Source organism: Mastacembelus armatus, chromosome 24, assembly GCF_900324485.2.
Source record: "Mastacembelus armatus chromosome 24, fMasArm1.2, whole genome shotgun sequence".
Classification (NCBI taxonomy): Eukaryota; Metazoa; Chordata; class Actinopteri; order Synbranchiformes; family Mastacembelidae; genus Mastacembelus; species Mastacembelus armatus.
The window spans coordinates 17,225,875-17,370,053 of record NC_046656.1 but is presented as its reverse complement, the minus strand read 5'-3'; the positions used below and the strand labels follow the sequence as shown (position 1 = coordinate 17,370,053).

At 40.6% G+C, this 144,179-nt stretch overlaps 7 protein-coding genes across 11 annotated transcripts; 3 read left to right on the top strand and 4 right to left on the bottom strand.

The window, feature by feature from the left end:
* Positions 1–42,851: 42,851 nt before the first annotated feature.
* Positions 42,852–43,796, top strand: tmem121ab (transmembrane protein 121Ab). The gene has a single exon (XM_026319031.1). It carries the CDS (start codon positions 42,852–42,854, stop codon positions 43,794–43,796), a length of 945 nt encoding a protein of 314 aa, XP_026174816.1.
* A 13,228-nt stretch (positions 43,797–57,024) lies between these two features.
* Positions 57,025–82,882, bottom strand: slc24a4b (solute carrier family 24 member 4b). Its single transcript, XM_026318683.1, has 17 exons — positions 82,329–82,882; positions 78,487–78,594; positions 69,491–69,567; positions 68,010–68,084; positions 67,841–67,925; positions 67,655–67,758; positions 67,258–67,332; positions 67,126–67,151; positions 66,032–66,085; positions 64,561–64,712; positions 61,818–61,987; positions 61,414–61,555; positions 60,074–60,240; positions 59,853–59,967; positions 58,494–58,606; positions 58,265–58,330; positions 57,025–57,864 (listed from the first exon to the last, which is right to left on the bottom strand). Exons 1-17 carry the CDS (start codon positions 82,489–82,491, stop codon positions 57,715–57,717), a joined length of 1,842 nt encoding a protein of 613 aa, XP_026174468.1. The 5' UTR covers positions 82,492–82,882; the 3' UTR covers positions 57,025–57,714.
* Positions 82,883–91,884: 9,002 nt separating this feature from the next.
* cpsf2 (cleavage and polyadenylation specific factor 2) lies at positions 91,885–100,204 on the bottom strand. Of its 2 annotated transcripts, XM_026319224.1 has the most exons (15): positions 100,058–100,204; positions 99,584–99,770; positions 98,987–99,146; positions 98,790–98,895; positions 98,567–98,696; positions 98,348–98,463; positions 98,006–98,193; positions 97,557–97,847; positions 97,276–97,376; positions 96,864–97,067; positions 96,621–96,773; positions 96,109–96,331; positions 95,454–95,768; positions 94,315–94,449; positions 92,943–93,035 (listed from the first exon to the last, which is right to left on the bottom strand). In XM_026319224.1, the coding sequence occupies exons 2-15, from the start codon at positions 99,730–99,732 to the stop codon at positions 92,943–92,945; spliced, it is 2,364 nt and encodes a 787-aa protein (XP_026175009.1). In that variant the 5' UTR covers positions 99,733–99,770; positions 100,058–100,204. The 2 variants fall into 2 exon arrangements, with proteins under 2 accessions (XP_026175008.1, XP_026175009.1); XM_026319223.1 differs by lacking the exon at positions 100,058–100,204 and having other exon boundaries at positions 91,885–93,035; positions 99,584–99,732.
* A 159-nt stretch (positions 100,205–100,363) lies between these two features.
* On the top strand, positions 100,364–101,742 carry ndufb1 (NADH:ubiquinone oxidoreductase subunit B1). Its single transcript, XM_026317984.2, has 3 exons — positions 100,364–100,493; positions 101,042–101,186; positions 101,590–101,742. Exons 2-3 carry the CDS (start codon positions 101,047–101,049, stop codon positions 101,624–101,626), a joined length of 177 nt encoding a protein of 58 aa, XP_026173769.1. The 5' UTR covers positions 100,364–100,493; positions 101,042–101,046; the 3' UTR covers positions 101,627–101,742.
* Positions 101,743–101,818: 76 nt separating this feature from the next.
* riox1 (ribosomal oxygenase 1) lies at positions 101,819–106,702 on the bottom strand. Its single transcript, XM_026317982.1, has 15 exons — positions 106,580–106,702; positions 106,237–106,365; positions 105,880–106,022; positions 105,553–105,652; positions 105,081–105,194; positions 104,609–104,715; positions 104,413–104,520; positions 104,076–104,110; positions 103,680–103,858; positions 103,337–103,441; positions 103,101–103,242; positions 102,794–102,914; positions 102,441–102,540; positions 102,272–102,358; positions 101,819–102,034 (listed from the first exon to the last, which is right to left on the bottom strand). The coding sequence occupies exons 1-15, from the start codon at positions 106,664–106,666 to the stop codon at positions 101,975–101,977; spliced, it is 1,617 nt and encodes a 538-aa protein (XP_026173767.1). The 5' UTR covers positions 106,667–106,702; the 3' UTR covers positions 101,819–101,974.
* Positions 106,703–107,190: 488 nt separating this feature from the next.
* Positions 107,191–131,250, top strand: extl3 (exostosin-like glycosyltransferase 3). The gene is made up of 6 exons (XM_026318516.1): positions 107,191–107,399; positions 121,638–124,281; positions 124,989–125,116; positions 126,176–126,320; positions 126,405–126,533; positions 128,168–131,250. Exons 2-6 carry the CDS (start codon positions 122,143–122,145, stop codon positions 128,375–128,377), a joined length of 2,751 nt encoding a protein of 916 aa, XP_026174301.1. The 5' UTR covers positions 107,191–107,399; positions 121,638–122,142; the 3' UTR covers positions 128,378–131,250.
* Positions 131,251–131,967: 717 nt separating this feature from the next.
* Positions 131,968–143,694, bottom strand: syt14b (synaptotagmin XIVb). 4 transcript variants are annotated; one of them, XM_026318689.1, is made up of 9 exons: positions 143,671–143,694; positions 141,809–141,856; positions 138,896–139,042; positions 136,867–136,998; positions 136,316–136,581; positions 135,619–136,056; positions 135,313–135,493; positions 134,853–134,909; positions 131,968–133,727 (listed from the first exon to the last, which is right to left on the bottom strand). In XM_026318689.1, the coding sequence occupies exons 1-9, from the start codon at positions 143,681–143,683 to the stop codon at positions 133,411–133,413; spliced, it is 1,599 nt and encodes a 532-aa protein (XP_026174474.1). In that variant the 5' UTR covers positions 143,684–143,694; the 3' UTR covers positions 131,968–133,410. The 4 variants fall into 4 exon arrangements, with proteins under 4 accessions (XP_026174474.1, XP_026174476.1, XP_026174472.1 ...); XM_026318691.1 differs by having other exon boundaries at positions 136,316–136,578; XM_026318687.1 differs by lacking the exons at positions 138,896–139,042; positions 141,809–141,856; positions 143,671–143,694 and adding an exon at positions 137,242–138,188.
* Positions 143,695–144,179: the final 485 nt, after the last annotated feature.

Genomic DNA, 144,179 nt, shown 5'->3' with positions numbered 1-144,179 from the left:
GAGAGTTTGGGGTTTTTTTTCACAAGATTTCATCACTGCACAATTATCGTCTGTTCAAAATGGGACAATGATATCAGGCCACTGCCTGCCTTCTGCTTCGTCTGGCCTTAGCTGATTCCACCTTCACATCACTCGAGGCTGATCAAACAGGTGGTCTGGGGCTGTATGTGAAGCTCCAGACAATATAAAGTAAATTCATCCTATTAAAGAGGCAGGGAGCAAAACCTACAGATAGTTTTTAGGAGGTTGCTTATGCTGCAACATCTTTCCACTCAAACCCAAGAAAATATTAAATCATTGCCAAGGCCAAGTGAGAAAAGAATACAACCTACTGAGGAGACTTAAACTTAGCCCACAACTTACTGCAATATGTTTTTATGTTGGCTTCACTATAAAATTGACATTTTAGGTTTTCTAATGAAACTGCTTGCTTACTGCTGTGACACATGCAAGGCAAAATTATGTAAATCAAAAGCAGAAATCTGAACCTAATGTGGGTCATATTAGTTTGAATGGCAATTAGTTCTGCCATGAAAATATGAAATTGATGTTTTTTTCTGTGCAACACAAGAAGAAAACAGACCTTCAACGGGCTACAAGATCTGTGCCCAGAAACTAAAACTGATCGGGCTTATCAAAAGAAATTGCCTCAGCTTCCATGATAGCAAATACCACAGATAAACTGCAGAAACAGGAACAGTGGTCACAGCATCAAATGAACCCACAGGGATAAGATAAAAAACAATGCATACTGTACACAGTTGATGCTGTAGATGTAATCGGCATGCAGCATAACATTACCCTGTCTTTACTATAGGGATTAAGCTTTTTCAAACTAAAAGGATAAGAACACATCAGTGAGTCACACTACTACAGTGGACAAAATGTTTTATTCATTTTGATGAGCATAGGCACTGTAGTTTTTTGTTTGTTTGTTTTTGTTCCCTAGCCATAAATACCAAAGAACATATAAATCCATAGCTGAAAATCAAAAGTCCCTAAGAAATGCAGCATTTACTTATATTTGAGTGGAGTTTGCCAAAAATCTAAAGTGTCTGAACTTTAGTTTAGCTTTTTATTTAAAATTAAAATATACTCTGTATTCATGGCCAGAATTAATAGGGATTTTTAACTAGAATTTTAATGAAACACATCAGACAAATTATTGTTCTAATAAGGTTTTTTTTTTAACTGTCCTCTAAAACATGAGTCCATATGTTACATATGTCAACAGGTTATTATGACCTACAATGCCTACAACATCAATGTGGTATGGGTGGTGAGGTAATAATAATTTATATAATAAATATAATTTAGGTTAGAAGACGTAAATATGTCTCAAAACATTTTTGGAGGGGATCTTTAAAGATTTACTTGTTCACTAGAAATCTGGAGTATGTGAGTTATGTGCTACATGGTGGGTTTTTATTTCCCCACTTTAAGGTTTGACTTTAATCATGTCATCTTCTTGTGCAATGGTTTAATGGCAACCAACTGGAAAATCAGTGACACCTGTTTTTCCCAGTGAATCAACTCCTATAATTTGCATAATGGTAGTGGATAGGATTATTTGCATTTTCTTTTGAAGATTTTCTCAAAGTTCAGGTGTAATTTGAAATAAATTTTGATTAAAAAAAAAACCCACTTACAGACATAGCTGGGAAGACAGAAAGTACAGAGACAAACTAGTGCATGCTCGATTTTGCTGTTTTCATGGGATTCACTAACAAGAAGAAAAACACACACTCCTGCTAGATTTGTGCTTTAAGTTCCATTTTATAAACGTTTTGCTTTCTTTTGGGCAGTTCCCTACCACTACGAAATTGCACGATTTTTAGTTTACTTGATGACATATTACAAGCTTTTAGGCAGAAAACAAACCAGGGGATTGTTCGACAGTTCTGCTTTAAATGCAGAGCCAGTCTGTGCCCCTTTCATCTATTAAAGGTCTGGTAACCTCACATTTTCTGACCAGAATATTTCCAAACCCACATTTTTTGTGCGTTTACCAATACACAACATTACACTCTTTTCATCTACCCTCCTCTCAATCACAGCCCCCTAATCCTATTCCTCACCCTTCCATCAACATCTATCAACATCCCTTCAATCAGCTGCTGCCCTCTCTCCACAGCAACTTGTTTCAGGGCATGCTGATCCAAAGATGTGTAATGAGGCACAAATGGACAATGGGTCACTATAGTGATCGAGCTGCGGGAGGTGAAAAGCCTCCTGGTTTCGAACAACGTTTCCCTCTGATTGACCTGTGACCGGTCTATTATAATCTTTGAAAGCTTTGGCTCACCTCATGGTTCACCTGGCAGAGCAATGCTCTCTCTTTTTTCACTCTGTTCTCTACTAATCCCTCTCTCTTTGCCCTTACATTCATATGCTCTAATCTCACTCCCTCCCACCCCCGGCTCTCCTGTCTTACTCTCATCCTACAGTATACATCCATTTAGTTCATCCCTGCAATTCAATTTCATTTGCTCTATTAGTACAGGACAGGAACTGCTTATCTTGCCAAAACATGTATATAACAAATAAATGAAAAAACATAAAACAACAGGCCATAAATATAAATAAGGATTAAAGTTTGTAAGCTGTCAAATTTACTTACAGCCAAAGTTAGTTTTGCAACAAATAAGTCATATTCATGAAGCCATATGTGCCACAAGAGCTGGATATTAGTCCCTTGGCCGTAATAAACAATGTAACTTTTTACATTCAGCTTGATCAGATACACAATCAATATGCAAATGATTTTTTAGGGAGCTAGTTCTGCCAAAAACTGAACATGCTGATCAAAGTCTAGTTTTATCTTGGAACAGGGCCCCTGCCTTTCCACAGAGAGTGCCAGACAGGCTTTTAATGCACATCACCACCTCCACTCACATGTCAGTGCATGCGCACACATGCACAAACACACACAGATGCTGGTTTCCAAATGCCAAACACATGCCTATTAAATACAAACACAAACGTGTTAACACATAATGACATGCAGCCTCTTCCTCTTGTATTTCACTGAAATCCTCCTGCATTTGCACATTCATTGACTACACACAAACCAAGAATACAGTATGTCAGACTGTGCACTTGCTCAAATCTGCCTCATTGTTAACCTGCTGTACTGTATGGAGTACAATCCATAATACCTTTTCTTTCATTTTGTCATACACTCACCACCCACTTTCCCAATCGCACCACCCGCACGTTCTGGTCTGGTCCAGTGTGTTGAGGCCCCTTTTCCACCCAGCATTGCCTGGCCTGATGCCTACTACAGATGTGAGCCAATAGAGAGGAGACTTTATCGCTATGAGCTTTGAAATGGTAAGACGCTCTGTTTATGCTGCAGCACAGATGAAAGTGAACTGGAGGAGATGCACACGGCCAAGCGGGAGGTGTGGGTGGCAAGAGAAGGTGTACCGTATCTGGAAGCGGGAGGGAGGATAAAGAGGTTACTTTTGGTAGCCCACACCTCACTAACTCACCTGCAGTACGGCTGTTGTACTGCACCTGGAACAATGTTCTCTCTCTCCTCTCTCTCTCTCCCTCTCATTTTGTTTGCCTCCATTTTATCGCTCCTTTTCTATCGCTCTTTTTATAACATAAAAATCCTGAAATTGGTTCACATAGAGATGAAAATGAGAAACGCAAAATGCATGGACCCCCAAACAGGAGTTTGTAAATGCATATGTTTAGCACAAATCTATATTCTTTCAGTTTTATACCTACATTATTATTCATGAGAGTGTGTACTTACATGCATTATGTATCTGTCAGAAACAAGAAGCAAAGTCCTGTAGCCTCCTCCTTTTTATTTACACTCCATAACTAAATTTTGTTGCACTGCATTGCCCAATCTCCCCATGGGGATCATTAAAGTTTCATGTTACTGTACCTAATTATGTGCCCGCAATAACAAGGACTCATTTCATAGTGGTACATATTGATTTTAATTATCTAAAAGGTAAAGTATCAGGTGTGTATTAAAAACTTTAAAGGACAATTTCAGTGTTCGCTTTTATTGCTTTTTGGTCTGTTTATTCTATTTTTACTTCTTCTCCTTTCGGCTGCTCCCTTCATCTGCCTCCATTTAACCCTATCCTCTGTATCCTCCTCACCCACATCAATTATCCTCATGTCCTCCTTCACTACATCCAAGAACCTCCTCTTTGGTCTTCCTCTAGGCCTCCTTCCTGGCAGCTCTAACCTCAGCATCCTTTTACCAACGTATTCACTGTCCCTCCTCTGAACATGTCCAAACCATCTCAATCTGGCTTCCCTGGCTTTTTCTCCAAAACATCTAACATGAGCTGTCCCTCTGATGTCCTCATTCCTGTTGACCCTAGGTCCTTAAAATCCTCCACCTTCTTCACCTCTACTCCCTGTAACCTCACCGTTCTAACTTGAGTCCCTCTCATTTACACACATGTACTCTGTTTTACCGCGGCTAACCTTCATTCCTCTCCTTTCCAGAGCAAACCTCCACTTCTCTAGATTTTCCTTCACCTGCTCCCTGCTCTCACTACAGATGACAATGTCATCTGCAAACATAATGAGCCACCTAGATTCATGTCTAACCTCATCTGTCAGCCTGTCCATCACCACAGCAAACAAGAAGGGGCTCAAAGCCGATCGTTGGTGCAGTCCCACCTCCACCTTGAACTCCTCTGTCACCCCTACAGCACACCTCACCACTGTCTCACAGCTCTCATACATGTCCTGCACCACTCGAACATACTTCTCTGCCACTCCAGACTTCCTCATACAAAACCACAGCTCGTCTCTCGGCACCCTGTCATAGGCTTTTTCCAAATCTACAAAGACACAGTGCAGCTCCTTCTGGCCTTCTCTGTACTTCTCCATCAGCATTCTCAAAGCAAATATTGCATCTGTGGTTCTCTTTCTTGGCATGAAACCATACTGCTGCTCACAAATGCTCACTTCAGACCTCAGCCTAGCCTCCACTACTCTTTCCCATAACTTCATTGTGTGACTCATCAGCTTTATTCCTCTGTAGTTTCCACAACTCTGCACGTCTCCGTTGTTCTTAAAGATGGGCACCAGTACACTTCTCCTCCATTCCTCAGGCATCCTCTCACTCTCCAAGATCTTGTTAAGTCGCCCAGTCAAAAACTCTACTGCCACCTCTCCTAAACACTTCCATACCTCCACAGGTATGTCGTCAGGACCAACTGCCTTTCCACTCTTCATCCTCTTCAACGCCTTCCTCACTTCATCCTTACTGATCTTTGCTACTTCCTGCTCCACAACAGTCACCTCTTCTACTCTGTGCTCTCTGACATTTTCTCATTCATCAACTCTTCAAAGTATTCCTTCCATCTTTCCATCACACATTTCCATCCCTGTCCTTAATCACCCTAACCTGCTGCACATCCTTCCCATCTCTGTCTCTCTGCCTCGCCAACCTGTACAAATCCACCTCTCCCTCCTTAGTGTCCAACTTATCATACAAATCCTCATACGCCCATTGTTTGACCTTTGCCACCTCTACCTTCACTTTACGCTGCATCTCCCTGTACTCCTGTCTGTTCTGTTCTGTCCTCTCAGTGTCTCACTTCTTCTTAGCTAACCTTTTCCTTTTAACACACTCCTGAATTTCCTCATTCCACCACCAAGTCTCCTTATCTTCCTTCCTCTTTCCAGATGACACACCAAGTACCCTCCTACCTGTCTCCCTGATCACTTTAGCTGTAGCTGTCCAGTCATCTGGAAGAAGCTCCTGACCATTTCAGCTCCTCCCTGAAAGCCACACAACACTCTTCCTTTTTCAGCTTCCACTACTTGGTCCTCTGCTCTGCCCTTGTCCTCTTCATCTTCCTCACCACCAGAGTCATCCTACACACCACCATCCTATGCTGTCTGGCTACACTTTCCCCAGCCACTACTTTGCAGTCACTGATCTCTTTCAGGTTGAAACGTCTGCACAAGATGTAATCAACTTGTGTGCTCCTGCCCCACTCTTATATGTCACCCTATGCCATTTCCATCCTTTTTGTGAAGTCTACCACCATCTGTCCTTCTGCATTCCTGTCCTGCATACCAAACTTACCCATCACTTCCTCGTCACCTCTGTTTCCCTCAACATGTCCATTGAAGTCTGCCCCAATCACCACTCTCACCACTAGGGATACCCTGGATCACCTCATCCATCTCCCTCCAGAATTTCTCCTCTTCTAATTCACATCCTACCTGTGGGGCATAACCACTGACAACATTCAACATCACACCTTCAACATCCAGCTTCAGACTCATCACCCTGTCTGACACTCACTTCACCTCCAGAACATTCCTAGTAAAATCCTCCTTCAGGATAACTCCTACTCCATTCCTCTTTCCATCCACACCATGATAAAACAGCTTGAACCCTGCTCCTAATCTATAGGCCTTGCCACCTTTCCATCTGGTCTCCTGAACACACAAGATATCCGCCTTTCTTCTCTCCATCATATCAGCCAACTCTCTAGTTTTCCCTGACACAGTCCCTACATTCAAAGCCCCTACACTCCTGCCCTTCCTCTTCTCTCTTTGCCCACAAACACGCCTTCCTCCTCTCCTTCTTTGACCAACAATAGTCCAATTTCCACTGGCACCCTGTAGGTCAACAGCACCAGTGGCGGTCTTTACCCGGGCCGCAACTGATCCGGTATGGAAGTCATATTTGTGATTCGCATGTTTGATTTGGCTTAAATTTTACGTCGGATGCCCTTCCTGACACAACCCTCTGCATTTACCCAGACTTGGGACCGGCACATGAAGACACTGGATTGTGCCCCCTGTGGTTGCATTATTTGCTATTTTTACTTCTAATGAGTGGAATTGAAGTTATGTATGTATGTACTGTAGTTATGTCACATGAAAAAGTAGTCAGTTCAACTGAATTTAAATCACTTAATACTTTGAAGAAATTCAGAATAAATCCCAACCCACCTGGTCCAGACAGCTGGGCTGGGCCGGCACCATGACATCAAAGCACAGCTCAGAGGCAACACAGCAGAGAAGCTGGGGGGAAAGTAAAAACTTAACATGAGAAAAAGCCTGAAAGCAAGAAGAAGCAAGTTGTGTCTAGAGAAAACATGAATAATGGATAGCAAGGAGAAATCATGCAGATGAGAACAAGTAGCTGACTCTCAATAACAGCCGCATTAAAACAAGCAATACGACACACATTGCTGAAGATCTGTGTGGATATGATGCCACAAACACATACACGCACATTAAAGGGCACCAAACAGAGGACCCATCTCGTGATATGTTTGACAGTAATGAGACAGAGTCAGAGCGTTGGATTTGAGGAACAGAGCCTGCGAGCAACAGACAGGCAAGCAGAGCATGTCGAATCACCCAAAATCATTATGTCACCACAGACTAATCTGGCAGCCACAAACTGTAATTCGTCTTTTGGCAAAACAAGGGTCAGCAGCAGATGGGTAGAGGCTGGAACTGTGGAACTAGCTGCTGGCCACACAAACACAGTGACTGAAACCCTAACCTCATTTACACCAGTTTCTGTTTGGCTCCCAAGGGCTCAACATTACTTCTAAGCCCAAGTAAATTTAGGCCAGGCCAGGGGAAACCATGGCCTTAACCTCCAGTTTCTGGGGAGTCGACTGTAGCCGTGTAGTGGTACGCATCAGCTGTTAAAATTGCACATTTGCCTGAGAACTCCTGAATATTGAAATAAACTCAAAGCAAGAAAGCACAGCCTAAAGCAGATGTACAGTTTCATTTTGGTGCAGAGACAGACATGGAGGCAAAGAGAAATTCTGTCCTTTGTGTTAACCTGCTCGGCATAATAAACTTTTAGCAGTTTTTCCAAGTGCTAAATTAGTTTCTCACTTCTTTCCAAATAAGTGACGTTTACTGTGACAGAGAAAAACATCTTCACTCAAGCTGTAAAGATTCTCAATAAATGTTTAATTTTCACACTAAAACAACTGTCATGTAAAAACAGACATTATCTTCTCAAGTGCCGTAAACTGTGATGAAGCTGGTCTTAACTGACTTTGGCTAGATGAAAACTGCACAACTGCCAAAACCTCTGCCAAAAAACACTTAGGTAATTATTTCACAGAAGCACACAGTCAATGTATCAAATGTTTCAATTCTGTTTCATTTAGTTAATATTAAATATCTTTGTTTGCTAGTTAGAGTTTAAGGACCAATTTGGCAGTGAGATAAATGGATAACTGAAATCAATATATGTGTTAAAAATATGGGTTCGCATGACTGGGCTTCATTTTCAGGCTTAAAGAAAAAGTATGAAATTTGGATTTATGGTAAAGACAATTGATTCTGAAATGTAAAGTAGTTTTTCAGTTCAAAAACTTTTGATGACTTGAGGTCACGTGACCAAATTAAGACAATGCATATTAACATAATCTCAGCATGCAGACCCATCATTTCCTAACTTCCATCAAAAATAAACTAATTTTGAACTGCTGTGCAGTTATGTAAAGTCTGCACATTAAACTTTAGTAAACAAAAATACGAGTTATAAAATAATACATTAATACATATTAAACTCCCCAGCACTATGTTAAGTAACAAACTAAAATTAGCTTCACCTCAACCAACAACAGGGAAAATTGGGCATGTTTAATAACAGTCAAACAATAAAACATATAATAAAAATATCTTTCACTCTGTACAATTTTTGGAACGTTTTCTGCGATACTTACGAACATTATCCAAAAAAATATCTTGTTTTGACCACTTGGGGGCAGCAGAAACAAGATGTGAGCACAAAATATGTGAACCCAAGTGTTTTGAGCTGATGTGATGAATTTGCTATCAAAAGGTTGCTCGATTGCACATTCAGCAGCTTTGGAGTGACATTAGTATCCATTTGGATTTGTGATTCTGGTCACCTTATGAATTTAGTTCAAGCATTCACTCACTTTTAATTCTGTTTATGGTCCTTACCAACTCTTGCTCCTCTAGCAGCTAAATGGTCCACTGTGTTCATCAGCTAGTCTGTATCTGTCAGCTGTTTGGTGCTGAGCAGGTAGTGAACAATAGGGATAGAGAACTGTGCTCTTTTTTTTTTTTTTTTTTGCTGAAACAGCTGCCTGCTGTGGCATAAAATGACACATGAGAGCAGTGAGAGTGAACCAAAACAGTAAAATAGCAACAGTGACAGTTAAACAATGAGCTAAACTCAATATAAAGCTCCATAACACTGATGGGGCAGTAGATTCAGATAATTACCTGCACATTCATCACCATGAGGACCCCTTTTACATTGCAACACTGCAATCTGATACTTTAGAATCTAGACTGTAGATCACCTTGTGACTTTCCTATAACGAATCACTGGTCAACAAACATAACACCATTGTAATCTAATGAAGAAGGTCACTACGATATCAACATTAGCTGTATTAATACCATTAAGCCTAAAGCAATATGGTCTGAAATGATCTACAGCTTCATGCTCATGCCTCATGGGCCACTTGTATGGCTGTTACACTAAATCTGGCCCCAAGATTAAGCAACAGCAGATGGTGAAATCCTAATATTGAGGCAGTAAAACAGATGTGTCTATGGCTAATATTTATTTATCTGCTACTTTAATGGTTAAATTGCAAACGTTTTGTAAAATATTCCAGAAAAGGTTTTAGAATCATGAAAAGATGGATCTGTGGCCATAATAACTCTGTATCAGTCCAGGCTGACTAATTGAGACTAATGAGGAAGCCAGAGATAAATTGTCCTAATAGGATCTTCCACTATGTAATTCTGTGAATTGATTTGAATACATGGAGTTGTGTGAATATAAAGACTGGTTTAAACAGTTAAATCTTTGTTGCTATACATCTACTGTTTTCTTTTATTGAATGCTCAATGAAAAAAAGATATCTTTTCAATCAAATGGGTTTCTCCAGCACTTCACATTCTGCTAGTCACACAGGTAGCCACGCTGGAGTGCAGCGCCTTAGTTAGTATGATGAAAGCATGCATCAAGCAGTTAACTTCCCTTCCTTGGCAGCCAGAGGACAATCTTTTCCACATCCCAAAAACATGAGAAAAATCATTACATAACACAGAAGCTGGAGCACGAGAGGCCAGGAGACAAGAGGGGGTGTGGGGCTCAATATTTAACATCTCTCATCCTGCATTCACTTTGACTCAGACCAGGGAGCAACCTTCTGATCTCCCCTATCAAAGCTCACTCAAACAGTCACCTCACATCTCGCTCTATCCCCGAGTCTAATCGGTACTGATTGGCTTATGAAAACGCTAATCACTGAAAATTACTTTTAATGTGATGCCAATGTGTGTGGTTTCTGAATAACTTTAAAATGACAAGGGAACGCAGGAGGGTTTTTCTGTGCCTACTTGATTTGAAGTAGCTGTGCACAGTTACTCTATATGAATGTGGTTTTGAAAGCTAAAGAGACAGAGCAGACTCCTCTCCTTTACGGAAAGGGGCAGCCAAATCTCTGAAAAAAAAAAAAAAAAAAAAAACATCACAGTACTCCTGCAATAAAGCAGTCATATAGAAAGTGTATGGAACAATGACTGTATAGCATAGTTAAATATATTTTTGAACAGCTTTTATCTTATACTGATGTACATGTTTTGTTAGTTGATATGGAATTAGTGACCTTTCTCATCTATTTCCACAATATTGTAATAAGATACACAGTTTATTATACCAGTTGCTACACACCCACCCCTTTCAGGATAAATTGTGTTAACTTTGTTGATCCTCTGATTTTTCATCCAGCATTAAAATATTAATTTAGCATATGAGCAAACCCTTCAGAATCAGGATTGATAAGCAGTATATACACACACCTGTTCATTATTTAGAACTAGCAGTATTTAGTACAGTTTGGTCATAAACTAATCCTCAAAAGGAACATTTGTGTCTTTGTCATGCTGTTATTACTGCTTGGTTTTTCCATAGAACCAAACAGATTTAACATGTGAGTATTTAGTGACCTGACCCCACATGATGGTATTTTGATTTCCTGTAACACCACAAAAGCTTATTATATTACCATGCACATATGGCTGTGACACTCAGATAGCACCCCTCCCAAATTAATTAGCACATTTGTTCTTTTTTCTTAGACTAATCCCTACATCAGAGCTGTCATTAACTGCAGACTCTTCTGCAGAAAACTGTTGCTCTGTGTGGTTTTCCCCCTTGTTTTTAACTGTTGTTAACAAAAGACAAACACACACTAAATGACCGGGCAAGAGGTGCCTGAAACAGATGGCTGCTCTCTACATAAGTAAATTGACCATAAATTAAATTCTATTTTGTGTGCATGTGTGTGTGTGTGTGTGTGTGTGTGTGTGTGTGCGTGTGCGTGTGCGTGTGTGTGCGCAAAAGAGAGAGGGAGAGAGAGAGATACAGAGACAGAGGGACATATAGCTCATAGGCAGCTAGGACATAATCTTTTGGCACAGTCACATTAAATTAAATCAAATTAAATGCTTCTTTATCACATCATTGCCAATAGAGCTAATGCCAAATGATTTCTGTTTAACTATTGGCAGTCCTTTGCTCATGTCTATTGTGGCCTATAAGAGACTGGAGGCTATTGGTTTCCATCTTGTCACTCCAACATATTTGAACTGAATAGTGATTGATAAAGCGGGGAGAATGGAGAGGGAGGGAGGGGTGAGAGACAGAGGGGGAGAGAGAGAGAGATGGCTGAGCCTATCCGGAGGAAGAAAGCAACTAGCGAAGACGCCTCAGCAGTTACTCTTGCCAAAGCAGCTGTATTTAGCCAGCAGGCTACACTTTTAACATTCACCGTTTATATCTGAACATTTTGAGCTATTGCCGCTCAGTCTTTCTGTCTGGGTTGCGCTGGACACGCGGCTGGGAATGGGATTTTCTTTAACGTAACTTAACGGCGGCAGCAGTTGTTGGACCAGTGTTTTTGTCGCCTCCTCGCAGCGGATTTACAAAGCCTCTCTGGAGCCTGCAATGATATTCAGCACCCTGGACAGAGACTGAGCGTTTCAGCACCCTGGACAGAGACCGAGCGTCTACCGGAGGTAAGGCAGGCAGCGGAGTTGAACACCAGCTCTTGGCCTCTGTCTTTATTTTAGTGCCTAGAGAACCAGCTGTATGAAGAGATGTCACTTATAACACAATATGTTGAAGGTGCTATGACTTGTCTCGGCGCTGCTCCAGAGAGAGACGGGATACAAACACAAGCCAGACATTACACAGAAGAATAGTCCGGGCTGGGGTGAACACAGTTTCCCAGTTGTAAGGTTACTCGGTGGATTTTTTGAATCAGTTCTGCCACTTTCTGCCGGTCTAGTTTGTGACTTCGCGCAGCTCTTCCTCCAGTATTTTGGCGCTCGTAGCCTGGTGAATTCATGTGGTGTAATGTGGCAAATGAGGCTCAAGTAATCGGTGAATGTAACTGTAATTGTTATTACCATTATCGTCACTGCTCTGCTTCGATACACAGCGACTTTCTCTTCGCCCTCGTCAGTTTTATTTCAGGCAGCTGCTTATTTTTGAAGAGTCAGCGCGTGCCCAGGCAGCAGCGGCGGCTCGTGCCTCCGGTCTGCGCGGAAAATGAGCCCATCCATGTTCCGACTGAGGCCAGCACACACACACGCACGCGCGCGCGCGCGCACGCACACACGAAAAAAATCTATAACCCTCAGGGACTCCGGTTCTTTCTCACATCACCGATATTTCAGCTAATAATGAGCAGGAGACAGGCGCCTTTTAATCAATACGTTTACGTTGTTTTAACATTTTTTTCTGTAATACCTCGAGAGTAATTTAGAAAGAGTGAACGGCCTGTGGGCTGTTTCTTGCTCAACGGCACTTGAACAGAGAACATGGCTGCTGCATGGAATCCAACTATAGGCAACTGGCATGTCTTTAACCGAGTCCACGCTTTGGCGTTTATAATGATCCAAATGCTCCGGAGGGTTAAAGTCAGAGGAAACTGAACAAATAATATCTTTTTAATCATAAATCTTAATAACCAGAGATAAATTAATTATCCAAATGATTATTCAGTGAACAGAAAATGAATCAGAAACGTTAATCATGTGCTACTTGTCTTTTCCATATTGGACTCAGAACTTGGGCCTTAATCGATCAATCAAAAAACATAATCCAAACATTTATTGACAAAAACTAACAACTGGTGGGTTCTCCAGTCATGTGTTGGTCCAGACTGTCACATTCAGGGATTTATGTATTTTACTCTCTTGTAATCCCAGATGTATATTAACTGTTACTGGGATTAAACAAATGACCTTTTGGTTACCACAGGGTGCTTGTAATTGATATGGCCACCCAGCCTCTGTTCTCTCACACACTCTGTGCACGACTTGAACTGCATGCTGCAGCTCTTTTTGCACAAAGAAATTAATTCTCACAATGTAAAGGAAGAAAAATGCCCATGTCAGGTCTGCTTTGAATAAGAGGTGACCTCCATGCTTTTTGCCTGCGGCGCTCTAACGGGCTCTGATGGCATACTCCCTGACTGTGTGTAAGCCTGGCTTTTTAAAGCCTTGATTTTAATTATGTTCATTAGGATTTTGATTACAGTGAATGTGTGATAACTCTCCGCTCAGCGTTAAGTGTGTCTGATATGTTGGCTCAGAATGTGAGTGACAAGAATTTAGTGGGAGGAAGCAAAAAAGTGTGAATCATAGCAGAGATGGTGCCACAGGGCTCTAACTCCAGTGTCCTTGAAAGAAAGAACACATATATTGATATGCCAGTTCTGCCTCTGGCTTATTAAGCTCTGGGCTCTACTGTATAGAAATTGCTGCTCTATATCATAGAGATAATTAACTAAATGCAAATTAATCTTTCATGCCCAATTTATTATCCAATAAACAGAGCATGAATTTGAATGTGAATAGAGGCCCTGCAGAGGGCGGTACACACAACTGCCTGTTTCTGCTGCTTAAACTGCCTTTGTCTAGTTAGAAACAAAACTCCCAGGCTCAGGGCAGGCAAGACACTGAATTCAAGGCATTTACAGTATCTCAAAGTGTTTCCATCATCCAGGGCAGCCATTTGCCAACAGAGTATTACCTTTTATCTGGTGCACTGTCTCAAGTTGTGCCTCACTGAAAAACACTACTCAGTAGCCTACACAACCTTAGGGTCGGCAGTTACAAACACTCGCTGGCATCCAGGACACAGCAGGGTGATGGGCTCTGCTTTAGATTTTTCCATTACACAGACTGCAGACTGATTTGCTTTTCATGAGTGCGCATTTTACATGCACACTGCACAGTGGATCATGTTCCTCTATGCCTGGATTTCCATTTATGGGTCTCTTAAAATTCAGACCCCTGCTGGAAACACAATTAAATTCAATATTGCAATAAATACATGACGGTCTGGTCTGAAAGCCAGAGAGAAAGCTGAGACCGTGGACGCCCCACTCACCTTCCTCACTCCACAACCCCCTTCCCAATTATTCCAGACCTCTGAAAAACCCTCTCCCTCAATTTGCCTCAAACTGAATTATGGTCAATTTGAATGATCAAGAGAAGACTATCTGGGAGGCCATGGCTGTCACAGAGAATATTAGACCTGATTGAGGTGCACCATTAAAAAAATCTGTGTGACCAGAAGATGCAGTGTGATTATTCACTGTTTTTCTATAGCTTCCACTGGCACAGACAGAAACGAGGGAAATGAGAGTGCTCCATCTTTGCTGTGCTAGGTTCTACTCTGGGCAAGGTTGTGCGATGCCACACTAAGCTGTATGGTTCTGTGCAGTGTTGTGCTGAAACACAGATGCTGTTACAGCTGATGCAGTAAGCGCTCAGCTCATCTCATCAGTTCTCAGCCACTGGTTTTCCCACTTCTGAATCACTGTACTTCAGAGGGCTATAATCTCACTGACATAATGGCATCCACTCCAATCAATAGCCAAATGGCATGATGAATCAATAGCTACCATAGTGTACAATAACTTGGCTTGGGAGTGGCAGAGGGAAAAGCAGCCTGCAGCCATTACATGTTTAACCCTGGAAACTCTATGAAAATATACTCTTTAATTATGGATCAAAAATACCAGGCTTGTTAACAAGGCATGTATTATGGATTGCTGCATGATCTATGCTAATGTAAGCACAGCTGCAGAAAAAAAACAAAAAAAAAACAAAAACTGGCACCTCTTTACACACACACACACACACACACACACACACACACACACACGCACACACAGCAATGTTTGTGATGACAACGCAACAAAATGCATTGACTAGACCCTCGCTCTTACCATAACCTTAACCACCAAAACTAAATGTCTAACGCCAAACACTACTTCTTCTAACTTGAACCCTCATATAACACACACAGACGAACCAATGTTAATCTAAAATTTAGATTCTAAAAAAAAAAAACATTTCATTTTTAACAAGTAAGCAAATGCCCATGATTGGTCACATAAAAGTTTGACTCTTTCTGGTTAAGAATTACATTAAATCCATGTAATTTAAAGAAGCAAATTGTTGGTGAAGCACCCTTCTTTCACAAACCAGAGGTTTTCTAAAAAGGCAAGGAAGCAGTGATCACACAGCCAGTTCAGTTAAGTTGGTTGGCTGTCCCTGAGGAGCCAGAAAATTAATGTTTTTTTTTTTAATCAAGCTTTATTGAAGTCTAACTAAATGAACTCCTAAGATAAAACAGTCATTTTATACTTAAGAAGCCAGTGACAAAAACATGTTCACTGTTTCATTTAAGAGTAAACAGCTAAGGCTTCACATTCTACAGTAAAGGCCCTGAAATTATCCAGCAGTTTGACATGTTTTGTCTGCCTCCTTCTCAGAGATAACATTATGCACAGCAAAAAGACATAATGGTTTTGGCAAGAATACAAATTGGAAAGGTAACTAGGTAGAGCTCAGTAACTGCTGTTATTCCATCAGTGAAGCAAATTGCTTTGAATAGAACACAAGAAGTTTTTTAGTCTTTCTGTTGGCAGCACACTTTAAGACGTTAAGAACTGATGTATGATCAGATCCAGCTTTAAAAAAAAAAAAAAAAAAAAAAATCACTGTCACCATAAATGGTATGTTCTCTGTTGGAGAGCAATTTGGCAATCTGCTCAGCACCTCATAAAGCAGGGTTGCAATAGCTACACTGGACATTTATAAATCAAAGACATCAAATCTAAGAGTGTTGCTAGAGGAGAAAACAAATGTGCCAAATGTGTGGATTTTAACCAATCCCTGCCAGGCTTGAGTAAGACAGGTACAGAAGGTGAAATGGTGTTATAAAATTCTGCATCATCTGCATGGTGGTTAAAGATTTTTCCTCTCTGTTATGACTGTGGGTACTTGCACCTAGCCAAGCTAATTTGACATGGTGGAGGATGGTTGACAAGAGAGAGAGAGAAAGAGACTTGTAGCATGACCAGAATGCAAAGTGGACATGCAAAAATGTTTGGCTTGTCATTATCACCAAAGTCAACAACTGCTGTTGCACACACGCACGCACGCACGCACGCATCCCCACTAACACAGTTACAGCCACATCCTCCACACACAGTTAAATACATTTGAAACCATGCCTTAAACAGAGAGTGGCTGTGTGCGTATATACTGATGAAATATTGGAGCCATTGCAGCCCCCAGGCATGCAGTTATCAGGGATACAGAGCTGATGGGAAATCAATCAGTTCAAGTGGAGTGGCCTTCCCTGTGGTGAGGAGAGTCCTGTCTTTTTCAGATGCATATCTTGATGTCTGCAGCTCACTGTTCCAATCCCTGACCCAAAAACATACATGCATTTAATGTATTTATGTGTTCATGGCTATATCTAACCATCTATCCACTGTGCTAGAAAAAAAAGGCAAAGACCACACAGACCTTATACATGTCAACCTCATTTCTAACTCTAACAGAGGTGTATGTGCTATGAGGTGCACTGCAAGCAGCTTTGGTCAAAATTGAAGCACACACAGAAATGAAGAGAGTAAGATAACGTACTGTGGCTCGAGGCTCTGGAGGATTTAAGTGTCCATAAACATGAATATACAATATTATCCCACAGAGACTGTTTCCTTTTTAATGATTTTAAGTAGGAATGTAAACCTATTTTCATGCAGAGTTCTCAGTGCCTTCATGTTGACAGGAGACTTGCGACAGCGAGTGTGTGTTTGTGTGTCTGTATGCTTCATTTACATTTTCACTGAAGCTCCTACAGGAAACAGCTTACAACAACCTCAACCTTACCGGCTGAAATGCCTAGACTGTTGATATAACAAGTATCCACATCTGGCAGCATATGTGAGTTCATACGTGTACACCACCATGCAAACAAGGATGTCACAGTAGGGTTCCTGTTTCTGTTATCCAATAGTAATAGATAAGAAATAAACCATATCACTTTTTTGCATGTGTTTACTTTCTATTTCATTCTCTTCTAACATTACTGCAAATATATGCACCTGGCCAAATGGTAACAGTGTGTGTGTGTATTTGTGCACATAGGTGGGTTCTCTGCATAAGTTTATTGCTTCCTGTTTTATGGATATGTGTGTTAATCTACTTAAGCATGTACCTCAGAGAGTTTGCATTAGCTTGTACTGGTGTGTGCTCAAATGTGTGTGTAGGTTTTGCCCTTGAGTGTGATTGTAGGTGCATTTGTGAGTGGAAAGGAGGCACCCTACCAGTGATGGCGAGGTGTTAACCAGGGATTCAACCGTTTCAGATTCTGAAACCCATGAATCACTTTGTGCAGTAAATAGCTCATAATTTAACATCCCTAAAGGGAAGGGAAATTAACTGAGCATTTTAATGTAAAATGTTTTATGATGCTGCTCACTTTTGTGGCTTTGGAGTTCCATTAGTCCTTTAGTGACAGCTACAGATGGGTGACAAATCAAAGATAAAACAGGGAAGAGTGAGTTGACTACCATGACAGATTCAGATGCTTCTATAAAGGACATGACGGGTCAGTGAATGGCTTGGTGAGAAAAAAAATGACATGAATCATGAAAAGTTAGCAAACTTAAATCTGCCACTGCACTCATTCTTTTCTCACTACAGCATTTATAAAATGCACCCTTTCAATCAAGGCAGTGTATTTACTCTTAACATGTCAAACATCAGAATATTAAAGTATCCACTGCCAAAATATATTTGGACTCCAGTGACTTTTAGAAACTACGGCGGAGGGTAGTAGGTGTTCTGGAGGCTCAAAGGCCAACACCCTGTTAAGATGCATTATGTTTGTTTCACTCTGTTAAGCTACTGATCTGTAGGTGCAATTCAAGTGTTTCAGATTTTGAAAGTCTCAATCACAAAAACAGGAACATTTTACATTTCATCGTCATTTTATGACATTTTCCTCTCTTTTCTTGTTCAGGTGTTCTAGCGTAAGTGACAGCAATGTTTAGATCAGGGTCTTGGGGTGACATGGGGGCTTAGCCGTCTGATGGTCTCATATGTACACATTTCCTGCCAGTAAGAAGCAAGACAAACTAAAATCATCTGGAAAACAAGCTGATCTGAAAATCCATCAGACAGCTTATTGCTAAGCATACATCAGGAGCCTGGATACGTTTGTCTGTGCGTCTTTTGTGAGAGTGCAGATGTCCTCAAAGGAGATTCTGTGCAGCTGTGTGTCTGTATATGTGGATGCAATTATATGTCACAATATGTCTGTCTACACCAGTATGCTGTTCAAACTGATTATGATGGTCAAGCATTTCTGCACATATGTGACAAATTCTAACTAGGACAGGGACATTCAAATATAACAGCCAAAACACCTTGTACTGACAGTATCCTGCTATACTGTTTATCTAATTGCTAATGGATAAAAACAGACAAAGTGAAGGTTGTATCCGCTAAAGTACTGCACAAGCAAGATAATGCGGGAAAGTCATTGGGCTGTCCTCTATGCCTGCTTATTAGAGCAAGTTGAAACGTTCTGTAGAAAATGTTTGGGCAACCTTTGTCCGAGCTGGTGGTTCTGCACAGGTGTGGTTGTGTGTAATTACAGTGTACACTATGTGTTTACTTGTAATTAAGTCAGGGCTGTGGAGTCAGCACCCAAGTTAGTGTAGGGCCCATATGTAGTGCTCCACAACACAGACTCATGATCTAATTACAACACCAACACACACATACACACACACACACACACAAGAAACACTGAGCCAACAGACCATGTCTCATACTCTCTACTGCAGCCCTCTGTATTCTCCTCATGTCTGTCACTCGCTGGCCTTTGCCAGTCCTCCACAAATTCACTGGCTTTACAAGGTGCAGGACAGTGACCACCATGACAGGGAAGTAACCCTGTTGTATTGGGCCACCTGAACTGTCTGTAGGACATTTATTGTCTGTGTGTTGGATGGGAGCAAGACGAAAGGAAAAGTCTCCTTTGACCGAGCTGAAGTCAAGACTGGTAGACTGATTAGTACTGTAGCTGTTGCTGGTGGGGGGTGGGGCTCTGAAAGGCGGAAGCAGCTGCTGCTGTGTAACTGCCCCTAGGCTGTGGAGGAGATGCTGGAGATACAGGGCTCCACTCTCTCCTTCTCTCACTGCCCTTTTTCTGCCCCCTCTCCCATTACTCCTTCTCTCTCACACTTTTTTTCTTTCTTTCTTTATTTCTTTCTTTCTCTCTCTCTCAGCAACACTTGAATCCCACTTTAATCCAAGCATCAACAGGCAGTAGATAATTCAAGGACACACATGCACGCACCCAACGGTAATGTACTTCCATGTGGACCACTTTCTGTGTGTGGCTTTGAATGGGAACAGATCGTCCTTCTCATCTTTGCCTGTTGTCTTTATGCCCGTGTGTATACACTAGCATGTGTATGCCTGCGCCCTTTTAGCAGACAAAACCTGTCCACATATAAATGCTGTGGGGCTTTCTTTTCAGGGATGAACTGTCTTTCCACTGGCCTGTCTCTCAACTCAGCATGGCACTAATAGGCATTCTGCAAGCAACTCTGCTCTGCAATTAGCTGAAAACCATGGGAAAAACATTGATAAACAAAGATGAAACAATTCACGCCTTGCCCATTGCAAAGCCCTCAATTGAAGTCAAATGGTATTATCATCCCGGCAATGCATTACAGCAGGTGGAATCCTGCTTTGCCAAAAAGACACTACTAAACCCTTGAAACACATCACACAAAAGCAGATGCAGCTTGTTCAAACACTTATTAAAAGCCCATACAGGCCATTTATGTGGGTGTTGTTACTGGAACCAGAGTTAAAGCAGTGGTGGGTGCTTCATCCTTGTCCACACAGTGCTCTGGCAGTGTGGGCCCAGGGCTGCTGCCCATAGTTTCATGTCAAAGCCAGAAACAGGGACTGCAGCCATCACCAAGGCTGAAGAGCTCCATCATCCAGCAAACACGCTCATCCATCCTGAGTTGGCAGCAGAGGTAAAGAGATGGCTTGAGGAATTTAAAAAAAAAAAAGCACATGAATTGTTCTCTCTCTTGTTTTCTCACTGGCTTTCTATCTCTCTCATCTCCTATTCCCTAGATTTCTCTCATTTTAGGCTGTTTCTTCCTTGAAAATGTTTACCCTTAATGAAACCCAACCAGCCTACTCCCTGAAGTCTGATGCCTTTGAACATTATTCTTAGCCTCAGCAGATCAATATCAACTTCATCCCTGTCCGTCTGTTCACTATCTCTAAAACTTTGCTCTAATGAATTTTTTTAACCTCAGAAACTCTCTGGTGTTGTCTGATGAAACCAGCAGTATCCAGTTCCTCCAGTAGGCTTTTCTTCCTAATGCTGTCAGGCCAAATAATATCTCTTGTATGTCATAAGTGTTTTTAATTTCTTGACAAGAATATAAGTGTGACTTTAATAAAGTGTTCACATTGCCATTCACATCAGCCACTCACAGTGATGCAAGTTGATAGAAATCCAAAGTACAGGCTGGATATTGGATGAGAGGCCAAGTTGCATCATGGCAGCAGATAGACAGCATACTGTATTGCTATAACAAGTGCACTGCTGGGACTCTGTTTACATGAGAGCCGGTCAACAGGAGTCAAGGAGGTGAATCAGAGGGTGACTGCTGCCTTGCTTCACCCGACTGAGTTTTACAAGAACTCTGTCAATAGCCATGACAAGCTACAAGCGACATTTCTGCCCCCTTAACTGAACTCTGGGTCTGTATGCTGACGCTCAATGGGCAGAGGATAACAAGCACAGCTATTCCCATTGGGTTTGCACTTGAGTTTAGTGATTATATTTTGTAACTTCATAAAAATTCAAACATAAAAAGCAGGAAGTGGGAAATGCACAAATTAGGATGGATAGGAGTGAAAAAAAAAAATAAAATAAAATCAAGCAGCTTTAAGCACCTTAAAATAAACAAAATTCACACCTAAAGTCAAAACTTGACTTCTGTCAGCTGCAGCCCACACAGCACAAATTATTAATGCTATATACCAGAAAAAATGATATAATGATATTATTGATATTATTCACAGAAAGTTTGACAGGTTGTTTGTACTTCAAGGCTGGTTGAAGAAAATGTAATTGTTTGCTAAAACCACTTAATCAAGAACCGACCATTACCACCTACCCCCATGAAAAGAAGGTTCATTATGGGACAGTTATATTCAACTGCATTAATTTTTCCTAATAAACTGCCAATGAGACGCATGTTCAGTTCAGAGGTGTCGATTATACTTTACGTTTATACTGGGATTGTGAGTTAGTGATGGTGTTAACGGCTGAATCATATTGGAATGTGTTTATAATACCCCCCACCCCCCATGTTCATAAATGGGATCATCAAAACATTAGAAACACCACTCAATACAGTTCAGTTCAACATAACTGAAAGAACCTGAATCATAAACACAGTTAAATTAGTACCTCTCTCACATTTCAAATAAAACAGAACATCACTATCTTTGTAAAGGTAGGAGTTATATAGCAGGACTGTGTATTTGGTGTGAACTGACAATAGGTCAAATCAAAGGAATGATATTCTGTTATTCAGAAGTTTTCACATTGTGTGGGCCTGGAGTGTGTCTGTATTAAAAATGACTTTGCCCAGGTAGCCACCCTATTCTTCATTACAAAGCAGACTTACATGATTCATGATTATTGTCTGACAACAGCACTGTGTTTCCCTCCATCCCCCCAGCCACGTCCTCACAGCTGTGGTTTCTGCCTGATCAATGTGTGTTCTTAGCAACTCCATCTCTTTCTAATTAAGCTATTTCACTGTGCTCTTCACACAGATTTCACAGAAAGGTCAAGCTGACTATTTTCCCATTTAGGCCTCAGAGCGTTCACAAAGGTCTTGTTCGTCATGACAACAACAACCCAGGTCCAGTATTTCCACCATGACAAAAATGTCAGTGACTGATGACATTAGGGGTTTTGGGAAGTATGTGATGTTGGCTTGTGCCTTGCTCAACCCATTCCAGCTCTAGTATCAGACTCACTCACTGGCATAATCACCTCATGTTTCATCAGAGCTTTCCAAAGGGACAAATGATCACTATAAAACACAAGGAAACAAATTAACCACCGGTGTCAAGAATTTAATGCTTCCAATTAGTCAACACTTTGGGGAATGTGCATTATTAAGAACGATAGCGTGCCACTTCCAATCGGTATATTCCACCTAGTTTGCAGCAGTCAAAACAAATGTCCAACAGTTTCTGCTCTTGTCCTACATTATTAACATTACTGTAAACACCGTTGATTAAGTACACTGTTCATGATGTGAGAGCAGAGTGTTCTGTCAGAGCAAGATCGTCACCCTAAACCCACACAAATACATCTCCACATGCCAACAACACTACTGAGACTTGCCCTGTTTTCATGCCAGAAAGGATGGCAGCTAAGCACCCAGACAAATATAGATTTTAGGAAAGCATGTTTCCTCAGTTCTGTCTGCAACTTGCTTCCTTCCTTTAAAGCGCTGCCCATTAGAAAACCAACTCCAAAACAAAGCCAACTGGACAGCAAATATTCCACACAGTAACTTTTTTTGGCTTCATCTAATTTTCCACGAGAAATGGGAGTTTTTATTTGAATGCACAGCAGGGCCCTGACTAATTTGTTCCTAGATTATATCCCTGAACATTATTCTTTTGGCACTTTGCAATGGTCTCTTTCCAGACAGAGACAGTAACCAATCAGTTGCCCTAGTACGTTTTCCAGAGGTTGTGGAGTCAGCCCTGCTCCTGTGTTTCTGTCATGCTAGCAGCTCTAAGAGGCTGCAATTAAACAAATGGAAATGCAGACCTGACTATGGTACTCAATATCAAAACACGCTGAAAAAAGGTTTGCAACAGTGAGCACAAAGAAAAAACAAGCAGGAATTAAAATAATACCCTAAAACATTAATATAATAAGCATCCAAAGTTAAAGAACAAGAAGTTCGCAACAAGCAACAAATGCAATAATATATGCATATAGCAAATGAGAGTAAGGCAAATAGAATAAACATATTCACCCTGTAGAATAAACCTATTCAAAACATCTCTCTGGCCCTTACTATGTGTCATTGCATTGCAGTGCCAATTCAAACGTACTGTGTTCTTTAGCAAACCATTAGCACTCATTCCTGAGATATAGCAGATCTGTGTTAGCAGAATATGGGGAATAATAGCCACTGTTCGCTGAAGATATATGCACCACAGACCCATTAACCAAATGGCACTAGAATAAATGTCTTTGCTCCACAAAGAGTCAGCTGGCCTCTGAGTTCTGGAAACAGCAGCACTACCTATTGATTGTGGAGAAATAGAGTATGTTCGCCCACATCTGGTTTTAGCGCTAAGCCCTGCACCCTGCATAGCTCTAACCAGCACCCGCCTCCAAAAACTCCACTATCCCTCTCTCTCCCACCCTAGCTTACACTGTAGGGAACAAAGGGCAGATGAGGAATCTGACTGCCCTTCTCTCTATTTGTATTAATGAACCAGCTTGCCAACTTGTTGTGCTGCATAATGATCTTTTAGAGGGTGAGGTGCTGCTCTTACTCTACCACCCTACCCACACCCCCCAGCCCCATCCCAGGCCCCCTCCTGCCCCACCCACCTCAGCTCAAATGCCTTGAGGGAAAAGACGAAGGGCAGTGGAGACAGACAGTAAGCAAGTGTGTGTGAAGATGATAAGGTGGAGGTGAACCTCCATGCATGTATGCGTGGGTGTGTTTGAGACATGTTCACAGTCTGAGCCTTGTGTGTGAGAACTTGTTTGTGTGTCAGAGTGGTGCTGGGAGAGTGGAAGACACGGTATGTCAGATTTAAGCAACACCATAGAGAGAAAGAAGCAAAGGAAGAGACTTAAAAGTGCGCTACCACCGCCACTGAAGGTGTGCGGCTGTGTGTGAATGATAGAAGTTTGTGTCACTTATCGTCTTTCTGCTCACGGCTGTGGTTAATTATTCACTGGGGTTGTGCTGCAAAGATGAACCAAGGGGCTCTGGGATAAAGGCACTGGAGGAGGAAGATGAAATTATAAAATCCTAATGATGGAACTCTGGCTGAATGGTAATTTCTTAAATTGATTTTGAAGAGGTGCCAGACAGAAGCAGCATGGAGAGAAATGGAGACGGGGCGAGAGAGAGGATTCCTCCTTTGCTCTCCCCTTTCTCTCTTTCACTCTCTCTCTCTCGACATGTTCCAGCTCTCTTCACCTCTGACCTAATCCTATTTTTTATTCCATGTTTAAGTTTCATCACCACACATCTGTTCTTTGTTGTAGTCATTTCTATTTAACCTCAATTTCTCACCACCTCCTTCCCACGTTTTCTGTTCATATACCGTATCTCTAGGATGTGATTATTATTAAGTATTATCTTACTTTATTCTTTTTTCATATATGCAAAGAACCTACAAATTCAGGTCTTGATCCTTATTCAGGTGAACTGAAAAGGGTTTTATTTTGACTGATAATGTAATCTGAGCCAACTACCAAAACTAAGCATGAAGCTATACAATTATAAGGAAATTAAAGTGGCCATCCGATGGATTGAAATATGATCAAATCTATAGTGACATATTAAAATATTCCTTTAAAGGCTTTACTGGTGCAGCATCCAATCAACTAATTGTTAAGGCACTCTCCACGCATAACATCCACCCTTTGATTCTTGGCAGGTAGAGCCTTATTGCATGTCATAGCCCCCCCTGCACTTTTTTCATGCCTCTATAGAGTTTAAGTAAAAGGCAAAATGTCAAAAAATAATCAGCTAAAAATATGTACTGGTACAAACAGAAGAATGCTGAGAACTCTAAAATATATACTATCACTGAATTAACACTGCATTCTTCAGAATGAATGAATACCTATTCTCACATCTGATGAGAAAGGAGGAACCTGACATCCCACATAAATAAATAAATAAATATGAATATAATATGAATCATTTGGGATACTCTTTTCAGAATGACTCATGTCAGAGCAGATAAACCCTACCTCATCAAGAAATTGTTTCAACATCTAAAAACCTGCGATTTGGCAGATCTTCAGGTTTACATCTATGTTTACAGGTTAATCTAACAATATACAAGATGTTAATCAGCTCTGGAGGTACTGATAGGGTTGTTTTTGGACTGCGAAAAGTCGAGCCCACTGTTTCCCCTGCTTTCTTTAAGCTAAGCTAGGCTAATCTTATCCTGGCTCCAGCTCCAGTACATAGACTGGAGATTGTTATCACCCTTCACATCACAGTTTCCAGAAAAAGAAATAAAATGTTTTTACTGCTATTTATAAAGATTATTAGAATAATGTTTCTGTATGGTGGTGAATATGATGTCTATGAATATGATGGCTGATGTCCTGTTAGATATACTCTCCATGTTACAAACTATTGGGAATTATTGATTTGGATGTTGAATCAAACATGTCATGGTTCAAAATTTAAATCAATTTGCACTCAAGCTATCTGGTCAGTCAATAGCTAGATACACCAATGAAGTAAAATGATGTGTGAATGCGAGTCATACACTAGATGCTCCTCCACTCCGGCTGCAACTCCATAACATGTAGACATTTTTGTATAATGAAAGTCTTTTCCACAACTGCCACCCAGAGACACATCTGAAGTATTGAAGTTTGCTCTTGAGACCTTACTGTGTTTGTATTTCAGCAAATGTGAACCAGCTTTCCTCTTATTACCCATACTGCTGTAGTCAGCATCTAAAAGTCCTTAACTAAATATCTGGAGTGTGTGCATGTATATGTATATATATATATATATATATATACATATATATATATATATATATATATATATACATATATATATATATATATATATATATATATATATATATATATATATATATATATATATATATATATATACATATATATATATATACATATATATATATATATATATACATATATATATATATATATATATACATATATATATATATATATATATATATATATATACATGTATATTGTATGTGTGTTTATGTATGTATATATATTGTATGTGCACACACACACACACCTCCAAATATACAATATACAAATGTTTATCTTATACCTTTTGCATGTCAGTAGCCTCAAGGGAGATACACAGGCTTATGACTAAAAAGCATCAATAGAAGCAGCTACACAAAAGTGGGTGTGGTAGTAAATGCATCTCACTCAACAGCTGCTGTTGCGTTACCATCGAGCAAGGCACTTAACCTCTAACTGCTCCAGCGGAGTGGCTCAGTGGATTGGATGCTGAGTTTATGTGAATTTATACAGACATTTGCACATCCATCTTCTTTTAGTTCACTTTTACAGTTTTACACCACCTGCACAAACATTCACACTTCAGCACTCAAGCAGAGACATACAAACACCTCTTTGATCCTCTCCCTCCTGTCAGCTCCCTTTACCCTTTTTCCCTTTCTATCTTCTTTCTCGTCCTCTGTGACCACCACAGCGGGCCGCTGAGGAGAGAGAAAGACACGGTGATTGACAGAGATAAGGCCTCTAATTAGAAGCAGTGATTGGGGGCTCTGGAGGGGGCTTAGCTTCCTGGCAGGCGGAGAAAGAGGAGACAGAGACATATCCAGGGCACCCAACCCCTTTGCAGTTAGACACACATCTGCTATCAGCAAACAGCTCAGTGTCCCTGGAACAGAAAGGCGTCCTGCAGCACGTAGCCTGTCAATGTCATTCTTTGTCCCTTTCCCTTCCCTAACACAACCCTCCTCCACACCACCTGATGGACTGTTGAGATACTGATAGTGCACACAGTATGACAGAACACCATGAATATTCATATGGAGTTTTGAGCATTACAAAGAAAGTAAGATTTTTTTAGTGCACTGTTTTTAGTGCCACTCAGCCAGTCATTGCTGAATACACTCATGCAGGGAGTTAAAATGTCCAAGTTTACCTTGTAAATAGTGCATGTATAAATCCATACACACATAAACACATCACCAGATAATGTGTTCAAGTAAATGCCATACATAAAACAGACACTCATTCCGACTGTATGTGTACATTTAATATATATATATATATATATATATATATATGCAGAAACCTGACTATTACACTGCAGGCCTTGGAATTACAGTGTGATTGGACAATCAGTATCAGAGATCGCACAACCCAGGCAGAATGTCACATCATCCCTGCGCCAGGTTTTATGACTCTAATCTGGGAGGCTGACACAGACACAGCACCCACTCGCATGTTTGAAATGGAATAATAGTACATTATGACACACAAAGGCATACATCACGGGACTTCTGCTAGCTAGTGTGTGTTGTTGGATCGAGCCAATTTATGATCCGATATGTCTACAGCCTAATTCCTAATATGAGGGAGCCGTCATTTGAATAATCTACACAGAGGGAATGGAAGGCTTAGGAATATTTAACATGATGAATAACCCTGAGCTGTACAACTTGTGCTATCTGCTAAAGTCTTAAATCTAGAGTCCTAGCCAGAGGGAAAGGGCCGAGACTGTGGATTGCACGAGCCCATGTCAGTCCAAAGCTTTAATAAGAGAAGAGAGAAAAAGCCACTTCAGGAGTGAGGCACAGGGGTCAGTTACGCATAGTCTTCAACTAAAGCAATTTCTCAACAGAGACATCTGCTGAAAAGGCAAATTAGTCTAGAACCAGGCATAATCCATGTCTGTGAAACTGACCACGAGTGTTTTCTCTCTGGGGAACCAGGACTTTATTATAGTCCTGCTCTTTAACATCACATCCCAGTCTCTGCCAGCTGCTTAGCCAACTAAGGAATGAGGCTTTAATGTGCTCTGTTGAACATGCCTTTATGGCTGTCTCCTTTACCTCCTCTGTGTATTACTGTTTTAAGTCATTCTAGATAAATATGACATGTTGTGCAGCTTCAATTCTTATTCCAAGCACTCACTCACTCCTTCCTTCTAGAGATGAGCAGCTGAGCTTAACCTTGAATAAGTGACCTTGAGCAAGGTGTGTGCCATGAATGCTCAAGGTAATAGGGAGCAGAAGAGTGCTGGCTCTGTGTGGGGGTGAGGAGGACAGAGTAGTGTACCCTAAGTGCGGGTCAAAGAGGCTCTGTGAAATAAGGAAGAAATCAGGACAGCAAAGATGTAGAGGTAGGCTGGAGCAGCATGGCAAGGAGGAGAGAGATCTGTGAGCTCACTCAAGGAGAGAAATGGGAGAATTGGAGCATTTTCCCCTTGTGGATACTCAACATTTATGACCAGACAGAGCAAAAAAGCAAAAAAGTGAGAAGAAAAAAGACAAGGGTATGTGTATTCTTTATGCCTCTGTTTGTGTTTGTCACTCACATTGATTTCTGTTACTCAGTGCAGCTTTAGAGTTGGACACCTCTGCTTAGCATTTTAGGCAAAATCCCTCCTCTGCCATTAGCTTTGCATAGCTGTCATGACGTGACTCATGTACGCCTCAGCCAGGTGAAACTGAGGCACTGTAAATATTAACAGAAATCTAGACCGACCACCTGGGGACATATATCTAGCTTGCATTTAATGCCACCAAACTTATTTATGCCACCTTGTATTATCATAGAGAGCCAAAATCTCAAGGTGAAACAGCTTACTGGGGTTATTTGTCCACAGGGTAATTGTGTTTCTATCCCTACTGCCAGACAAGAACATCAGTATTGAATGATTCTGCAAAACCCTGCACTGCTTTCAATGCCAACATTTTTTCTTTATGTCAACATTTCTGAAAGTCTTACTCTGTAATACAGCTACAATAAGTTCAGGTCAGGGTAAGATTCTGCATATGGCAAATAAAATATAGGTGAGACATAGTTACAGTCAAGCTGCTAAAATACAGTTAGGTCGTGGTTAGGTAAAAATTGTGGTTATGGGTAATAAAAGAGCCAACATGAATTGCAGGTCTCAGACCATGGAAACTCCAGTCACCTGTATAACATGTATAACACCTGTGCTACATGGCTGTTCACCACCTGAAACTTCATGGTCTACTTCACTACATTAAGGGCACAGTTTTTCCTGCAGTGGCACTGAAGGTTGACAATGTATGTAAATCAAGGTCCACAATCGTCAAATATGAATCTGTAGGGTTTCTGTGTATTTGCTGTTATACTGGTCAGTAAAATTTTAGCAACTTGTATTTTGTATAAATTTAAAACAATGGTTATTTTGTCAGTAACCAGTTAGTTATTGATGTCAGTCAGTCACAGAAGTGATCGCACATGAAAACTTGTTGAATGGTAATAAAATTACTTAAAACAGTGACAGCCCCATAAATTTGTATCTCTACATATATTTAGCCTATAAATATTAATGGCAGTTGTGACCAGATGTTGCCATAATAACTGAGATTAAAACAACAGGCCTATGACCAAGTGTATGTGGAGCTGAGGGCCATTAATCTATGGGAAACACTTGGATGATTCTCGTGGCTGTGTTATTCATTTAATAAGTAATAACGTAACCACTTTCCCTTCACACTTGACTCTGGCCAAGCCTCAGGAGACACGCAGGGTCAGGCCTGGTTAGTGCTTGGATGGGAGACTGCCTCAGAATACCAGGTACTGCAAGGGTTGGGCGACAGGCGAGTAACCTGTCCCCATAAAGACCTCACTGCATCAGCATATCTCTAAGGGCGACAGTGAACCAGCACAGCAGACCCCACCAGTGGGACAACCACTGAAGAAAAAATAGATAATTATCTTAATCAGTTTGTATTTCCTAGATGTACTTGCAAATTCAAAAAAAAAAAAAAAAAAGCAGTATGCATGTGCACCCATTGTTGCATCTATTTTTTATCCATTTAGCACCTTGTGTGTCGACCCAATTACCTACTACAACAGGGTGACATATACAGTACTACACATACCCAGGAAAAGCCACTTTTAGAGAGGCTTCAGCACTTGCAGTATTACAGTCTAAAAGTAGCTTTCTGCCGCATACAAACTGAATATAGCAGCTCTGTGAATGTCTCATTATCATAATTGAGGAGATCCAGAATGCTCCGCTGCTAGCAGGCTACTTTTGTGCTGTCTGCTTCCTACTCCTCTTCTCTTGTCAAGATGCATTTTATGTTTCTATCTTTTGGTGTTGTGATAATTTAAAGCATTGCTTGTGATATTCTGAGGCAAAAGAGTCTTGTAGAATCTGTGACTGCGAGGCAGAGTGAAGGCTGCGTATTTATGAATGGCCTTTAACGGCAGGGGAGAGATGAACTGCTGGCTTTTCCCTGCTCCCATTTCTTCACCCGCTGTCTCCTCCTCTCTGCCTCTCAGCCCCCACCCAGAGTCAGTGTACATGTCATTCATCCTCAGCGTGAAAATCTGCAGATGGGTAATTTTGTTTGCACTGTTAGTGTGGATGCGTGGGTGTGTGTGTGTTTCTATCTGTGTATGAAGAAAGAGAGTGGGTGAGGGAGAGCTAACGAGCAGGGAATAATTTATGACCGCTGTACCCTATAATTAGCAAAAACTAAATTGCGTGTCAGTGTAGGAGGCAGTTAAATAGGACTCAGTTTCTGTCAAAGGACATTAGAAAGCTCAAAGAGAACTACAGGAGCAGACACAATGTATTTCCACTGACTCTCTTTCCAAGCTGAGAAACAGGATTGCTAAAATAGAAGCCCATGGCCTGAATCATTTTAGACCACGTTTGGTGAGCCCAAACCGCCAATAACTTTTTGATGAATTGCTAATTCTCAATTACGTTTTGGCTTTTAATCTGTTAATAAAGTCGACAGCGCAGCCCAAAGGCAGAATTACATTTGGAAACACAGAGCACATTCTGAGAACAGACAGCAAATTGCTGTTTTTTTAATTCTTCCTCTATACACTCTGTTGCCTTCGAAGGTGCAGGCTAGCCTGAGGTGTGTGCGTGTGGTATACATCACCATACCACTACCACACATGCAAGCTGTTCTCATTTGAAAAGGCTGACAGCAGTTGGCTGATTGATCAGATTGACTTCTTAGCTCACAACAACCCCCCAAGCTCCTTCTGAGACCTTGAGTACGGATGGGACAATATTTTTTCTCACTGTTCAAATCAATTCACAGTGCAGTAGTCACAGTATGACTAAAGCAGCAATAGATAAACAAAACTTTGAAGAAATGTTAATGTTATTTGTTCACCAGCTTTCATTTTTAAGCAAAGTGTAGACCTAAAATAGCAATGCAACTATTTTGTGCTTTTAACAGTATATGAAACTTCACAAAAAAATGGGGAGGCAACAATATGTGAAATGAGAATGTAAATAAAATATGGTGTTGAAATAAGGGCATAGATGAAAAAAACTAAAAAACTAGGTATATGCCCACTAGGCTACCACTTCTGAATATTAAAGGACTGCATAAAAAAAGGGCTTGCCACCAATAGACCCTAACCATAACTATAATGACATACCAGTAATTCTTCATTTTGAATCAGTAGACAAACAAAAGGCCGATAGTGCCTGAAACCAGAGGTCTGAGCTGAAATCACCTGATAATAATGCAAAGTATAATGTAGATGATTCATGATTTATGCAGAAAGACACATTGGCTAACCCGCCGACTGCTCTGTACGCTGCAAAAACTGTTTTGTGGGTGGTAGAGGTTGACTGTGATTATACTACACACTGTAAAGTGCAATGAGCTATACTTTAAGTAATACAGTGTATTTTTCAGGTATTTGATGCACATCATCAAATTTTTATATACACTATATATTTTGATAATATGGTTAAATTAATACTTTGGAGAACAGCCACTGGTTGCTTAGTACTTATTGCCATCCGCAAAATAAAAGGTGTCTGGGCCTTTGCCAGGTTCGCCCTCACTTCCTTCCTGATCAACAGAGGCTGTTCAATTAGGCAAAACTGTCCTATAAGAAGCTTAAATGAAAAGGTGCTTTCACATATTTCTATTTGTATTTTATAGCTGAACTGTTTGCAGTCACATAATTAATACCTCAGATGTTAATTGTTCATCGCAAGGGATCCCCTGTGTTGTGGGTTGTTTGTAAATTACTCTGTAGCATTGTTTGAGACATATGACACAATAGATGTTTATTAGCATGGCTCATCTGTTCGGGGCACTCCGTAGGGCTGTTTACATCAGACAATGTTCGTGTCATTCTTTGATGCAAAGGCTCAGATCTTCATAAGCAGTAAGAATTAAGAACAACAGAATGTGCTATTATCTTTAAGTGGATGTCAGTGGAGTAGGGTGTACTTGAGAAGGCACGTTGTGCAGAAATGTCTTTAGTGGCATACTAGTTCTTCTACACAACAATACAGATTTTCAAATTAATGGCATAACTATTAATTTATGGTGCCATTTCAAGGAATCCATAAAGAGACACCAACTATAGTGATCTATTTTATTATTTCCCAGTATTGTCTTTTCCGTGCACATAATAAAGTACCTACAGTAATTCCTAATGTTTAGAAAAAGTCTATTACAGATGAATATATTGATCTGTAGTAACCCATCACAGATCAATATTCTGTGACAAAGGCCTCTTGGCTGTCATTATGGACGTCTATGTTTCACTGATGATGCCAGGAAACCTAATATTACAAATTACTTTTAACACCACATTAGTTTAACAAACTCAGGAGTCACATTATTGCTCTGTGCCTTTTGGATAACTATGACAAAGTGTAACATAGAATTATCATGGCTGACAACAGCTGCTCAATAAAAGAAGTCAACATTTGCATGTAGGTTTTGTGTTTGTAGTTAGTGTGTAACTTTGACATGTCACAAGCCTTGTTGGTTGATTTTTGTTTTTAATGGTAACTTTATTATTCTTGAAAACATCTGGTGATTTCAGATAGGCTGAGTCAAATCAAATCTGCTTCCTCTTCAATTCATGTGAAACAGGTCAAGACATCCATTTTTAGTAATGAATTTTGCAATTTCTTTGCCAGAGTGGAATCTGACTGAACTTTGAGTGGCAAAATTGCAACACTCTCCAATGTCCAGTCACTGGGATTGACCTCTCATTCAGAAAATCCTGCTTCTTAATAGTTTTGCTTTACAGCTTCACTGTGATATAACACAAGAAGCAGACAAGAATGCATTCTGTTGGTCGTAGTTAGTGCGAGGGCAGTACTTCTGACCACACCACACAAGTAGGCAGTGTGTGCAGGGGATGAAGTATTCATTTTTTGCATGTCATCAGTGGTGGACGTTGAAGCAGTGCTTTACTGGGTAACAGCTTTCACTGCAGAGATGTGTATGGAAATTTAATTTAAAACTCCCTCACTGCATCACAGCTACTTATCCCAGTAATGCTCATTAACTTTGATACTCAGGAAGGGTTGGTTTGTCTGCTGTATTACCAGGAATTTCATGGGAGGGTTGGTAACTACTTCCTCTCTGTGGCTTTGGTGGAGCGATGCAGCCTGGAGTGTGGTGACTTAGTATGAGAGGTAGCTAGCATCCACAAAAACATCCTAAAGATTATGTTGTAGTATTTATATGTTGTGTTTTGGTAGCTGGCTTGCTCATTGCTGGTAAGCTTAGATTCAGGAAACACCTGGGTTTTCTTTAGCTGAAGGGTTTGAGAAACACCCACAACTGTACTGTTTAAACTGGACTGGACTTCTGCAGTGCTGCTTGCAGTCTAAGCTCGAGACTAGTTGTTTACCTCAACTGTAAATACCTGCAAAAGAAAATATCTTGCACTCTGTTTGTTTCAATCGCAATAATGAAGATGCAGTTTAATTAAAAGACGTTTCTGTGAGCTTATTTTCAAAAATGGAGGGTGTGTGAACTTTCTATATGAGGACATGACTTCTGAAGTGCCTGGTACAGTCACTTGGCAGCAATAAATAATCAGTATTTCATAACATATTCCAAGTAACTTGTGCAACACTGCTGTAATTGCATGTGCATGAGATGAACAGCTTCTGCCTCACAACTGTAGCACACAGCCATATTATCTCATCAACATCAATAATCCATCAAAAACTGCACACTGCTGGGGAGAAACATGCTAAAAGCTAAAACAGGCTGTTCACAATTACAGGGCCTATAATTAGCAGTAAAACTTTACACTCATAATGAGACCTGAAGGAAATGAATAATATGAGCTGTATCCAGCTGACAAAAACCAGTAGGAAAACTGCAGTTGTACAATTATTTTCGCTTCAATGCAGCACTTCTAAACTTTAGTCATACCCAACAACAACTCAGAAAAAGCCGTTGCCAAGAAATTCGACATTCCTCAGTAAGCTGCACGGCAAACAATAGTCTAATCCTGAGTGAAATATTGTTTTCCATTTCATTATCATACAAAGCAGGTGTCGCCTTCAGCAAACGCCATGCCCATGAGGCACATTCAAAGTTTTGCAACGTTTTGTCAAATACACCGCTTCACTTCAAAGATGTACTAGAAAGAACATGAACAGAATCTGACAAAGATCCCTGTTTGCTGCCAAACGCTTAAGGTAAATGATCTTGTATTTGGTTTTAAAAAGCTATCATCCTTGAAACGAGGAACATTTCTCACACCATCAATAGATTTTCTTCACTTGCTTCATGGAAAATAAGTTTTTAAGACTGAATATAAGATGAAATTGTTGAAAGCGACATTTTTCCTTCTTTCTATCTGTCTTTCACACTCATCATAAATCCCTGGCTAGTAATATTTAAATCTCTTTCCTCTGCAAAGCAATCCATTTTAACTCCCAGCTCATTAGTGGCACTTCAAGTTCTCCGTACATCACACATCTTTAACATTTTATTCAATCACATGGACAGCAACCCCTGCTCTCTTCCATCAATCCCCTCTCTGCTCCCCCTGCATCTCGTCTCCTTGCTCTTTCTCCTCCTGTTACTTTCCCCTCTGAGGATGCAGCATGAAGGTGACTTGTGCTTTTACATGCCAATTTACATGGTTGTATTCAAACTAGTGCAAACTGGTGTGTGTTTAATTATAAATATTTTTATTTATACACAGTAGATATACAAATATAAAAAGTGAGCTCTGACAGAACTTACTGCATAGTATTCTTTCTTACTATATTTTTAGCTGCGATTTGTTGTATTCACACTACACAAAAATGATAAATACTGAATCAGACCAGTGAAGTTTTGATGTCTTTTGGAAGTCATTTTGCCCTCAAGTGGGATAGAAAGCAAACAAAAAGTAAGCACGACAGGAATGAAGTATGGATGCTGCCTCCCTTAGGGTGGTGAGATTAGAAATGGCAGCAGTGAACACAGGAGGAGGAATTGCAAAGCATGGCAAAAGAGCAAGCTTAAGAAGGACAGGGAGTTGGTTATTGACATGAAGATTAAATAGATCTTCATGTAAAACCACTGGATAAAAATCATTTCTGTCCCTGGGTGATCACAAACCTAAATTATCATTGGAAAAATTAATATGAGATCTAGTATCACATGGGCAAATCAATATTCTTGGTAAATTCTTGCATCGGTGTATGAAAGAATTAAATGTTAGAGGAATGTATCATAGTGTGTTAGCATGGTACAGATTCAATGCCATGACACAGAGTATCTGTATTTGTGCATTTGTGTGTGTAAAAATAATAACCACTGTGCCACTTGAGGCTCTTTTGTGGCCTTCACTTCAAATAAATTAAAGGGGCGTTCAACAATCACTTGAAGGGACAATCCAATTACGAGTGTGAGGGGTAGTTACAGTACATGATTGCAGGTGTGTTTTCACAACATAAGGATTCAAATGAAACAAAGAATTATTCAGTAATTCCTAATTCTTATTATTACTTAGTTTAAGTCAAAATACCAAAAACCAAGGACAAAGCAGCTGAGATTTCTATGTGGCTCTGCTCCACTGACTGCCATCTGCAAATTTTGTCTAAGACTGACAGAAAATGAGCAGTTAATTGTAAAGGTATAAAGGTTCTGTTTCTCTTAACAGAATTAACAGCAGCATTTCAGATTAAAGAAGATTTTGATATTAAGCTGTATTTATTAGCATGCAGCAATCCTTAAAACGAATGGGTTTCCCTTTACCGGTGGTGTTAATACACCCCCATTTCTCATTGGATTTATGGCAGAAGGGTCTTAATTGCACAAAAGCCTCAATCAAGTCAAAAATGTCATAAGATATTGGCAAAACATTGTGTTTTTAGCTTTAAAGCGATATTGTTTTTATAATCCCCTAACCAATCCAAAGACCACTGTGAGGGAAACAGTCCGACACAGACTGGTTGAGTAGCAGGGCGTAATGTTGGCAAAGGGTTAAACATACAGGGCAGAAGAGTTTCAACATTGTTAAGACAATCTAGGTAGCAGCTTTAAAACTAATGCAAAATGAAACTAATGCAAAGTGAAATACAATGTTGTACATGTTGAATGTTGTACAGATTAATAATTGCTCACATCTGATAAAAATATAGAGGGTTCAAAACATAATAGCAGGTACTCCAGCATATGTTCACTGATGGGAGAATATAGATGTTAAACCCTCAGAATTCACTTTTTTAGTGTGGCAGGAAAAAAAAAAAAAAAAACTCAATGACAGATCACATTAAATTAGAGAACACAAAGGAATAGCACTGGGAGCTCTCAGGACAGGACTTTTTATTCAGTGAAGTAACTCAATATATTGACTTCACACCTTTGATATGTCCAGACAGCATCACTATTAAGAAACAGTATGATGTACTTAAAGGTTACACAATCAGCCCCTTAAACAGTATCAGTTTTGAACAGTACTTTAGGTCTTGTGTCATGTACACTGGGCAACTGGGCAACTGGCCATCTTCACCCCCTGTGTCAGGACCTAACTGCTGGGTGGCATGTTAGAGGGCTGCCCTTCACTTTATGATGACACACTGTGGCATGATGCCTTTGATCCTCTCCCTAGCCTTGTGAATAAAGAATATACTTTGATTGATGCAGCACACATTATGGCCATTTGAGAGTTGGCAGGGGAGAAAAAGACACGTCTATCATGCTGAAAAGCCCCGTCTCTGCTGCTCAGGGCCAACTTGGGCCGAAGCATTTTTGAGCTGCTTTCAACATCTAACCCTATACAATGCCTGTTATGGAAGCCTGCCCTGCAAGCAACCAACCATCCTTTGTCATGAGCAGCATGTATGATTTCAGCAGTTGATTGATCAACACCCACAGCTATTTAAAATCACAGACAGGCAACACACAGACTGGGGTACTTACAGCTTTGTGCTGAAATGAACCTTCAGTGTTTATCATACAAATGACAAAGTAGAGGGAAGATCAGCCTTAATCAACAATAATAGGTAATACAATTAGCTTAGTCACTGCTACATAACACAGCCCTCTCCTTGGTTTCAGATGGTGCTCAGAATACTAAGACGGTGCAGCCTCATAAGCACTTACAAGCATATCAGTGGATAACAAGAAAAGAGAATAGGAATCTAAGAGAAGTAAGTCAATGCACAAACCCTGCATGCTGCATTTTACCTAACTGAGGTGAGAGCATCTGAATTGCACAAAATAGGTGGAAAGGAATATATTTGCTAAAAACAATGACAACACAATGCAGAATATAACAGGAATATACAAGCACAGTAACTCCATTAGATACAGTAGATCTACACTGTGAATAATACATCACAGACAAGGCTAAGCCCCATGAGGGCAGCTGAGTCTAGTAGTTTTAATACATTAAGGAAATGTACTGAGAGTCTAAGAGATGTCACACACATTCACCAGAGCAACATGGGGAATCAGGCAGGCATCTTCCAATACAGCCAGCTTGGTTATTGGTCCCAGCAGGGAACCAGAGACACGTCTTAAGATGTATTCAAGGATTTGGAGGTGTAATACCTTCTTATGGTGTAATTATTACAGAACGTATGCGATCAGTGTGGGGTTACAGAACATTAACAGGATGTGAAAGATGGGATGAAGATGTGACGGGCAGATTGCAATCCTGTCACTAACCTTTCAAGGAGGGAAAGCTGAAAGTGTACAAGACCTATCATTTGTGTACACACAAGTGTATGTGTGTATGTATCCATACACGTGAATTACAAATGTGTGTGTTAAGTTTCTTTGTACTGGACAAACACAAAGCAATCTGCCACCTCTCCCAGAAGCAGCCAAGCACCAACTGTAACACAAAGGACAGTGCAGAGTACCTGGTAAGATGATTGAGATGGCTGGCAGCCAAGACAACATATGGGTCTCACTCTGGCCCTAATGAAGACAACTTGACATAAAATGGACAGCTATGGAGAGCTGTGTCATCCCACTGCAGTGTTACTGACATGGACGTAAACGTACAATCATTCTTGGAGTGTTGAGGCGAGGGAAAGGAGCAGAGAAGCATGGAGGGAAGGAAGAGTTGGGGATGTAATACAATGCATTTAATGCATAACAATTCACCTTCCCAAAAGCATAAACATCTCTGTCTTCTTTGAAGCCTACAGGTGACAGAATACTTTCCACAGTTGCAGGATGAAATCATTTTGCTGCTGTAAACAAATCCTAGCTCACAGCCCTCACAAGGTGTATGAAGTGTCAGAACAACCTCCGTCTTAAAAGAAACACTTTGTGGAGCTTGAAAGGATTCAGTCTTCTTAAGCATGTGTCAAAAAAGACAAACATCAATCTAGGGAGAACACAGGTAAATTAAGTTTGCTTGAAAGGAAGCTGTTTTGAGACATGTTCAGTAGCGGCACCTGGACACAGCACCACTTAAAAGTATATGCTTTTGATTTGACTGAAAGGCTGATGTGCCAAAATAATGTTCTTCCAGTAGTACTGTCTGTTTTGTTCACAGCAATAAGTGCGGCATTAATGCCAGTAGCTGCCCCAGCCTTTGTTATCTATGTGGCAGCCTGTAACCAGTCAGGGAAGCTAACTGTTAATATAAGCGCCTGATAACAAAGCTCTGGCTGTTTAGAGAGATAATGGCCTGAACCACAGACACAATAACTTCCCTCTGTTAGGAAATGTTGGTCTGCCAGTTCACAGCCCCCTGTGTTGTCTATTTATAGTCTACCATGATTAATAGGCTGTAATTGAAGTATAGAAGGAGTGCTGAAATGTACAATGTGCAAAAAAAAGTCAAAGATGTGATGAGAAATAATAGTTGTCACAGCTGTAAAATCACAGTTAAACAGACATTTCTCTTTCCAATTCTGCAGTGACACTGGGCTCATTTCCAGCCTGGAGGTTAAACGTTATAAATGCTGAACAGAATACGCAAAAGAGCAACACACCTCTGTCATTATTTCACACAGACAAAGGCACTTTTCTACAAGGATTAAGAATCATCTATTACTTTCAAAGTTCATCAGCTTCCTATTTCACAGGGCACCCATGTACTGCCGAATCATGCCAGGGACATCTTGGGATCCATGTTTTGTAGCTGAAATCAGCATTTCTGGGACCAGTCTGACACCCTCATGTTATCACTCCAGCTGTATTCCATTCATCAGGGAAACAATCTCAGGCTTTTTTGATAATTAGTGATATTTAAATGATAATGTGATGTACGGTATGTGTGCAGTCTTCCTTATAGCATGTTAATGATCTACAGCATTCTGCTAATCAGTCAATTAATCACCGTCTTATGAATTTAATCTCTTACTTAGGCACTGTTCTACATAATGGGTTTTAAACATTCAAATCCATTCTTGGGTTCAAAGTGAGGCTCATTCTGGTGCCACATTTCTGTAAACTGGGACTTCCATTGACAGCCTTTGATTGAGATATTGTTTAATGTAACATGTTTTTCTTTCTCAAAACAATGACAGTGAACAATACGGCTCTTAAAAATTCTGGCAAATCGAGGTTTGTTTTTATTCCGTGCATCCTTAATGGCAGTACAGACAGTTCATGTTTTTGAAGGGTAGTGTTTCATGATGAAAAGGAACCTTCTCACACACTTTGGATCTCCTTCAAAAAGCTCAAAAGCCCATTTTGCTTTGGTGATTTTACACATTGTAGAGGAAAACAAACTCATGTTTATTTATCACATACTCAAGTCTCTCATATCACGACCTAAGAGAGTGAAGAATAAAGCTATAAAAGCAAACAGTGAGGGGTGGAACAATTTTTCATGCATGTTTGCATTAGCTTTAAAAATTAAGTTGATTAATATTTTTCAGTCTTGTTTCGCAAAAAATAATTAACAAAATGCCCAAATTTAAGCTTTTTGTGAAACATTGTTCAGGGCATATTTAAAATTATGACACTTCCTGATATTTTTTATTTGGTAGATTTTTCTAATGAGGAATCTTATAGAGAAGCTCTATGTTGTTAACTAGTGCATCTATTAATATTAGCAAACTGTTAAAGGCCACTGTGGGTGCCACTGTGCCAAAATACAGCTTCACAGAGCTGTTAGTGTAGCTGTTCTATCTCCTGAGATATACTGGAGCTGTGGAAAACCAAACGCTTTGCTTTGCAAAGAGTTAAAAGTGAATGTTACTTGTTCCTATCTAGGTTGGGACATTAACTACATTTCCTCTAATTGCGCTATCTCTAAGCATGGTGGACTATTTTAGGATTTCTACATTAGACAGAAGTATTATGGTCATTTGTACTTTCCCCGAACAACTTGGTTTGGCAAAAGAACTACATTTTTCTTTGGAGCACTGGCAGTGCTCTCTGAATGTCAGTCATATCATGATTTGAAACATATCACAGCTGACAGAAACACTAAAGTGATTTATTTGTGTTCTGCCTGAAGGATCCAGTGACAGAAATGAACAGAGAAATTCTAGTTTCTACTGAAGCTCACCAAGCTTGAACTGAGGGAGATGTTTATGCTCAATTAACACCTTTCACTTTCTGTTACCCAGTCATGTTTTCTCTCCATGCTAATATTTAGACATGCTGTGTTATTTACAGATTAGGACAGTGCAACACATCACACACCGCAACACACACATAAGGCGAAGTTCAAAGTCAAAACAGAAACACACTGCAACATAACTGAACATAAGGTCAAATAAAGCAGGAATACAGTTATTAATATCCAGTCTGACACACTGTTAATGAGCAAACAGGGAGACACACGAGAGCTGCCTTACAATCAGGGCCTTGCAGTTCCTCAGTTAAAATCCTATTGTAAAGTGTATACTGCAATCATGAATTCCTTGTTTCAATGTGGAAACTACGTCATACTGACTCAAAATATCTGCAGGACATGAACTCTTTGCCATTGTTTTTGCCCATGTAGTATCTCCCCAGAGTAAAATGTAGTGTCAATAAATGCAAATTAAAAACAGAGGTGCTGAGGAGGTAGCAACTATACAAGATTTTGAAATTGGTTTCTACAATTCCTTTGTAATAAATTCTCTATGAGTATAACTGCAGGAATCAAGCTACTGGGGATTAAAGCCCAAATATGCTAGCTATAATAACATTACCATATTAAGCATATTAAGCATCCAGAGGTCTCGTGACACAGACAGAGCGGTAATGACATGCTGAAGTAGACCTACAGTGATATGTGCAACATGTTCTGTGCCATCAATAGTGAAACAGGCTGCATTTAAGCCAAGATGACAGATAACTTGGCTCCTCATATCAGGAGGGCCTTTGGCAAAGAAAACTGTGTTATATGGCCCAGTAGTGCTGACAGGTTTCTTTCTCCTTCCTCGTCACCCTCCCCCTCTTCTGCTCTTTATTTTTCCCTTCTCTAGGCTGGACAGAGAGGCACGTGGCAAGAGGAGGAGGGAAGGATGGATCTTCAGCCCAGTGTAAGAGCCTCCCCCCGGGGAAGCCGGTGTCGGACGCAAGGCCTCATGGGTTGTGACCTGCTGTTTCTGTGATTTATGGCAGCTGGGGGCCTCTGGCCACTGCAGACTCCTCTTCCCTCTCTTAAAGAATTGCAAGAAGCCACACACACTGCACCACCGTCTACAGGAATATCCAAAGAGGAATTCCTCACACATGCTGAGCTGCAGCAAAGGCGACAACACACATACATCCACAAACCACATTGCTGCTTCCTACAGTGTCTCATACCAATATAAACACCTCCATAAAAAATTCTCCTTTGCAGCACTGTGTCCTCCAATCTTATCATAAGTCCATTAGACTGAGTCTGCTCTCAGAATATTCTCCACTGGACTGTGTGCAGATTACTATTAGTCATGGTGGGTCAGCTCTAGAGCCTTGGATGTAGCTACTCAGAACAGCCGGATCAATGGAAGTGTGATCAGTAACAAGGCGGTCTTCCTAATTTCACATGGTCTGAGAGCACTGAGTAGCTCGCATTTTTCCACTGACTACACACACAGTTCAGTTTCTATGTTGCGATAACAATCCTCCTCAATGGACTATTAGCGCAGTGACTTATAGTATTGTTTTCAGAGCACCTTTAATACCTTGTTTCTCCAGCACTGGAGTGGTCACGGTATCACTAACAGTAACAGCGATCACACGGTTTACACTTCTGAAAGCCGTGGACAGAGTGAGAGCCAGCAGGTGCCCTCGCCATGGTGTTGCCACCCCCAGACAAACGCCACGTGTGCCTGACCACCATTGTCATCATGACCAGCATGGCCTTCATGGACGCCTACCTGGTGGAGCAAAACCAGGGTCCTCGAAAGATCGGTGTGTGCATTATAGTGCTGGTAGGGGATGTATGTTTCCTCATAGTGCTGCGATACGTGGCAGTGTGGGTCGGTGCCGAGGTGCGCACTGCCAGACGAGGATATGCCATGATCCTCTGGTTTCTATATATTTTTGTCTTGGAGATCAAACTGTACTTTGTTTTCCAGAATTGCAAAGCTGACAGGAAGAGCCTGGAGACGGTGGCACGGAAAGCCTTGACATTATTATTATCTGTGTGTGTACCAGGTTTATACTTGGTTCTAGTGGCTCTGGATAGTATGGAATATGTAAGAACTTTCCGAAAGAAGGAGGACATGAGGAGTCGGCTCTTCTGGGTTGCCCTGGATCTGCTGGATCTGCTGGACATCCAAGCTAACCTGTGGGAGCCACAGAGGACAGGCTTGCCGATCTGGGCTGAGGGTCTGATGTTCTTCTACTGCTACATTCTGCTGCTTATCCTGCCCTGTGTGTCGCTCAGCGAAATAAGCATGCAAGGGGAGAACATGTCACCCCAGAAGATGATGCTGTACCCAGTCCTGAGCCTGGTCACCATAAACATAGTCACCATCCTTATACGTGGTGTAAACATGGTGCTATTTCAAGACAGCCGCGTTTCGACCATCTTTGTTGGCAAGAATGTGGTTGCCATTGCTACTAAGGCATCCACCTTCCTGGAGTACCGCAGACAAGTAAAGGAGTTCCCCCACCCACAGAACGCCATGACGCTAGAGCTCCAGCAGAACTCCGTTGGCCACACGCAGCCGCTGCCCAATGCCACCAGTTTACCACATGAACCTTCGCCGGCACAGGACATCATTGACACATGACCGCTAGCACTAGACTCAGCACCATTAGAAACTGACTGTTTTTTTATGAAAGCTCCAGGCATGGAGGTAGATAGAGAAATCAGCTGCATGACAGGATGATATTCTGCTCTTGTCAAGCCAACATGAACTGCTGTGAAACCATAAAAGAGATTTTCAGCATCACCTGTCTGTCAGAACATATTCTAAACATTCACTCGACTCTGAGTGCAGCGTGCAGACTTTAAAATCAAGTCAGTCAAACTTTTTATCGTGGTATTGTGTTTTTAATTGTTTCAAATGTTTTAAAAGTTCAAACTTTACTAAGAGACAATCTCCACACTGCGCAGCCAAGTGACATTATGTTGTGTAAAATGGACAGTTGGTCCTCCCTTGGTGAGTATCTTCTATTTTTTAAAAGGTCACTTTTTTGACAGTGCATATGTGGCATTTCCTTTGAATTCCAGCACAAAAGGACATAGCACTCAGTGTGAAGCACTGATGGAGAGGAAGAGCAGAGAGTGACAAGGGTCAGTCATGGGGGGCTATCTGTGCTGTGCTAGAGTAAGGTTGGTTTTGCTGAAAAAGGAGCTCTGTGGAAGCTGCTGCCTCGGTCAGTGTGACGCTTTACGACCAAAGGTCTGATTAGAGCACTGGAGCTTGGCACTATAGCATCCACTGCAGGCACTGAAGCGTGCGTTTTACTGTGTGTGTGCATGTGTGTATGTGCACGCACAGTAGTCTATGGAGTATGTATACTTGAAAGCATGTATACGGACGGATTAGGATATTTTGAATTGCTTTGGAAGAGATATGAATGGTTGCTGTGTGTGGTTAATCGCAAATGAGAAAATATGTAGTGAAGTCAGAAAAAAGAAAATGGGGGAAAGATACTTTGGTTTCCTGTACTGTACATTCCTCTAAAACTAGCTTAAACCTTAAAGTCTGAGAATGCAGAGATCAAGAGAGCACCTCACTGAAGAAATGACAAAAAAAACAACAAAAAAAAAAACAAATAGAAAACTCAAACAGAAAACATTTTTGATGATGTTACTCAGTTCATTATTATCAATATTATGTACATTCTTTACTTGTTGGAGGCCAATGATGTTCTAATAAAAGTATAAACTAAATTATGACAGCATCGTTTTTTTTTTCTGTTGGTCATGATTAAAACTAAACTTTATTTCAGCTGAATTTGGAAGTAAGCAGTAGTTATATAACGCTCAGATAATTGCAAAATCATTTCTGTTGTGCTTTGCATTGAAGAATCAACAGAGCACATACATATTCAGGTTAAGCCACCACCTGCTGGACTCCGGCATTACGTTTCTACGCCTCAGGCTGCCAGTTTTAGAGAAAACAGGCAATGAATTTATCTTTAAAACATGAAAAAACAATTTATGAACCTCGTCTTAAAACTGTTTTTGCTCTTCTTGCTCCCTTTTCTCATTATCACCCTCCCATTTGCTTTTTTTCCCTGTTGCCTCTCATCTTCTCTACACTGACCCATTATTAGCTGTCAAATGGAAGTTTCACAGTTGATGCAGTGCCTTTATATTTATATGGAGAATTTTATTAACAGAGTGTTGTGCTGGGAGCTGAAGAGGTCAAACACATGAGAAAAGTCACTTTGCTGTCATTAGGTTAACTAAGGTTAAATGAGGATCTGACACACATTGAATGGCCCTGAATGGCCCCACTTTATTAACTGTAACTGTGCTGCCAATTGTTAAAGACACTGGGTGATTAGAATGACATTTCCCTAACTAACATAACCATAATGTCAGACATTTTTAAAAGATCATGCTGATTTATTACATGAATATCAAAAGAATTGCTTTGCAGATGACTTAGCATTTGAACAACTGGAGCTAAATCTCATTGACCTAACTAAAGATTAGAGCAAATAGTCATCACTAGCATTTAGGCTGCATATATTATTAAACATGTCCTCAGTTGTAGAGATAAACCTACAATATGGGAAGAAAATGCAAGTTGGATTGCCTGTGGTATTGCCTTAGTAAAGCAAACAATGCAGCAGCCTAATTATATTTTTATTTATATTCAGGTAAATTCTGCTTGGTTGGCAAGTTGCTACAAAACCAGAGCTCCAGTATATTTGCTTGCTTACTAACAAGAAAATTTTATGAGAAATATGCAAAATACACAGAATAAATTCACAAAATACACACAGATTCACACCCACTATATTGTTGCTTCAAGCTCATCATACAACTGAACAAATAACTGAGTGAGCAGGATCAGTTTGGGACTTACAGCATCTGTACAAACTGCCAGTGTCTTCTCTCAGAATATCTTCTGTAGAAACATATTGATTGTTCGCGCTGGTGGAGTATTAAATATTTCGGAGGCATATCTCTCCAGGTACATTTAGTTCATTCTGGCAGGCTGTGTTCAGGTCAGCTCCTGTCTTATAGTAACTCTCCACCATAAGGCCTAATAACTGACAGATTAAATAACAACACATGAATTAACTTTGACAGTGTTGTTTTGCTACAATTTGTAGGGGATTTTCAACCGCTGAATTTTTCACCATGCTCAGAACCGTAACCCGTAGGGCTTTCAACAGTTACTCATATGCCTTGTCATATATTTTAGTTATTATAGTTAGTCATTGCCATTGGTAGAAACTCAAAAGTTGAGACCGACACGGCATAATAAGAGAGAAAAGACATATAATTTCTGAATTCAGGTCATTTTGCATAATTACAGTTCATTCAAAATGGATCTTAATTACCTTGTTTTGGCCAAAATTACTGTTAGAAAAAATACTCACCAGATTTATTGCCGAGATCTGGAAACACGATGATATTTCTAAAAAAAAAAGGATAATAATTAAATAGAGAGAGAGAGATCAGAACAAATGGAGCATGTGGTCAGACAATCTTACATGTTTTACACCAGCTCTCACGATAGTGACAGTTAGGATAGTAACTTATTTGGAAGAGAAACTGGTAAAAAGGCAACTGGTAAAATTAAGACACCAAGTCTTTCACACCAGAAATGCAAATACAATACACTGATATACATGTCCTTGATTAAAAAAGTTCAACATAACGGAACTACAATCCCAAACATACTTACCCCAAATTTGTCCAGTTGGATTCTGGTATTTGGAGGAGGATGAAAACACGACATCACCAATTTTACTGTGTAGACAAATGGACAAAATATTAATGTTGCACTTTACTCTCCAATTCTACTACAATAGAGCAAATATGTTTAAGGTTAGGGATACTTCGCTGTGCTTTATTCCATGTGAATGTCCATTATGAACATCAATCACAGTTTACAGACCTAGTTAGCCATAATTGTGCAAACTTGCAGTTTTTATAACTAACATTGTGTTTGCCCTCACTTTTGGTTTTACCTCCAGGTGGTTCGCATAATTTGTCTAAACTGCTCGCTTGTTACAGTGCCTTGTGCTTCCCGCCTTGTTAAACTGGAGAAACACTGTGGCTCTGTTTTTCAGATTTCTGCTGTTATTTTGGCTAAAACCTAAAAATGTTGTCATATACCAGACGGATCCTTTAAAAATGGCAGACTTAAACCAAGGACATGACTGTTGTATCATTAATTATTCTCCTGCTGGGCACCAGAATGCAGTTTGTGTTAATCTGTTTATTTTCCCCACTTTGCTCAAGTTTATGTTTTAATATTATTACAGATTTTGCATTACATTGTTTACCGTCAGTCATCTGTCACCCCACAGGATAACATGTGCTCCCCCAATAAATAATCCCTCAAAATCTTGTCACCTCACATATTTTATTGCCACAGTCAGGTCTCTATATTTAGCACATCCTTGTTCGCAGGGACAGCATTTAATCTAGGTTTGACACCGTGCAACATCAACACATAGATTAAAAAAAAATCTAATTACACACCTCGTGCACGCTAAATGATTTGTTCAAAGTAAACAGGCTATAAGTCTAAATTTTAAAATGACGTGACATTATGTTTTAACTGTAGCAGGGCGAAGAAGCACTAATGTGAGGTGACAAAATGTCTGAAAACGTGGTGCCCAGCAGATGATGGCCTGTTTGGCTCTGCGGCATCTCACATTATTAAATCTCTCTCATGCTGTCTAAACAGCAGGGTCAGCAAAAAGTTTTTCTAAACAACTGCAATTGAGAACCAGATCCAACATTAATTAAAAATGAGTAAGTTGTACAGTACAAAATATTTGCTGTGGACTGGATCACAGCTCATTCTTAAGCTTATAGCATAATGCCACTATTGTTTGAATAAATCTTGTCAGCACAAGCTGTTGAAGGGTGAAAAGTAAATGGCAAACTTGGGAATAGAATAAATTACCTGTGGCTGCCTCTGCAGCAGATCACCTTTCTGAGACCCCCTGAGCAAGGGATTCATCCATAAATCACCAGGCCTGTGCATCTGGAATGTAATTGTGCTCTCTCTCCATATGTAATAAGTTGGTAAAAGTGCTTTTTCTCTCTCTACCTGTGATTTAGTGTGTTTCCATGCCTTCCTAGAGCACTTCCTATCAGCAAAATTAAATCGGAACCGGTCAGATGAGGTGATGTTTTCCTGTATTACCAATTCTCTTTTTGCATTTGCTGACTTGTAGGAGTTTGTCCAGTCACTCGTTAGTAAATGTCTCTGTCCTCACACCATAAACACTTTGCTGGCTAAACAACCCCTCAACCTTACTACCCACTGCTCCCAGTAATCTATATGGAAATCACCCTCAGGCTGTGCTTCAGTCATCAAACTGTTTGTTGTTGGCTGGAGCCTGCGTCAACAAAAATGCACCACACGCAGCTAAAAGATAGTGAGACAAACCCTGTGGGCCTGTCCAGGCCCCTACACCAAATCAGGAAGACACCCCCATCAAAGAGGAACTAATGTTGCCAAGGAGTCAGAGAGTTACCTGGCTCCAAATTGAACCCCCTTCTTAGCATTTTGCCCATTAAAAGTAGCCTGATTGTCTATTAGCAGTTTTTGATGTAAAAGCACAGACACTTTTCACAGAACTACTTTGACACTGAAAAAACTCTTCTTTAATTCCAGCACTAAAGATCATATCCACAATCCTTGTGCGTAACAACACAAACTGCACCTAAAGTCTTATTTTCAATGAAAATCATGAGTTAAACATGTAGTGTTCTAGGAGGATAACATGAACAAACCTGCAGGATAACAGGCTCCTCGGTGTTACATGGTGAAATCACATGGTGTCCAACGTCACCCTGAACAGAGGTCGGATCACTAACTGGAAACACCTGTGAGGTGGCTGTTGTCTATTGGACTAATATGAGATGAGCCACATTACAGGTGAAGCTACCAAGGCTGGTGATCTGTGGGCCTTGAGTCCGGAGGAAACACTGTTTGGTTCCTGTCAGTGTTTCGCTAAAACAATCTGTACACAAGATGTACAAAAAACAAACAAATAAGAAACAAAGAGATTATTATAAAAAATACAGAAAGGGAAGTGAACGTGGCCTTAAAATACAATTGTTCTCTTGTTTAGAGTAATTTTGTAGAGTAATTTTCTACAAATTACTGAAATTCCTCTATAACACCTATAGGCCTACCTATACCTATAAAAAAGAAGCTAAAGGAGCTGAAGAAGAATGAACTGGACTAAATGTTATCCAGAAACCAACAAGGATCCAAACAATTTTTGTTTTTTAGCGTCACATTCGGTGTTGTACCTCCCCCATGTGGCCCAAAAAGGTAATGCATCTAAAAAAAAAAAACTAAATTGCACGTGTACTGCAATTTACTAAATAAATAATTAAACACATAAATAAATAAATGAATGGATGAAATGATAGAGCCCTCGTCTTTTGCCTCTCATAAATATGACTTTCTACCTCATGATAAAGAAAAACTACGTAAAGCTAATCTCAGTTACAATGGCATCTTGATTTCTCTATAATTTACAGTCAAAAGACTATGTGCTCTATTCTGAACAATAGTACAGGTGATCTACTGCATATCTGTCCATACTTAAACACAGACTTCTCCCTGTTTTCTCCCCTGTTAAAGGGTTCTAGAGGAGTTTTCTTATCTGATTTGCCTTTTAGACACTATGTGATTAGCTATACTGGATGAAAATGAAATAAAAATTGATTTGATTGTTTATGAGTTCACCTCATCTCTGTTTGATCTTCTATGAGGAAAAGGTGTCATGAACACACTTCCGAACCTGCCTGAGAATCAGCAGGTTTTACAGATTTCTTCCATATCAAAGAAATTCAGTGATAGTTGTTAGTACATCAATAGTAAAAAAGAAAGAACTGAATTTAGGCTTACTCTGTGTTTTCTGCCTCTCTGTTGAATCCCATGATACTGTGATCAGGGCTCTGTTGGGGCCAAACCATCTGTTTCCAGACTCCTTGTTCTTCTTGTCACTGAGTATACTGCCTTGTAACCCTCGCTCCATGTCTGCGCTCATTTTTTAATGCTGCTGGCTGATTTTGGAACAAACCAGACAACTTGGTTATGATTTATACTGGTTTCTACTGAAAAACAAGCATATTTGTTTTACTTCTTTAATTTAAAATTTCATTTAATTTGATCTGAGGGGAAATCTATATTCCAGGCTACAATAAATGCAAGCATTGGACTCTTTCCAGCACTAATGTGTTCTTGTAATGATGGATGTCTGTGGAATAACCTAACAAAAGTCAACAGCAGCACCCGGTGATCTATGACGCACCACACATCCTAACTCTAACCTTGAATAAACAGGCTGCAGTGCATGACTCACCATTATTTAATTTTTCACATGGTCTTATCAGAATAATCAGTCTCCATTACAGTGTGCTAGCTTCACCAGGGCTAACTACTTAATATTCACACATACATAGATAAGAAGGTATTGTGTTACCTTCACGAACTGTACAGTGTGCAGAATGAATTAATCAGAGCCACGTGCACTGGGGAGCAGAATGTGGGAGCTGTCATAAACAGATAAGCATAAATGAAAGCTGAGTGTGCATTGTGATATAACGTCCTTCTATTAGTTAGGAAAACAGCTGACTGTCCTCTGAGTTTATGGCTTGATTTCTGTGTTATCTTTAAAGTGTTTTCAGTATCATTTGGGTTGCTAAAAAAGATCCAAACCAGCCTGTGACCGCAGGTTACAGCTCTGATAATGCCACTGTCCTCATCATTATTCAGTTTATTTTAATTTTCTCTAGTTATAAAGTTTGCAGACGGTTTAAATACCAGGGAAAGGTCACATGGTGGAGATGGATTACAATAGCAATGTAACGTTTGAGGATTGTGGACACTTAGCTTAGAGACTTTTAGATGCACTCAGCATGGGGGAAGATTAGACAGATTCAAATAGAGAGTGTGAATGACAATGTCAATAAACAGTAAAAAGACACAACATGACCAGACCAGACCAGACCACAAACAATGAAAAAGTAAAAGAACCCTCCTACCTCCAGTGAACAGAGCCAAAGTGAAATTGGAATTTGTGGGTTCTCCTTCAGAAGTAAGAAAACCTAACTCAAAATCACATAAATGACACATAAATTATCCCAAATTACTTAAATTCCAGCTATATAACACACTGAAACCTACTTAATACCCCTTGAAAATCCACTTACTTTGAATGTTATCACCCCATTAAATGGCCATTACACTGTAAATCATTTCACGCTGGTTCACTGAGAAACATAAGTTCTCCTGCTTCCTTATAAATGTGAATGAACTCAACTTAGGATGAATAGTCACTTCAGCACTGTTTTATGGATTTCAAAAACTAATCCAAGTTAAGTGAACTTGAGAAAACAAGTTTAATAAAGTAAACATGTTAAATTGACTGTACTGATGAAAGTTCAGTCCCAAGCACAGTAATTACAGACAGATTCGGTTTTCATTGACATTTCTCAGTTTAAAGAATCAGTTCCTCATTTGATATTTAAAATAAACTGCAGCTGCTAAATCCATTTTGTATCAGAGTCAGGACTAAGTTAGCATAGGAGCGCTTTATTTTGTTAAATTCTAAGTGTGGGAAGAGGAACTGAATTCAGCGCCTGGCATAATTTTTTTTTATTATTTCCCACATGAATGAATTCTAAAAACTACAAAAATAAGAATTTTTGTTTGTTTTACCTGGCTCAAATAACTACTTACTAAAGAAACTACGCCGACACTTGCTTTGAAATAGGACGCAGCTGTATCCCAGTAGGAATGATTTGTTGTTCCAAAGGTCATTTCTACACGAATCCTACACTCTGTCATCTGACTATACTGATAGGTGCCGTTTGCCTGGTCTGATGTGTAGTTACGGGAGTGATGACAACTGATAAATAGCTATTGGACAGGATGATAATATTTGAGACCAGTGAAAAATGGTACAAGTGGTCTGAACACAGTCAATGTTACTGATGGATGCTGTTTAATGTATTTGAACCAGGCTTGAAACTTGAAACACTGCATTTCAACCAGTTGTTAATTTATTAAAGGTTTTCTGTTTCACAAAATTGTTTTCAGACTCTTTACTGTGTCATTTTGCATATAAGTGCTTTAAGATATAAAAGCCATTCATTTTGTATATTAAGGCCTTTGCAAAAGTACATCTAATAAAACACTAAGAAACTAAAGAAGAACAAATGATGCTTAACAAACACCATTTCCCAGTCCAGTCAAATGACAGCCCACTGCAACATAATGCCAGAAAGGGAGATTGAACACATTCTTTTATATGAAAGATTTCAGCAATTCAAATTACTTTCTGTCAACAGTTTTTATCAACACAGTTTTAAAGTAGAAAGTATTTTCAGAGAAAACTATTCACAGCAAGGTCTGTGCATTAGGGAACCACTGGGACATTGTTTCCGAAAAGAGATGTTGCTTTTTAATTTTTTAAATGTATTATTTCATTGCTGTGAGCACCACAACAAAATTCAATTTCCCTTCATCCTACTGGAATGGAGGCGGAAATCTCAGCGGTGATGTCTTAAAGCCGTAGCTATGAATATAGATAAGTACTGATGTTAAACTAGAAGCTACTCGTTTTTTTTTAATTTAGAAGAACTAACCCTTTAGACAGAAATGCAGAGTCAGTGTTATTTGTTATTGTCAGTATGTTACCAAACAAGCCAAACCAGACCAGCAGTTAGAGATGCAGGAGCGACCCACAACACCACCTTGTTTTCAGCAGCACAGGATGCCCTTATGAGGGTCTGCAGCAAGCAGCAGCAACACATTTTGCTCACCATCCATCACTGGGGCACAGCAATTTACCCAAACAGCAGAATGGTGTCAAAAATACCAGCAAGGCACAAACAAAGGAAGAAAATGTCCTCAAAGTGTAACTGTGGGGGTCACGGGTGAATAAGACTCACTTTTAAGTTTTCAAAGCGAGATTAGAGTGCTGTATATATCAGGGCCAGGATGTGTGTTCCTTGTCTCTAGAAGTTGTTGAACAAACAGTGGAGGGAAGTTAATCCAGCATTCATGGGAGACATGCAGCAGCTGCCTGTATGGGCTTGTTAAGGGGCAGAGAGTGAACTCATCAGCACACAAGATCACAGTTGACAGAGAAGCTTGTTAACTGTAATACGGTAGCCAAAAGGGTGGCTCATTAGGGAGAAGCACCAGTAGTCTGCACAGGCCATGCTGGTCTCACCAGATGGTTGCCTGTCTGCTGGCTGCTGAAGGGCACAGGCATCCATCATTGATAAAATTAGTGCAGTAAGTGTTCTGTGCACGAAATCATATAGAAAGCATTCATTCCAATCAGGGTTTGACTTTGTCACAGTTTGATATCTGAAACTTCGTGTGTGCCAGAATCATATTTACTTGGGGGAAGGAGCTCCATTTTCACTTTATCCAGAGCTGTAACAAAGTTTGTCTCTGACACTGAGACAAGAACCCTGTTGCAACATTGCCCCCTATTGGTGGCTCTGGCAGGAAATCCAATCTGACAGAAGGAAGATGCAACCAAAACATAAATTTCCCATTAGTCGCCCCTCGACGGGCTCTTCACATGTTGCCAGCCGTCACTATAAATAAATTGTTTGCAATCATCCTGCCTGGATAAGTGCAGCGCTCTTCAGCTTGATTATTGCACAAGACAAGTCTCCAGTAAGGGCCAATAAATCATCATTCAAATGGGAGAAGCACACGCTGTTACAGCTAAATTGTAAGTAGGACTGTTCATTTGGATATTCTTTTCAGGGATACTTCAACCAAATGGCAAATGCCTTATTTGCTATCTCATCTCACAAATATCCAGATCTGTTGTTGAAAGGCATTACTCTGTGTGCTCATTGTGAACGTCTCCACGGCTGATGTGACTGGACGATGCTGAAACTTTAATTAAAAATCATCAGATCTTGTGCTGAAGAAAAGCACAGCTGGCAAAATGAAGAAAGAATGGATGCAATCAAGCCAGGATGATATGGCTGAAATATATTAGAGTATATAAAAGTTTTTCAAGGGACATAAACTACTTTTCTTGAAAAGTGCTTTAATCACTGCTGGTATAACTGAATAGCCATAAGGAGTACATCAAACTCATTAACTTTACCTTAAGGGTCATTTCACCAAGAAAGATTTATTACATATCTTAAACTGCTCATACTACAACTATGTAAGCTGCTCAGATTCATTTGGCTTCTGGTAGAAAGAAAAGCTTCGAGTCAGCAAGTCTGAAGTTCTCCAGTCTTGTCACTTTCACTTAATTAAATCTCACATTAATAAATTTGAATAAATTACAGAAACACTGGTTCTGAGCAAATATGTCTGGAGCTGTACAACTCATCGGTACAGGCTGTGAAAAACAAAACAGCACAACCAACAGGTACATGTACAAATGGCTTCATTTAATTGAAGTATTTCACAAACAATTCAAGAACCTATGAGACAAATGTACAGGAATTTTTGTCATTTTATTTTTTTTTTCTCCACATTATTGCTTTACAGTAAAATGCATTGGTTGGATATGTCCAGTATAGCAAGACAATACATTCATATAAGTTATACAGATGTCCTCAGTAATGTTTTATAGTAACTAACTTTACATTAAATATATTTTTAATCATCTATTTTTCTTGACAAACAAATCGCACATCACATTGAGCTCACAGTGCATCAGGTCGCATTCAATCAAGAAATAATACCAGTCCTCTTATGTTTAATTGCCATTTCTAATGTGTTCTAAAGTGTGTGCGCTTGTTTTGTACATAGACGTTCAATACAATCTGGATTTATGCGGAGCTACAACAAGTATGGCATCTGAAATTCTTTTCTCTCTTTTCCTCAAAAACAAAAAACAAACAAAAAAAAAAAGATAAGATGCCAGTTAGACAACCGGTGAGAACATATGAGGAGCAGTGTTCATCCCCTGATGTGGCTTTACCACACAAACCTGGCAACTGGGACATGACCACACAGAGCAATAACAAATACAAATGCGCGCGCGCACACACACACACACCTACAAAAACCTTAACAGTGCACATTCTGAATCAACTCAAGTACAGTACCAATGCTCCCTCCCTGCAAAAAGTGTGCGAAAATGGGACCTGTATGTTCAGAAGAACACTGAGAAGGTGGAGGGGGAGAAAGGGTGGTGTACAGGAATGTTGTGGAGTCTGTAGGCCCTGTGTGGTCACCTCCACCCAGTGCAGTCATTCAAAATCCAGTAGAGTAGCAGCTTTAGGAGGTCCATTTTCTTAAATTCCTTAATCTGCTCCCTCCACGTTCATGGAAAGTGATTAAGTCCCCGAGGGCAGTGGAGAAAAGTTGTCCATCTGTCCATACAATCCCTGCAGTCCCTCTACTCCAACCTCTAGGATTGTTGAAGAGTTAATGCCCTTGTACAAGAGGGGACAATGGGGGAAAAAGGAGTGTGGAGGGGAAATCAACTTCCCACAAAGCCACTGTTCCAGAAACATCCATTCCTTTGGTTCAGTTCTTCAGCTGTCACAAGCACACACCTGTGAGCTCACACATAAAGTACCACTAGACAAACCAACATCAACATCTCTACAAGATCCCACATCTTTATATCTGGCGACGTTGCAGGGTCTTTCTGTGACAAATTATTTATGTTGAAATTGCATATACATGTACCTGCTGCCAACAACAGGGCAGAGGAATATTTAACTCTCCACTCGCTTCCGTGTGTAGTCTCCGCACCTCACTTGCAAACTCCTCACAGGCATTTTTGCATGATGTCACAATATCTGGATTGCAATGTGTAGCTCATAGCTGCCGATTTTTGTAAAGTGGATTGGGCGGTTTCCATGGAGACGCCCCAAAGCCCTCAGCCTTTTGCTGTGCTGTAAAGGAGCTGTGTTTAATGCCCCAGCATGCACTGCAGACAGAGGTGGGTGAGCTCATGGTGTTAACAAGGTTCCAGTCAGAGTCAAGAGGCCAGTGTGAGAAATGTAGTGTGGGCCCGCACTGAGCACGTCTCTTGCACACAAACACACACACACACACACACGCAGACAGTCGCACTGACATATATACACTGAAAATACACACATACAGAAGGAAGCACTAGTTGATTCAGAATGAGAGGACAGCTGTTAAAGTGCAGTATCTACATGTAATTCAAAGTCAAAGGACCATCACCATTGCCACCTCCTGGAGTTGTCCATTTCCAAGTTTCCCTGATTACAGACAGCTGTGGTTGGCACCTCTGCCCTGGGTAGTACTGCAGTACCCCCTACTGGCCAAAGGTTGGTATACAGTCTTCACTGAGAACTGTCTGATTTCATTGCATTTTTTTTTTTTTTTTAAAAACAACCTCCATGCTGCTGCTTTTTCAAGATGAGAACAAATCACCTTGTGTCAACAAAAATCAGATGCAACCCACAGAACTTGAGCCAGTTTTTTTTCTGAAGTTGTGCAGAGGGAAAGTGAAACAACCCATCACTGAATGAAAATAATGTTAAGAGGAGTCTCCACCACCAGCCAGAATACCTCTCTGTGGTCAAATCTTCTCACAGCGCAAAGCATTTCCATGTGCCATGTGGTTCAGTGAAAAACAGGCAATGTCCTATATTTGCAACAATCTCTTCCATATTTAAACAAACCTTATTTAAAAAAAAAAAACAAAACAGAAAAATAGTTTACAAGTTTACATTGTGCAGTGCTGCATATGCATAACACACTCACAGCCAACTGACCCGGACTGTGATTTACAGCAACACAGAGTGTTGACAAAATGTCTTTTTTCTTTTTTTTTTTTAAGGAAACAAAAAGGATTGATTAAGCAGATGAAAGATGAGAAGAGTTGTGCAGGGTGAGTGACGTGAAGCACAAAGTGTCTGCTCCCTGATGCCAAAAAGCCATGCCAGAGGAAGTCTGGTCCAGGCTGGAGGAGGGGAGCTGCCAAGGACAAGGCCCTCTTCCAAGAGGGAAAAGGAGCATCTCTGGGTGCTGGAGAGCCTTGGTAAATCTTTTTAGGAGCGACTTCAAGGAGACTTATCTCTACATGGGGATTTTAGTTGGAATCAGGATTTGTGGTAAGATATTTTTTTTCTTCACACTGGTTTGGTTTGTGGACAGGCTTTGAAAACGTTGCATGGAGATCTACAATGTGACAATACACACCAACGATCAAGAGGGGCACTTATGATTCTGGAGGTCATTGACATCTAAAGACATGCTAGATGGGTAGAAAGTTAAGAGGCAAACAAAGGAACCAAAGACTTCACTGCAATAACAGGCAATGCCTGAAATAATTATCATTAAGGAACGGCACTGTGTGACAAGAGGACAAATTATAGACAGAATTGAATCCACTCTTACAGATTACTGCCTCGAAGAAATTAAAGTCATATTTGGGACTAAAAGGATTACAAGGAAGTGCACAGGGGAGACAGGTCTGCAGATAGGTCCAGTATTCATGAAGAAAGGTTTGAGTAGCGTTGAGAGCGCTGAGGTTTTGGTATCTGAGGCATGCTGCTGTGCTTTACTCCTCCATGCACATGGGTAGGTTGACAAAGGTGAAGACGTTGTACTCAATCATGATGGAAAAGCAAAGGAAAACAGCGTATAGGACCAGGACATAGATGCCCAGCTTCATATCTAGCCTCCACTTATTCAGGTGGATCCCCAGAACCTGCACAAATACAAAACACATCAGAATGGATTGTTTAGGAACTTCAATTTCCTAAACAAACCCCAATGTTAAGAGGCCTGAGTTAAGTGGAAAAACAAAAATAGGATGATAGAAAACGAGCAGGGCATGTTCTAGTGTTCCTCAAAGAACACACCCCTGCTACAGAAATAAATGAAAATGACCTTTTTTTGCCATTTCAAAATAGGTGGTTTAGACATTATTGCATAACACTGCATCAGACAGTAATGAGATTGGCCAAACAGAAATGTTATTTATATAAAAATACTGTGGATTTTTAGTTTAAACATGTAAGGCACACCAGAGCAGTAAAGTGAGTTGTTTTCCTGGAAGTGGTCAGCATGTGGTACCAGTCTAACAAACACTATTGACCATTGCTCACCGTGAGGGCTACAGAGCCAAGGAGAAGCACCACTGAGTACACCAGCCCCCGACTGTTGATCATTACCTGCAACAAACAAAAAGATCAGACATTCATCTGCAGCTATTTGGTCTCATTAGGCACTATGTGATATAAACATGTAGTAGGTTTTGGTTGGAGCCGTTTCATACAACACACAAAGAAATGCAGTTTTACCCATGAGCTGTTGAAAAGCAAACTAGCTCCTTACCACTGATCCATAGCTGACACATATTGTCTGTATTGCCCAGGGAACCCCCAGTCCCACTAGAATATCAAACACATTACTGCCAATTGTGTTTGACACTGCCATGTCTCCCAGACCTGCAAGAATACAAAGACTTTCAGTTCAAACAAGCAACTTTATTTCCAACCATACAATTTTGCAGTTCTGAACTTTTAGGATATTCCCAAATGACCTAACCTTACTCAGCTGGGACAGAGGCTATGCTATAAAAAGCTCTGTACTATTTTCTCTTGTTCCTGTAGTACTTTGCACATCCATCCTAGCACATTTTTTTTTCCTCACACCTAAAAGTAAGATGTAACCTGCTGTGTTAAACTGTCTAGAAAGCCTCTTCGATGGCTTCAGAAATAATTTAGACCCCGTCACTTTTTGCCTAATTATGTTGTAAATTAAATGCAGAAAATTGTCATTTCCCCAAACATGTTTTTATAATTTTCAAAAAAATTGACATTTCTCATTCACAAAAGTATACAACACCCTTAACTCAGTACTTTGTGAAAGCCCCATTGGCAGTAATTACAGCTTTTAGCGTTCGTGGGTAAGGCTCTACAAGCTTTGCACACTGAGATTATCCCATTCTTCTAGATCCTCTCAAGCTCCATTAGACTGGATGGGAAGTGCCTGAACTGTCATCTTTAGGTCTCTCCACAGATGTTCTGTGGGGTTTAGGTCTAGGCTTTGGCTGCATTCTTGATCACCTCCATAACCAAACCCCTTCTTGCCTGGTTACTAGTTTGACCAGATGTGCAACTCTAGGAAGAGTCCTGATTGATGACTTCTACTGTCTTCAGTTTCACACTGAACACAAAGCTGCTGTGCCCCTGGGAACACGCAAAAGATTTAGAGATGTTTTATAGTGTTTTATGATGGTGGTTTTATGTTGGCTTTGCCCTGATCTATGTCTCATGACAATTTTATTGCAGAGGTCTATAGAGACTTCCTTATGTGATGATCCTGGGTGGTTTTTTATCCTGACATGAAGGGTCAATGGGCAGGTAAGGTCATTGAGTATACAGGGTCATTGAGTGTAGACCACTGGGTAAAACTGTTTTTAAAATCAACCACACTAAGTTTGCAAAAAGGTACAGAAGTCTGAATAGCAGCTGCTATTTGTAGTCTTTGTTGTGTTAATTTAAAAGTCGACCAGCTTCCCATCAGGGACTGTAAAAGTGTAAAATAATTGCAAAAATGTGGAGGCCCTGGTAGAGGAGTGGTATTAAATGAGCCAGATGGAACAACAATATCTACATCTGGCTCTTGACAGCATGATAAAGCAAAATGAAATAGCAATGTATAAATGTATGAGGGGAACGTGCACAGTACCTTGCCGGGCAACAATGAGACTGGCTATGCAGTCTGGGACACTGGTGCCCGCTGCCAGAAAAGTGATGCCCATGATGACATCAGGGATTCCCAGAGTATAACCAATTATAGTGACCTGAGAGAAATACAAAAGAGCAATCTGTAAGGTGTCCTGCTAAATGTCTCTTTATGAAAATCAACTCTATCTTCTTGATTTCCACACAAATAGGAACTCAACTCACCATCCAGACCATCAGGTAGGAGAAGACTGCAATCCAGACGGTAGAAAGGATGAACGACAGCATGAAGTATTTCTCCCAGCGAGGCTTAGCACAGTTTGGGACGGTGAAGTACAGCAGCAGCAGCAGCGGCCAGGACATCAGCCACTTCACTCTGCTGCCAGCATTTCCTGCAGCACAAAAACAAGAGATGAGCATCTCCCAAAGAAAATGCACCATGTTATTTTCTTAACAGGTTTTTCAAACCCCATATCATTAACTTTATAATCACTATCATAAGTGTGTTCATAGTGTGTCACTTGTAGCTGTTTTAATGTCCTTGCTTCTCTTCAGACCACCTTTCACATGAATTTTTTTTTTTTTTTTTAAAAACATAAAATAACTTTTGTCCTCCTTGAGTATGTGGAGTATCTGTGCTTTCCAGGAATTTGATTGCCAGTGTCACTTTTAAATAGAAGTATTTTGAAGTGCAAACCGCTTTTTTCCTCAAATATATGTTTACCAGGACTGTTATCCATGTTTTAATTAGTCCCTGAAGCAGACGCCAAAAACTGTAATGTAGCTATCCTTTTCTGTTGTTTTCACTTAGTACTGCTTTGGTGGAAGAGAATAAAACAATCTGAATAAATATAAAGTAAAAAATAAAATCTAATTCCACTTCAGGACAAGAAAATATGTCTGCTTGTGTCACAACTATGGCTCCATTTGCATTTATTACTCTTTGGCTTTACTGAGAAGGATGTTCCCGCCATCTGTCACACACAGTACAACATTTTTTTATTTTTTTAAATTTTATTTTTTTTGCAAACACAGAGCCCTCAAGACTTTCGCAGACCGACCATACATAGCGTCTCAGACATCAAAACTTTACCCCCATCCGTCTCACTTCCTTTTCTGTCTTTTAGCCTAATATAATGGAACATCATTTCCACCCACTTACATGAATATGTCTGTTTCATGCTAAATCAGTTTAATCAGATTCAGATTCTTTTCACATCAGCAGCCACTGACTGATAAAAGGGCAGCCCCACTGAGAGCTGTCAAAGAGGATAAAGTGGATGATCATTAGTCAGAATATATGAAGTCACTGACTAATTTGAGCAAGGACATAACTACTGAAGGGGAAAGAATTTCTCGAACATATTGAGCAGAACTGTCCAAATAGAAACTTCTTTCAATACCAAGATAACAAATACAGGGTGTAAAGTAAATGCATAAATGAAATGCCAAATGTGAAGATGCATGAAGATGGTTCAGAAATATATTATCCCTATATCTCTTTTTACCCCACTCATGAAGGTTAAAGTACACCCATTCATTCAGTAAATACATCAATCACGTACTTGGAAAATGAAACGGTGAGATGGTGGTGTTTTCCTCCGCCTCAGTGGCTTTGTCCTCTGGCACATTTCCATTCTCGATTTCAACCTTCCCGTCAATCACTTGTGTCTCCACGCCATTGGCAGCTTGGACCAACTTCTGGCGCTTTCAGAAAAAAGAAACTAAGTCAAAGAGCACATGAGCAAACTCGCCACTTCACTATTTTGATGGATATTGATTGTGCAGTCACAAATGAAAACACAAATACATGTCTACTGTGTGAGGTGAGACAAGGAGACTGGGACTTAAAACTTCTTTGAAACTAAACTCAGAAACACAAAGCAGAAAATAGTATGAACACAAAAGAAACAACCCAACAGCAGAAGCGGCTAAATCTATGTTAAGCAGCCACAACGTCCAGCTGTACCTCTGTAATGATGAGGCGACTCGCCATGCGCAGGCGTGTTTTGGGTCCAAAATGGCTGGTGACCATGACACGGAGCCCAGCTTCTGGAAACCTGAACTTTGAAGGGCTGGCGTTCATGATCTCATCCACCATCACTACTGAGCCACGGCTGTAAGCCTTACTGGGCTTGACTGAAGACAGGTAAGATATATTACAAAGATTAATACAAAAACATGTATTACAAATATTTGTAGTGTTAGTTTCTAGTCTGTAGGGCTACAATCACATTAAGCCATTTTGACACTGTCAGAGTTAAAGCTGCACCAGGCAAGAGTCTGACTCCACTCCCTCATCTTTTTCCTCTATACCCAAAAAATGTATGATGGTGCCTTTATGTTGTTTGTTGTCTCAACAGAAAGTATGGAAGTGATTCTAGGTAATATTGTTTGATACAGGACACACAAGTGTCTTTCCAGGAAAACAAATTTCAAGGGATCATCACATGCACTGCAGATTTGGATCCTTTTATTTGCACCTACCTAAAATGGTATGTTCACTCAAATTTACTGCTGAAAGTACATAACATGCATCTCCAAAATAATGCACTTTTCATATTAACCAGTGAGCTTTTAAATGGATTCATTATCAAAGATGTAGATATTTTATGACTCATAACATTTAAAAACATGAAAAACTCAGTTTTCACTGGATACAGGGCTTAAAATCACCTGTGGACACATGATAAGACTACCTGAACCTACATATATTAGGGTACATATGTGAATATGAATAAGATCTGCAGAGAAAACTTGCTAAGCTAAGAGGCTTCTTTTGGGCTTGAGCAATGCTATGATGAACCAAAAATAACTTCATTTTGATGGAGTAGCAGACTGACAAACCCAAATACTTCCTTCTCCTCATCCATTTCTCTCTATTATCAGGAGGGATGAGAAATCTTTTAGATTCAGTCCCAGAACTGAATCTTTCAGACCCTTCATCCCTTTGGGAAAACTTATCACACACCAGCTGGGTACTGTAGGTCAACATAAGGGTGTTGTGTGCAGTTCCCATGATTTCTGGGTAGTGAACTTCAAAAAGCTTTCCCAAATTGCCTGGTGCAGCTTTGAAGTTTGCCTACTAGTGAATATTTATGGGCCAACCAAGATTGACTTTAAAATCTGTGACATCAGAAGATGTAACCTCTGGCAGTGTTGACCATGTCAAACTGTAATGCAGGAAGCTGGCACATTTAGACAGGGTCAGTTCACTGCAGACATTTTCTGTTTTATCACTGCCACTCAAAAATTTTATTTGTATACTATAATATTTGCCCTGTGCTAACAGTGAGCTATAAGATGCAGTGTATGGGGAATTCCAAAAAAGTTCAACAGTAGACTTATTAGTTTAACTTGGCCTTAATTTGCCTTATTATGCATGCAAGAGCGCACATAAATAACAGTGTAAACACAACCAGCACAAACATATCCACTTCTCAAATTCATTACCACTTCAGGAGTGAGTGGGTCTACGCCCCAGAGGCCGGGAGAAGAAAAGTAGTATGCAAGGAGAAAGAACTGGCATACAGTAGCACAACACTGTTGACAACAAGCAAGAACACGTTTAGTAAGGCTAAACAGACAGGCATGTTAAGACAGCCAAAGTGGGAAGGGTTAAACCTCTCTGAGGGGTTAAATGTCACTGATTAGAAGCTGATGGAAAAGTAAAAAGCTAGAAAGGAAGAAGTGGAGAACCTCTGCTAGAAGAAAATCTCACACAAGCATGATATTAAAAGACATTAGCCAGAAAAGGTTGGTTTTTCCAGAGGTTTTTTAAATAGGTTTAAGACCCCAGACAACAAATTCCCCTGATATGAAACTAAAGGAAGATTAAAAAAAAATATCTTCATTACACTGTTCCCATTTTAAAACCATTTCATTTTGTGGTCCCTGTATGCTCAGATAAGCTTCAGTTGCTTATCTCCCAGAAAACGTCTTGGCAGGGTGAGAAAAATTAATCAAGGACCATATATAAGTTTTAAAGGTTTAAAGGGGAAATTTTCCAAAGTGTCTTAAAGGTAAAAGTTCACTGGGGCCTTTGGACTCAAATGTTTGTTTGGTAGTGCACTTCTGCAGAATCCTACTGTATTTGAAAGAATAGCTTGACATTTTGAGAAATGCATCTTTTTGCCATCTTGCTGAGAGATGTGAAGATTGATATGGTATCTTCCAGCCTCTGACTGGCTGAACACACCTGATCCAGGTAATCAGCAGTGGGTAGTGGAGGAACAGTTGGAAAACAAGCAGCAGTGTTTATTATGCCTGTACAAAAACTGGAGTTCATAAGCAACAACCTCTGGTTCTACATTGTTGACGCACTGGACTATTGTTTTGGACAGAGTCTGGCTACTTGGTTCCACTGCTTCCAGTCTATATGCTAAACTATTTCACTGTAGTTTTATTTTACAAGAGTGGTGTTGTTCTAATGTGTCTGCAAGGAATCACCTCCCAAAATGTCAAACCATCGTTTTAATTAAACAGAATTCAGTGTGAGCTGAAGAAACTCAAAGCAAAGCAGAAATTCTGCAGGAAAGAGCAAAGTTGAAAGCACAGAGCTTCTAGTAGAAGAAAGCTTCCACAGGGTCAAAGCCAATCAAATATTTCCATTTCATAGCCCAGGAACCCATTTCTTATTTCAGCATACAATAGCTGGTTCAGATACTGGCAGAGAGTAGTCTTGGTTATCCAGCCTGTCTGATTAACCTTACCTGCAGAAAGTAAAGGCGATGACGGGTCGTCATCCCAAACATAGTCATAACTAGTATTACCGTCCTCCATCTCACTGCTGGCTGCAGCGTTACCATTGGCCACGTTCTTCTTCGACTTCCCAGTGAAAAATTTCTGCATGCTGGAGTTGAATCTGGTAAACAGATTGAAAATAATCCCTAAATTAGAGATGCTGAAATGGTTGAGCCCAGAGTCCAAAAAGACAAGGGGACTACATGCAAACAGGGCTTATGAGCTTCAGATAAAAAAAAAAAATCTAACTTGCTTAAAATAAAATACAGCATCTAATAATTAGTCAAAATAAAGTGTTTACCCACCATATGTCTGTAAAATAAATGTACAGTTACAAGTCTACAGGGTTCATACAGGTCTACGGTCTGGATAAGGACATCTACATGTGCTGAATAAAATGGCTGAAAAATGTCGTTTCTGGGTGAGAAAGAAAAATAAAGCCAGAGAACTGCTCCCAGAAGCCAATCACAAGGCTTTCATCAGCCACACAGGCCTTCAGTAAGACCGTGTGAGTGCCATTATATAAAAATGGATCAAAAATACTCAACATAGTGCTGGTACCTTTGAACATAATGTACGCAGATGTAACACCAGCAACATCAGAAGAACTGATGTGGCCGTTCCAAAGATTCAGCATCAGAAGCCAACATTTAAAGTACAAAATGTGCTTTTAATAAACTTACTGAAAAAGGCAATAAAATATTAGCTTCAAAATTTACCAGATTAAGTCAAATAATATTCACATTTTTCACATGCTGTCAATTTTTGTCCAAATGGTAACATGCTATTTGAGGGGAAAAATAAATACTGTATCACAGGCAAGACCTGAAAGGTCACCCGAGTGCACTGATCACACTATATAAAACCTACTTTAACTTCATTTTGACTGGAACAGCCCAAAATGGTCAGTGGGTATTTTGATAGAGGGGAAACATGACAGCATATCCTGCAGTAAGCACTTTTTTCCTCCAAATGAGAAAGGAGAGGAGTGATCCAGTTAAGCCTGTGCTCTTAGCCACTGCAGAGGGACAAAGATTAAACTCTTACAGCAGAGAGAGAGAGCAAACTGCTGCTGAGTGTAACACACTGGACAGAGACGGTGGCACAGGACAGTGTGGTTGGCATTATGCAGTTTGGACTATAAAGGCAAAAATACGGTATAATAGTGGAGCCTGTATTTGCTCAAACAAGCTGAATGCTGACAGATGCAGTAAAAAAAAGATGGGACAAGGAGTTTTTCAGAGCAGACGAACCAAGACTGTGATCAGACAGTAGATCCAGGTAATCTGGAAGACCCTCCTGTGCTAATCCTTTTAGAAATTATAATACATTTTAAAGAAAACAATACTTGATCTAAAATATTCCTCTTTGTTTCATGTCTTCTGATGTACATGCTCAGCTTTATTCAACAAGAATCATTCGAGAACGTGCAGAACTCACTTCATGATGAGGATGTATCCAGCATACATGATCACCAGGAACAAGCCCTCCCACCTGAGAAAGGAGGAATACAGGATGAAGAAAATAACACTAAGAAATAAAAGGTTTAGTTTACAGTGGCGTCAGAAAGCTCTCAGATCTCTTCACTTGTTCCAAACGTACTGGGTTGTAGATTTAATTTTAAATGGACAAAATTGCCATATTTGGTGAACTGAGCATTCAGACCCTTAATTCTTTACTTTGCAGAAGCCTCTTTTGCAGCAATTACAGCTTTGAGTCTTGGGTAAGCCTCTACAAGCTTTGGACACCTTAATTTGACAAGTTTATCCCATTCTTCCTGGCAGATCCTGTCCAGCTCTGTCAGATTGGATTGGAAGTGTCTGAACGGCCATATTCAAGTCTCTCCACAGATGTTCTGAGGGGTTTAAGTCTGGGCTTTGGCTGGTCCACTCAAGGACAGTCGGACTTGTCCTGAAGCCACTCTGGCGTTGTCTTGGCTGTTTGCTTATTGTGCTGAAAGGAGCAGTGATTCAGGTCTCAGGACTCATGCACTTTGGAGGAGATTTGAGCTACAATATATATTTTACCCAAAATCCTTTACATCTCTCCTCTCTCCTGGTGTTTCCAAACTTCTTTCATTTCACAATTATTTAGCTACTTTGTTCCTAGGAATACTCAAAGACTTAGAAACTGTAACATAACCTTGCTCTTATCTACTGCTCACAGTGGGAGACTGGGTAAAAATGGTATCCATTTAAAATTAAATCTACAACACAAAGCAAGCACTGGGTGAGAGAGTCAATAGTTTCTGAAGTTGCTGTATACAGTATGAATATTAGCAAGGCTTCTAGTTGCCTGCTACAAACATTAATATCCAGCCACTAAGGCAGAAAATAAGCAAAGGGGGAAATACCCAAATTACCTTTAAAGTTTGTAGTATCAAAATCTCTGAGTGCCTAGCATTGAGCAATAGTTTATTACATATAATTTTACTTTTCAGTCATGGCAGGAAACCTGTTAGTTTTTTCTTTAAGTCTCAAAGTGTCAGTTTAAAATATGGAGGCATCTAAAGTTCAGCTGGACGAGGAACTTACCAAACTATCTTGCCATCGTAGATGAACTGAAAATGAAGAAAATTTTCTCTTACACTAGTGAAAAAGGCAGAAGGTCGTGGCTGGTGTTTACTAACACATGCATGTGGTGAGCACATAATTTGCCCAACTTACTGCAATCAAAGCCACAACAGACAGGATGTAGTAGAAGGAATCCCTGAAAACAGCCCACCAGGTCAACATCACCACCTGAGAAATCACAGGTAAGTCATATTTCACAGTTTTGAGTAGGTAATCCATATTACATATTATTACATATTATCAAAACCAGTTAATGTGTAAACTGGCTTGAAGAACTGCAGATTTATGATCTTTTTCTGCCTCTAGCATTTAGCTCACCATTTCTACTAAAACTAGTTCTGAGAAAACTAACTGAAGCAGATGGCTTTGTTTCCCCTCAGCAAAAACTTCTGCACACAAGTGCTGCTCTGCAGTCTATAAATAAACAGAATGATAAAGCCACTCACACCCACGTGCACACGCACACACACACACACACACACACACACACCTGTCCAGCGAAGATCCCGCAGACACCGATGATACAAAGGATGTTGAAGACTGCTGAGCCAACAATGGTTCCCACCCCCACATCACCGTGGGTGATGAAAACACCTGCACACAGGGAGGCAGCCAATCAGAATTTGCGGTGACACTGGCCATCTGGGAACGTCTAAGTGTATGTTTGTGCATGTACCAATGATAGATGCAAAAAGTTCTGGTGCTGAGCTGCCAGCTGCCATGAAGGTGGCTCCAGCAACATCCTCACTCAGATCTAGTTTCTGCAGAAATAAAGAGTCGTGTGTTTACACAGAAATCAACACATTGTAACCAACACCGACAGATCAACGACTGCAAGGCCATACCTCACAGATCTTCTCCAACGACGTCACAAAGTACTCGTCGCATGTTATGGCAAGGGCCAGAAACATGTACAGCGCCTAGAGACAGACCCAACAGTCAAGTTTAAAGAATGAGCGTGTGTGTGTGAGAGAGAGAGACTAGGACAAGATGGAGTGTGAATATAAATATGCATGCCTGTATAGATACATTCATCAACAGAAATTAGCACAGCAAATACAGCCTTGGCAGATCAAATATTCTGCTGCTTAAGGGACAGGTGAAGGGGAATTGCAAAGCACAGCACCCAATTAAAACTGAGCCTGCATTAAATTCGAGTGTGACAAGTTGTTTTGCCTCACAGTATGATAAATCTGTGAGATTTACATACACTTGCTGCTGTGTGAGACAAGGAGAGAGGGGCTGGGACTGTACTGGGGTCAGCCTATTTCAGTAGCTAAGGGAGATGTGTAAATTATAGATCAGGTGTGACATCATCCTGGCCTGGCAGCTCTGGCAGCCGTGCTCTGCTCTATGCTATCCACAGGGGGCAGTGCAAGACTGCAGTACAATCACCCCTCCCACCCCCATACACATTTCATACTCCTCAGTACTGAAGAAAGAGAAATAAAGTTATATTTCAGATTTTGCACCACTTGAAATATGTGAGTATAGAGGATTACAGCTCAAATCTTTGTTCATTTGAAATAAGCCTTTCAGTGCTGCTCACTAATATTTCAATAAACGTCAGAGGAGAAATTTTATAATCTTACAATAGAAACCAAACTATGGTGGTGAAACTGGTGATCAGGATCAAGGGTTTTGAACAGTGGCCTTGGTGGGTGATGGTGTATTTCACTAAGGTTTAGAAACCAGCAACAGTGAACTGTTACTGTCCATGTAGCGAGATTCCAAAACTGAAAACAGGCTTTGCTGGCTGTAATCAAATTACTCCTGTTTATATTGGTCATTAATAGATGTCATCCTAGTGCAGTTCCAGTGGAAGTGACAAAATTCTCAAACCTTGTGACAAATGTTTGAAAAAAAAAAAAAAAAAAAAAAAAAGATTGATTGAATTTTTGGTTTCTGTTCCAAATTTTCTGAGCACTTTACAAAGTGTGTCGGCCTCAGGATTTCTAAAAAAAAAAAAAAGTTTGAGGCCAGTTAAATCCAGTGATCCAAGTACTCGTGCATGGGTACTTTGAAATGAACAACACTCAGTAGTTCCAGTGAATCCATAGATGACTTGTGTCTTTATGTCAAGTCAGCAGAGCTTAACATTGACAGAATGTTTAAAGAAAAAAAAAAAAAAAAAAATCATTGTTGTAAATGAGGAGAAACACCTCAAACTCACCTCAATTCTTGACCCAGGCCTGTATTTATCAAGTGTCTCAGCATTTTTCTTTATTGGCTTTGTGAAAAGCTTTTAAACCTATCTGCAAATGGCCCCAGTCACAGGTGAAGGATGATGCAGGTGCAGCTTCTTAAACACAAAACAGCATCTTACCGCTACAATGTGCAGCAGAATTGCTCCGCTCTTTCGCTCATTGTTGGTGAAAAGGTCATCGGGGAACTCGTGTATTGCTGAGGAAAGAGAAGATGCCATGGTCACAACACATCAGCAGCATGACAAGGCTACATGTTCTCCCCCGTAAGGACCATGTGACATCAGGGTGGGTGTCAGTCAGAGAAACAGACCTGGGATGCCCTGCTGGTTCAGCAGGCTTATACTGAACTCATTTGACTGGCACCTATGGGAGTGTTATTCTCTCTCTTCCATTTGAATTATCTAATTAAGGCAAAAACAAAAAAACGTATATCTACCAGAAAGGTTTAAATGCAAATAAAACAGCCTGTGATCAATCAGAAAATGCAGGAAACTCAAAGAATGTGAATTTTCAGAAAACTGAAATTGCTCAAAATGTCTTCTGAAAATCGTCATGTAACCACCCAGCAACCAATGACTTCATACCTATTCAAGGACCAAAAAAAAAAAAAAAAAAAAAAAAAATCACATCATCTCCACAAAACCTGATGCAAAATCTTGAGCTATATTAAGAACCTCAAGTCATACAGAATTTAAAGCAACCAGGCAGAAAAACCTCCCATGCTGAGCACTCATCATGCAGCACTCTAGCTGGATCACAGCATGATGGTGGTGCCACCATACGGCTCAGATCTCTGGGAGTACGGGCACTCCACAATGCACCTGGCTGGAGACAGAAGCCGACCATCTCCCTGATGGGACCCAGCATTTGTGAGGAATGGACAGTGTCCAGCCTGCACAGGCCTGGGCTGCGAGTTCACATCTTATAACAAACCTCCAACAGTACCAGCATACATGCACTGTAGTTATTGCTAAGCTCTAGTTATCCTTGTACTGCAGCCAGGATGAACAAGACAACAGGCACCTCCTTTACAGTGTGCTTACACACACACACAGTGGTGCTTTGAACTAAATGCTAACATCAGCATGTTAACATGTGGATAACCTTATCAAGTTCATTTACCATCCTAGGTTAGTAAATCAACATACTAACATTTGCTACCCAGCACCAGATAAAGTACAGCTGAGGCTGACAATGTCATAATGCTGTGCAGGTCATAATGCAAAATGAAATTTACATTTTGATTTGAAAAAGGCACTAGCTGAAAAGAATCACCAGTGAGGTTACAAATCATCCCAGGGAGGATCATGTGGGTCTTTGCCCTCATGGCACAGAGGTCAAACCAATAACTGCAGAGATGCCTCAAATGTGAATATACACAAAATATCAATTCATTATGTAGATACACTACCAGCCAAAAATAACTAGAGGAAAAATAAGGAGAGCATCAAGGTTATGGGATCTATCCGTCTGATTAAGATTTTTCAGAATGGACAGTGGTGCAGACTAATCAAACATGCCAGGCCACTGGAACTGAAAAAACTGATTGCTTTGCTGTGGAGCTAATTTTGCATAGTAAAATTCAAATACACAAATGATGCAGGAGCAGATGGGAGATGTTTGTGCCTGCAGAACTGCAGTTTAATACAAGAAATAAAGGCAAGAGTTGGGCTGTCACATATGCACATGTGAAGTGGAACAGTGCTCACCTGAGAGTTCTCACTGCATCTGTCCCACCCTCCTCATGTGTTTTTGGATGATTCAGTGGTGTGCACACATCACTGAATCAGCACAGCATTTGGAAGAGTGCACAGGCAAAACAAATACTCCACAGGATATAGTCCAAAGCCACTTAATCAACTGCATGCCTCCTGGATTTCATTCAATTACATCATATATATGGAAATGTGGTACATTTTGTATCTTCATGTCATCTAACACATTATCTTCGCAGCGGAACAAAGAGCCATGACACAAAAAACTACCATGCTATTTCTGGCAGAGGAATACAAATTCATCTTAATTATTAATCTTAAATTAATCCAATCTGATTTGTGTCTCAGGGCAAAACACTGCAGCACTCTGCCTTCATGCACACTACATGCACCTGATTACATTAGGGGGACATAATAACTTGAATGAGTAATATGGATCACAACCTTCATGTATAATGAGAAAATGGAGAACACCTGACCAGCAGTGGAATTTTTCAGCAACATCGACTGTGGCAGCTCAATTCATTTCTGAGCTGAATGAAACATGTCGGAGAGCCGATGGCCTCAGGCGAAGACGCAATCAATTACAGGATTTGTCAGCTGTGCCCACAGAGGTGACTGAAAACAAACTGATGCCAATACAGAAGGCTGAACCCCTAGTGATACCTCATGGACAAACAATCCTGCAGCCACAGCTGCAGAAGGTTGCCTGTTAAGCTTCTGAAAAACATCAAAAGCCGAATTTCCTGCTGTCTAAGCCTTTTCACCTTCTGCTTCCATGCTCAGTTAACAGCACTGTAGGTCTTCCATTAATCAATAATTAATGCCATCGCTATCCATCTTTAGTTAGTTGTTCAGCCCCTTGTTACTATATACAATCAGCTGTGGCTGAGCGTGTGTTAAAAATAGGTGATCACAAAGGTGTTTAAAGGGCACCGGCACTGGGGCAGCAGAGAGATGACAGGCAGGCAGGGGCCACCTCATAGTCCCTGTAAACATTCAACCAGACAGCGTCTGCAGGGTTCTTCTGTGTCTCCTCACTGCAGAGGTCAAACCAGACATGAACAAACTTCCACAGCCGTTTCCCCACACAAGGACAGGAACATGATGTGCCCATGCATGCACACACAGTCTGGTTTCCATCATTTCAGGGGACATTACACTGACATTACCTTTACATTCATTTCCTGAAGCCTAACCCTAACCTTAACCTAGCCATATCACACTGAACCAGGTCATCACTCTAAAATCTAATGATTTCCTCATGGCACCAGCACCCAGTCAGAGGAAAGCCATGTCCCCACAGGTAAGTGTGTAGTCAGAGTTGGATCCCCACAATGTGAGTAAAACCTTGCACACACACTCACAGGAACAGGACAACAGACAGATTGCTTAAGTGATGCATCTAAAATGAGACCCATAAATAGAATCATAAATAATACGGTATGTACGAAACGAGTTGAGCGAAACAGCATTTTCAGAGAAACAGAAGACAGATTGGGAAGTCACCATGCACCAATGCACTGCTGATGTACATTTCAGAAAACATCAGCTGACAGCAAGTTAATTCCAATTTGTTTTTTTCCAAATAATCAAAAACGACAAAACATTTAAGTTGGAGCTTCATGCAGTGTTTATTATTGCGACTAATGATTTTCATTATCAAATATCAATGCATATTATTTTTCATTACCAAAAAGCAACATTCTTGGTCAGATCTTTATTACACTAGACAAAGCAAAGCAGTCAATCTACAAAAGTGACCAAAATTAATTAGTCAACAGATCCATTTTGATTAATCCATTATTTTTGCAAGAGCTTACTTGCTTTTCACCATTTTAGAGTTACAATCATGGCTTGTTATGTTTACAGCAATAAGAAGCAGACATGTACACATCTAAATATTTAGAATATATATCTGAACCTAATTTGCCAATTTGTTCATAATTAGGCCAAAAATTCTAAATATTCAGGTAAATGTGTTTGACATGAGGAAACTGCTTTTAGAATATCATCTACTCTGTTGAACAAAGGTTTTGTTGGTTGTACAAGCATGAAAAAAAACAATTTTGATCTATCCTGCTGTTCTGGTGTTTGCATGGGATTGCTGTTCTTTTGGAGGCAGTGAGGAAGGGACAGAACCAAGCAGGGATGTCTGGTCTGGCACGGCACAGCTAGTAGGAACCAAAAAACAAGGCCCTTTCAGAAGCTGTGCCATAAATCTATAAACAAACCTTGGATTCTCTGCTTGAACACCTGATTGTGTCTCTTATGTAAGAAATTACTGGCAACACTTTTGCTGTTGCCAATAATTTCTGTCTCCGAAACCCTCACCCCTTTCTCATCTTAGCAATGAAATAATTATAAGCCCACAGAGTCGTCACAAGAAGTGATTTTAAAAGACACTGCTGACACCGGCAGTATTAATACTTGAAGGCCATTATTGTCTAAATTGTGGTCGGTAAGGGACAGTAAAAAAAATACTGCAGTAGTTAAGCATTCTTGTGTGTGTATAGTGGGTCATAAAAAGACACTTTCACATGGACAGAAAAGTGTGAATACTCTGAATCTTTATGGATATAAGTGATTTAACATGATCTTTACCAAAGGTCATTCCAATATTCTCAAAAAAAAAAAAAAAAAAAGCAATAAATTTAAATGTGTCACATAAAGCTGGTCCATAATATAATTCAAGGTCAACGTGACATACTGGCTCATGTGGTGACAAAAATAACTGCCGTCTGGAAAACGTACTGTTTTGTTAAACACAAAGATCTTTAAACATTCTGGTTTATGTTCCCCCTGGTTATTAGTGATTGTTTCAGCGATTCAGATTCATCCTTTTGTTTCTTCACAGGCCATTTCCCAAACAAATCACCACAGATGACCTTAAGTTATTGACATACTAAACCACGCTGGCTATTTATATTTGTGCAATTATTATTATCTAAACTCCAGATATTATGGTGACATTACATAACGGAGCTCAGTATTGGGTACTGTCTGTTGTCCCAGAGAGAGGAGCACTGGGAGGACAGTGCAAAGACCAGGCCAGTATGCAGCCAAACGCTCTGATGTCCTGGATTTAAAAACAAATAAATAAAAGAAAATGTGAACGCACAGCCTGAGATGAAGCCATGCAAAGACATTCTAAACAGTCCGATCTGCTAAGTCTAAAGTGATCACTGCCAAAGACAAACACAATGACATCATATATTAACAGCTAAATAAAAACATTATGACACGAGCAAGATGTTTTGGCAGAGAGCCTGGTGCTACCTTCTGTCACAGCCTATGCACCATCGCACAGACCAGCCAGGTCATTAACAGACTACAATTGAAGACTGACTCAGGAGACCCTTCAGAGGCAAGTGATTCCTCTGGGCCATTATTAGCCCATTAGATAATTAGCTTGCTCCAGCAGACAGTGAGCGGCGTGACTTGACTGTGACCGACATCAGTCATTCTTGTAAACATGAAGACAACATTGCAAAAACTCCGAGAAAATGTCCAGGTCACACAGATTTAAAAAAAAAAAAAAAACAACAAGCTGGACAGAACAGGTGTTTGGTTAACACACAACACACTGTTCCACTAGTTAGATCAGTGTTCTCACATGCTCAAACATCACATGCAGAACTGTTCTCACATGATCCTGTAAGCACTTAAACTCAGTCACCAGCTTGAACACAGATAACATATTTTCACATGAATTCCCATCAGCCTTTATGTGACAGTGCATGGGTGGTAAGCACTCCACACTGGACAAAAGGACAACAGAATGTAAATATGACTCAAAAGCCAGCAATTCTGAAATGAAACAGAAAGTGAATGAATAAATACATAAAGAGGTCAGGTGTGTTTGAACTGCACAGTGTGGAAAGTGCTCATGCCTGCGCTTCTCTCTCTGCTGCATTGTTCCACTGCTGGCATGCAAAGCGAGGTCAGTTTCCATTATGCACAGTGGCATAATGCCCGCCTGTGTAATTCCCTTTTTAAAAGTCTCCTTCTGGTGTTTCCCTGGAGTTGACAAACCCGCCTTCCAACATCGTCTCGATGCTTCCTGCTGCCAGCTTTATTTGTCAAAATGCCGCCAGATTTCTTGCCTTCTTCCCCCCAAAATAAGTTGATATTGGCCATCCCATATTTGCCTTTAATGCTGCCAACAGCAGAACCCACACAATACTCACTAAAAAACATATATATATATATATATATATATATATATATATAAAACCATGAACAGTGCCTACAGGCCAGAGTACCCACAGTTCATCCTCAAGCCTAACTTGCAACATAAGCACTCCTCTGCCCATGAGCAGATTAGTGCCATATCGAAAATCACTATAAACAAATCCCATCAGATTTATTCATAGTACAGACAGTCATGCTAAAACCCCTGCTTTGTTGCTCTACCCCCCCACTTCTATTAGGCCAATTACAATTATGCCACTCAAGTGGGAGTTTAATATATATGATATTAGCAGCATCTTTATTAAAGGTAAATTATTCTTTCTAAAGAACATTACCCATGGTTCTCTACCACCTCACCAATTTTCACATATGAGAGAGTATAATCTAATATTCTGTGTCCTCAGGTAAATGTCAAGTCTTCTCTCAGCAAGCATCTCTGCTCATGTGCCATTACACAACCTAGAAGAGCTCATAAAACATTTGAAGTCTGAAATAAAAACTGTCATTCTTGTTCCAGTGTTACTGCAATTCGTCAAATTTAGCAAAAGTACAAGTGCCTTTGTTCCATTCGTCATGGGATTGCTACAAGGGAAATGCATCTCTAGGGGAGGCATGACTCAAGGTCTGCATGTGACCAAGCACTCATAACATAGCATCATTCTTATTGTGTGATTAAGGCATTTGCAGACTGGAGGCATGCACTGTAATAAAGTAGGAGCACGAAAACAGTTTGGACAGCAACTTGTGCTTTCCACTTAATGGCCAATAAAAGAGGCACTTATGATGAATGGCTACCTAAGCAGCTCACAGTCTAAGAACAAGCAAAACAACATTAACACCCCATGAACTCAAGAGCCCCCTCACTGATCACAAAAATAATGATCTAGGAAAGGGCAGCAACTACAGTTCACTCAGTGTCATCACAAACAGGAGCCTAATTAGATGGGAATCAGAACAAACACACAGATCTGTGATACAAATGTGTTTGACTTAGAAGAAAAGTATAAGCCCTGTGGTTAATTAATATAAACGATTAAGCTCATTACTATGAAGCAAAACATCTTTTCAGTGGGAAATCAGGACGGATGGCAAACAGGTTTGTCATTCCACAAAGATCTGAGACCAAAAACAACTATTCTGATTCATACTTGGCCTCTGTCTCCCTGATAAAACCTCGTAATACTAACAAGTGCAACATAAACAACAAGATGACTGCAGTCACTCAAAACATACTGCTTGCAAACATATTTAATCACCAGGGTGTGAACTGTTAGTAAGTACCCTTTTCTAAAAACTCCGATTTGTCATATTCCTTGTTTCAAGATACTGAGATAAAGTACAACTACCCCACCCTGTTAGCAGACTTTGGAGAACTAACTTACTTATTAAAATGCTATTTGTCAGTGTTATACTTCAAAAAGAAACCAAAAAGTACCAAATGCCCAAGCAGTTAAAATACTCAGCATCTATATTACAGTCTATGGCCTCAGTCTTAGACAACTACAAATCAGAGCCATGCATGCTGCACACAGCGGGGAACCTGTCAGCTGAGGCGCCTCAGGTCTAAGACAGGATAACACACAAGACCATGTACAACAAATCATATGATCCACTCACACTGATGAGGCAGAACAGTGGTGGAATAAGTGAAAGGAGGACTAGAGCTGATGAGAAATGTGAAGAATGTCGAGTACAGCCTGGTGCTTCCAGCGTGGAAGACATGTGAATGGAAAAAAGGTAATCCTGGAGGGATTAGGGGGGAAATGTCCAGCACACAATCTTATCATATGGTGCTCATTTAAATAGGAGCCCAATGTGACTGAAAGTCTATTAGACACAATCCTGAATACTTCAGCATCAGCAAGGTAAAAAAAAAATATATAATTATTAGTGAAGCTGCTAATTTTTATATATATATATATATATATATATATACATACACACACACACATACATACAGTATTTAAATAAAATTAGCAGCTTCACTAATCCCTGGGAAGTCTGCCTGCTGTGACCAGTAATGAAGTAATAGCCAGTTAGTTCTTACTGGGTCACTTGTGATGCCACAAAAAAAAAAAGTAGCACTTCAAATTACTTCCAAATTGTCTGTGACTTGGTGTCATCGTCTGTGAGCTTGTCAAATACTAATAGTAATACAATTCCCACTGCTGATTGGGGCCACATTTAAAAAAAATGACTCAAAGATTAAAAATCCAGCAGGTCTGGATCATGATTCTACATTTAGGCTTCAGTAACGGAAAGAGCTGGTGGTCCCAAAAATGTATGTGTGTATGTATATATATATATATATATATATATATATATATATATATTTATTGAAACGGCCAAATGGAAATAAACCTGTAAGCTTGGCAGCTTTAAACCCAGAAACACAGACACTCATAGAACTAATGAGTGTCTGTGAAAACTAAATCAGACTGTGATGATTCAAATGACATGAAAACCAGAAACACATGGATTTCTTGTCTTTGCCTGAGCATTGTTTCAATCAATAATTTCATGAAAAATGGACCTTTAATGTTTTCAGAGCCTGATGAAGACGTCAGCAGCGTCAGTGGAACTGTCAGCATATAGCCCAAGATAACTAATTATAGTGAATGCTGTTACCTTTAAGTGTACCAAAAATGCTGCAACATGATCAATACTTGAACCTTTTAATAGCTCGTCTGCTGCTTATTACAGCACAAGTGATCTAAACTGACTCAGAAAAACATAGACCAGAGGAAGTGAACTGAAGGAGCATATTGACTCAGAAACACCCACTTAGTGGATCTTATCAGGTTTTTCCCTAAAACAATACACCCTTTGACACTTCATATGTGTGTAATGTTATGGTTCTGCATTAACTGGTGGATTCTGAGCTGCTGCATGAAGATTGAGATGAATTCAACCCTTTGACAAACTAAACTTTTTCTTTTAGGAAGAATCTTCGAATCTTAATTGATCTTGATAAAAAGCTGAAATTTGTCTTTGTGTTGACTCAATAAATAGGTCTTCACTATAGAGTTAGCAGAAAATAACTGAACTAAACCAATTTTAATAGATTTTTTTTTAATATCCTAACCCTTATACCCTAGTTAGAACTAGGGAAAACTGTAGAACCAGGTGATAATTTTCTGCAGCTTCATTACTACACAGTCATTTAAACAACAGTAGAATGCAGTTTTAATCTCACAACAACATACCTGGCTCTGAACAATTCTTCTCCTCTGTTTCATTGTCTGGCTCTGAAGCCATTAGCCGCCTTCCCCAGTGTTCAAGGTCTGGATGTCCCTCCACTATCATCCCATGGCCTGAAACACAACACAAAACAGCTTTTACTATTAAACATTCACATAAGACACAGCATCTTAGCTTTCTAAGTCTGCAGCACACAACATGTCGAGGGGTAATGGTACAAGTCTAAAGGCCTTTTCTTGTGCTGCTGGGAAACATTTACACATCATTGTGCATATTTTAAAACCTGCACAAACATGCACCTAACATGGCCGCTCTTGTACAGAGTATGCTTCATGACCCAAAACATCCATGATCGTGGTTCATTAGTCCAAATAAGGGTGCTCTTCTTTAATCCTTTAAAAGTGTCCGTTTATGTAGACATGACATTTTCATCCAGCAGCAGCAATAACACATCAAAATGCCGCTGCAGTGCCATTTTATTTTAAGGCGGGAGAGTGGGAGGAGGAGCGTACAAGTTTCATTTTTCATCAAACTGCTCTTAAGCCTCTGTAATGAGGACATAAAAACAGCAGTCCCGAGCCCATTATGTAAAAACACGCCAACAAGCAAAGCAGTGTTTTAAAACTTCTATTTCTATTTTGATTTGAAAAAGCAGTAACTGGACAGTTAAACAGCAGGATGGTTAAACAGTATTGATGTTTGTGAGCAGATCAAAGAAACACCGGAGTAACAGTGTGTTTCATTCATACATAAGTTGTTCAACATCACCTTTTCTTAGCCTATTTTAATGCACTCATTTATATAGAATAGATTTTTTTTAACCTGAGATTTTTTTCAGTCATAAAACCAAGTAAGAATTTAGATGCTAAAATACAATTTGATCTATTAATATAGTGCCACCTTAAGGAAGCCTTTCAAAAAAAAAGATTAAGGATGCTTTAAACTCCAATAAATAAAGGGAACATTGTGGGTTATTATTATTGTACGTTTTTCTGAAATCTCGTACCACGTTGTATTTTTGGTGTACTGACATTTTTCCTTTAAAACGGCCTTCAATCCAGTATTGTTAGACAGCCTGAAGATCAGCGGGCACTGGACAAGCAGATTGAACACAAGGTGACTGCAGCTGCTTCCCACAGCTCTTCAATCCAAAAGCCCAAAGCGTACAGTCATCACTCCAACCTGTTCCTCCTCACTAACCAGCTGAGTTTCCCTCCTCAGCTCTCTGCTTTTGTCTAATCTGGCAGTACTCACAATAAAACGCTGTACAATTAGATGTCAAGGGAAGGACGTGGACACCAATTTGCAAACAACAAACACTTGGACATTGCCAATCAACAATCACCTTTACTATACCCAACAAAGGAAATATGTGTAGGGAACTACTGCATTATATTTACACAACAAACTGGTTTGGATAGTTTTAGTTTTTATAGTCAATTGCACACAACAGTCCACTTAACTGTAATTACTCCAGTCAGTTACTTCACTGCAACTATGAAATCTTACTTAAAACACAGAACCTATGACATTTCCTGGAAGACTAGATAATGCATACTAACTGCCTCTTTTTGTGTGTGGGTGTGGGTGTGGGTGTGGGTACAGGGGCCATTCATTCTCCAAGTAACTGAAAGGAAAACAATGAAGATGTGACTGTGTCAGTACTTCTAAGGAGGCTGAGGGTAAAATAAGGGTTGCAGTCTGTTGTGGGCACACGTTGCTGGCTCATGCCATTTCCGCTTACTTCTCCCGGTTCACTCATCTTAATCTGTTCAACCAGTTCAGAAGATGGACCGATAACATTATCTATCCATCTATCTTGATGTGTTATTGCATGGACATGCGTTTGCATGGGAGCACTTACCTTCCTGTTGCCAAAAACATCTCAAGCACAGTCTAATCCCTGCTCCAGCTACCTGTCAGCATTCAGCCCTGCACCGATTCTCAAAAACACCAGTCTTATTCTGCCTTGCAGAGCTCCATCACAGACACACATGCAGCCAGATCAGCTCCCATGACAGCATGTTGTGCCCCACCCCTCTTTACAGCAATGTAACCCTGGAGAAGTACATCAAATCCCATCCATCTGGACCACTCAGCACATCAATGCTTCACCACGCTTCTATCAATCAAGTGGGTGGCAAACATGTGAGACAGGTTTTACTGTGACATGACAAGAGCCTGTTCCTGTTGCGATGGCTGAGAGAAGGCCACAGATATTCAATTAGACAGATCTGATTATAGTGAGCTTTGAGTCTCAGGGGTTTCTCAGACACTATTGTGCATGTCAACTTGAAATCCTACCATAAGTGCCACTTCTGCAGCCGCTGGTCAACAAGAAATGCTGTCTGTGAAATACCACCACATGAAACCACTGTGTGGTCAGCCCAACTTCATTATATGAAAATGGGCAAGCCATTAGTGACAGAGGGGGGGCTTACTTTGGCTCCCAGAGCAGGCCTTTGGAGATGGGAGATTTGCACATGCCTGCATATCATTCCAGAATAATCTTTTAAGCCTCTTGTTGTTTTAATGTAATTAATAAAACTCCACATATATCAGTTAGAGATCTACAGTCAGGAGGATCTAAGTGTGTGCAGATGTACTGAACTGAGGCTAAGGGTTAGAAGAATTTCGTGGGTTTAAAAAAAAAAAAAAAAAAAAAAAAAAAAAAAAAAAAAAAAGGACCAAACACTCAAAAAAAAAAAAAAAACTCGATTTAAAATGCAGTAATAACCATCACCTGTATAAGGGCTCAGCCAAAATAAATGTCTACACAAGCCATCTTAAAACTGTATTCATATGAGCATGTTTTCCCTAGTTAACCTCTGATCTGGTGTCAGCTATGATCCCCAGCAAAATGTCACGCTTGGTCGTTAGATTACATAACTATAGCCTATATGAGGCAGCGTGAGACGCGCTGTGTGTCTGCGCCGTCCTGAATAACAGTTTTCACATGTTTTCGTGGATGGCATGTTTTTTTGGAGTGTGCGCGTGCCAGCATGCAGGCATCACAAGCACCACGCGAGATGAGCCATCCGAACCGTTTGATCTGTGCACGCCTCGGACATCGGCTATAAACACTGCAACATGCAGCAAACCAAAAGCCTTTTACTGTTTATTCATCCTCCTCAATAATCGTCTGTGGCCTCTGCGTAAAAATCGCCAGCCCTCAATCGCCACGCTGTAACTGGTAGCGTGATAATGCTCCAGTGTGACTGATCCTGTGTGTTCAATGGTGTGTGAAGCCCGGGGCCAGAAGCGATGATGCCAGCATTAACCATGATCCCAGGCTCCAGTGTAGTGTGAACAGAAAGGCTAGGGGGGAAAAAATGGAGAAAATGGCTCAAATAATCCGGGACGTAGCTGCATTTGTTCTACGCTCGTTACTTCTTCGTGTTGTGCATGTGGAGCATGAGGTGTGCGTGTGCCACGACTATGAACCTGCTCCTCAAATTAAAATGTGCCGCTGCCATGGCGCGCACACTGCGGCATAAACAGACGCATGTACGCTCCAACACTGAGATAAAAACGCTCTGACCTGACAATAATGTGCAGATGAGTTTCTTTAAAGAGCGCGAACACCAAACGCATCACATGCTATTGATGCCAACTACACGCGTCGTCTGAAAGGTTAGAAAAGCAGCAGAAGCGTCGCAGCCTCTACACATTTCGGACAGGAAGGCAGAGCGGGACCTATTTGAAAATGCAAACAAATGTTCTGATCCAATGCCCTTGACATTAAAGCAGGTTGTGTCTGTGATCAGTCAGCTCTGATTACGCTGCAGATTTCTAACCATTCCGCTCCGTCCAGCTCTCTGTGCCCGGTGCTTCCCTCTCCACTCACCTGTCTTAGTTAACAGCGCCGACATGCTCCACGCCACGAAGAGGACACTGCAGATAAAGCACACCTGAACGAAAAGCATCTCCCTCCTCTTGCGAACTTTAAATATCTTCGCAATTATTGTCTTTTTGGACGCGTTCGCGGTGCTTGTGTCGTCCCGCTCCATGCTTTTGCAGCTCGGCCGGCGGCCACTTTTGTGCGTCCTTGAGAGCCGAAGAAACTGGCGCCCCGTTTGCGTCTTCACACGGAAAAGAACCGCGATGTGGTCTTCATTTCAAGCCGCCCAGGAGGCAGATGGAGAGTAGTGAAGCGGACAGGTTTTTCCACTTGACCGTGGCGCTGAGAAGATGCCTTTCAGCTGCTGGGACCGGCAGACTGGGCAATAACACCGCGGTCAAATTCCAATTTAGGGCTCCAAATCAATTCAGTGAGGTTCCTGAATTCAGATTCTGCGAAGAGACGCGTATCGGACGGTCTCCTATTGCATCCCGCATCCTGTCCCGTGAAGAAAAATATCAGCTGCAGTATTCTCTGTCCCTAGTTTCTGTGATTGACATAAAATGCGTCAATTTCCAGTCAGAAACGAGGAATCGCTCGAACTCCACGCACCTGCGCCCGTTAAGTGGAACCAATCTGTGTTCATCAAGGTTAATTGTTAAATTCGGGCAGCAGTCGTGCCGCTCGTCTCTCTCGGGCGCCTCCCCCTCCACATGAACGCCTCCTCAGTGCAGAAAAGCCGTGTTGATGAGAGAGGACCAGCAGCTCTCTGTGCTTCTAGCTGCCCTCCTACTCTGCGCCCTTCAAACCCTCCAGTGAGACCGGGCTCCTTTAACTTTCCTAAGCACTGCATGTGCAAAGAGCCTGGAAAAAATCCTTCTGTCCTCCTATTTCCCACTGTGCAGCTGCTCATCGATCACACTGTGACTGTGGTGTCTGAGCTTTCGTTATTTGTGCGTCGCCGTCAGATCACACGTATAGTTTGGATTTGTGCCACAAGGCGCTTCCTATCATGGTACTCAAACCAAACTAAACCTTAAAACACCAGTAGGCTACTCTAGAACTGCTGTATTATGAAATCGAATCCAATATCCTTCAAGATCCCGAGCACAGCCCCCTTTAATAACTGGCCTATATGTCACCTGTCCTCATTTTGCTGAATAATTGAGGTTATAGATCTTCCAGCTCATGGGCACCAGTGTCTGCCCTCCTGAAGCTACAGCCATGAAATCATTTCTCATGGCCTAAAGGGTTTTGGTGCCAAAATAATAATAGCGTATGCGTTTTCCTTTTCAGAAAACAGAGCTGGAGTTGGACCAGTGTATACAGTACAAATTAATAATGTAATGCAATCAATGATCATTATAGGCCAGTTATCAATATAACAAAACATATAACAAAATATTAAATATTCCAGATGTTCTCACATCTCATTGCGCTTTATGCGTCATACATTTTTTTCGCAAAATCTGATTAAAATGCTCAGTTGAAGTGGATTTAGCCTCCACTACTACACCACTAATTAGTTTTTGGTAGTTGGCAACTTTGCAAGTGTGTCACCCATCCAGGCCAGCTGAGGACAGCACACTCCTGCAGGCCTGTGTTGCATGTGAGTGATGAAGGTCAAGTGTCACTGATGTCTGTGACTTTTTGTTATTGGTAATAAATTGACAGCTCTCCCTCCACGTGAGCTTCAGAGTTATTTGTTTCAAACTTTCAGATTCAATTTTGCTGCAGTGTGGGAGAGAAAAGCCCCCCCCCCCCGCTGTTTGCTCTAATGCAGCTCTCTGTTATTAACCAGCTGTATTTATAGACTGTTCCTGGATTAATTAAGTTACTTTCCATAGTTGAACTTTTAATAGTGTGGCCCATTCAATTAGAAGCTGGTGATGTTTCCACTTACAAAAACTTTCAAAGACTAACTGCACATTTTGGGAAACGTTATTTGTTTAGTTACTGAAAGTTACATAAGAGGATCAATACAACTACAACTCTCATGTCTGTGTGTTGGATATGAAGCTACAGTCAGGAGTCATGTAAAGATTGGAAGCAATGGGAAACAGGTAGCCCAGCTCTAATGAAAGGTAAAAATATGCTGTTATATAATCTGTAGGCTTCTCTAAACTGGAAAAATGACATTGTTGTTTTACACAGATCACATGTGTGGGAATACTTCTTGGCTGAATGCAGTCCTGCCTTATCTGCAACAAAATATTCTACAGCAAGTTGATCAGTGAGATGTAGAAGCGCTGACAGGTGGATTTTGTTAGTTTTGGTGGATTTTGTTCGTTTTGGTGGATTTTGTTAGTTTTGGACACAGCCAGGCTAGTTTCCCCCTGTTCCCAGTCTTTGTCCTAAGCTAAGCTGTTGGCAGTAGCTTTACCAAGCAGGATCAGCATGACAGTGGTAACAATCTTCTCATCTAACAAAACCAAATAGGTATTCCCAAAATGTTGAACCATTCCTGTAACACTTGAGCACATCCTTATTGTCCCATTACAAACACCACGTGTGTGGGGGGATTTTTGAGGCTGCAGAGTTCAGGTTCTTCTTGCTGCTACCCTCCAGGCATACTGCAGATCACCTTAGCTGTCATGAAAACAGATTGGAAAGCTGCTACATCCTCAAAGCCATCTACACTACCTGGTTCAGAAGCCTGAAACAGCATGGACCACTGCTGGCCACTTATGCAAAAACTGAGCAGCATCTAAGGCTCATAGACCTCACACTGCGACACAATCTCCTGTGGACCAAGGTTATGTAAGATCAGGACTGTCCCTGTCAGTATAGTATGAGGCAGACTTCCAAAAACAGTTACCCCATCATTTTCAAGAAGCATCCCAGACGTTGTGCGAAGGCTTGTGGTTAAGCACGGAAGTCGTCGCGGGTTATTAGTCGGAGCTTTCTGAAACTGTCGTCAGGTCTTTATCCTGCAGCTTGGGTCTTCTGTATGCACACACACATACTGTACATATCAACATGTGTGACCCGTGCCCATGCCAAAGGATTAGTCCCCTCCAGGCCTCTGTCCACAGACCAGGCAGGCAATTGCAAAGGAGTGCCAAGGCCTGCTTACAGAGATTTAGCCACTGCTTTACACTCCCTGGCTTGGTCAAACACACACACATGGACTCCTTTGCCTTCTGCAGGACGCAATGAATGGCAGCTGATCTGCAGCAGAGATAATAATGTGTGTGAAGAGTGGTTTTAGCTGCAGGGAAACAGTGAGAGATTGGCTTTGTAGGAGTGTTTTAATGTGGGAAGATATCAAAAGGAGCAGTCAGAGTAATGCAAATGTGTAGTTTCACATAAAGGCCAAAATATGTGTCAGGTCCTTGCACTGCAGATCACTGATGACTTGATTTTTAAGGCTGTTAACAATGAAGAATGTGAGTGTTGCACAACAATTACTGTTTGACTCAGCGCTGCTCCAACTCCATTAAAGCTGTGATGATTCATGTGTTTTATTCACTGGTTAATTTCAGTGTGATTAAGATCGAGTCTTTAAGTGCAGTATGACAGAACTGTGGCACAGTTTACATAATGATTTTATAAGTATGCTAATGTTTTTTTTACTGTGAAATGTGATATTTTATGCTATTATGCTGTTGAATAAGGCAGTGGCTTCATGTACCAAACAATGCGCCGTAGATGTATTTCAGTCACGGCTTTGTATGCAATGGTTATATTCAGAATGAAGCTGAAGATCTTCTCTATGTGACCGAGTAGTGAGTGATTATCAGCTGCTACTAGTTGCTATGGTAGCACATGACTACGGCATGGCAAGGTACAAATTCTGATGTGTGGACTGATGGACTGAAATGATCCATAAAATCCTGGGAAGTTATTCCTACAAACTGGTGAAAAAACTAGTGATGTAGTCACTCCACATTTATGATTCATATGATTCATTGTCCCTTTTATTTAAGTGTCTGAATTCAAAACTAAAATGCTATCCACTATATTATGCCTTCAAAATGACATAGTGAAATGAACAAAATAGTGGCCTTGGCATGGGCACTAGTTTCCGCTAAGAAACAATCTGCATTTTACAGAAAAGTTTCCTTTGTACAAAATGTATATGATGCAAAGTGATGACCAGCTAAAAGAAGAAATGAATTACAGACTGAACCAATGAGTGATTTTGGGCACAGACTCTAGTCAGGTTTCTCATTTACAAACAGATGACAATGTGCCAACCCAATGCCTTGGGTTAGAAAACACCTTTTTATAATGTCAGATTAGCTTAAATAGGGACAGAAGGCAGCTTGTTAGAAATCTGCAAACTTACTGTTTAAATGTGAATTTTGCAGGAATTCTTGCGTTGCACACACTGACTTTTGTAGACAACTCTAAAATGATAAATATTGCAATGAGAGTGATAATGTTAAATGAGGTTGTACACAAATGCCTGTGTGTCCAAAGGCATCAACTGACAGCACAGGTTAAATATAAAAGCACTGAAGCCACCTCCAGCACACAACACAATTAACATTAGCCTGAAAAACTAACATCATGCATTTGCTTGCTGCACAAGTGAAAAGCATTGGTGCACTTATTCTGGCTATTGTATTTTACAACATTAGCATGTACAAAAATCCTGTTCTTTCCTGAAAATATAGTGGACACTGGATATATGCCAGATGTGCTACATTAATGCAAAAACTCCTATTAGAGATTAGGCCTCGTAACTAATACTCTGCTAATTATCTGAAGCAAGTAAACAGATGGAGGGATAAATATCCCCAGCTCTGGAGCTTTTTTTGGCTCAACCTGCCAACTTTCACCAAGCCCACTTCAGTCCGTGGCTGGTAGTAACTGTACGGTACAAGCTTGGACACAGACAAATAAATGCCTCTCTCTGGAGACCAGCTGATTTTACTCCTTACAAAAGCTCCTCAGTCAGCTGCAGGAAAAGTAAAAGATTCAACACGAGTGTTGAGAATTCTGTGGCAGCACCGCAGGTTTATTTGTATGCCTGCTCAGGTGTGAAGAGTAAACAGGGCTGAGAGAAGCAACACAGAGTCTAATCTGTGTATTCGGGAGGCAGCACTCATCTCCTGTACTCCTCTCTTCATCTCACAACATGAAAACTCACCCGTACAGCTGTTGACAACATAAGGCGACTCAGTCAACCTCAGAGAGTCAGCACCAGTGTGAATCATTCAGCGCTTTTACTGCAGAAAACAGTAAGGAAACAGCATATTGATCTCTTTCATATTCAATGCAAACTGATTTATTTCTTTATCTGTCACAAAATCTGTTACATAACACATAAGTAACAGAACTGTGTGAAAGTGGAAGAAGGTGTCACAGTCCAGGGTGTCCTGCTGCCTGAGTTTGCTACATCTGAGAGAGACTTAGCCTTTTGCTGCACACAAATAACTTTCTCATTCAAAGCCAAAGGAAAGTCCAAACAGGCATAGAAACCTTGTCACCTTGCAAAAAACAGTGGAGAGTCCCATTCAGAGTGACCACAGAGGGTATGGCAGCTGAAACATGGAGCCCATTCATTCTAAGGAGATAGCATCAGACCTGCAGAGACAGGCTGCTAAGTGTATATTATACTAATACAGCCAGCAGTACTCTGAAACAGAGGAGAAGTGAGCATGAGTTCTTTTTCTTCATTCAGTAGGAGCTGGGGGTGGAAATTGGGTGCAATAAAGTCAGCGAGCCAGTAGATTTCCCTGCTGTGTGATTTCATCACCCTGCACACCTCCATACTGGACACCAAAGTTACAGGCACCGTGCTGTAGGAGGATGAGTAGGAGTTGTTAATGTCATAATCTTATTATTCATAAGCAGGCACGAGGACTGGATCGTGCTTTTTTATGCAAAACTTTTCAAACATGTTTTTGTAAAAGGGCAGTTGTATATTTTTTTCTGTGGCTCTCAACGAAGCTCAGGGCTTGAGGTTTCTAAATTCAGAAAATTTGAATTACAAACTTTGACATGAAGTATACAAGTCCAGGGCATTTTCCAGGCCAAGGAAAAGGGTAGTTTTATTAGTAATTACAAAGCCAGGCACTTTGTACTGTACCAGATTTTACCAAAGGGGAAAAAGACTTGAGACAAGGTGTTTTTGAGTCTCAATCAAGTTATGTTTTAATTAAAATCACTCATGTCCAAATAATGTTTTTTGGACTCAGTTCTGTCTTGGTGCTTAAATCCACACTATTGTTTCATGTGATTGGACACTGTTTGATGCAGTAAAACCTCCTTTTCATTGTGAAACAAGATTAAGCAGGCTGAATATTTCTGTTGACCAAGGTCTGCAGGCCCCCATCTATACTCGCATGAAGCTAAACGGTCATAGTGCATAGTCACTTCTGTGGATTCACACTCATTGGATGGGCCTCCACTTGTTTTCACATCAACATCAGTCACTGCAGATGATTCAGCCTCATTACACCTCCCTGTGTAATGCCAGCAAGTCGCCTTGAGTTTAGGAGCGATGTCTGCAGGGGTAAACACAGAGAGCTAATGCTCATCATGTTTTCCGAGCTTGAATTAATCATTGACAGGGTCTCCTCACAGCTCTGAAGGTGGTGTCAGCCATGTCACATCAGATAAGGCCACTTCCCTCTGATGTGCTGAGCAGAAAAAGCAGACCAGATAGGTTGCGTTGTGCTGACTGGCTGGAACAACATGTCAGCCTGAATGCAGTTTGCTAAGAGGCTAACACTGCCCTTATCCAAGAGCATGTTTCCCACTACCATTGCCTGCATTGCTTCAAGTTACTGACAACCAACTGGTCAGGTTTGTTTTGCTCTGGGAGGAGAAGAATGTGTTGTTTAGTATCAGGCCAAGCTAAACAATCTCATGTGATCTGCCCTAAATATCCAGTCACACACACATGATCGCTAAATCATCTGCAGAGAGCCAGAGAGCCAGTCAGGATCAGTCCGAGCCAACAAAACGCATTGTTTCATGGCAGCTGCAGTATTGGGCACTGAGAATAATCTGGTAGCGAGTGACTTCACTGATTTGTGCCTGTGAACATTCACACTTTGTGGACAAGTGTTGAGCAGGTTGCATGATAGGATCACCTCCATGACGGTGTAAATCAGGATGTCTTTCTATGTTTATCTTAAAGAGTGGGTGGGCATGAGTGGTTCCATTTCTGAAGGACGGGTACCACAGGGGGATGCTAGTACACAGGGATTACCCATAGAGGGAGGAATTTGGGAAGAGATGAAGTAAAAGCAAGTGAGGGGCTAAAGAGGAAATAATGAGTGGGGAGGCACAAAAACGAATGAAACAGACATATTTTTGAATCTCAGAGGGACAATCTACCTCTTTCCTACCCTCTTTCAGTTTTCATTCTAAGCTAAGCTAATTAACTCACAGCTCTAGCTAATTAATGCTACATTCACCCAACATCAGTAAAATGCAAGAATAGAAGAACCTATTGGAAAAACATCATATTACTGCGTACAGGGAGTTTCTACATATTATTTGGTCTAAGTTGACCACTTTTGCAGTGTTATATATTTTGGTCCTTTGTTAACATGTGAGAGTTGATACAAATAGTACAGTTCCCTTAAAATAACTGAACTGGTTGTATTAGTGTTATATTGTGATTGTGTTTTGTTTTTTGCTGATACTTCTATAGTTCCTAAATCACATTTCTAACAATTCATTTCTGTGTAAAATGTAATGAATTTGTATTTTCTCATAAATGAAGATAAAAGACAACAGTAATATTTAATAAAAGTATGTAAGACTTCCTCTACAGATGTTTTAATGCCTTTATGTCAAAAGACTGCTTTGTATTCATTTACAACCTGTGCTTAAGCCTGTAAAACAACAGTAATGAAGCTCAGAAATATCAGCATTGGGCAGAGTGACAAAATCAAATCACCTGGACATCATAGGATTTTTTGTGCCTTATGCTATGTTTGAATATTGTGAGGTTTCATAGAAATGTGTCCGCTTTTCACATTATTACATTGATGTCATTGGCATTAAGTGGTCTGCTTAGTGAGGAGACCGGGAATTCAAAAGGGATTAAATTCATTCATCCTTCAATCCACACAGATGAATGGATATACACCACCAAGATGCTCCTTTTTAGGTACAGCTCTATGCCAACAGGTACAGAGTGAAAGACAGAGGGATGGTCTCCCTGGAGTCAGGTTATAGATTGATGGTTTGATTTGGTCTGACAGATTGGCAGGGCACTTGTTGAGTGGAGGGCGGATCTCTTGCTGGCCTCCAGGGGGCAGAGAAGCTTCTGTGCCTCAGGCCGACTGCCCTGTGCTCTGGGCTTAGCTGCTCGTTACATTAAAACAGGGGCTTCTGTGACAGAGTCAGCATTATGAAAGCTAAGAGGATTAGCTGATGGACATTTCTGGCGTTGCTGGTCAATTATCAAAATGAAAAGCAGTGACTGGGCAGGGCTGGCATGCTGCGTGGCACAGAAGAGCTCCTCTCTCTCCTCCTCATCTCCACTTTGACTCTCTATCTCTCCCTCAGCTTCTGCCTGTCACAGGTTACTGAAGTTCAGGGGGGAAAAAAAACAAATAAAGGCATCATTGGTGTGCTTCCAAACCTGAAGGTTTGTGTGTGTGTGTGTCGTCTGTGTGAGGCATGGATTAAAAAAGAGCATTTAAATTTTAATGTTTCTAAAGTGCAGAACTGTATGTTATGCAATTGCGTAAAAAGAGGGCCGCACATCAGCCAGTCATCCATGTTAAAGTCTCACTCCTCCAACCATGTGCATGTGATCACCCCATCTCTCCAACCACACACACTGACACACATTGCTTGCTTTTACTGTCCCCTGTGTGTGTGTACCTCCTGTGACTGTTTAACAGGCTATCAGTGTAGGTGGAAGCTCTACCACTGAGCATGTCGTCATACTGTGGGCACGTGTGAGGTTGGAAGCTGGGAAGAGGATTGTTCTGATATATCCATAAAAGTGGTATTTGGCAGCTGGCTGTGTTAAGGATCTACCCATGGGATTCACACAACACCGCAAACTTAATCAACTGAGTCAATGTGCCACCACATTGCTCCGCCAATGCCACCCTGCCTCCAATCCATCCTCAACGCCAGCAACACTCCCTCTTATCGCCCAACTTTCAAATACACCGGCTACACCTCAGTCTATGGGCACAGCAGAGATGAGACTGTATATCCATGTGTGCCTGGAACAGATAAGAAAACAAACTGCTGAACTGTTTCATTTTTTTTTTTTTTCTCTGCCAGAAACAGCCAGGGATGTATTTTTTGTGAGACAGTTGCTGAAATGAAAAAGACATACAGTAATCCCAGCTCACTACACAGCAGGTTAAAATATATTCAATCTCAGTTATCACTTCAGGGACAGTGTCATCTCACCCCTGTATTACAGGGGGAGCTGCTGCATGGGCAGATTTGATATGGGCATTCAGGGGCTGGTTAAACACAGCTGAAAAATGTCTCCATCTGCTGTTATTGCAGTACCTAGTTGACCTGTAGGCAGTAAAGTTTGTGTGGTGATATTATAAAACAGCACATGCAAAACATCACATGTAATATAATGTATGACAGACACTCCGCAAGCTGGGGCTGTAGGCACTGTTCAAAAATAACCACATTTTATGATGAACCTGGAAATATACAGTAAAGAATATGTGACAAGACAAAATACATTTCTCCTCTGCTATGCCATCACATTTGAGTATGAAATACACTTAATGGCCACTTTACTAGGTACAGCTAATTCAATGCAATTTCAACAGCTCTGCCACAAATTCTACCAGAACATATGACCTTAATTCAAATACATGTCTCTGAATTAAGAATTTGTACCAAACATAAACAAACAAAAAAAATTATTATAGGCCTCATAAACACAGACATGATGGCAGAACATCTGATAACTGACTGGATTACACTGTCCCTAATAAAGTAATCAGAGTATATATCACTTGGGTTCTAGTGATATATACTCATATATAACAGTGGAACAAACAAGGAGTGTGCATAACCTTCACTCACAACTGTTCAGTATCTCAATTTACTGCTCACTATAGAAACACTACCATCTAATCTATAGGGAGGAGTGAATAAGTGGAGGGGAGAGGGATTTCAGACACAGTTTAAGAATTGGGTCCTGAATTCAATGCCAACTTAATTGTTGCTGTCATGGTCACATGTTGTTGTTTAATACACCTGCCAAAATACGGAGTTCTGAGACAAACCTTCAACACTGATGCATATTTTAAAAAAAACAAGAACAAAAACAAAACAAACAAACCAAAAAAAAACAAAACAGTTTTAATGACTGAATAGGAGGGAGAACACATCCTCATGTCCACCCAGTGCAGTAGGATGTTACTGTACAGAGGGAGGAGTTTTAGTAGTTTGAGATCTCAAGGTTGTAGAGTCTGTTCACGGAAAAAAAAAAAATGCCTCTCACATTGTGGAGGAAAACTAACAACAAAAATAAATGTTTTCTGGAAAAAAAAAATGTATAAAAGGGTGTACAAGGTTTGCAGTGAAACAGCTGGAGTCTCTCATGGGGCAGAGGTAGTACAAGTGTGGTACACTCTTGTCCTCAGGGTATAGTCTTCCTAAAGGATTGTCTCTGTATTGCCATGGTACATTCTGCTGTGGTGTTTCCTGCTTCTGCTATACCACAGCATACTGCTGATAAAGCAGCTCCCGGATCTTGTAGTAGTCGTCACACAGGCAGCCTTCCAGGCCAATGCGTCCGGCCTCCGTCTGACAAAAAGCACAAAGACGCTCAAGTCATTTAGGTCCTCAAATACCATTCATTACCACTTTGTACCAACATGGTTTCACCTTTAAACACAGATGTACAAGCCCTGTACTGCACACTGCTGACCTATATAAAATATGTTCCCTGTTCATTCCAACAGACCTGGGATCAAAGTGTTTAATGAATCCACAGCAAGATTTCCATGTTAAACAGCACACAGAGACAAATGTGTATATACAGTTTGTTGTTGTAGGCAGGCTTTATATTTCTCTTTGTGTTTAATGTTCAACTTTGGGTTAAATACATTTGATTTTTACAATAAGCAGGTAAATACATCCCACCCTCTCCACTATTAGAAAGCACATGTTTATTGGTCAGGTAATTATACTTTGTAAGGTATGTTTTATGTTTGATATGTTTTGTGAATTCTGATCATTTTTTAAATCACAAGTCGAAAACTTAAAAGGTTTATATACACAAAATTCTATTTATCACTGTGTAGGAAATACCTAGTCCCACTAGTGAATATCACCACTTATCTGCAATTCTAAAAATATGATTAAGGTTTACTGTCAGCCTGTGTTAACAGAATAAAAGCCATTAATATTCAGTATATATGGCCACCTGCTTCTGCCTGTCTCTCTCCAGACTCCAGATAAAGCTTGTGTATTTCCTATAGCATCTAAAACAATTTGCCCACTGCTCTGAAACGCACCACTTGCTCGGCAAGAGCAATCCATCATCAAACAAACGGGGCAGCTCAATGTCTCATAGTACTTTACAACATTACTATGTCTTATATGGACAATTTTCAGCAGCTCAACACTAGATCTGATGGCACACAGGCAACAGAATCTAAGGCAATACATACTCATGTCAATGGAAATGCATTTATTCTGCATCTATATGCTGCAGTGAGGAATTACTCCCCTAAAGCAATCTTTGCAAGTTGCTTCTAAGGCTTTGAATAGTAAAACAGAAGAGCCAAAGACTATATGCAGGAGATATGAGATATGTGCTTGCAATGAACTTCAAAGTTATTAGACATCTAGTCATCAATTATTTTGTACAGGCACATTAATTCAGAATGTTTCTATTTCATTAAAACACTAGCTATATAAACTATGGAACATACAGCATTCAGAAATAAATATGAAAAAAGCTAGTAGCTCTGCATTCTGACTGCATGGTTTGAGGTAAAACCAAGACAGTGCCATATGTCTTCAGTGCTGGCCACTTTCCTTGTTCAGTGCTCAGTGAGCCAGGAGGGCGGACACTCACCCTACGGACAGCTACCATGTTGTTGCATACCAGCACTCCTCCCACAAACTCAGCCTGGATGCCCTCTCTCAGCAGGACCTGCTTGAAATCAGACAGGCGAGGCTCATTGATGAACACCGACTGATGCCCAGGAATCTGGAGGGAAAACAGAGGAACTGCCAGTCAGCCTTGAACTACTTACATGCCCTGGGGACACATACTACCAGAATCACATCATAATATCCCCTCAAGACCTTACTGCATGCAGTTGTCAGTCTTGGCGTCTGGACATTATGCATAATTCAGAATTTGCGAGTTTTAGACTGTTACTTCCAGCTGATGCTCTGTTGCTTCCAAAAACACATTTGACAGGATGCTATGTTCCTTTTTTTTTTTTTTTAACATTCCTCAGTGGTTAAAAAAAACATTGGCATGGCACTGGTTTTGTCTGAAATACAAGTGATAGAAAAAAAACAAAGCCTACCCCAAAAGACAGCGCCTCTGAATTACAGCAATGCACAATGCCCTCTTGATCTCTCTTCCCACTTCTTTTATGAATTATAGGTGGGACACTTCACTAATATGATACTATTGACCTTTGTCACAGTTTATCACACTATGGAAAATCAATTTCACATATAATGCTTTTTTATGATTGACTAAGAAGAGTGCTAAACTGGATATTTAAAGCCAGTACCTAAATGTTTTTGGCTTTTTTCCACCTTTCACTCGGATGTTTGAGTTTGACTGTTCAGAATGATGTTGACAGCAGTAGCCTGTTTTCACATTCCTATGCTAAAGTGGGAAAGTTTATCTGTGCTCAACTTAAATCTGAGTGTACAGTAAGGTGTGTTTCTAGAAGTGTGATTTTCCGACATCACAGTTAGTTTGGAGGCAATTACTGTGCAATACACAATGTGGTGTGAAAACCTGTGCTGAGACCCTGAGCGCACATACACTAAAAATGGACTTTAAGTAGGAGTAGATGAAGGTGTAATTTCATAAATATCTGAGTAATTAAATGTTTCGATCATAAGAAACAATCATTCTAAGCACAGAAGATGGAATTTTTAAGCTTACTAGTTACAGATGCTTATTTGACCCTAAAATACTGACATCACTGCAACAACTTCTCTGCGAGTCTGTCTGTGTTCCCTTACCTCATGTGGAGGCAGAGGCTCCAACGTGGGAATGACATCACTCTCCTCAGACAGCTCCTTCTCATCCTCTCCAAACAGGTTCTTCATAGCACGCTGGGCTGCCACCGCCGTGGCGTTGTGATCAATGCTAAGATCAGGGGCAATGTCCATGGGCAGATCACTGTCCTCACCTTCCTCTTTCACTCCCTCCTCCAGCATCACCCCGGTGTCCACCTTCACTACGCGCATGTCCAGCACGCCATCAATCCACGCTAGCTCCGTGTCTTTGGCTTTGCAGAACTGCAGAGAGCTCACCAACGAGTCTTTCAAGCGCACCTTAATAATTAAACAGGACAGGATGAAAACACTGGCCTATCACAGAAGGGAGTTTTTATAGATTATATTAACTATTGCTAAAAAAACTTATACTGTAATTCAATTCAATTTATTTGTATAGCACCAAATCACAAGACAATCATCTCAAGGCACTTGACAAAAACCCAACAAATACTGTAGCAGTTAACTTCTTGGCTCATCTGCCAAGGGACTGTGGGAAAAAAAAAAAATTACCTGACAAAGATTTAATTTTTAAGATTTACATTTAAGGGATAAACTTTACATACATCGACGTGTAATAGTCAAAAAACCAAATAAACTCTAATTTACTGTGGCTGACCTGGTAGATGTGTGTCTCGCTGGTGGCGTCAACAGTCTCCTGCAGTTTGGGTGTGTACACTTTGATGTCCTTGCTGAAAGCCTTGCAGGACTCAGCCAGGTCCAGGCTGGCTTCTGGGGGCCCGTGAACAATCACCAGCTGTCTGGGCTTCATCTGATTAATAATTTTCTTAATGGAGTCGCCATCAGAGCGACCTTCGTAGTCTATGTATGTTATTCTTGCTCTGTGGAGGAATGAGGACAGGATCAAGCCCTATAACAACAGTGAATTGCCAAAGACCATTTAACACCAGCACAGACAAGATTTCTAGATAGTCTTGTAATATGTCCAGGAAATGTCTGCAGACCAGAAGTAACCTTTTTTTTTAGCTTTGCATTCATGCATTTACAACCATTCATAACTGAACTGTACTGTTGGCCACTGACCAACTATAATGACACTTTGAGGAAGAGGACACCATTACAAATTTGAGCCTGGTTTATTCATCCGCCTGATGCCTGTTTGAGACTGACCTAATTTCAAGGTTTTCCACACTGGAGATGCATTTGGTGGGAACAACAGAAAGATCCTGGTCCATGGGCTCATCACCGTTGGTCAGGCCAGATTCCAATTTGCTTTTCTCCTCCTCTGTGGCCTGCAGTTCAGGAACCAGAAACTCCTCTAGCCTGTGAAAAAGACATACATGGTTTATTGATAACGGCAGAAATTAAAGATAGATGTTTTTTTTATTCCTAAATGTGCCAGTATCACGGTACCTGATGATTTCCCCATACTCATCCCATTTGATCCTTTCTTCATGTGTGGGGAACATTGGGTAAGACTTTTTGGCCTGTTTGAAGAAACTTCCTTTGCGGCTCCCCTCGCCCTTCATCATCAAATCATGGTGTTTGTTTTTTACTGCAGCTGGTTGGTCCAGATCATCATCCATATCACTCTCATCACTGGAGTCCACATCCACCCTGCAAATGCATCCAATAAGCACAAGTGTGTTCCACTTTTCCAAGGGCAGACAACAGATCATTAGCATATTAGAAAGATTTGAAATCTAGACCACATTTACATTTCTGTTGGTTTTTAACATAACATCAGACTGTAAAATGATATAAATTAAGCCTTTAATGCACCCCATACAGACTCACTGAAGTTAGTATCTCTGCCAGGACTTACTCTTTTGCTTGTTCCAGTTTTTTAGCTGTTTCTTTCTTTATTTTCTCCTTTTCAAGGTATTCTTCCAGCTCCTTGCCTTCAAGCTTCACTCTTCTCCTCACCTGTCATAAAAAGATGAGTGAAAGAACGATATGGTGTAAATGACAGACTGACACATATTGTTTTTTCCTTAGTTGGTTGCTCATATGAGACAGAAGCCTCCCATGAGGCAAATGCTGTTCGAATGAATACATTTTCATCACTCTGTCATAGTAAATCAGCAGTGTGACTCTTGGTCTCACCTCCAGATCCAGCATCTTTTCTCCAGGGTTGTCAATAAGGTAGCGGGCCAGGGTTCCAGGTGTGGTGCGGTACGTCAGGATGATGGAGTTTTGAGCGTCTTGGCACCAATGGATAAAGAGTTCTCGGGAAAAGCCAGACTCAAGGTCTGGTTGGCTGCAAAGCACCACCTTGGGGCTGGGCACCCGTGCCAGGTCTGCCAGACTATGGCACAGAGTCAAGTGACGGAATTGGAAAGGGTTGTTTCTCTTGTCCTCAAAACACCTCATGAGCTTGTCACTCATCCACTCCACCTACAAACAAACAAATTATGAAATACAATGTACTGTAATCTATTTCACAGCTATGTTTCTGTACACTCATGTGCATTGTTTGATTCTATAATCTGAACAATCATGCTAAATGAACAAATAAGAAATTATAACAAAGTATGAAAAGGAGCGATTGATACCTGGGACTTAGAGAATTCCACCACATTGTAGCTCACATTGTTCAGCAAAGCTAGTGGGTAAACTCCCAGCCCAGCATCCTTTGTCCTCCAAATCTGATCCAGGAGCTGCGCCAGCTCCAGCACACGGCCAGCAGTATCCACAGCAATAAGGACATTACCATCACCACGAAGGGTCTCCATTACATTGGCTGAGTAAGAATAAATGAATATTAATCATAATAAATCTTTTCAGCCAGTACTTTTTAATTTTGTTATTTTGTTTTTCACACATCAAAGAATGCATGCATGTCAAAGAGGACACTGCATTACACTATATTTACTAGTCCTGTGTAGATTACTTACTCAAAAGCTGTTCATCTCTTTGTTTGCGACGAGGCTGTACATATGTAGCATTGAAGGAGTCTGTAATAAGTAAGGAAGGACGGCTAATGCTCTCCAAAGTACAGCCGTTCAGGTGGCTAGCGTGGGAAAACAGAGTAAATCATGGCATTAACAAAAATACAAAGAAAAAAAAAAAAAAAGAAAAAAAAAACTTTATATACATGTGTGGTCTGTGCTTACATCTCTCTCTTATGATTGAAGTCCACAGCATAAACAACCTCCTCCTCCCCATCCTTCACAATTTTCCAAATAGTCCCTCCAATCATGTGACCAGCTGGAAGCGGTGTGATGGAGAGACCATGACCTTTCCCTGTTGGGCAAAAAGAAAGACACAAAATACTACTGTTATCTGTAGTAAAATACTGTGATTCCTGACTTACAGGGGGATCTGCAGCCAACTTACCTTTCAGGTTGACTATCTGAGAATATTTCAGCTGCTGGATTTTATCAAATGCAGCATCAACATCATCCAGGGTGAATAGTGTGAAATCTTCACTGTTGTTCCGAGACTAAGAAAATTAAGAACAATGGCAGTCATACAGTCAAGCTCTAATTATATATACATATCAATGCATGACATTTCTCACAGCTGCTTCTTACCTGATAAAGATCATACATGAACATCTGACCCATCTTATAGACAGGAATTGTAGCATAGATAGTACAGTTTAGACCAAGTTTGCCCACTGCATATGGTAGAGCTCCCAGGTGTATGGGGTCAGGGTGGGAGAGGAGCACAGCATCGACCTGGTGAACATATCTGAGGAGGACAAATGACAATATCGTGCAAATGAGATACAATGAGATCAAGGAGAAGCCTTTGCATGTTCTACCTGACACAAATGCCTAAAATGCACAAGTGTGTAAGTTATATCTTCTGGGCTGGCAGAAAAGGCCCAGGTACATGAGCGCTGTGCTCGCTGGCTGCCCTGCAGATCAGCAGATTAATGCCTTAAACATAATACAGGCAGCAGCAGGAGAGAGCGTGTGGAGAGTCATGAAAAGTGGAGTGATATAGGCTGTCTTTGGCTGGTTGAACCCAAGTTTGCTGACACATTTTGGACCATTTTCAGAGGCTGTATTGTGTTTTACTGTGCATGCTGGCAGCTTTTTACGTCAGCGAGGTTCACAGTCTGAGGAGGTTAGTTGATCCTCAATCTGGGTGAAACTGGTGTAAAGATGTTGGATGAACTTTACCGTTTCATAGCATCGATAATGTCCATTGAGAAGTTCTCATCCCAGCCACAGTCCAGCAGGAAGCGGAATTCATCCACTTGCAGCAGGTAACAGAGGGCCGACTCCTCCTGAACACCTGACACGGCTGTTAGCTTGATAATGGACGTCATTGTTTTTTCTCCAGTGTTCTTTTTCTTCAATTATCACGCTGAAAGTACAAGTAGATCAATATTAGCTACACAATACAAATCCCGCTAACAAACACGACCCGCCATGTTAAATGTTGGGGTTCAAACTCAGCCAGTTCTGTCACTTTATCCTACAGAGAAAACAGGCAAAACGACAGCCTTAGATAAATGCTAAATAAATAAACTGAAACGGAACAGTTAATGGTATGTTGTTGGCTAAGTTAGCTCATACAAAAGTCTGTCTGTTTAGCATGCTAGCTATATTTTAACTAAGTGACTTCAATCCCAAACGAAACGTGCAACATACCATTAAATATGAAACCACATAAATCTTCACACTTTGGAACAGAAGTACAATTGTTTGTGTTTCTATAGGTCCGGCATTACGATAGTTTGGCTAACGCTTTTGAATACACACTTGCTAGCAGACATGTTTGCCGCTGCATCATGTGTGAAAGGCCAATGGACCGTACCAAGTATGGCGGTGTTGATTTTAAAGAAGTCTTTTAGTTTTAGTACCAAAGCACCAAATGCTATTTTTACCATGCTGCCTTACATTACAATATATTTATGTTTATATCCTGGTTTCATATTTTGTAACTGACACAATAACCACCACAAGGATTACTATATAAATAATGTTTTATTGTGACTACGAACATATCTGCGAAGTTGGTAGAGTCCAATGTCCTCTACCAGTCGAATGAAGACCTGAAGGCGACAGTTTTTGGTGTAAACACAAGGTAATATTAAGACATTTAAACACCGTGTCGCTGTATGGTCTGACTTATTGTGTCGTCACATGTTTACTGTGCCAGAGACGAAGTCATTATTTAGTAGAGAAACTATTCTCAACGGAAATCTGTCATGCAATGCTGTTGCTAATGCTAGCTAGCTAACCCTGAGCTAGCTACGCACTACTAGCTGTGGTGGTTACTCTATTCATGTCATTTATTTAATGTGTAAACAGCGTGTGGGTTATCTAGACAGCATTTTAGCTGTGTTTTCTGGGTATCTGCGATGTAATGTATAATGCAAGTAATAGTAGATGATATCCGAATGTTATATCATGTGGGTAATTCAGTGCAAACTTATGCTATTTACATTTCCTTTCATTGTAATCGACGACTGATTAACACAAAGGTGTCATGATTGCATCGCTTGTAAGGACAAAGTGGCAGCCTCAGTCATTTAGCATTGGTGCAAATATGAAGATAGACCTATTGGATCCGAGAATAAAATTAAATCCATAGAATTAATATTGCAATATGTCCACTGCTTGTTTCTGCAGGAACCATGGTCAACTTTGTAGCACTTGCACGTGAGCACTGGGTGAACATTTTGGTGCCCATGGGCTTTGTGATTGGATATTACCTTGACAGGAAACAGGACCAGAAGCTGACAGCTTTCAGGAACAAAAGTGTTTTGTACAGCAGGTAAGCAGATGAATCTGTCCAACTACTTGTAAAAGGAGAACAGGCCACTTAAGGATTTCATGGGGCCGTCTTTGCTACTGTAAACCTACAGTTTAGATTTATGACTATTCAGTATAGGTGTTTTAGTCTAGTCTGCTTATCAGTACACACAGATGCAGTGAACTATCAATAGCTCAATACATAATCACTTTACTTTAGTAAACACAACCAAATGCTTAAGACATCTATGAGGTGATAACTATTTCATAGAACAGTGCCAAATAGCTGATTACAGTTTCCTAATATTGTGATGTGTGTGAAACTGTAAAAATGCTGGGTTGTAACAACTACATTTTCACACCAGTGGTTATCTAATGTCATCTAACTCACATATTATTCAACTTTTAATTTCTCTTTTCTGTAGGGAGCTAAAGCCTGGTGAGGAAGTGACCTGGAAATAGACTACTACCCCTACCTGGATATGTGTCCTGTGAATGACTGATCAAATCAGAATATTTAAGAAGTTTCCTGTACCACTGCTTTTGATTTGTGTCAATCAACAATAAACATGTCCTTTCTCATCAAAGACTTTTGATTCTTCCTGGTTCTTTTAGTTGCATAACACAACAATTTGAAAAAAAAAAAAAAACAGATACGGAACAGCAAACCAGTTTATATGTGTCTTCAACCTGAACAACAAAGTACAATGAATGAAGTCTCAGTGGACAAGAAGTGTTTTGCATCATATTTTGTTTGAAGGCATTTGCAGTGTACACGTGTTGTCAGCTTGACTTAGGAATCTGTGGTCACTACAGAGGTTCTGCTGTGTGGATAATCCCCCTCTCAAAAAGCCGCTCAGCTAAAGCAACCTGGGGAAAAAAATACCAACACCATGAGACCCACTCAAACTTCAGAAACACAGGGTTATATAATGCCCCTTGGGCTATTTAGACTAGGATGATAAGGATGTGAGCAAATGTTTCCATCCAATCAACCCAAACAAAATGTCACAAGACCTGTCAATCCCCAAGAGCATGATTCCATACAACACATAAAATGGTAGTTTATCACAGCTATAGATCTTAAAAAAAAAAAAAAAAAGGTACCTTGGCCTCTGCAGCATCACATGGGAAGCTTTCCACTGTCACATATTTGGGATATGAATGGATCAGAAACTCAACTGCATCTGTGTGCTAAAAGAAAAACAATTATGAAGTTGTGTCAACATCATTAAGACACTGTACATGAGATTTAAGCAGTTCTTCCATTCTCTACCTCTGGCTTGATTTCGAAACTCTTGAGCTCCTCTTTGTGGTAAACTCTGGAGTTTTCTGTTGTGTAGTACAAATGCACAGCTTCACCATCACTGCATAACCTGGCAAGAGACAAAGCTTATAAGCTAAATACTGATACATGTTTACATATCTGCTTTATTGGTTTACTGAAGCCTAAAACATTTTGAATAGCCATTTCGCAAAGTGCTTGCTCATAAGGGATTTATTGGGTTTTTTGTAAAGTGCCTTGAGATTAGTGCATTGTGATTTGGCGTTATACAAATAAAACTGAATTAAACTTCCACACCTGCCTGAGGTAAATGTGTTGTGATAGGCATAAAATGCTTGTATTACCTGGCGCACCCAGCACGGAGGATCCTGACTCGGGTTTGGGTATTTATCTGTGCACCCACATCCTTTACTTGTCCTCGCTCCCACCTGGTAGGTGCTCCCTGAACGGTGCTGGCCAATTCCTCTGTATAAGATGGAGTGAATGTGTTTGACAGAAGCATAATATCCCAAAGCTGGGATCACTCATTCACAGGACATCCTACAAACTTTAAAACATACTTTTGTGCCAGAAAATTTTCTGCTTTCCAGCTGCACTGAATGGAGCAAACTGGAAACAAGATGATTACAGACTGGTGTATTCGTCACATACCTGAAGTCAGCATGGGAGGCAGGCAGTTGTGGAGGAAGTCCCTGGCTTTCTGATCTACAGCAGCGTCAACCGGAGCATAATTTGGTAGCTTCTTCATCAGGCGTTCAATTTGTGAGAAGAATTTTGTCCTGCGTGGGTCATCCTACATAATGAGAACTTGGGAGTGTTGGTGGCTGATTTGGTGAAAAGACAGGGATGGTGATCAGAAGTGATGAATAAAAGAACAGGTTATTCACCTTGTCAGAATTCTGTACTCCCATGTATGTCAGGTAGTCCAGAGGTAAGCCCTGTCTGAACTCCACATCCTCCTCCATTGCTATTTCCAATGCTGCCGGTACCACCTGAAAAGAGCAAAAGAGCAAAGGTTGTTTATCACATTTTTTTAAAAAAATCTAGGATCCATACTAGAGTTAATTCATATGTTCTTTCATTTTGTAGTTGCATATATTTTCACATTAGAGTAGATGACGGGCATCTAACATCTAAAACAGTCAACCGGACAGTTAACTCTGAACTACAATTTCAATCATACCCCACAGAGCTCATATATATTTTAAGTAGGGACCAGACTGTTTTTACCTTCTGTAGCAAATCCCCCCAGCTGTTCTTCTGGTAAGAGGAGATGGTTATGTGCAGGGAGTAAGCATCTGGGAGGCAGTTACCCTGGTGGATGAATCCTCTGGGAAAGTAGAGGAGATCTCCAGCTTCTAGCACCACTTCTAAGATTGGCTTCCCAATGTCTGCCTGACTGAAATTTGCTAAAGAGGAAATGCAACCTGTCTGAGAAAAGTCTGTAGCACAGTTTATCTACTCCAAAAAGAGAACAGTAGCACATCATCAAATATTGAAATATGTTTGTATAATGAGTAACTTTTTCCTGTACAAGTGTTTAAAGTCAATAACATCAGCATTCTGCAATAAATCCAAATAAACCAATATTTATTTATTTATTTATTATTTATTTATTTTACTCACGACTTGATAGAACAGGCAAGACTTCATCTTCTGTCCTAAAAAAAAAAAAACAACTTCAATGTATTTTTCAGTATTGATCTCACATTAAATAAAAACTGTACAAAAAAAATATATATACTAAAAAAAAAAAAGCATAAAAGATATTTTAGCACTTCGGGCTTACACCTTTTTAGCAAAACCTTTTAGCTACTTAATGCAGATGCTTAGTGCACATTACTTGATGTTCAATTTCAGATGTTCAAATGTTAAAAATTGTCAGTTTGTTTTATTTTTGTCCATTTGTATGAGGTCAACATAACGGGTGAGGTTAACTTGGTGCTTCCACACTGAATCTCACCGTGGGTTATACACTCTCCAGTGTTTTTTCCCCTCCAGCTGAACCACAAATGCCTCAATGTCGTCATAATGTGGAGCAAATCCCTGTGTTCCAGGTGGTGTCAGGTATCTAGTGAAGGAAAACACAGATTAAATATTCAAAAAAACTAAAATAGTATACTTAAATGTTTGTTTGTTTTTTTGCCTAAAATATTTACACATTTGCTCCTGCCATGCTGCCAAATTGCTCTTGGAGTATGGACAGCACATTCCATACAGTGGAGGAGAACGCCTGGGGATTCAGCATTCGAATGGAGCAGCCACTCTGGGAAATGGAATATGATTATAAATACTAATCTGCAATAAAAGCTCTGTGCAGATGGTGCACTGATATCATTAATGCACTAAACATAAAACGCCTTCTATCTTGCAGCAGAAATATTAAATTAATAAACTGCTTCATACATAAACATACATCTAACTCCTTCTTAATGAAGGTGGACTTGAAAATTTTTAAAGTGAAAAAACATTTTAATGATCCCCACAGAGAAATCTGCTAATTTGCAAAGGCCCAATTATAAGAGTTGTAATCAGGACTATAAAAATAAATAAATTCTGTAATCCTGCATTAGAAATGATGACCTATTGTATACATACTAATCAGACGCCTATATTATGTATCCCCTTTACCTCATAGAAGTCCCACACAGTGTATGGCAGAGCTCTCCCTGGAGGATTGTGTGTCTCCCTCTTGCCATTAGTGTAGCTAGTGACATCCAGGTTCACTCCATACTGAACATCCTCCTTAAATTAAACAACGTGAACACATATGCTATGAAACTTTTCAGTATATAAACAATATCATGCAGAAAACAAAATCTTACAGTTAACTCATGAACAGGTAACAGACCAAACATAAAGAAGTATCTAAAGACCAATAAACATAAAAAGTACAAATAACATACAAAAAATAAATAAATAACTGGTTCATTTCCACAACAAAAGCAGGAATATTAATTCCTGTTATCTTTCTTTCTTTATAGAAATTTAAAATAAGACAAAACATCCAGATATTGTGGTGGGCACATTTGAAAGATCTGTAGATAGGGAAACAGCACATAAATGCAGGATGGGTGAATGTCTAAATGACTCAGATCCCTACCTCTCTTAATATGCGTTCAAACTTTGCTGTGGAGAACAGCTCCTTGTAGTAATGTGGATTCTTTCGTTGAACAAGAATGGGCTTCTTTTCCCATGTGTCCCTTGTAGAGGGAAAATATATATATAATCTGTCACTGATGCAACAAAAACATTAAACCCTACTTTTAATTTAAAGTCTTCAATAAATGACATCTCCAAATTGTGAATTTGTTAAACTTGGACAGGCAGACAAATTCACTTTCACAGAGCTCTGGAGGGAAAGAATGTTCTGACAATTTATCTACAGTCCTACACCTCGACAGAAACCAGCCAACACACATATCTTTACCTGAAGAAGGCTTTGGCAGGGATGGGGCTGATGAGCCACTGGAACAGTTTGTTTGCTCTCTCCCTGCTGTTGTTGACTGTTGCCAGATCAGCCAGCAAACTATCGAGAGTATCGTCATCTCCATTTACACATTCCTCTTCACGCTTTTGAAACATGCAGATGCAATGTCAGTGTAAAAATGTAAAGATCAGAACAAACAATGAAACTGACACTATTGTAACTGAGAGGTAGGTTGACATTCAGATGAACAAATCGTAACTTTTTACAGATGTGCTCATGAACATAGCAGCCCCTGGCACGACCTTTGGATCTGTGCAACAGTAACACGCTCACTTCTGTACTTTTCTTACAACTCACCTCTTTTTGTGCAGACTTTGGAAGCTTCTTTCGCATTTTCTTCCTTTCAGACTTTATTTGAAATTTAGCTGTGTTTACTTTTATGGCCTCATCCTCCTTTTCGTTTTTCTTTTTCTTCTTAGCTTTCACCTACAAAAACAAACAAAATAACAAGAAAACAGCTTTTACATTTTTATTGCTGCTTTTTGCCCTCTTTTCTTGTAATTAACTAGGTTGCTACCAGGAGGACTGTGATGATTTCAGCAGCCTACTGTTCCTCCTGCAACTGTGCCACACAAACTGGCAGTAAATCAAAGCGATAATATAACAGGTATTTTTAGCGTATCATTTTAATACTGTCTACCTGCAGTGAAGGCTTCTTAGCAGGAGGAGGAAAGTCTGTTGACAACGTTTTATACAAAGAAAAAGCTGACATGCGTTTCCTCTCCATTTTTTCTGCAGATGCGTCATCACCCCGCGACTGCTGGAGCATCTTTTTCTACAATTATTTAAGTTCGTTTTCTCCCTAATGGACTCATTACCGCCACCCATGGCTCTCCAGTATGAGCGACCAAGCAGTTAAAAGTACAAGGACATAGGCCCTACTGAAATATTTGATTACAAATTCAATATAACATTGAAAATTCAAACGTGTATAAGAAAAAACACATATATTTAAAATAAAAGGACAAATTAACTCTCAACTAAGTAATTTACTAAATAAATTATTTAAAGATGATGGCATTCTTGCGAGGTCTATATATTTGTCTGTATTCAACATTGTTTTCTTTACTTATGTTTTCATGTCCTTTTTGTCTTAAATCTACAAATAATTTCATTAACCCAGTTTATCTAACGTTGGATATGACGCTGCATTACCTGCCCCGACCACCAGGTGAAGCATTTTCTCCATTTTTCATTTGTTTGAATAGCAATACTGAAATCAACACCGTTTCCCACAATGCTTTGCTGTGTGCTGTCGGCGTTGTGTGTCCAGCCGCTGCTCCAACAATGCAGCTTTTAATGGAGCTGTGAACGGTGCCAGCAGAAAACGCAGCCGGACCACAGGCTTGTCCTGACAGCGTAGTTGTCTGAATTTCGCACCGTGACCTTTTCACGGTTTGACAAACCTCCTGGACGAGTGTGGCTCAGTTTTCTGGACCCCCCCGGACTCTCCTGTTGGGGTGAGTAGCTGCCGAAGCTAACATTGGTCTGCCAGGCTAGCTAATTGTCCAGATGAGACATGGCCCCTTGTGTATTTCTCCTGCAGCCCCCTTGTCCATCTAAAATAAAGGCCTGGATCGCTCTTGTTCTCGTTGTTCTTAGATGTGGTATTTCTAACTGGCGGCTTTGTAAAATGTAGTTTTTCCTGACGAGTTTGGGGCAGTTGAGTCGTTTTCTGTAGCTGCTGCAAGTCGTGAGTGTGTTTTGCTTTGATTTCGGCTGAGGCACACGTCAACCCAGCCGGTGCAGCCGGTGCTGTGCTCTGATGTGGTTTGTGTGTGTGACCCAGAGATGTTTCGCTTTTAAACACGTGTGAATATTTGATGGTCAAAGCCACATTCCGGACCGTGAAGCTGTTTTAGTGGGATTTTAATGCCATACAAAACTCCATTTCAAATAGTGACTATTTAATGATCATCCGCGTATGGGTAAACATGATTTCTGCCGTGATAAATTACGGCCACTATGAAAGCTAAACCATCATGTTTTTGTTATTAGTACACAAACGATACGTTCTGCATCGTACTAGCCGTCATCTACATATGGAAGCAGTAAAACTCACATTTCAGTACTGTTGACAGCCCAGTTGTAAAACAAACGATTTGGAAATGGAGGTTCTGTTTGGTGTGTCTGAAAAGGACTGGTGCTCGTGTATAGTTGTAAAATCTCATTTAGTACCTTTATCATCAAGCAAAGTGACTGCAGCCATTTATTTTCAATGGTATTGAGAGTGACCTGCTGGTCTTAAAGTTATTTTTGGTATGAGGCTTGTCATGCTAAGGTTGTGATAAATGTTAAAATGTGATGGCTTCTTTTAGACTAAACCCACCATTGGTTATACCCAGTAATTATCTCACTTATATTTATGAGGATAGACTAAGTTTTACCAGACTGGGTGTTAGAAATAAGACTTACAGTTCAACAGCAGCACAAACCAGTGTCTCCTAAATGAACTGAAATCATTGTGTTCTATTGCACTACTTTAGTCAGGCGTACCGAATAAACAGGTAATCAAGTAAAGATGATGTGTAATTTTTTTTGTGGTTATCAACCAACTGATGCAATAGATAAGTATTATAATAGCTTGAAGCAGTGTCCTCTGCACACTATGACTTGTAGCATGTAGGAAATACACCTGAGAAGCCACTATAAAGACGAGGCTTAGTATGTTTGCTTGTTCTCCAGTAAACACTCAATTTTCACTCAGATCTATGAGCCCAGGGTTGATCACACAGTAACTGCTTTACCACAGTTGTTGGCCCAGAGTTGTGTGGTCAGTTTATTTGTGGCTGGTAGGGAATGCATGGATTGTCAGAGCATATCATCATGCTTTGTTACCTGACAGGCAGATGGTTTAGATCTGAGTTCATTATACATTATAATTCTATGCCTCTCAAAGTCTTAGACCCCGCTGGGAAAAAAAAGTTGCTGAGCACAAACATATGCAGTGTCCTGAATCTGATGATGCAGACAAAACAAAAAAAAAAAAAAAAAAGGATTGCAGGGATTTGGTTGCATGAATTACAAAAGATTTAATTGTGAGAGTCAATGTGATGTATAAACGTTATGAAGTTTAGCTTTCCCCCTGCTTTTTGTTTTCTTTCCTCGTTTCTGAATTAATATTGTGGCTTTTTGAAAGGCATCTGCTTGGACATTAAACCTCAGTGTGTGCAGAGAGGATCAAATACAACCAGGTGCTTGTTTGAATTTTATTATTTTTTCCCCCAACCATACCCCCTTGCAGACCAAACAAAATAATATGACCAGATATTTGGTTATTTGCCATTTCATAAATCCCTACCACTTCCTGGTAGGATGAAAGACAGCACAAAGACCTTTAATCAGTTTGTTGTGGTCGGGATGGGATTTCACAGTGCAGCATGTCAATACAGTTACAGCAGTTTCATTATGGATTAATTGGTAGATTCATTTTTTCAGTTAATCCATCAGAGAATGTCCATCATAAATTCTCTGAGTCTGAGGTGAAGTTTTGTCACGTTTTGTCCAGTGATGCCAAACCCAAACATATTCACTATCATAGAAGACAACAAAAAACAGCAAATATTCATAATTTCTATTATCAGTTGATTATGAAAGTAATTGACTCTTCATTTGCTGTTGATCTTCTAAATTGTCATTTATTTAGTTGACTAATAATCGTTTATCTTGCTGAGATCAGCTGAGAGTTCTTGGTATGGAGGAGCAAGTTCTCTTACCATAATGAACATCTGTTTTAATTGGCAGGAAAACCTAAGCTGCATTAACCTCGGACAGCTTGATGGTTTTTTTTTTTTTTTTTTTTTTACACAAGGAAAAAGAGAAATACATGGAATGAATGAAATTTTTGAAAAGAACAGATGCAGCAGCTTGTGGCATGTGAGAGGAGAAGCATGCTGTGGAAAGAGAGATGGCAGAACTAGTTTTACTTTGGCAGAGTAAGCAAACACCAGCGCTCCGTGCCATGCCTACTAGTCAAGCACTAGGCTTTTTTTCAGCGAATTCATTTTCCAAGCAGAAATATTTCCTTAAATAGAAGCACTGCTTTCCTACCTGCGGTGGACCTTAGTTAGTGTCTGTCACTGTCAAACTCAAGGTAAGTGCTGTATGTGACTGAAGCAGTTAAAAAGAAACGCTTTGTTGCAAGGCAAGAGTGAACATTTTGATTGTCAGTCCTTTTTTTTTTTCAAGAAATCACTCAGAACATGGTGTCCTGTGAAGTGTGCAATCACGATTGCAGTTAAGCCATCAAATTTTTAAAGTTTGATTAAATCCTCCCCATAATTCTGCTGCTTGTTGTTATTGACATGCTGAGTTCAAGCCCGGTGCATTTTAAGATTGAATGGGCATTAACAACACGACTTAAAGTAGTGTGAATGTCCTACATTTACACTCAGGTGCAATCTCTTTTAGGGTGGTACACTGCAATAATTCTCCCATGTCAGGGGCTAATCACCCTGGCTCCCCTCCCACGATCCATCAGTGTCTGGAGGATGAGGCTTGCGGGGCACTGGCAGCTGTTGTCGGCCTGAGTCAATCTGTTATGGTCTACGCCAGCCTGCATGGGAGGGGGAGAAGGAGAGCTCTCAGGAGGGCATGGCAAGCCGGGCCGCTGCCACTGCTACGGCGAGATAACAAGAGGATTTATTTGTTAGGAGGGCAGGATTTTCTGTGTGTGTGTGTGTGCTAATTTTGCTGTGTTGCTGTGTGTGAAATATGTGCAGGGGAAAGCCTGGTTTTACCAAGAATGAGTAGAGTTGATTTTTTTATTTTTTTTAAATATTTACATTTTTTAAAACAAAATTAGAACTATAAGTTGCAGAGCTGAAACAATCAGTCGATGGACATAGCCAGCAATTTTTATAATCCCTAATAATTTTTCCAATGATCTTTTGTCAAGGCAAAACACCAGCAAGCTGTGGTTCCAGTGTATTAAATGTGAGGATTAGCTGCTGTTTATATAATTGGAATAGTTTTTCGTATTTTTGTCTGGTGGTTTAGACTAAACATCACATCTGAAGACAACACTTGGGTTCAGCAAATATGTTGTTGTCAACATTTTTTAGTATTATCTGACATTTCAAAGACTACAAGTTGACAAGCTGCCCCGGATCTTCATCCCTGTAAGTTTGCATATGGGTCATCCCAGGCAGCTGCATTCTGTGTTTACTGTCAGTCATTTTCAAAGACATGTTGTAAATGATTCATGTTAAAAAAATTTTTATTTGGAAAGCTGTAGGGCTCACTGGTTCCCCAATGTATAATATATATATATGTATATTATAGATATATATATAGTTGTAATTTCTCCCAATCTCTATAGTAGAGGTGGTGAGTGGACAGTAGTCACATTTATGGAAGAAAAGACAGGAATTATTCACCTCTAAGTACATAGACTTCTTGTCCTCAGCCATAATACCCATACTAAGCTGTTCTGTTAACATATTAACTGCATTATCACCTACAGAGAGTGTAGGTTGCATGTTTTACATTATTAATTTTAAAATAAACAGTTCATATCTATAAAGGAAATAAGTGACTTTTATGAGAGATAGGTCATATACTGTATATTTAAATGGAACTTCTGTAGGGAATGAGGACAGTTCTTTGTTGATTTAAATCACATTTTAGGTCTAAGCCATTTTCTATTTTTCTGTGTAAATCATGGCTTACAAACTAGCCCTATTTATGGATTTAGCCAAAATGTTGATATTGCAGGACTGGCACCAAGTGGTGTTAATGCTGGGAGAGGGAATTGGCTGAGACCTCACAATTAGACTCAGTCGTCAAAGCAAATATTTGGAGTCAGACTTCCATTTGCAGACTGTTGAGAGTGTGCGTCTGTTCACAACTTTTTCAGGGCAGATGGAGAAGAAAGGCACATAGTAATTTTTTGGAGTCTACTTCCTGTGACATTTCTAGATATAATATCATACTTAGAAAATCTTTACATTTGAGTATTTACAGCAGAAAAGCAAGGGTGGAACTCCTAGATTAATGGTGGTCTGTGTTAAGTCAGTATGCACAGTACGAGAGCCCTGGTACATATTTGGTAGAGCATTAATATTTGTTCTTACTGTGTTTGTCACAATATCTGCAACACTTTAGTGTGGAATCATTTCGTTCATGGGAAACCAATACCTAGTGGACCTACCTAGTTTCCTGTTACAGCTAACAGCTGCTGCCAGCGTCACCACCATTGTTATTCTCTCTCATATGAAGACAGGTGTCCACCATCACCACCTGGGTATCTCCAGGATGAAGTTGATTATTTTTGTCTCCACTGGCCTAAAGCGTTTAGAGGCAGGAGTTCACAAAGTACAGTCATCACGTACTGGCAGGGCCATGTAATGGTGTGGTGGTTAAAACAGAACTTAGAGACATGTCACGGTCAAAGTCTCCACCCTCCACATCATGCCCTACTGAATGACGATTTAACACAATCAAAACCCTGCTTTAGACTTGTAGGAAGTGAAGTATTTTATAATAATCAATTTAATAAGTTGGATTAATAGTCTAGTTTATGTGGATTCAACAATAATGTACTCAAATCAGCTAGCTCAACATCTCTTGCAGCCTAAGACACCCTCTTCATAGACCCTCAAACATCCATTTATATACTATATGCAATATTTTTAACATTTACTGCATTTATTTTGGTCTGATGTATGGTTGCTGTACTGCTGCTGCACAGTTCTGTCCTGTCTTGTCTTACCTGCATTAATGTGCATTAATGTGCATAAAAAGTATAGAAGTCAGTGTGGTAGTGATGATAATGTCTTTTTTTTTTTTTTTGCCTTTCCAGTTGTGTGATATTGTGATGTATTTATTACCCAGGCCTAATGTGTATTGGGCCTGGGTAATAAACTACACTACAAGCTTTCAGTGCATTTATCTTAAGTTTCACCCATGATTTTCCACCCCTTCTTAAAATGTTTTGTGTACTGAGAAAGTCGAGAGTTGTTGGACACTGCCTCGGTGCAAATCGCTCAGCTTTGCCTTAGATGTTGCTTAGTGCGAGAAAGAAAGAAGGGATTTCCTGACACACGACAGCCTTTGCTGCAGTGAACTTGACATGTGTTCAATCACAGCTTTTAGTCTCGAATACAAAATGACTTCATTCTTTTCAGCCCTCTGCTGCTGCTTCTTCACGTCTTAGAGAAACTGCTGTAGCCCTAAGCTGTTGATGTTCTTGTAGTTGTGATGGCTGGATTCACATTCCTCTAGATAAAGCTTGATTATAGCCCAGGCGACTAATTATGGTCGACTCTGCCCTTCAAATCTGTGACATTTGGGTTTGTGAAATGTCTCCAGGTCTTGATTAATTAGAGGAATCCTCATAGCTGTTGCATGGCCCACTTGACATGCACCTGGTTCGCAAAGTTCACACAACCCATCTTATTTTATATTAGAATTTTTTACAAACTGAACTAACACCAACCAAAATTGGTTAAAAAAAAGTGTCAAACATGATTACAGTAAAAAGTCTATATACTGTGCTTAGAAGTTATTTACAAGGAATTTAAGTGAAGATGTATGATTAGATGACTTATTGGATCATATCATAGTGGACATGCCTGTTTGTAGCCTCAGACTTTTTATCTCTGCCAAAAGTAAATATGCAGTCGCACATGGTGAATGAAGTGCCATGTGGCAGCCTGTAATTAGATATTTGGTAATGAATGAGTCAAATACTAGTTGGATGCATTGAGGCAAACAAATTCTCTCTGAAGACACGACTTAAGATTAGATGGGACATGTCATATTTCAGGACGTTTATGAGAAACTTCCTCAAACCTTGGTTTTCCTTTCTTCACCAGTTGAAAATGGGCTGTTATCTGAAGCCACTAGAGACCTTTAATCCACTAACTGGCTTTGATAACCTGTTTAAGTCTTTTCTACATAATAAACTGAACATCTTTGGGGTATTAACCTTGAAAATGAGTTTTTCTTTTAAGACATTCACTTGGACTGTGGGAGATTCATAACAGGCAATAACAAATTTTCTGACATTTTGGAGACAAGACAGCTAATCGTCTAATTGAAAATATCATCAGCAGATTATTCAATAATGAAAGTGATCATTTGTTGCTGCTCTGCAACAGTTTGAATGTTGTTCCCACATACTCTTTCAATGCTATTTTTTCACTCTGCAATAAAAACAAACTGTAGTTAACCCTGACCACAGTTTGGTTCCTGGGGAAAACACTAAAAACCTTTGACACTATGTCCACAAACAGTATTGGAATGTTTTTCTTAGGCACCCCCGGCTGAATATATTCTCCAAAACATTGATATCATCTGTGACTTCATGGTCACATAGTAATTTCTTCTCTGAGCAGGCACAGTATCTGCTCCAACGTCACTGATTATTTCAGGAAGCTCATCAGCACAGACTTTGTGGACTAATCAAGAAAACTAGGACTTGAAAGCAGACAAGAACATTATGTACACTCTCAAAAATAACTGAAGCTTGCTATTTGTGAACAACCACTTCTTTGTTGCCTCGATTTTCACTTGTCTGTCTTGACATTTTCGGCACTGACAGATGTGTCTTGGGGTACTTTCCACAGTCAGTCCAAGCCTTAGTCCCACTGAAGATGTTCCCAGGCAGGAGGCATGATGGAACGTTAACACAGAGACATTAAGGAGCCTCATGAATGCAGCAATTCTGTAGATAACCTCATTAGCTTTCCAGCTCATAACTAAATAATGTTTCAGAAAAGAGATGTATGACCAGACTCTACAGGAAAAGGATAAGTCAGTTGAAAAACAAAAAAAGGTTAAATTCTGCTTCTCACACCACATTGATAAGAATTGGTTAAGCATCTCGCCCGGAGCCTGCCCGTTAGACGCTTCATCTCACCATCTGTCTTTCAACATTGGAGAATGACTTTGTGTTTTTAACACAGTCACTTTCCTTTCCTGTTTCTGTCTTTCTCAACAGTTTAGTTCTTTGTTTATCCTAAAATAGCAAAGATTTGACTGCAGTTTGGTGCAGAACAGTTCAGTCCCAGAACTGAACATGCATAATTGCCATCAAGGAGTAATACCAGTTGAAGTATAATTAATGAAAAAGGAAAAAACAGCTGCAGGTTTTCAGCCAACACTGATGGAACCTTTGCTTTTAGGGAGGAGTAAAGTAACTGTTTTGGGGAAACCAAATGATACATGATTTATTTTTTGCCTGAATGTGCAGGAACAAAGTAAAAATGAAGTCATGTCTAATTTACCACCACACTCAACTCTCACCAACACAGTGAGGGTCCCTACTCACCCCCCCTTCCAAAGCTCGTGCCACACTGCTTTTACAGCAGAGGCTTCGGTGACAGCACTCACCACACACTCAGTGTGATGCATTTTGTTTATCCCAGCCTTTACCAACACAGAGCCTTGTCACTGAAGATGCTCACAGATGGTTAGTGGATGCAGTCAAGTGAGAAGTTTTTTTTTTTTCTCTTGCATACATTTGATTTTTTTTTTTTTTTACTTGGCACTGTCTCTTAAAAGACAAATGTGCAATGCCTCAATGACATGGGCACCCCTTCTTGAATTCGTCTCCTGTGTAATCTTTGTCATATTGCAGGAGCTTTGGAAATTGGAAGGCATCCAGGCCCATCTGTCATTAGGAACTCGTTTCTTCTCTCCCTGTCTTTCACTGGTTATCTCCCAGTGTCTCTTTTTGTTTGTCTTCATGTCCCACTGTGCCTGCCTGTGCAAAATATTATTCAGCAAAGTTATAAATTCACGTCACCAGACAAGTTGTGTGTGTGAGGTTTGCTTCCAAACAACAGGGTGGTAAAGGTTGAGTTTTTTGGTCGATCTCCATTTGTCTTTGTCTCTCACACTGTTTAATTAACACGCTGAGAGATAAAGGTCAACACTCATATGTTTTGTGCTGTGTAGGAGGTGGTCCCCATAGAGGGTGATCTTAATTGCTCCTGCTCCAGGTCATCACCACACCAATACTCCTGATGATCATAACAGCCTCACCCTCATCTCTTCACTGTTATTAGATAAAAAAGCATCTCCTGAAAGCAGCTGAAACCTTTTCAGTGCTAAGGCAGACTTTGATTTATTAAACCTGTATTTAACAAAATCTCTTTATTCAGGTATGTACAGTAGCAGTTTTATCCATGTTGCTTATACCATATCACTAGAATCAGGTTAGGTCAGCAGGTGAGAAATATTTTGATTCATCTGTTGTTTTTAAAATTGAATGTTGAGTTTCTTTACATGCACACCTGTATCTTGGTTTTGATGTCTATGTGGATGGAAAATAGCTATTAATATTCTTCTGTATACGATTCTGAGAGATTTCTTGTTGTCTGCATCATTGCAAGTGTGACTCTTCCACATCCAGCCTGTCTCTGTAAATTCTGCTCTGAGTAACCTCCACAGTGCAGGATAAACCCAGGTCGCTTTCTGTCAGGACTCTGTTGGATTTAACGCTCTGCTGGATTTGATTTTTCAATCTGATCACCAGTTTTGGAAGGTGAGAATGGCGATTAAGATTATTTACTGCTGGGAGCTTGTTGTTCATCATTACATATCTTTTAGTGAAGCATCACCAAACATTGACCATAGTAAACAAAAACCTGGTTGTTTACAAAGTCAATTAACTGTTTCAGCAGCAAATAAGATGCCAAAAATTGTTTTGCTTAATCAAGTACTGAAAAAGAGGACATTTTGTCTCCCTATATCTATCTCTTTTCTCCAGTCAAAAGGTCCTTGAGATGGTTCATTCAGCCGTCTGCAGATGAGCCATGATCCATGGCTGCAACAGCTGTTCCCCTCATACAGCCCTGTGACTGTGCCTTCCCCTACAGCTGCCTCCACCTTTTTTTTTTTTCCTCCCCTCCATCATCTCCACAGAGAATGCCCTACCTCAATCTCCTCCATGAAATCACAATTAATTATGGGAATGGTAGTCTGCAAGCATAATGAGCCAAAGCCCCTTAAGGGGAGAAGTGCATCAGGGTAACCTGGAGTCCCAGCAGATATGATGACTTTCTGAAGTGCAGCAGCATCAGTTCCAGAGGCCTGTGCTGCAGGAAGCTTTAATGATATATATTTGGAGTTACACCACTTACATGACTCTGAGCCACAATTATTAAAGCCCATATCTTTAAATGTGTTTTCTTTTAATGAGCCATCAGTCCCCAAACCAGAAACCTTTTTCTAAATGAAACATGGTAAAAACATTTAGTGTTGTAAGTCTTTGGGAAACAGAAATTATTAAAATATTTTTGACCATTGTTGGATGGATTGCCATAAAATGTATTACTGACGTTCATGTTCATCTCACAATGAATTACTTTTCACATGGCACTATCACTAGGATTACAGTTTGTCCAGTACTGTGGTTGCAAAACTACAGTGATGACGTTCCCACCAGTCTCAGCTCTACATTGTCCTTGGTGTAAGCGAGGGACTGTAAACACACTAAACTAAAGCTGAAAACATTAAACATACATAAACATGCACAGTAAATATCAGCATGCTAGAATTTTCATAATGGGCATGTTAGCATAATGATGTTAGCTTTTAATGCAAAACACTGCTGTGCCAAAGTCAGTCTTATGAGCCACCAACATTGTAAAGTCCCTTGAGGGAAATTTGTAATTGGGCTTAAAAGCTTGGCTAACATTTGACTTGACAGGCACAGCAATAGTTTTGTTGCTATAAACTGTACTAACCTGAGGCTCTCTAACAAATTAAGATTGCTTTATTGTGGTTAGTATTTGTTTATTATTTCCACGTTGATTTAGCAGTGAGTCATACATAAAGCAGGGGAAGAAGAGAGCATTTGTAGTTTGTATCCTATTTATTATAAGAAGTTGGCTTTTTTTAGACATCAAATGAAAAACCAAAAATCCATCTTCATAATATTTCAGTCCTTGCTCCTGGAGACTTGTTACCTGGAGCCTTATTAAAAATAGAAGCTGTGTGATCTTTCTGTTTGCCCTCAAATCCCTCAGTTCGTCTTGCTACCTGTCAAAAGCTCAGTGAGTTCAATGCTTTGTAGGCAGGTGGAAAATCACCAAACACCCTCACTTTCAACTTTACAGGATGTGCCACTGCTCAGAAATGTCCTCTTTTGCTTGTTCACAAGCTCTTTCTAATGCAGCCTTGTCCATTTCCCTTACATGTGATGATAACCTTGACTGGTAAAAACCTGTAACAGTTGGCTCTCATTTCTGTCTGTGCTTCCTGTTCCTTCCTCTCATAAAGGGATTCCAGGGCTGCCAATGTGCAGAGAGAGTATTCAAACATTTATACAGGCACTTGCCTTCAAATGTGTGAGAACTTGGAAGACACATCCACACTTCTTTCAGGCTTTGAGCTCAGTATCTTTTGTAGTTTTTCTTTTGTCTTCAGATGAAGATGTTTTGCCCAGACCAGCTTGGTATTAATCACCACATGATGGACTTCTGAGTGCTGGCAAACATCACATTCTTTCACTCTTTCACTTTGTGTGAGCCATGAATTTGGTGAAAATGACATGAAAATGACATGAAAATGTCCTACAGTGTTCTGTTCAATGCACCTCATCAATTTGTATACCTCTAAATCACAGCATCACACTACTAGACTAATAAGTGTGCGTTATTCATAGGCCTGGCCAGTTATTTGCTGACTAAGTTGTTGCTTACTCAGTGCTCACCATGTGGTGCATGTGGTTTTTTTTTTTTTTTTTTTTTTTTTTTTTTTTTATCTGGGTCATCTGTGCTTCAGTTTCTCTTCTCCCCTGAGAAAACTAGACTTCATTTGACAGTGTTGCAGGATCTGGCCTTCTGGCATAAGGCCTGGATTGTGTATCAAATTAGTGTTGATTTTCAGGCTGAGGAATGGAATATTTATACTACAATATACAGGGATTAGTCATCTGTTGTCTCTGAGGAAGTATTTCAACATTGTACATCAAATTATATTATTACAAAATACTTAGAATACAATACTCGGTCCCTGCAGCTATATGGATAATATTACCCCTAGCTTCTTGTAATATTGTAACTGCCGGCTGTGTGTATAAGATAAGATATAAGGCAAGGGCAGGCATGTTGGTATTTGTGAGTGCAAACTTTTTTTTTTTATAAAGCTGTTCCATCTGTGCTGTCTCGCATGCTCAAAAAGTACAAGTGAAAACGGCTACATCGGCAGCCCATAAGGTGCTTCATACCAAAGCACCTCACAGCTCAGTGGCAAGTAATGACAGCATTATCATTGATCCTCACAGAGTAAGTCCAGAGTGATCAATGCTTCCCATCGTGTTTTCCATGCAGACAGCAGCCAGATTAAGCTGACTGTAGTGGAGAGGAGACATTCTGCAGATTAGAAAGATACAACTGAAGAGATTGAGATTTATGTTCTGTGTGTGTGTTTATGTGTCGCTGTGTTTCCCAGAAGCAGCCATGGGCAGAGCTTTAAACCAGAATGTTTCTTGGCTCCAGATTAGGCCAAGCAACAGCATTTACCAACATCTGTCTGCCATTACCCCTGTGTCACTGGCAGTCGTGCAGCAATTAATCACACTGCTGTGGTAGTTGCCTCTTGGTCACACTGCCCCTCAGGCACATCACCGAGCAGCAGGACAGAGCTCAGCGTTCAAAGGGTCGTATGTCCTGAGAGTTTTTTCTGTACATCTACCTACCTACCTACCTACCTGCAGCAGAAACCACTGGCCTGTTGTTAATTTATAGGGTCAGAACATCTTGTCTAATGTCAATTTTCTCATTCTACTATCACTGCAGATTTCTAGTTAATAATATACTTTACTTTCTCTTCTGTATCTAATGCATACCATTGGCCTGCGACTGATAGCAAAGCTGGCTCATGGAAAATTCAAATTAGCCACTGGCCAGTAGTTTGTCTATAAAGCTGTGATAGTATTGTAAATACAGTGGTATCCAAAATTTTAGTAATAAATTTTCAGTTGCTCAAAAGAAGAATAATTACGTTAAACTAAGTATTTTTGAAATTTGGACAAAATGAAGCACTACCTTTGGGTCTGGGAAATTATGAAGGGCAATACTTCTTGACATTTTGTATACAAGTTATCGATCATCAGCTAAAGTCATAAATATGTGTGTTTGCAGAAACAATAGTATACACATCCAACACCATGTAGCCTGATAGGATGTGAGGTTTAAGGTGCATTCAGACATGCAGCTACAAGGAGACAAGTAGTGGCAGGATGCCGTTTTAGGCAAGATGAGATCACGTGTCCGTCACATGATTGGCCAGTACCTTTCCTCATTCCTCTCCTTGACAGACGCACACACAAACAGCTAAATAGCAAGTCTTTTTTTTTTTTCAGGGGAGTCAGGAATCTGTAACCATCAGTCACTTGGAGGCAGCTGAGAGATGAGATGAGAACTCTGAGATCTAACCAAGCTTTAATGAAAACATTACAACCACAGAGGTTTGATTTCTCCAGTAGCCCAGGGAAATATATCCTTATCAGGAGGAGCTGCTATGTTAGTGAAAGGTAAACAGCACCTGCATTCCCTTTTGCCTCAGGTCTCTGTAACCGTGTCACTCTGGACTATGCTGCCTTATCAAGGCTCACTCTGTGTTGTGGGTTTAGTAATGTATTTGATAAGGGCTGTTTGACATCAGGTCTTGTGCAATGGTGTGGTATAATGTCAGCTCAGAAAGTCAGCTGCCTGCTGCTCTTGAAAAGAAACAATTTGTGCGAGAGCTTAGATTATGTTCATGATGCATATTTGTCTGTTTAAGGTGAACAACTGTGACTTTCAGTGTTCCTGTGTATTTCAGTTTAAACATCTGCACACTGAAAATACAATTCCTGACCTCATTGGTTTTATTTATACGTTCTTTGTATTTTCTATTAAGTTCCTAACATAAGTCTAAAGGATCTGAAGAGAAAGACACATTTGAGGTTCCATTGATGTAAAGATAAATCAGAAGCCATTATGGTCTGAAAATGTCTTGCTAATTTTGAACCAAATCTGACACAAGGTACACAAGAAACAGCAGATGTCCTGAGTCTTTTTCTCTTCTGGACCAGTGAAGATAATTCTGCATCACTGTCTGAGATGGGCTCTTATCAGGGATGCTTAGTAATTTGAGTGAGTGATGAGGTCAGGATGCAGGAGGATACTGCTAATGAGATTTCCTGGAGGTGCTGTTGATATTGGCTTCCCTACTACATGTAGTTTCCTAGTCATGGCTCTCCCTTATTTGGTGCTAATCTATGCAACCAGGAAGGAGAAGAAATGAAAAGTATCCTGCTGCAAACTGATCTTTTCTTCTTGGACTAGGCAATCATGAACAAAACAGAGGAAATAAATGGATGAGCTACCGACGACTTTTCAAAGAAAATGTGACAGATAATTAATGTGTTCCATCCTGGGTCAGTGTTATTAAAGCATAAAAAGTGACTATAATCTGGGCCGTACCTTAGTTTTGGTTCTTGGAGTTTGTTTTTTTAAATATATCTCAGCTTTGTAAAAAAAAAAAAAAAAAAAAAGATCTTTTAAATTTACTGAAACAGGATTTTACAAACCTGTAAAACAAATTAAAAAAAATAAATATTTTACAAAATAAAATTAAGACAGTTTTTATGGGTTCCACTTGGGAATAATCTGTAAAATGCGGTTCATGCTTTGTTACAGTTAAACAATAATACTAATGCTGATTACTCCTTTTACTTTTACTGTTATTCTGTCTCTCAGAGTCCTGTGTTGAGGAGGAGGAGGAGGAGGAAATCCTTTCAGAGGCTTCATCTCTAGAGGATTTCCTGATAAGGGGTCAGAAAATGAGAGAAGAAGAGACAGAAACAGCTGGGCTCTTTGGCCATTTCACTGCTCTGTGAGGAGCCATGCTCTCCCTGCATCACCCATCAAGGGGTACCCCTCCCCACATGCAAGACTGTTTTCTGACATAGATTTGAAATGATAAATGAACCTCACAATAGAAATGGCATTAGGTTGTGTAGGCTATGACACATCACATTACATATTAGAATACAGGTGATTCTAATTCCCTAGCCAGTGCAAACAGGACCCTTAAGAGGAGACATACGGCGTCAGATGACCTTTATAGAAGGGCAGTGCTGCACCCCAGCTTTGATGATTTAGTATCCATCCCACTGCCTTGCAGACAAGGTCGACCATGGCGGCTGCTGATCCCCATAGCAACTGTTCCTCAATGGGGCAAGGAGCAGACTGAGACTCAACAATGCAGCGTAACGGTGGAGGGGTGGGTGCTGGTGGCCAGCCATGGGTGTTGCGGCGTGTGCGCCTCACATGGCTCAGTTTCATGCTCTTCTTCATCCTGGTCTTCTTCCCACTCATCGCCCACTACTACCTCACTACCATTGATGAAGCCGGAGGTCCTGATAAGCGAATATTTGGGCCGCGGCCTGGTGGTGAACTGTGCGAGGCCAAACATGTGCAAGATCTTTGTCGCATTCGAGAGTCGGTCAGCGAGGAGCTGCTGCAGCTGGAGGCCAAGAGGCAGGAGCTCAACGGAGAGATTGCCCGACTCAACCTGCGCATTGAGGCCTGCAAGCGCAGCATTGACAGCGCCAAGCAGGATCTGCTGCAGCTGAAGAATGTTATCAGTCAGACAGAGCATTCTTACAAAGAACTCATGGCCCAGAACCAGCCCAAGTTATCACTGCCTGTAAGGCTGGTGCCAGACAAGGAGGACCCAGGACTGCCACCACCCAAGTCTGCGCGCTCCTGTCGCCTGCGCTCATGCTTTGACTATGCTCGCTGTCCTCTTACATCAGGGTTCCCTGTGTATGTCTATGATACGAGCTCTTACCCATGGGGGGACCATATTGACCCTCTGGTGAAACAGGCTTTTTCAGTGTCTGTTAAGAGCAACATTTATGTAACTGATAACCCCAACATTGCCTGTCTGTATTTGGTACTGGTAGGGGAGCTACAAGAGTCCTCCTCTTCTCCTCTGCCGTCTCCTTCAGACCTGGAGAAGCAACTGAAAGCTCTACCTTACTGGAGATCTGATGGACACAACCATGTACTAGTGCATCTCTCTAGAAAGTCCATGACACAGAACTTCCTGTATAATGTGAGCACAGGACGAGCAGCGGTCGCACAGTCCACCTTCTTGGAGCAACAGTACCGTGAGGGCTTTGACTTGGTTGTGTCCCCACTAGTTCATGCTCTCTCAGAACCAAACTTTCTGGAAGTGCCCCCTCAAGTTCCTGTGAAGAGAAAATTCCTCTTCACCTTTCAGGGGGAAAGGGTGGAGTCACTGAGGAGCAGCTTACAGGAGGTGCCCCCTCAGTCTTTCGAGGAGGAAATGGAAGGAGATCCACCTGCTGACTATGATGATCGCATTATCGGCACTTTAAAAGCAGTGCAGGACAGCCACTTGGATCAGGTGCTGGTGGAGTTCACCTGCAAGAACCCACAGCCAAGTTTGCCAACTGAGTGGGCTCTATGTGGGGACAGAGAGGACAGGCTTGAAATACTAAAGGCTTCCACCTTTGCCCTGGTGGTTGCTCCAGGAGATGGACAGCTTGTGGCCTCTGCAGGCTGTGGAATGAGGCTCTTTGAAGCCTTAGAAGTAGGGGCCATACCAGTTGTGCTGGGGGACCACTCCAGATTACCATACCACCAGTTTATTCGCTGGAGTGAAGCTGCCCTTATAGTCCCAAAGCCTCGTGTCACAGAGCTACACTTCCTGCTGCGCAGTCTATCAGACAGTGACATGTTAGCTATGAGGCGGCAGGGCCGCTTTCTGTGGGAGACCTACTTCTCCACCTCAGAAAATGTTCTTAACACCATCTTAGCCAGCATCAGAACTAGCATCCAGGTACCCGCTGCACCTATCAAAGAAGAGCCTGCCCATGAGATTCCTCACAAAGCTGGGAAGCTGGCAGGAACTGATGCCAACCTGGCTGACAATGGTGATCTGGATTTGGGTCCAGTTGAGACAGAACCTCCCTATGCTTCCCCACGCTTTCTCCGCAATTTTACATATACAGCTGCAGATACCTATAGAGCATGGAACCGGGCTCCAGGGCCTTTCCATCTGTTTCCTCACACTCCTCTAGACCCTGTGCTGCCTTCTGAAGCTAAATTCCTTGGTTCAGGTACGGGTTTCAGGCCCATAGGGGGAGGTACAGGAGGCTCGGGGAAGGAGTTTCAGGCAGCTTTAGGAGGAAATGTTCCTCGGGAACAGTTCACGGTGGTCATGCTGACATATGAGAGGGAGGAGGTGCTGATGAACTCTCTGGAGAGGTTGAATGGACTACCATACCTCAACAAAGTAGTGGTGGTGTGGAACTCACCCAAGCCTCCTTCAGATGACCTACTGTGGCCTGACATCGGTCTGCCCATTGTGGTGAGTGCAGAAAAATCCATCCATCCAACACTTGCTCATTGAAATGCTCCTAGTTTCTTTAGTAAGAAATACATCTCATTCTCACCCAGTCTCTCTGAAATGCAAAAAAAATAACTGCTAATATTTCTGACAGAGGTGTCAGCGGTGGTGCAAAGTGTGCTGAACTACATTACGTTGAACTGATCATTACCTCTCTGCAGGAGTCCATACAAATTACCAGCAGCATTGCTAAAAGGATGTGAAGATGGTCGATGTCTGCAAAGTATAAAATTTGTGCTTTTGAATTGAGCGTAAAAAATAAAATGTTCATGTCATTCATATTCACACCTTCATTTTATGACGGTGACTGTGCTCAAGTGGTAAGCTTGGTAAGGGACAGATGAACTAAAGAACTGAGTTCTGTATATTTAGAGTGATTATATCAAGTCATACAAATATATAAATCATCAGCTACTGTATTTTGATAATTGATTGAAGTTTTATGTAACTCATCAAGCAAAAATACTAAACATTTGATGGTTCCAGTCTCTCAAATATAAAGATCTGCTGCTTTTCTTTGCTGATTTATATAGTTAATTTATCAAAACGAAAGATCAGTTGACATTGTTGCAATCTCACTTCAGTAATGAATAATTAAATATCACAGGTATTATAGGTAAAATTGCAAAATGTGACTCTTAAACCATGTTGTGTCTCTGTGCCTGCAGGTTGTTCGCACAGAGAAAAACAGCCTGAACAACCGCTTCCTTCCCTGGGACGCCGTAGAAACCGAGGCCATCCTGTCAATTGATGATGATGCTCATCTTCGCCATGATGAGATAATGTTTGGCTTCAGGTCAGTGATGGTAACAAGACAAGTGATGGCCTTACACTATGTTGTAATCAATAACGCAAACAAAATGTTCAAGATGTGAATATTTGTGTGTATGAAATCACAAGTGATTTTTTTTCTTCTTCTTTTTTTTTTTTTTTAACACTGATGAACAAAAGAAAAATCCTTGTTATGCCAAACACAAACTAAATTATATTCATCCAGCAAATAATAATTCCATGGATTGATTAATTGTAGTAATAATAAGCTACAAAGTTTGAATACATGATTTTTCCCCAAGAGAAGTGTTTTATAGAAAACTAAATATGAACAAAAGAGAAAGATTTGTCCAAATGTCCAAATAAATGCAGATGCATTACATTTCTGAAAACGCTGAATCAGACTAGACGGAATTACTGAAAGCAAAGGGACCAATCATGTCTGTGTATTCATGATTCATTTGTTAATACTGTGCTTAGATTACATGAACATAAAGCCCATGTTTAAACTTTTTAAAAGATGTTTAGTCTTGTTTGTTTAACCTTTAACCTTTTTTATGCTGCCACCCCTCCCTTCACCCAGAAGTGTCTACAAGTTGTGGCTGTAGATACTTGTCCAAGCAGGCTCTGTGTGCGCGTGTGCGCGTGTGCGCGTGTGTGCGTGTGTGTGTGAGTGTGTGAGAAAAAAGAACAAGAACAGGGTCATTTGTCATGAATTATCTCAAACTCCCCCGAGAATTACCCAAGAAAGTTTCCTCACCTCCACTCCAGACAAAGAGGGATTACACAGCATCAGAGTGTTAATTAACTGGCCTCACATGAGCTCATTTGAGACGTCTAATTCCTCTGATATTACAATTTTACCATCTCACCATCAGAATGGTTACTTGATTGTTCCCATGAGAAAAATAGTTGTCTCATTACTTATATAGATGACAAGCTGAAGCAAAAAGGTGTCACATGGACGGACAAACAAATTATCATAAAAACACCACCAATAAAAAAAAAAAACATCCATCAAGCATTTATCAGTTAGGTCCAGGTAATATTCTAATGACCGTATGTGTTCGGTGGCATCTCACAGAGTGTGGCGTGAGGCCAGAGATCGCATCGTGGGTTTCCCTGGAAGGTATCATGCGTGGGATGTCAACCATCAATCCTGGCTCTACAACTCCAACTACTCCTGTGAGCTCTCCATGGTCCTGACAGGAGCTGCTTTCTTCCACAAGGTCAGATCTTACATTCATCACTCTATGAAAATAAACCTGAAGCTAGAGCTGCATCTTAACCAAAATATGTCTTTGTTATTGTAGTACTATGCCTATCTATACTCCTACGTGATGCCCCAGGCCATCAGGGACATGGTGGACGAGTACATAAACTGCGAGGACATCGCCATGAACTTTTTGGTTTCTCACATCACCCGCAAACCACCCATCAAGGTCAGTGGCAGAGTGCACAGCGTGACTGTGCTCAGATGAGCATCGGCATGCTTTGAGTCTCCCTCAGGCCTAGTGTATTTATATTTCTGCGTACTTAGCCTTGCCATTACTCAAACTGACATATCCAATATTCCACAGAAATAGTAAATCAACAACACACATTCGAATTGGTGTGTTTTGCACGATTTTTCTCCTGGATTTTTATCGGAAGGACATTTATTAGACATTTATAGCTAGACAAATAATTATAGCAATCAAGCCTGTTGGAACAGAAATGTCATTGCAGCCTTCAATTTAAGTTCTTTCTGATTTAGTGGGGTGTTAATATTCAGGAATTGTTTCAGAGGGGAATTAAGGACTGCTTTGATGGAGTATGTTGCATGACAGCAATTCACTGCTAGGAATAAGACTTGTGAATTATGAATTTGGGGCACGTTTGAATGTGGAGTCCTAAATAGCAAAAGACTTTATTTCAGTTTTAGTCTAAATAAGAAAAAGAAAGCAGAAGATAAACAGCTTATGCTGTGATTTTTCATGCATCACTGGTACTGAATTAACAACATTCAAATGTCTTTTTAGGGATGTTTTAAATGTTCTTAATTTACCTTTTGGTGAATGCTGTTGCTTGATGTGTGGCACATATGGGACTTTCAGTGGTAACAGTGGTACGGTTACCAATTGAAATTTTGAAGTTTTTTTTTTTTCTTTTCTTGATTTCAGTCACAGAATCTGTCAAAAGCAGGTTTCTCATTTCTGGCCAGCAACCATGAAATTTCCTGACGAAAAAAGGGACAGCTAGCTAATTGCAGTTCACTCCACAAGTTTGTTAAAAACACTGTCTTAAGCTGACTATGTCATTTTTCCAACTGACTTGTTTTAAAAGGAAAATCTTGTAAAAGGGGATTTAAATATGCACTTGATGGCTCCATACATGCTGTTGTGCTAGATGACTGAAGCTGTTTCAGGCAAACATGTAGCTCCCTCACCAGCTGGTGATCCATGTACACTGTAAGAAAGAAAGAGCACCCTTTCCTGTAGTATGGAGTCAAACTAGTCAGTCCTAACTAACTGATGTGTTTGGAAATCATACCACTCTTGGTCTTGGTTTGCTGGAATCAAACCTTCAAAACCCAGACCCATTAAGGAGTAGGACAGCATGATTGTTAACCTAATTCTGATGGTATCTAGGAGCAGATTCTTCACAGTGAGGAAATACAGCATGTTATGAGAGCTGTGTTGATTTTTACATACCTCTAACATGCAAAGCTAATGAAATCCTCCTTGGCTTTACAAATGTACGTGTATAACATTTCCAGCTTATGTTAAAGCAGACAAACACTGGTGAATCTATTCCTTACACTTTTGTTCTTGTGTGTCCTGATTTTGAAAGGGCTCAAAAAGAGACACAATGATCCAGAACTCTGCAAATAAGAGAACTGGTTGCATTACAGGCCCTGGTCCTGTTCCTGATCTTATGGAGAAACCCATGGTTTAACTGGCCTGCTGTACGTAGTTTAGTGAATGGTCAGGTTTTGAAACAGTCTGTTTTCGTCTCACACTAGTGTTGTGCTGTGAAGTACAAATTACTTTTATCCAAAGTAATATGAAATTCAATCTGGCTCTCTCTACCTTAGGTGACCTCTCGTTGGACTTTCCGCTGCCCTGGTTGCCCTCAGGCCCTTTCACATGATGACTCTCATTTCCACGAGCGCCACAAGTGCATAAACTTCTTCGTCAAGGTGTATGGTTATATGCCACTGCTGTACACACAGTTTCGTGTGGATTCTGTGCTGTTTAAGACTCGTTTACCCCATGACAAGACTAAATGCTTCAAATTCATCTAGCATCGGGCTGAGTGCCCAGCAAAGAGCCAAGAGCAGAGTGAATTGAAGGACGTACTTAAAGAGAACAGCAGCTCCCACTGCAAGCAGTGATGAAGATGGATGAGTGGATTGCCTGATAAATGCACAGAAGGAATGTTATGGGTTAGGATTTTGTCCAGGACAAGTTAACCTTAAAAGCTGTTGGATGGCGATCTAATTCACAACTCTACTGAAGATTTGAAGAGTGAAAGCTGAAAGGCACCACTGCCAACAAAATGAACCTCTTCAGTGAATCACTCCCCCTTTTTTTGGTTCTTCAGTCATACTCAGTCATCAACCACTACAGATGTCATTTGTACCTCTTAATGGCCTGCTGAGAAAGAAGGCGCTTGTACACAGTGTACAGATACTCCCTCAAGATCAACTTTCCCAGACGATGGAGCAGCCAGTTGTTGAATCGCTGAGACTCAGCAATCTGTTGACTCTTTCAGCTGCAAGAGCAAAAGTGACAATGGCACATGGCTGCCACTGTGCTTTTTTGTTTTTCCGTTTTACAGTTACAAAATGTACTTCTTGTACATGTACGTGAGAGAAGCACTGATGGTCAGAAGTATTTTATTGAACTTTTTTTTAAAAATAATGTTGTTTTAATGTGTAAATCTGTGGATCGAACATTGACCTGTCAGAGATTAGATACAGGCTTGTTAGTCTGAGAATCAGACAGGACCTTGAATGAGGAGTAAAATAGGTCGGCCCAACCATTTTAAAGTAGTTATGTGCTCAACAAGGAATTCAGTTAAGTTGTCACCATAATGCCTCAAATTTGTCATGAAAATTAGCCACCATTATGCATTTTGATATGGCACACCACCCTTCTTTGACGAGTACTTAAAAATGGCCTGGCCTTTATGCTGTACGGTGTTTACTAATGTTTGTAAAACTGGTCTGAGGTTAAAGTGGTCGTGTTTAAATGTAATTGTATCAGTCAATCAATGATTATAGTGTCCCTTCCTGAACTGCAACAGAATCGATCACTGCTGCCAAAATCATCAAAAATAGGGTTAGTGTCTAATTAAAGTCATAATTATGCAGAAAATCTCCAGTGAAGTTAATTGTACTGTTAGGGGGTGATTTCATTCTTTGGGAAATACTGTTATTTGCTTTCTGGCAGAAATTTGGAAGAGAAGCTCAATTCCTCTCAATGTGTTTGAAATATAAGGCTACAACCAGGAGCCACTTGGGTCAGCAAAAGACTGGAAGCAGGAAGAAACAGCTAGCAGCTTTTGTTACCTTTGGACTGTGCCAGACTAGCTGTTTCTTAGATGTCTTAGATTTAATGAACAGTGTGAGAGTGGTGTCAACCTTTTCATTTAACTCTGTCATAAAAGCATATAAGTGTATTTTCCATAATGTATAACTATTCTCTTTAATATACAGCCTGTTCTTGCTTCACATCATGTCCCATCATGTTCATGTTGCCCTTCTGTATGAAACTACATACTAGACAGAAGCATCACTTTGTCTCCACATTGGGTTTACTTTTGTTTTTTTGTTGTTTGTCTTTTTGCTGTCTTTTTTTTTTTTTTACCATATCTGGATGAATGTTTTCTTTGCCAAATAGGTACGATGTCTGCTGCTTCACAGCGCAGTGTGAAAGGTGCACAGTGTGAATAGGGGGATTACGAAGGGTATGTAGTCTGGCAGACCCATATCCACCGCTGCATAGTACTTTACCAGGAGTCAGTCCAGTGGAGGACAATTGATCATGTATTATAAATCCAGAGTCCTTTATTTGTCCTTGCCACACCTAATTCCTGTAATTTGAACAAAAAATCCAAGTAAAAAAAATCTATTTAAAAAGATTTTCAGATTAGTGTCTTTTTTTTCCCCCTAATTATGCTTTTATTAATACAAAAGTGCTTGCAGGTCCATTGTTGTTGTTATTAAACAATTCAGTAATTTCTTGAATTATTACAAAAAGGCAAAAAGTGACAGATGCAATCCAATATGATACTGAAGTTTGTTTTTTTTTTCATAACTGCAAAGCCCCAACCTGATTGAGCCGTCAGCTACTGTCTTTGCCAGGGAAAACTATCTTGTGCCACTGAGTGCTAGAGGGCGAAGTTAACTGAGTGGAGAGCAACACTTAGGCAGGTAAATGTGTGTAATAGACACCAAGATGACAGTTTTTAGAGGAGTCGGTCTGTAAATGGATTCTCATCAACTGAGTTTCTGAAAGAGCCAGTGGACACTGATAAAGTGTCTTAGAAGCCAAAACACTACATACACTACATGGTCACTGTTGTGCTTTGCTGTTGCACACCAGTGGAATACACACAGTGAAATATATATGTTTGCATGGGAATTCAGCTAAGAGGGTTTAAGTCAGATTCCTAATTAGTCTGGTGTAAAATGGCAATATAGCTAAAACTAAACCAAATTTACAGAGCTGTTTCACCACACTCTGAAAAAGCAGGCTGGCTCCTCACCCCCTTTTCACCTCAACACTTTTATTGGTGTTTCAGGGGCTCATAATTATCTGGTTGTACTGTCAACCTGTCCTCTGGGCACAGTTTGGGTCAGCTGCTATTTTGGAAAACCCTCCACATTCCTTGGGCCTGTGTTTTTTGTTTTTTTCCTTTCCCCCTCTAGGATGTGTGGCATGGTTGGTTTTATGTGGTGTAAAGCAGGAAACATTACCCTGAAGGCTGCAATCACTCTGCTGGGCGTGAGGAGCAGTGTAAGCATGTGCTCCTGGATCTGACCCATGACTGTGGGTGAGGCTCCAGCCACCTGCAATGCTGCTTGCACTGTTCCTGACTGGTGACAGCATCAAACATGCCACTGAGGGCCGGATGAATGGAAATAAAAAGTCCCTTCATTGTCAAAAACATTATCTGACTTATGTTCTCATTATTTTAATGAAAACATATTTCTCCATTTTGACCTAATGTTAATGCTGGCAAAGTCCCCATGTTTCTGGTCCAGCCAAGAAATAGTCCGACCCATAATCTCCACCATACAACAACCAATGTATTAAAGTGACAAGATACAATGTTAGATAATTAGATGTATTTATATGAAAATGGTAATTTATATAATTAAATATATGTATTTATCTTGAAAATACAAGCGCATATTTATCTATGAAATATGGAAGTTAAAATAAAACAGCCAGGTTCTGTTCAAAGTTAATAAAATCTGCCTTACAAAGCTGATTAATTAACACCTCACATCTCATTTGTTTAATCGCTAAAAACTGTGTTGTGGTTTTACAGGGGTTTATGTGCCAGACTAGTTCTTGGCTGATAGCCATAACTCCCTGGAGCCTTGAAATGACAACAGCACAGTAGCCAGACTGGCTGTTTCCAGTTTGTGTGCTAAGCTAAACTGCTGCTGCTGGCTGCAGTTGCGAATTTGCTTCACAGATGTAAGTGTGTTATCAGTCAGAAAGAGTATATTTTCAAAGTGTCAAATGAATCCTTTATTTACTGTAAATGCTGGTTATGCACAAATTGTGCTTAGAACAAAATGCATGCTGAATATGTCCTAAAAGCACTACAGTATCTGTTACTCCCTTTTCTGCAAGCCAATTGTTTATGTGGTAGGAATGCTAGTCATATGATTGTCAAGAAATCATAATTGATGAAATGGTTGAATCTTTCTAGACCTTTGGCCCTGCAGAAATTCAAGGGCTTAAAATCCGACATCAAGTAAAAAGAAAAATGCATCCCACACCCCTCACCTTCAGCCAGCAGAGAGGAGGAGAGGGTTTCATGCTTTTTACTCCAACATGGGTGTAACTATGTAGTCTTTTTTTTTTTTTTTTGAGAGGTGGGGTATGTCTGACTCATAGCTTTTTTGTCTGAGAGTTTAACTTTGTTTTTGTTCCAGATGAGAACAGAAAAGGTAAAACCAGATCTCCCTCTTCGTTCTGCACAGTATTTGTCATTTATTTTAGCCTTTAGAGTACATCTTTATTTACTTATAATCAGAAAATATGATTTTTTTCTGTCATTTCATTTTGCCAATCCAGTTCTCTTCAAAACAACTGCAGCTGAGGCTGTCAATTGCACTGCTTTAGTGAAATAGCAAGGTTTATTGGACTGCACAGGCGTTTGCATATTCCTCCTCAGCAGGAAGCACCGTGTTTCTACATGAATGAACATGGCTGAGTTGTCAGAAGGCTGAATGGTGAAAAAGACTCAATCTGAAAAGAAGCCGTTCTTTGATACCAGTGGCATGCAGAGATGTGTCCAATTCTGTTAGACTCAGTGAGCACAAGACCGAAATTCATTTCTCTCTTTTAAAGTGGCATCGGATGCATAGTGTACTGAGTTACGCAAGACCACAATAAAGATGTTTGTGTAGCACAAACCCACAAACTGTTGAAATGACTGAATTAAAAACATAACGAGAGAAACCAGTGAATGGATCTTGCATAATGTCATGTGCATGTAAACAAATCGTACAAAGCGTAGCTCGAAAGCATAGTTGCAGCATGTTGAAGGCCCTTAGTAACAGTCTTTTCATTGCATTGTCTTTTGTCAGTGTCTATGACAAAGAAATGTCTGGTATGCTGGTGACAGCTGAAGTCCAGAGGAATCAGGGAGGAGTCTGTTGGTCCTGGACCAGGCTTTTTGGTCCAAGATTCAGAGACATATAAATGTTTGAAGTGTCTTATCATTGTCCTGTAAACGGTTAGTGAACATGCAGATTTTACTGTAGGAAGAATCATTGGAAAACTTGAAGAAATCGTTTCCTTCTATTCTTGGTTAGTTTGGTCATTATAATGTCATTTACAGTCTGCCATTGCCTTTTGTTCTCTCAGCGAAAAGACCCAATAAACTTAGTCTGTCTGCCTCTGAGAGAAGTAGCAGATTAAAGGGTATTCATGCAGTCTTTGGCAGTGAAGACTGGGAATCCATGCCCATCCTCACACCTGTATGCAGCACACTCACCCAAGACATCGCACAAGATGCTTTCTGCTCCACCTAAACCTCTTAATGTCCAGGGAATGCTATTAATATACATTCAGGCTATAAATCTAGCTCCTATGTGTCGGAGAGTGTGTGCCAGTGGCAGACCTGCTGTCCCTCTGCCTCTTTCATCTCTGTCCAGTGGATCTGCTGCTCCTCGCTGGTGCTGTTCAGGCCCAGGGAGATCCAGCCCAGCCTCTCCCTGGGCCTCATGCTGCTCCGGCGGCAGTACACTGACACCACCAGTGACACCTCAGACAGCTGGAAGAGTGCCACCTGGAACACAAATGTCTCCTTGTAGGTGGGGTTGGGCTGGCCACGGCATACGGCCGTCTTACACTTGGACATCTCCTTCCCCTTTGAATCCAGCATGGTCAGCTTTACAAAGGTGTCTGAAAGGAGGTGTGGAAGAGCAGTGAGAGAGTGCCCTCAAGTGGTGAGATATCAGCACTGTAGAAAATGTTAATTGTGCAATAGGTGTTCTCACGGCCCATTAAGCTGGTTATTTCCCTTTTTGCAATCAAACCAAAGAACCCAAATTATGGAACCTCCAAAGTCCTGTGTGCCAATAAGATAAAAATATTATCTCATTGAACTTACCAGGAAGAAAACCAGAGCTCTGTGTTCTAGTGAACACCAACCAGTCATATCTGACCATAAAGGTATTTTTGTTTATTTGCACACGGTAAGAGATATCTGATTTTCTGCTCCACTTGCAGCATTAAAAAAAATCACATCATGAATTAATAAAAACAGTGACGTGTCTTTCCAAATGGTCCATAAACCACATTATGGACAGTTTCCACTGGGTCTGGAAAGATGTGTTGCTGTTGGGTATTTTTAATCTTTTGCCACACAGTGTTCTGTCTGTGGTACTCAAGACCTATGCAGAACCTTCACTGACTGCTAGTTGCCTTAATATGAACATGTAGGATACACAATATATCAACAAACTACACTCATCTTTTCAGTTGATTTGGTCATAAACAGAACCCTCCATTGTAAAAAAACATTCCTTCTTAGCCTTGAAAGTCTGGTATCTTCAGATACTGAAGGAAAGTTTTAACATTAAAGATTAAAGATTTCTAATGTGTTAATTGGTGCACTGTGCAGGCAGGTTTTGTTACTGACGGACAGGGCTACATTAGCTGTTTCAGTGCAAACCTAAGCTAACCTCCTGGTCAATTTAAATTTACTGCACACACTCACCAGCATAAATCACCTCGTCAGAACGGTAAACTACTGTACAGCTTTCAGTGCTATGAGCACCACAAATCAAATATTCTGCATGACAAGCCACTGCAAAGAGTAAATGTGTGGTTCTGAAATGTACATAAACCAGCCCTTAAATGTGATGTTACTTTTAAGTATTACATGCTCTGAGTGATTAATTACTCAGTATTAATTCCTTACTGTCATATTGATGAACTTTATCTGATAGGAGAAATATGTGAGGTCTTATCCTGAACACATGCAGTAATTCATCGTGTACTTAAAGTTATTCACTGCTGACTTACCTCTCATGATATAAAGCTGTCCCCCTACGAAGTGTTTTATACAACAAAACAGACCGTCTGTGACACACACACCACGGCACACACAAGGTTGGAACAAAGAAAGAGAGGAAGCAGTCAGAATCAGCAGCTCAAAGACTGAGACACACAATAAGGTCAGCTTTCATGGAAACTCTAATAAGCAGCAATTGGTTCAGCATTACTGATTCAATCACTTAGGTTATTAAAATAGTTGGTACTGTTGTATAGAAAACTGTAATTGTGCACTGTTTGTTTCTGTTGCTGGGAGTCTTGCCCATCTGCTTTGCCAAAACAACTGCCTGGTGAATCACTACTCTTTCAGGAAGGAACATCAGGAGGAAGAATTTTCCTGAACAGGTTTACACTGTCACTTACCACCTCATTCCACGACGGCACAAAGCCCAAGAATTCAACGCTTTAACAAGGCAGCTTTTGTACTTACTGACAGGTTTATCAGACACTGTGGTTTTGAAGTGGCTTCCCTGGATGACCTCAGCAGATAACCGTCCTGTGGCAGCGTTGTAGATGAGACCCAGGAGGATCTCTGGCAATGACGAGTCTTCAGTAGAGCGGTAAGACAGAGCTCCTGCACTGCGAGACACACTCACCACCGAGCCACAACCCTGCGACACAAAACACGAGAAACGATTGCGATGACACAACAGTGTAAGTAGAAGCAGGTCCACATCCTGATACTTCAGAGCAAAATGTTCACAGCAGAAAATATAGATTCTCAAAGGTTACTTACTGTAAGTTCAGAACCTGGTTCCAATGTGACAGGAAGAGCAATCTTGCCCTGCAGGTTAAGCTTAGTCAGGTAGAAGACTTTTTCTCCCAGGACTTTCTCTTTTTTCATCCGCCTGATACTGTACAGGCGGAAACGAACAGCATAGTCCCCCAGAGCCTCCTGTTCCACCCTGGAAAACTTGAATGTTTCAGTGAAGACAGGACACGGCCCTTTTTGCACGCCAGTCTTGGCGCGTTGCTTCTTAGTGGGCAGCAGGACCAGGTGGACCTGCCATGAGATGTTGCCTGTCTGTTTGAGCGCAGGGATGTCTGTAGCTGCGGTGACTGTGACGGCCAACCACTGCTCACTTGAGTCATACTCGAAGGCAACGTCCAGTGTGCCATATTTGGCAAGGGGCTCTGGTTCATAGGCTGTAGGGAGCTGAGGCCCCAAACAATCCTGAATGGAAGAATGAAACGATTGGATGAGTAGAGTGGAATTGCAATGTGTGTTTGTATCATTTATTTAGATTTTTTGCTCTAAAGCACTGAACTCTGTATGTCTTAGCTAATCAGGTTTTACTAGTAGTCTGGTTTAAGCTATTCTAATGTTGTGTTTCTTGCAGAAAAAAAGACACTTCTCTCCACAGTTTACAGGTCATCTTGTAACAAGTGTAGTTTAAACTATGTTTTGGGATCCGATTTTAAATTGATGTCACCTCTGGTCCCAGAAGAGCAGTGCTGTCACTGGGTATATCCTCCTCACAGCCTTTGTTGAGGTAGCTCTCAGTGTCCTGGTCCACACTAGCCTCACTGGAGCAGTGTGGGCTGTCATGGCAACGCTGGGGAGACGACCCCCTCCTAACCCCTCGCTCTGAACGGGAGCGAGTGGACACGCAGGCTGCCAAGCCCTCGTCCTGGTAAGGAGGAGGCTGGAGCTCATTAAGAGATGAATCTGTCTTTATCCTCTGGATGCTGGTGGCTGCTTTCATGACAGGAACGTATACAGAAGGAGCAATGTGATATGGAGGGAGTATTATAGGAGACACACTGCCTTGCAGAGATACTGATACTGAGTATGCAACATAGACTCTATGATAAAATCTACCTACAGAGTCAGGTTAAGCTCTTAAACTGTACCAGTCCACACAGTCACCCAGATGGGAAAATAGTGTGTGCGCACGTGTCGTTACTATTGGTTGGACTGCTCCTCTAACTTAAATAGAACAATATGATAACAAATGAGTGCATTATCTGTGTGTAAGTTCACCTCGTTCACTGGACGCCTCACTGCTGTATCCTCCCTGCTCCGTGGACTGTTTGCTGCTCCACACAGAGGTTGTGTTCTGCTGGGCGTCAGCCTCAGCGCCTCTGTCCTCCTCACTGTCAGATAAAACTCCCTCTGGACAGAAAACACAGCCAGTCTATTTCAAACATTTAGATTTAAAGTATATGACATTTATTTATACATTTATCTCATCAACCATAATAATGCAGGCAGTGTTTAAAGAAGCAAGTGACTTAAAAGTCGAGATACAGACGCCAAACGTTTCATCTAACGATCTGGAAAAGGTCAGATAGAGTTTGAAAACGAGAGAAGGAAATGATGCAGTGGTGGTGAAAAAGAAGCAGCACGCCCTCTAACCTTGGTTGCTTTTCTTTTTCTTCTTGTTTTTCTTTTCTTTCTCCTTTTTTTTCTCATCCAAGGCCTTTTCTGATTTCTTTGAATCCTTATTTGTGTCTTTTGCCTTCTTCTTGTTTGACACTTTTTTTTTACCTTTTAAAGAAATGTCAGCCTCTTCCTCATCATCTTCCTCTCTCTCCAAACTGTCCTCCATGTCTTCTTTTTCTTCTTCCCCCTTATCTTTTTGCTTTTCCTGTCTTGATAACCTGTTTTCAGTTCCAGGACCAGGTGAAAGAGGAGCTTCATCACAATCATCACTTTCATGCTGAGCAGCAGGCAGGTGCCCACAGTTACTTTCCTTTCTGTTTTGTCCACTACTGTCATCTTTTTTCTCTAAACCATCTGCTTCCTCCCTTTGCTCTTCCTCTTGGGATTCCTCTTTGTTTCTCTGTGACTTGGCTTCTTTCTCCAGCTGCTTTGCCCTCTTTTCTCTCCTCCTTTGTTCTCTCTTCTCCTGCAGCTCCTTTTCCTCTTTCTTCCTGTTCTCTTCCTCTGCTAACTCAGCTTCCGTCTTTTTAACTCGCCAGCACCCATCCCTCCATTCCCACTCCAGCTGGCTCGGAGTGTACTCTGCCTCTGTTGAGTCGCTGGTTTGGTTGTTCTTTGAAACTGTGTTACTTGTTTCTGAGTCTCTAGACATTTGCCACAAGCCTTTATTGCTGGCCTTGCCTTCCTGTGCTGTGGATGTCTGACCAGACTCCTGCCCAGTACTGTTATTTTCACCCTCTTCCACCTTGCTGATGATAGTGTTGACTTGCTCAGTCAGCTGGTCGCTGACAGCGTAAGTGACATCGCTGACGGCGTTGGCAAGGTCGTCCACGCGACTGGTGACTGTGTCCAAGATAGAGGAAATGCTGACAGATGGGAGGTTCTGTTGGAAGCTCTTGAAGAAGGCCATTTCTCAGCCGGGGAGCTCGTCACCACGCTGACCACCAGATTAGCTCATCAGAAGCACTGACATGGACATGTGGTTGTTAGCAGGATGGTGGTGCCAGTATCTCAGAGTGTGCTCAGAGCAGCATTTACATATGGTAGGGATTATAATACATGTTTTGTAACATAAGGTTCCTCACAGTGATTTCTATTTAGCTTCAGGATAAAATATTGCAATACCTTTGCAAAAAGCACATTAAATGATAGTTTCACTGCTATAGTTCTGACCATCATTTGACAAATCTCAGCAACTACTGACATACAACATTATTTTTACCGATAAAGATGAACCACCTACAAAAAGAGACTTAATTTGCAATAAACCTGAATTATCCTTTAATTTCATCTACCCCAATAATGTTAACATGGATCAAAAAAAGCTACAGCTGAGACTGGGGAGAGATAATTGAATGTAGTTTGATAATTTCAGGGTGTTACTGTAAACCAGGGCTGGGCAATCCATGTTCCTCAGGGGTCACTGCCCTGCTTGTCTTACATCTCTCCCTGCCCTACCCACTGCTGATTACCTGGATCAGGTGTGTTCAGTCAATTAGACGCTGGAAGATACTAATTCACTTTGTTTTCTCCCACTCCACCTTCATTTGAGATGATATCGTCCAGTTTCTGACTGACTGAACATACCTGGTCCAGCCACTGTGGTAAATGTATGTGTGTCGCATACCCGGCTGAGTGTTCTTACAGACACTGTGATGTGACAGATCATCAGGACTCTCCACTGACAGCTTGTTGCTGAGGTAAAGAAAAAACAGCGCCATCAATGCCATGAAGGCTGCAATAGAAGAGAGGACCCCCAGAAGCTCAGGAGAGACTAAGGAGAAGAACCAAAATAAAGAGGGAGAGAAGGGAGACAGGGGAGAAAAAGGGAAAACAGAAACAGACAAAACCAAGTATTAGACATGAACATATATAATCATGGTCATGGATATGTAACTATTACATTTCCAAACCAACACAACTTGTGCACAACTCTTCTTTAATACCCCAAATAATTCTGTTTGATGATTGGTGTCTTATTCTGGACTCAAATTCTGCATTAGCTTTTGTAGTTTTAAATGGTCAGTGGGTTTTCCACTTCACAGACATACCAGATGCGATCTACAGCACTGTATGTAGGCCAAGCATACTTCATGTAACCATGCAGCTCTGTGCTGCTGGCGTTCTATTTTTATAAGAGCCTCAAACATACTGTATCTAACTCAAACGAAGACTCAGGAAACCAAGCAAACCTGCGCTTGACTTGCATTTAATAGGCTACAGCACAGACACACCACAATGTAACAGCTGAAGGGGAACTCATGAACAATGAAGCATGAACAGTGTTTCTAAAGACCAAATGCCTCAATGGCCAGGACAGCTTGTCAAGCACAGCACACTGTAGATGAGGTTCAGAAAAGTCCCTGAGGTACATAATACAGCTATAATACAGTACATTTGTTTCCCATATTCAACAGTGAATGTCTTACTATTAATCTAAAGGCTTTACACATCCACACAGCTAATCCTTCACTGTTTTTGTTGCTGATCTTGACCAGGACACTGTTAATTTTTAATTTCAAGCAGTCAATCAAAAGAAAATGAATAATCTGTTTGTTTCCATTTTGACCATCGAGTTTAGTCATTTTCTATAGCTATATCCTCCCAACATGTAGCTTCTCTAATGTTTTCTGTTTTTCTCTGGTTATAATGGGCATTTTCATGATCTTCTGACATTTTATAGACATAAACTGATGGGTTGAGAAAATATTCAGCAGAATAATCAATAATAAAAGTTCGTTGCAACACTATAAAAAAATTAATGAAATAGTGCTGCATTTTGGGCCAATGCGTCTGGGCAATGACGCAGACACAGTCCAAATGTTGCAGCATGTGGCTGGTAGCAGGTGCACAAATCCAAAGCACTCATCACCAGTCACTGATTAAAATGGTCAACAGGGTGAAAACTGGTATGTCCCTGGAAGCACAAACGAGAGAGAAGGGGAGAAAAACAGAAGCTGACTTTCTCAAACCTCCTGACTACAGACTGAACTTACCGAACTGGACAGACTTGTTTCACCATGGCAACAGGCAGAGACCACTGCAGCCTGACAACTAGTCGCTGCCTGCTGCAGACTGCCAAAATGATGAATGCTAAATTCCCAAGAACGGCAAAAGCAGCCAGAGAGAGAGATAAAAGAGCGACGTGGCAGCAGAGGCTTACCTTCTCTAAAAGAATATCCTCTTTAAAGCCAGCTGTTCCCAAAAAAAGCACTTTTATAGCTATAAATAGCAAATGATCTAAGAAGAGGAAGAAAAACAAAGTTGTCCTGCTCTGAAGTAATCCAGCCTGGAATAAATCCTTACATTTAGTCTGGCCCAGGACTTGCCAGGCTTACGTATCTACTCTCACTGCTGACAGTTGTGTTGACTGAGCCACAATGACCTGTGTGGCCACAGCAACAGCTGTTTGTTGAAAATTAACAGCTTATGGCTCTGTGCCCCGGGTGTGATGATGCTGCATACATGGCCTTGCTCTGTAAATTTTGACGACAACTGAATTATTTAGATACCTAAGTAACCTAATGCTTCTGTCAACATACACTGGAAAGTGGAGCGGTAGCAAGGCAGTCTCTCAGAAAGCTCTCCCCACTATCAGCTATTTCTTACATAACACTCATCATTCTCACGACAGATTGATATTTTAAAAGCAAAGCAGATTAAACTGAAACTTTCTCTTCCTTCCCCCTTTCACCCAGTCCCATCCTCTGTGAGTGTGCACCTACGGTAAGTGTGCATGAACAGAATAAACAAGAAAACATAACCAAATAAATCTGTTTCTTGGGGTGTGTTACCTGAAACTGAACTCAAGACTCTGAAATGAGCCTCAGGATTCAATCTGCTTTTTTTTTTCCAGGTAATGACTCCAGCAAGCTCACTAACAAACAGGAAAACGCAGCCAGTGAACCGTTCGATGTGAAAACAACAAATGAATAATAACCTGAGAGAAACGTGTGCTTGTTTCAACGAACTGTTTATGTCAAATAAATACAGGGGAAACAAATTATTCTGTCATGTTTCTACATAAATGTGACAAATACGTTCCTCACCGTGACTGTTCATGTAATAAACTGCCCCAGTTTTACAAATCCTGCTGTAGTTGGTAGAAGATGTAAGTAGGCATTTCAGAAACGTTGCTTACACGTGGACCTCTGATACGAAACAAAACCTCCACTCTGAATTAATCATGAACACACAGCTGCTTTCTTTGGCTGAAGTAAACTAAAACTTGATATGCCATGCATAATTCACACAGACATTATGCTTTCTGCCGTCTATATAAAGAAACTTTATATGCAACAAACTTTAGTGAAATTTCACAGGAAAGAGGGTGGAGCTTGGGTTAAATCTTTGGATGTGGGATTTTTTGGGGCTTTTAACTGGCAAAGCTTAGTATGGTCAATTAAGTGGTCATGTAGCCAAACACACCAACATGCATACGGTGAAAAGAAACAATCACACATGCAAAAAATGTACAGTACCAATATGCGAACATAGACAAACACGTGCAGGGAGTTGCTGGGCTGCAGCGTGGCCTCACCTCGCCTGGCACAGATGAGCTCATGAACACCACAGTTCCTCCCCCCTCCTGCGAGAAAGGGAGAGTTGAAAAGTTGAGAGTCAGAGGTTAAAATGAGATTTCGTGTACTGTGGAAACATATGCTCAGGCCTCAGGACATTAGTGCTGGCAGATGGTCATCAAGACTGCAAACATTAAACTGATTAACTCGAAGCAGCTGAATAATGACTAACGCTGAACATTTGCCAACAAGGTGATGTACTTGGAAACAATGAGTGAAAAATATCTGTCAAAGCAAGAAACAGTTCAATCTTTGTTTATTTTTGGAAATACACGTTTGCTTTCTTGCAGTGAATTAGATGAGAAGGCTGGTATCATATTTTGAAAGATGTCTTTAAAATACTGGGTTTCAGTCCATTGTAGGTCATCTTTAACCAGCCTTTAAGCAGATGTGCCCTGTAGGATGTCACATTTAATTAATGAAGTACATTTTGTAATTTAAAACAAATATTTCATGGACTTTTTCAATAACCTGCCTCACATCCGGGACTGGACAATGGAAGTGGTCTGAGCTACTGACTTGATGCCAGAGCAAAGAGAAAGCTTTGAGGAGATGTCTTTTGTCAAACAGCCATTTGTCACATAGACCGACCCCTGAAGACCAATTCACTTAATGGTACAGAAACTCTTAGCTATTCTTGAGGAGATGAAAATCTTGCCAAAACTGAATGCACTATGACTGCTTCTGGTAAAATAATAGGTAGTCTTACAAAAGGGCTTTTCAGAGTAATAGAAAAAAGGAGATCTTTTTTTTCTTCAGTCATACACAGAAAACAGGTTAAACCCAAAGACAAACTGCAGCAGCTTCTTCACTGTCTTTAAAATAAACAACCAAGTGTTTGGATGTTTTCTGTTTTTGCATTATTTTTTTTTTTTTGTATTTGGTTTATGGTTCTTATGGCAGTGTGTTGAACCACTTTAACTACATTCTGACTAATAAAAATCAAATTCCAGATATTTACAATAATTATAGTGACTAGTAAGAATGGACCACTGTTCATATGCAGAGTCTGGTTAGTTTGATTTAAGCATATGAAATGTGAATTTGAGATCTCTCCACTCCACTTGGTGCCCGTGGGGAGGTACTGCTGACAAGCCTAAACGAAGCCGCACCTCCTCTCCCTTGGGTGTCACGGTTTGTCAACAAACACCGCTGCATGCACGGCTGCACGTGACACTTTAACACCCGTGTTTGTAACGGGACCGGACAAGGCACACGTCCCCGTCACTTTCACTAAAACCCTGCAGAGACACTTGTCCATCGCCACGCAGGCTGTTGTGTTGGCTGCAGACGTTTCTCGTGGATATAAGGGAGAATATTTACAACGTGCAGGTATGAATAGCGGAGTGATTTTCAAACTCAAGGCGTTTTATTAGCGACGATATTTAAGACATATTCCTCCGCCAGGTGATGTAGTTCCTTAACAGTAGCGAAATAAAGCGGTTGTCACTGCAAAACAGTATTTAAATTCAATACGCCACTGCCCTGTACGTGTGTTAGCATGTATTTTATTTAAACGTCTTTAGACGTGGCTCGGTCAACCAAAACACCGGGACCACCCGTGTCTCCGTCCACTTCAGCATCACTTCACGCGTCCCCGCATCAGTGCGGGTGTCCGCGCTCGAGCATCATCAGCCCCCGTGAAGCTGGTTAGCTGCTGTCCCAGCTCCGGAGCACTGCGGTAACCACAGAGTGACTGAAACAGACTGGATCAGAAAAATAACACCCGCCACGAATATAAAATGTGATGTAGAAACAGCCTTCTCAGTCTGTCCCGGGCAAAGTTTCACACGAGTCCCGCCGGACACCACCGAGTACTCACCGTCTATCGCCATGATGCTCCGTCCCGGACTCTACCAACTGTGTGTGTGCGTGGGGGGGGCGGGGGTGTGATGGAGGAGGGAGGTCATTCATGTGTCTGTGCACGGTGTGAGTGTGTGTGTATGTGTGAGTGTGTGTGACAGTGTGTGTGTGTTGGCCTTCAATTTTAATTCCATTTCCATGTAATATATTATTGCTAACAACAGGGTGTTTGTAAAGGTGAGAAACATTTAATGGAACAGGCAACAAATACAGGTGGACGATGCTGGTATTGGTTCACGATGAGGCACCGTCTATAAAAGTGTTTGTTTTAAGATGTAATAAATATCAACTTGAACTGTGGGATTTCAAACTTATTTCTTTATAAACTTTATTGTCTTAGGCACAGAGTTGTTGATACGCAGCGTTACAAGACAACCTAGTCAATCACAGCCACAAGAGTAATTATAGTGAAAACAAGTAAATCAAAAAAGAAAATCAAATAAAGTACAAACACTAATGTTAACATGA

What these genes read in the sequence shown, in the direction of transcription:
- tmem121ab (XM_026319031.1), top strand. Translation starts at nt 42,852, where the DNA reads ATGGTGTTGCCACCCCCAGACAAACGCCACGTGTGCCTGACCACCATT.
- slc24a4b (XM_026318683.1), bottom strand. Translation starts at nt 82,491, where the DNA reads ATGGAGCGGGACGACACAAGCACCGCGAACGCGTCCAAAAAGACAATA. An exon ending in GCGGGATCTTCGCTGGACAG is followed by an intron (nt 67,333 to 67,654) that starts GTGTGTGTGTGT and finishes GTGATTTCTCAG; the next exon opens with GTGGTGATGTTGACCTGGTG. An exon ending in TCTCATTGTTGCCCGGCAAG is followed by an intron (nt 58,607 to 59,852) that starts GTACTGTGCACG and finishes GTATTCTTGCAG; the next exon opens with GTCTGGGAGACATGGCAGTG.
- cpsf2 (XM_026319224.1), bottom strand. Translation starts at nt 99,732, where the DNA reads ATGACGTCCATTATCAAGCTAACAGCCGTGTCAGGTGTTCAGGAGGAG. An exon ending in AAGAGATGAACAGCTTTTGA is followed by an intron (nt 98,194 to 98,347) that starts GTAAGTAATCTA and finishes ATTCTTACTCAG; the next exon opens with CCAATGTAATGGAGACCCTT. An exon ending in ACATGGTAGCTGTCCGTAGG is followed by an intron (nt 93,036 to 94,314) that starts GTGAGTGTCCGC and finishes GCTTTTTGTCAG; the next exon opens with ACGGAGGCCGGACGCATTGG.
- ndufb1 (XM_026317984.2), top strand. Translation starts at nt 101,047, where the DNA reads ATGGTCAACTTTGTAGCACTTGCACGTGAGCACTGGGTGAACATTTTG. An exon ending in AAAAGTGTTTTGTACAGCAG is followed by an intron (nt 101,187 to 101,589) that starts GTAAGCAGATGA and finishes TCTTTTCTGTAG; the next exon opens with GGAGCTAAAGCCTGGTGAGG.
- riox1 (XM_026317982.1), bottom strand. Translation starts at nt 106,666, where the DNA reads ATGGAGAGGAAACGCATGTCAGCTTTTTCTTTGTATAAAACGTTGTCA. An exon ending in CAAAGTCTGCACAAAAAGAG is followed by an intron (nt 106,023 to 106,236) that starts GTGAGTTGTAAG and finishes ATGTTTCAAAAG; the next exon opens with CGTGAAGAGGAATGTGTAAA. An exon ending in TGGAGAGTGTATAACCCACG is followed by an intron (nt 104,111 to 104,412) that starts GTGAGATTCAGT and finishes TTTTTTTTTTAG; the next exon opens with GACAGAAGATGAAGTCTTGC.
- extl3 (XM_026318516.1), top strand. Translation starts at nt 122,143, where the DNA reads ATGCAGCGTAACGGTGGAGGGGTGGGTGCTGGTGGCCAGCCATGGGTG. An exon ending in GAGATAATGTTTGGCTTCAG is followed by an intron (nt 125,117 to 126,175) that starts GTCAGTGATGGT and finishes GGCATCTCACAG; the next exon opens with AGTGTGGCGTGAGGCCAGAG. An exon ending in GAGCTGCTTTCTTCCACAAG is followed by an intron (nt 126,321 to 126,404) that starts GTCAGATCTTAC and finishes TTGTTATTGTAG; the next exon opens with TACTATGCCTATCTATACTC.
- syt14b (XM_026318687.1), bottom strand. Translation starts at nt 138,178, where the DNA reads ATGGCCTTCTTCAAGAGCTTCCAACAGAACCTCCCATCTGTCAGCATT. An exon ending in GAAAAAGAAAAGCAACCAAG is followed by an intron (nt 136,999 to 137,241) that starts GTTAGAGGGCGT and finishes TTTTCTGTCCAG; the next exon opens with AGGGAGTTTTATCTGACAGT. An exon ending in ACAGCTTTATATCATGAGAG is followed by an intron (nt 133,728 to 134,852) that starts GTAAGTCAGCAG and finishes ACCTCCTTTCAG; the next exon opens with ACACCTTTGTAAAGCTGACC.